Source organism: Oncorhynchus gorbuscha, linkage group LG15 (assembly GCF_021184085.1).
Source record: "Oncorhynchus gorbuscha isolate QuinsamMale2020 ecotype Even-year linkage group LG15, OgorEven_v1.0, whole genome shotgun sequence".
Taxonomy (NCBI): Eukaryota; Metazoa; Chordata; class Actinopteri; order Salmoniformes; family Salmonidae; genus Oncorhynchus; species Oncorhynchus gorbuscha.
Window position 1 is genome coordinate 26,187,163 of NC_060187.1, and position 120,403 is coordinate 26,307,565.

The 120,403-nt window shown below is 43.0% G+C and overlaps 1 protein-coding gene across 4 annotated transcripts; it reads left to right on the top strand.

Annotated features, from left to right (window-relative positions):
* The first annotated feature begins 24,029 nt into the window (after window positions 1-24,029).
* LOC123997190 (mast/stem cell growth factor receptor Kit-like) lies at window positions 24,030-71,261 on the top strand. 4 transcript variants are annotated; one of them, XM_046301329.1, is made up of 21 exons: window positions 24,030-24,214; window positions 39,945-40,199; window positions 41,166-41,450; window positions 41,584-41,723; window positions 42,084-42,279; window positions 42,645-42,831; window positions 47,993-48,108; window positions 48,406-48,520; window positions 50,287-50,471; window positions 55,414-55,520; window positions 55,798-55,924; window positions 56,480-56,584; window positions 59,429-59,539; window positions 61,172-61,319; window positions 61,720-61,817; window positions 61,999-62,129; window positions 62,681-62,803; window positions 63,726-63,837; window positions 63,940-64,039; window positions 64,334-64,439; window positions 70,747-71,261. In XM_046301329.1, exons 1-21 carry the CDS (start codon window positions 24,160-24,162, stop codon window positions 70,948-70,950), a joined length of 3,006 nt encoding a protein of 1,001 aa, XP_046157285.1. In that variant the 5' UTR covers window positions 24,030-24,159; the 3' UTR covers window positions 70,951-71,261. The 4 variants fall into 4 exon arrangements, with proteins under 4 accessions (XP_046157285.1, XP_046157286.1, XP_046157283.1 ...); XM_046301327.1 differs by lacking the exon at window positions 24,030-24,214 and adding an exon at window positions 38,901-39,108; XM_046301328.1 differs by lacking the exon at window positions 24,030-24,214 and adding an exon at window positions 38,902-39,108 and having other exon boundaries at window positions 42,111-42,279.
* The last annotated feature ends 49,142 nt before the right edge of the window (window positions 71,262-120,403 follow it).

A 120,403-nucleotide genomic window follows, 5' to 3' on the forward strand; every position in this document is an offset into this window, starting at 1 on the left:
CAGATAAATGAAAACAGTAAATATGGTGAAAAGGACACTCGGTATATGCGACCGACCGCCTTGATTCGGGACTTATGTAGCAAAATTTGAAATTGTGTTTTTTACATTGGATGAAAGCAGAGACACAGACCTACAAAATGGTATGTCATAGTAAATGTAAATGAATAATGGGAAAGTAATTCTGCTTTGAAAGTTGATAGACTTGTAACCTTTGAATGTTTTGGTACACCTACTGGAGAGCTTTTCTTTGTCTATTAAAACATTTTTTTGTAAGAACATACTATATGGGATTGCTTTTAAGAAATGTAATTTATGGTATTTCTATTCTATAAAAAAATGAAAAACGAAGCCCTCAGGGTTTCCGTTAGGAAAATATGGTGTTATACAACGTGACCTGTCAGTAGTAGGCTACAGTACTAAGAGCAAAATAATCCTAACATTCCCACACCCTAATTGTAGTCTAACCAATACCCAAATGGAGATTCAGTGAAAATAGAAATCTCATTGATTTATCAAGACCAGTCCCCATGCTTGTCTCAGAGCAGCGCAAAACGGTGCTGAAATAGTTGACCACCCGTGGGTAAGCTATTGCTTCAAATCTCTCTCTCGCACTTGCACAAGCACTTGCTGTCTTGACCTCTGAATACTCGGCTATGAGGTGCTGAGCGGTTGCACACTCTATAACCACTGTATATATTTGGGACCCTGCTGGTTATCTAAGAATTTCTGAACAGCTTGAAAAATGATCTAGCCTTTTTTGCCATGAACTCTTGCAATCTCCAACCATAACTTTTGTATGACTGACGCCTTTAGTGAGAGGTCTAATGCTTTAATATTTAATCATTTCTGCCCTCCAAATTCATTTTCATTATACAAATAGGCTCATGTGCACCTTGATATTGGGATTGCACCATGCGGCCGTGCCTAACGGGGAAAGGGGGTGTGCCTTGTGGCTGTGCCTAACGGGGAAAGGGGGTGTGCCATGTGGCCGTGCCTAACGGGGAAAGGGGGTGTGCCATGTGGCCGTGCCTAACGGGGAAAGGGCGTGTGCCATGTGGCCGTGCCTAACGGGGAAAGGGGGTGTGTGGCCGTGCCTAATGGGGAAAGGGGTGATGGAGCCGGTCGGGCACAACTCAGGTAACATGGAGATGCGGGGATCCGAGCTCGAGCGAGAGCAGAACCCACCCTCCTGACCCTCCTGGCCCAGAACCCTACGCAGAGGAAAGGGAGAAGCAGAGGGCGTAGGCCCCCTACCCTACCCAGTCCTCAGAGAGTCATAGATACTCTCATAGTTTACCCTTGCTTCATTGGTCTGTTTCGCTTGATGGCCCTTGGTTCTGCACTTTTTAGATGGCCCTCTGACCTGCAACCGTTTTCTACAGTTATGTTTGTTCCCTTTCTTGTAGTGTATCTTATTGCCCATTTTAATAATGTCCTGGGCTTATCGATCGAGTCAATCCTTCATCAAATGAATCACGTCGGCTAAAGCGATTTAATTCATGACTGCATTTGAAAGTTTTAATATTGTGATAAAGAGCAAAACTCCTCTCAAGAGAATTAACATGACAGTTACACAAACTGTCATGTTCGTCGTATGAAGGAGACCAAGGCGCAGAGTGGTATGTGTACATTCTTATTTATTTAAAGAATGAACACTGAACAAACTAACAAAATAACAAAACGAACCGTGAAGCTATACAAACAAGTGCTGACAGGCAACTACACATAGACAAGATCCCACGAACACCAAAGGGACAACGATAAACAGCTGCCTCTGATTAGGAACCATATCAGGCCACCATAGACATACAAATCACATAGACCTAAAAAAAACCTAGACATACAAAAAACCCTAGACAATACAAAACTAGCGTACCCACCCTAGTCACACCCTGACCTGACCAAAATATAGAGAAAACAGAGATATCTAAGGTCAGGGCGTGACACCAACTGGCAGGTTAATCATACAATTGTAAGAGATCTGGTGAATAAAGTTACCCCTCTACAAACACATTTCTTTACCGGAATCTCTAAATGAAAACACTGGCAGATCCATAACATTTCCTTCAACAGTATTAAATCTAATTAAATTTAAAGGATTATAAATTCATATCTAAAGGGCTTTAATAGAATTATAAGCAACAATTTGTTTACCTTCATTAGCCTACTTAATTCCAACATTTCTGTCATTCAGTGATGTTAATTCCCATAGTAATTCGTTAAGGATCCATAACGAAATAAACATCTGCATTTTGAAAGAGTATTTTGATCATTATTTTATTAACAAAAGCATAAAGATGTTGATGAAGAAAAACAGTACTGTACAGTATATGCTTTATCCAACATTTTGCGGTTGCATGAGATTGCCCACACGCACTTTAAACATGTTGATAATAAAGCATTTAAAGCATATTGAAGATAGAACTGCATATGTTTATTAGGCTACTTTGCAAGTAAACAAGTAAACATAGTCTACAGTACATACAGTAGTAAACATAGTAAAGTGCCTAATTCCTTACATAAGGGAGAGTGGCCATGTCTAGACTTTCTCTGTGGCCTCAAGTACTCATTAACTCGGTCTTTAATGCTTTTTCCAATTGCATCAGTCATGGACAGAAACTTCTGAGACACAGTATTAATGATAAACACCGGGAGGTTTACTGGTAAGCCACATTTGCCTCGGGATCCATCCCAGTTGGTATTCTGTGTCCACTCGTGGTATCCCTCTTCGGTTACACATCCTTGGAACAGCAGAACAGCATAACGGTCTGGACGATCCTTGCTGTGCCTGGTGAGCAGTTCATCAAGTTCTGTTGTCAGAAGAGGAATGGAAATATCCTGACGAAGGTGGAGTTCCAGATCTTACAGGTGTGCCTGGCATAAACTGTGACTCCATCTCATTCCTCGCCCACTTCAACACATCATTCTCTGCCTGACTCTCTGCCAATGCTGCCTGACTCTCCGCCAATGACAAGTGACTCTCTGCCAACAACGAGTGACTCTCCACCAATACCGCCTGGCTCTGGAACAACTGCTGTCCTCCGTATTTCTGCCCTCAGATTATGTTTCTATTTCTGCTGGTCTGCCTTCAATGATTTGATCCATGTGCACTTTCATCAGATGAGCAGAATGGTACCGCCCTGAGTCCCCATCGATTACAGTGGCCTATGATAGAAACGGTAGATCAATTAAGAGTTAAAAGGGACGCTAACACACAAATGCTGCGTACATATGTTAAGAATCTAGCAAAACTAACCGCTTTCATGACAGCCAGGCATTTTTGCGGGCCATTGTCCAGGCCTTTATCCACTTCTCTCCACGGATGGTTGTCAGAATGGTTGTACGCTCTGAAAAACCACATTCACGTTTTAGTACACAATTATCGATTTTATTACAGAGTACACATTGACAGGTTATATACATTTTTAAAAAGAAAATGCACTGAAACCAAAATACCTTTAGTTTTGGTGATCCTCTCAGCTCCGGCTCATTTCTCAAGTCGATTGGTTACAGTCCTAACCCTGGACCAGGTAGCACCATAGAAAGAAGCTGGTGGTTACAGTCCTAACCCTGGAACAGGTAGCACCATAGAAAGAAGCTGGTGGTTACAGTCCTAACCCTGGAACAGATAGCACCATAGAAAGAAGCTGGTGGTTACGGTCCTAACCCTGGAACAGGTAGCACCATAAAAAGAAGTTGGTGGTTATGGTCCTAACCCTGGAACAGGTAGCACCATAAAAAGAAGTTGGTGGTTACGGTCCTAACCCTGGAACAGGTAGCACCATAAAAAGAAGCTGGTGGTTACAGTCCTAACCCTGGAACAGATAGCACCATAGAAAGAAGCTGGTGGTTACGGTCCTAACCCTGGAACAGGTAGCACCATAAAAAGAAGCTGATGGTTACAATCCTAACCCTGGAACAGGTAGCACCATAGAAAGAAACTGACTTGATGAAAACAATGTCCGTTTCGCCTGTTCTCTTTGGTCGCATTTCTTTTTAGATAAACAGCAGGTTTTTGAATGGTAACTGTGTAAGGATGGAGTTTGGGTCGGGTGAGCAGTACTGGAAAGGTGTGACTTTCAGGTTACAATAGGCCACAAGTATACAGTAGATCGCCGATTATCATCACTTTGATTATGCTGTAACAACATATTGTAGCACTATGACTAGGATATCTATTAATTTAAGTGAGCCGATTAGGGCTTTCAGGAGAAATGGAAAAGCTACGGAAGACTTTTCAAAAATACTTGGGGATTTTGGTCAAGGACAGTGCTATTCGCAAAAACTATTATCAGATGCCTGTGTTACACCAAAAGCGAAAGCTCTGGAAAATGAACAGCTACAGTAGGCTACAATACTGTAAAGTAGGCATAATAATGCTAAAAATAAAGTGACTTGCAAAAGTATTCACCCCCCTTGGCGTTTTTCATATTTTGTTGCATTACAACCTGTAATTTAAATGGATTTTTATTTTTATTTCATGTAATGGACATAGACAAAATAGTCCAAATTGGTGAAGTGAAATTAAAATCTTTCAAAAGATTCTCAAAAATCTAAATAAATGTAAAATTGGTGCATGCATATGTATTCACCCACTTTCCTATGAAGCCCCTAAATAAGATCTGGTACAACCAATTACCTTCAGAAGTCAAATAATTTGTTAAATAAAGTCCACCTGTGTGCAATCTGTGTCACATTATCTCAGTAACACCTGTTTTGAAAGGCCCCAGAGTCTGCAACACCACTAAGCAAGGGACACCACCAAGCAAGCGGCACAATGAAAACCAAGGAGCTCTCCAAACAGGTCACAGACAATGTTGTGGAGAAGTACAGTTCAGTGTTAGGCTATAAAAAAATACCAGAAACATTGAACATCCCACGGAACACCATTAAATCCATTATAAAAAATGTAAAGAATATTGAACCACAGAAAACCTACCAAGAGAAGGCCGCCACACCAAAACTCAAGTACCAGGAAAGGAGGGAATTAACCAGAGAGACAACAAAGAGACCAAAGATAACCCTGAAGGAGATGCAAAGCTCCACAGTGGAGATTGGAGTATCTGTCCATAGGACCACGTTAAGCCATACACTCCACAGGGCTGGGCTTTACCGAAGAGTGGCCAGAAAAAAAGCCATTGCTTAAAGAAAGAAATAAGCAAACACTTTTGGTGTTCGTCAAAAGGCATGTGGGAGACTCCCCAAACATACGGAAGAAGGTACTCTGGTCAGATGAAACTAAAATTGAGCTTTTTGGCCATCAAGGAAAATGCTATGTCTGGCGCAAACCTAACACCTCTCATCACCCTGAGAACACCATCCCCACAGTGAAGCATGGTGGTGGCAGCATCGTGTTGTGGGGATGTTTTTCATCGGCAGGGACTGGGAAACTGGTCAGAATTGAAGGAATGATGGATGACGCTCAATACAGGGAAATTCTTGAGGGAAACCTGTTTCAGTCTTCCATAGATTTGAGACTGGGGTGGAAGTTCCCGTTCCAGCAGGACAATGACCCTAATCATACTGTTAAAGCAACACTTGAGTGGTTTAAGGGGAAACATTTAAATGTCTTGGAATGGTCTTGTCAAAGCCCAGACCTCAATCCAATTGAAAATCTGTGGTATGACTTAAAAATAGCTGTACACCAGCACAACCCATCCAACTTTAAGGAGCTGGAGCAGTTATGCCTTGAAGAATGGGCAAAAATCCCAGTGGCTAGATGTGCCAAGCTTATAGAGACATACTCCAAGAGACTTGCAGCTGTAATTGCTGCAAAAGGTGGCTCTACCAAGTTTTGACTTTGGGGGGGTGAATAGTTATGCACACTCAAGTTTTCTGTTTTTTTTTGTCTTATTTCTTCTTTGTTTCACAATTAAATATATTTTGCATCTTCAAAGTGTTGCATGTTGTGTAAATCAAATGATACAAACTCCCCAAAAATCCATTTTAATTCCAAGTTGTAAGGCAATAAAATAGGACAAAAGCCATGGGGGTGAAAATTTTGCAAGCCACTGTAATGTTTAAATAAATCAACTGCTGGTCTTTACTGTATGCTGCCCATTTTTACATTGTATTCCATTTCCAGCGTGACTATTCAAGCGATTGACTCACAGATGGATGAAGATGATAAGCGATTGGCAAAGGCCATCTGTAATCTGCTGGCATCACGGCACAACATCAACATCGCTCTAATCACAGTCAGAAGAAACTTGCGTGGACTTATGATAATGGCCCTAGGACCATGCTTCAGGACTACCTGGCCTGATGATTCCTGGCTGTCCCCAGTCCACCTGGCCATGCTGCTGCTCCACTTGCAACTGTTCTGCCTGCGGCTTTGGAACCCTGACCTGTTCACCGGTTGTAGTGGCTTCCCTTCGTCTTTATCATAGCCACTGCCCAAGCCTGAAGCGGGGTTGTTTGGTACGCATACAGTCCACACTCAAGGTTTCCAAACAGCCAAACATTCAATGACATCCAGGGATATGGTGCAATTTTTTATTTATTATTCTTATATCTAACAAATAAATGATTCTCCAATCAACTTAAAGCATAGAATACTTGATATGGAAAATACATATTATGACCTGTCTGTATGTCTGTATGGTCAAGAAACGATACCGCTCCCTCATCTAGCAAGGACTCCCTCCCCCGAAGGCCCGACTTCCTGCCTTTATCCTAACAGACTTACCACAATACAATGAATGGGCAAGAGGGGGGGCAAAAACCGAATTACTATCACGCCTTGTTCAGTGTATTTTGTGTTTTTGGTATATGTTTGGGTAGGCCAGGGTGTGACATGGATTTATATGTTGTGTTTCGTATTGGGGTTTGTATTAATTGGGATTGTGTATGATTAGGGGTGTGTCTAGTTAGGCTTGGCTGCCTGAGGCGATTCTCAATTGGAGTCAGGTGATTCTCGTTGTCTCGGATTGGGAACCGTATTTAGGTAGCCTGAGTTCGCGTTGTATTTTGTGGGTGTTTGTTCCTGTCTCTGTGTAGTGTTCACCAGATAGGCTGTAATAGGTTTCACGTTCCGTTTGTTGTTTTCGTATTTCAGTTATTTCATGTACCACAATTCCTTCATTAAAGTCATGAATAACCTACACGCTGCATTTCGGTCTGACTCTCTTCATTCAACAGACAAACGACGTTACAGAAACACCCACTACCACTCACAGACCGAGCAGTGTGTAAACTGGCAGGAGCTAAAGGAGGACGTTATGGACAGCAGAAGCATGGATTATACGACGTGGGAAGAAATCGACAGGTGGGTGGCCGACCCAGAGCGAGTGCAGGAGCCCGCCTGGGATTCGCTTCAGCAGTGCGAAGAGGGCTATAGGCTAATGGAAAACACGGCGACGCAGAGCGAAAACCGAAAGTAACGGGGGAGAGCGCAGAGAGAGACTGGCTGAGTCAGGAGTCAGACCTGAGCCTACTCTCCCTGTTAATTGTGAGGAGCAGCAATATGAGGACTTCTGGTGTTGGGAGATGATATTAGACGGTAAAGGACCCTGGGCGCAGCCGGGAGAATATCGCCATCCCAAGGATGAAATAGACGCAGGTAAAGCGGAGAGGCGCAGGTATGAGGTGGCAGCACGGCGACGCGGTTGGAAACCGGAAAAACAGCCCCAAAAAATTATTGGGGGGTGGCTAGAAGGGAGAATAGTTATGCCAGGTAGGAGACCTGCGCATACTCCCTGTGCTCACCGTTGGGCTAGAGAGACCGGGCAGGCACCGTGTTATGCTATGGAGCGCACAGTGTTTCCAGTGCGGGTGCAGAGCCAGCTGCGGCACATACCAGCCCTTCCTATTGGCCGGGCTAGAGTGGGCATCGAGCCAGGTAAGCTTGGGCAGGCTCGGTGCTCAAGAGCTCCAGTGCGCCTGCCCGGTCCGGTCTATCCAGAGCCACCTCTACACACCAGTCCTCCGGTAGCAGCTCCCCGCACCAGGCTTCCTGTGCGTGTCCTCGCGCCAGTACCACCAGTCCCAGCACCACGCACCAGGCCTCCAGTGCGCCTCGCCTGTTCAGCGCAGCCAGCGCTTTTCTCCTCTCCTGCGCTGTTGGAGTCTCCCGCCTGTTCAGCGCAGCCAGCGCTTTTCTCCTCTCCTGCGCTGTTGGAGTCTCCCGCCTGTTTAGCACAGCCAGAGCCTTTCTCCTCTCCTGCGCTGCCGAAGTCTCCAGTCTGCCCAGTGCTCCCTGTCTGCCCAGTGCTCCCAGTCTGCCCAGCGCCGCCAGTGCTCCCAGTTTGCCCAGTGCTCCCAGTCTGCCCAGCCCCGCCAGTGCTCCCAGTCTGCCCAGTGCTCCCAGTCTGCCCACCACCGCCAGTGCTCCCAGTCTGCCCAGCTCCGCCAGTGCTCCCAGTCTGCCCAGCGCCGCCAGTGCTCGCAGTCTGCACAGTGCTCCCAGTCTGCCCAGCGCCTCCAGTGCTCCCAGTCTGCCCCGTGCTCCCAGTCGGCCCAGCGCGGCCAGTGCTCCCAGTCGGCCCAGCGCCGCCAGTCTGCCCAGCGCCGCCAGTCTGCCCAGTGCCGCCAGTCTGCCCAGGGCCGCCAGTCAGCCCAGCGCTGCCTGACAACTAGTCTCTTCCAGATCTGCCCGACAACCAGTCTCTTCCAGATCTGCTCGACAACCAGTCTCTTCCAGATCTGCTCGACAACCAGTCTCTTCCAGATCTGCCAGCCAGCCAGGATTTACCGGAGCCTACTACCTGCCTGAGCTTCCTCTCAGTACTGAGCTTCCTCTCAGTACTGAGCTTCCTCTCAGTACCGGGATTCCCCTCAGTACCGGGCTTCCCCTCAGTACCGGGCTTCCCCTCAGTACCAGGCTGCTTCTGTCCCGAGCTGCCCCTCAGTCCCGGGCTGCCCCTCTGTCCCGAGCTGCCCCTCTGTCCCGAGCTGCCCCTCAGTTATGTGGGGATTTGGGTGAGGACTATTAGGCCATGGTCGGCGGAGAAGGTGGATGATCCCAGGACGCTAAGGGGAGGAACTAGGACATTGATGGAGTGGGGTCCACGTCCCGAGCCAGAACCGCCACCATGGACAGACGCCCACCCGGACCCTCCCTATGCTCTTGAGGTGCGTCCGGGAGTCCGCACCTTAGGGGGGAGAGTTCTGTCACGCCTTGGTCAGTGTATTTTGTGTTTTTGGTATATGTTTGGGTAGGCCAGGGTGTGACATGGGTTTATATGTTGTGTTTTGTATTGGGGTTTGTATTAATTGGGATTGTGTATGATTAGGGGTGTGTCTAGTTAGGCTTGGCTGCCTGAGGCGATTCTCAATTGGAGTCAGGTGATTTTCGTTGTCTCGGATTGGGAACCGTATTTAGGTAGCCTGAGTTCGCGTTGTATTTTGTGGGTGTTTGTTCCTGTCTCTGTGTAGTGTTCACCAGATAGGCTGTAATAGGTTTCACGTTCCATTTGTTGTTTTCGTATTTCAGTGATTTCATGTACCGCAATTCCTTCATTAAAGTCATGAATAACCTACATGCTGCATTTCGGTCTGACTCTCTTCATTCAACAGACTAACGACGTTACAATCACACTAACAAATGAATATATCTCAATCAGGTAAATATAAATCATAAAGGTACGTACCTAAGATTTCATCATATACATTAATATTTAATATATTTACACAAATGTACATGGAGCTCCGTATGTTCAGTCTTTTATACAAATATGTCCAAATCGGCTCTAACACCGGTCGTGCTACCTGTCCAAGACCTGCTGTTTTCAACTCTCTAGAAACAGCAGGAGAGGTAGAGATACTCCCAATGATCGGCTATAAAAAGCCAACTGACATTTACTCCTGAGGTGCTGACCTGTTGCGCCCTCAACATCCACTGTGATTATTATTATTTGAAACTGCTGGTCATCTATGAACATTTGAACATCTCGGCCATGTTCTGTTATAATCTCCACTGTTATGTTCATCAAAAGAGAGATCAGGGTCCAAAGTAACACAGTTTTATTTGAGACGACTGTACAACCATCAAGATTAATTATCAGATTTAACAGAAGATCTCTTTGTTTCTTGGGACCTAGAACTAGCATCTCTGTTTTGTCCGACTTTAAAAGTACAACATTTGCTGCCATCCACTTCCTTATGTCTGAAACACAGGCTTCCAGGGAGGACAATTTTGGGGCTTCACCATGTTGTTTCATCGAAATGTACAGCTGTGTGTCATCCTCATAGCAGTGAAAGTTAACATTATGTTTCCGAACGACATCACCAAGAGGTAAAATATATAGTGAAAACAATAGTGGTCCTAAAACGGAGCCTTGAGGAACACCAAAATGTACAGTTGATTTGTCAGAGGACAAACCATCAACAGAGACAAACGTATATATTTACTACAGATAAGATCTAAACCAGGCCAGAACTTGTCCTTGTAGACCAATTTGGGTTTCCAATCTCTCCAAAAGAATGTGGTGATCGATGGTATCAAAAGCACCACTAAGGTCTAGGAGCACGAGGACAGATGCAGAGCCTCGATCTGACGCCATTAAAAGGTAATTTACCACCTTCACAAGTGCGGTCTAAAACCATGCTATGATGTGGTCTAAAACCAGACTGAAGCATCTTGTATACATTGTTTGTCTTCAGGAAGGCAGTGAGTTGCTGCACAATAGCTTTTTCTAAACTTTTTCAGAGGAATGGAAGATTCGATATAGGCCGATAGTTTTTATATTTTCTGGGTCAAGGTTTGGCTTTTTCAAGAGAGGCTTTAGTTGGATTAGGGTCCAGTTTGCAGCTTGAAGGTTTAGAGGCCATGATTATTTTCATCAATGTGTCAAGCAATATAGTATTAAAAAACTTGAGTGTCTCCCTTAGGTCCTGGCAGTGTTGTGCACACTCAGGACAAATGAGCTTTGGAGGAATACGCAGATTTAAAGAGCAGTCCGTAATTTGCCTTCTAATGATCGTAATCTTTTCATCAAAGAAGTTCATGAATTTATCACTGCTGAAGTGAAATCCATCCTCTCTTGGGGAATGCTACTTTTTAGTTAACTTTGCGACAGTATCAAAAATACATTTTGGATTGTTCTTATTTTCCTCAATTAAGTTAAAAAAATAGGAAGATCGAGCAGCAGTGAGGGCTCTTCGATACTGCACATTAACCATGTGTGTTCTCTTGTTTTGTACTGTTCTGTATTTTTGACCCAATGATTCGTCTGACAAACAAAGAACTTCACGTCCTGCAGGCCCAGATCAAAGCTGGCGAGACATTCAATGACACCATCTTCACAGACAACTCAACCTTGGCCCTTGAGGATTTTGCTACAGAAAAAAGGAAGAAGATCAAGCAAGCCAAGTCCCAAACATCCCCCAAACTCCATGTGTGTGTGGGGGGGGGGGGGCAACTTCTCACCAGGGACCAGGCCCATATTTGATTTTTGATGGTAAGTTTAGCTATTATCAAGAGATATGCTGGACCCTGTCAGAGAGGTGTTTCTGGGACCACATAGTTTGTTTCAAAGGTAGGATTATAGCGATATTTTGTTATGTTTAGGTCTATTTACATGTATATTTCTCGTATTGTACCTAATGTTGGTTGTTAGGCTAAATGTTTTTTTTTCTCCAAATGCAGACAATGACCCAAAACATACTGCTGCCCGGGTTTGCATTGCAAATGAGGGCATAAACTGGGTCAAGATGCCAGCAGAGTAAGTAGACCTTTATGTTGTAAAATGTATATAAATAAAAGACCTACAACAGTAGGCCCACTGTATATCTGAAAATATTTTTTCCATCTCGACATGTAGGTCTCCTGATTTAAACCCAATCTAACTTGTTTGGCATCAACTGAAAATATTAATCCGTAACTCTGCCAAGCCTACAAGCAAAGATGAACCGTTGAAGGCCATCAAGACGTTTTGGCTTGAGAAGTTGACAATGCAACAATGTGTAACGGGATTCTTCCTGGGAAGGAGAGGCGGACCAAAATGCAGCGTGGTTATAGTTCATGTTTTTTTAATAGAAAAACTCAACATGAACATAATACAAAACAATAAACGTGGAAAAACCGAAACAGCCCTATCTTGTGCAACAAAGACAGGAAACAATCACCCACAAAACCCAACACAAAACAGGCTACCTAAATATGGCTCCCAATCAGAGACAATGACTAACACCTGCCTCTGAACCATATCAGGCCCAGACACAGAAATAGACAAACAAGACATTCAACATAGAATGCCCACTCAGATCACACCCTGACCAAACAAAACATAGAAACATACAAAGCAAACTATGGTCAGGGTGTGACACAATGCAACAAATACATTGATCATCTCAGCAAGGTTTTACCCGTGGTCGTGGAGCTGGAACTAAAATGTAGTTTAAATTAACATCTGCATTTTGGATGTCTTTTTTTCTAGTTATTTTATGAATAAAAGCATAAAGATGTCGATGAAGAACTGTTTGGGCTGACCTTGTTATAGGAAACATTGTTTGCATGATGGGCTACACCTGCTGCAGTACTACAGTACTACAGTACTACAGTACACTTGTGAAAAACAAGTGTTTGAAACCCTGTTTTCAAAATGCCACCAGCTGTCCATCACTACTGTAAATAAAAACACAGCATATTGTTTACATTCTTTATTGTAACCACAATGTCACAAATCATTTGTATCTACCATTCAAATTACTTTTAGAGTTTGTGATTTACAAATGTGCGTTTTTATGTCATTTTTCGTTAAATCCAGTTCGGATTTAAGTATAACTTTTGCATGACGGACGCCTTTAGTGAGAGGTCTAATGCTTTAATATTTAATAATTTCTGCCCTCCAAATTCATACAGTATCTAAGGGGGCATTTTGTGTTAGAGCAAATCTGCTCTGTGAGAATATCTAATAAAAATAAGAATAATCACTTTGTAAATAAGGATGCATTATGAAAACAAAATGAGATGCGAAAGAGACGATGGTACTATTTTTCCTTTTAGAGACTCTAATACATGGCATCCCGGTCATTTCCGTTTCTCTTAGAATAAAAACCTTAGTGTAACAACAGCTTTAGTAAGTAATACGCTACAATCCAGTTACAACTTCTTCTGGCCAAGAAGAAACAAAAAAATAAGTGTCTCTTTTTGGGTGTGCGTGCAGGACAGAGGAATAGCAATTCTTACACTATTGTTCTAAATTCAATCACCTTCTTCATCCTCATCATTCAGTTCATTGGAATTCAATTTTGAAGTCGTGCACAATTATCAGTTTCTATTTGGTTTATATCGCCCATTCATCGTCAGTTAGAGATACATTAGCGCCTTGGGACCCATAATCAGTGCTCTAACTCCCCCTTTCAATGGTCTGGAGCAATAAAGCAGTCACGCAGGGCAATGTACTAAACCACAAATTACCTCTAAATCCCATGGCATAATCTCAAAACTTTTAATTGAGGAATCACTGTAATGTTAGCTAGCGAGCCAGCCAGCTAACCTTAGCTAGCTAGCTAACATTACACTTTAACTTGAAATGAAAACAACTTTCTGCCAAAATTAGAAACGTGAAATAGCTGAAAACATAGCTAGCTAGATTATTTTACCCGTATACATGGATGGAAGCTTCTCCCTCTCTGTCACAGATTCCATGGTTGCCCTTAATTTGAAGATAAGGTAATCCGGAGACAGGTGTTTTCTCCATCCCCTTAGCTATCATGCTCTAATTCCACTAATTTCAAAACTCAGTCCTCCAGAAAGTGGAGAATAACACTTATGCAGTTCTACTACTACTATATATACATTTTTAAAGCAGCGTTAGACAGGATTACCTACACATACTGACCAGCTCAAATAGACAGAAGCTTGCTACATGGCAGACCAATCTGAACTCATCTCTCGGCTTGTCCAGCCCACTCATTATCTCAGCCAATCATGGCTAGTGGGAATTTTGCTGTCTTGCTGTGGCTTAACCAACTAGGCTCGTAATTTAACAATTTTATTCATATTTACAGATGGCATACCAGTTTGTTATTAAGGCACATGAAAGTTCATATGTTCCAGAAGGCATTTCTGCAAAAACAAACGCATTTTGATTAAAAAAAAGGTTATGTTCAAATGGCTCTCCTGTGAAGTAGTGATGCATAACATACATCTAGTTCCATGAAACTAGTCACGTGTCAACAGATTGTAGTCGGTTCTCCCCTTCAAACCTTGTTTTGTACAGGTAATTGTGCAGTTTGTCAACGACGGCCCACTTTAATGCTAGATATCCTAATTTATGAGCAGGGTAATTGCACTCAGAAGGGGATAAACTTTGACTGACAAATGCAACTGGATGCAGATGTTGATCCTTGTCTTCTTGGCACAATACTCCACCTAACCCTTCACTGCTTCCATCAACATATGACTGTTGAGGGCTGGCAAAAGCCAGCACCGGAGCTTTAGTAAGGCTGTCCTCTCATTTCAGGGGTTCAGAGGGCTTGAAGTACACCTCATCTGTTTTTTCCTTGGGCTTTCTTCCTTTCTTGGCTGAGGGAACGTAACCATGCAGGAGTTGATAAAAAGGGTAACTTACTTTTGAGTAGTCTTTCACAAATCTTCTATAATACCCACAGAATCCGAGAAAAGAATGTAGAGTAGACACAGTGTCTGGTCTCGGCCATGTGGTTACTGCTTCAATCTTTGATGGGTCTGTAGCCACTCCATCCTGGGATACTATGTGTCCCACATAGACAACTGACGTTCAGCAGAATTGACACATGTCCAAAGACAACTTCAGTCCTTTTTATTTCAAGCGATCCAACATCTTGAGAAGCCTCTCTTTTCGTGTTCTTCCATTGTCTTTCCGAACACTATCAGGTCATCTAAGTACACTAGAACTTCAAGTAGGTTCATGTCTCCAACGGTCTGTTCTTTAACACATTGAAAGTTGCTGGTGCTCCTGACACACCCTGTGGCATCCTCTAAAACTGATAGAATCCAGCAGGACATATGACAGCAGTCTTCTCTTTGTCAAAATCCACTTCTGCGATCCAACACGCTGAACCATTTGTTTCCATTCAAACTGGGCAGGACATCTTCAATTCGTAGAACGGTGTAGTGGTCATAAACGGTACATCTGTTGAGCGTTCTGTAATCCACACACATCTGTATGTTTCCGTTCTTCTTCCTCATCACTACAATTGACAACGCATAGGGGCTTCTCGACGGAGAAAGGATTTCAGCATCTTTCAGGTTCTTCAGATGTTTCCTTATATCTTCCACATCCGGTGAGTCACTGAAGTTGAATGAAGGAGTCAGCTTCTCAGGTAAATTGCACTTAATTCCCTTTTGGGCAGCAGGAACAGGAGCTACATCTGCAGGAAACAGGTAAGCCATGGCCATGCCACGTTTTAAGGTTATCTCCCTTGACAATACATTCCTGACTATAACTGTTATTCTTCTAGATGACACAACCGTAGACATCTGAATTTCAGGTCTCACAAGAAGTTCTTCTGAAAACTGGGAATTTTCTGGACACTGACATTCTTCAGGCCTATCTACCAAAATGGTCTGAGTGATCCAGGAAGGTGATCCAGGAAACTTTGGAATCACGGTGACTCTTGCTAGTCCACCAGGGGGCAATATTACAGGTTTTGTCTGTGAAAACCATACTGTTCCTTATTTTCTGGTCATCAGTATCAGTTGGGATCTCTTTCAGCCTATTTCATAACAGAATGAACTCATAGTGTGCTCAAGAAACCACTTTCTTTCACTTTGCAGGCCATCATCAGCCTTCTCACCACATAAGTTCTTGTACCAAACAGTATAGAGACTTTACCTATCATGGCCAGGCCTGGACAAATCAACACAAGTGCTTCTATGGTCCCTGTTACCCCCACTACTGATCCTGAAACCTCCAACCTCAACAACAAATAGCCATCATAGGGGTATTGCTCTGAGCTAAGGCTTCACGGGGACAGAAGACTGCTCCTTTACTGGGTCCGGCTGTAGTTTCACATTGAAAGTTTCTAGCTAATGAGACACTTGTTGACTTTCCTCCGATTTTCTTTGCCCTCGCAGTCTCGTTTCAAGTGTCCATCCTCTCCACATGTATAGCATAAGGTACCAGGTCGGCTTTCATCCTTAGTGGGACCTTGAGATGGATCAGCATTCTTCCTTCTGACTTTGAATGCGGAATCTGTCTTCTGTGAGATTGTGTCAGGCTTACCTGTTGTGACAGCAGCAGAACTAAGACGAGTCATATACAAATGAAATGAACTCAAACTAATCCTAGTACTAATTCCCTGTCTTAGGTCAGTTAGGATCACCACTTTATTAAAAAAATGTGTGATGTCAGAATAATAGTATAGAGTGACTTATTTCAGTGTTTATTTCTTTATCACATTCCCAGTGGGTCAGAAGTTTACATACACTTAATTAGTATTTGGTAGCAATGCCTTTAAATGGTTTAACTTGGGTCAAATGTTTCGGGAGTCGAAATTTGACCCATTCCTCCTGACAGAGCTGGTGTAACTGAGTCAGGTTTGTAGGCCTCCTTGCTCGCATACGCTTTTTCAGTCCTGCCCAAAATAATTTATAGGATTGATGTCAGGGCTTTGTGATGGCCACTCCAATACCATGACTTTGTTGTCCTTAAGCCATTTTACCACAACTTTGGAAGTATGCTTGGGGTCATTGTCCATTTGGAAGACCCATTTGCGACCAAGATTTAACTTCCTAACTGATGTCTTAAGATGTTGCTTCAATATATCCATAATAATTTTCCATCCTCATTATGTCATCTATTTTGTGAAGTGCAAGAGTCCCTCCTGCAGCAAAGCACCCCCACAGAGTTGGGATGGTGTTCTTTGGCTTGCAAGACTCCCCCCTTTTTCCTCCAAACATAACTATGGTCATTATGTCCAAACAGTTCTATTTTTGTTTCATCAGACCAGAGGACATTTCTCCAAAAAGTACAATCTTTGTCCCCATGTGCAGTTGTAAACTATAGTCTGGCTTTTATGGTGGTTTTGGAGTAGTGGCTTCTTCCTTGCTGAGCGGCCTTTCAGGTTATGTCAATATAGGACTCGTTTTACTGTGGAATTAGATACTTTTGTACCTGCTTCATCCAGCCTCTTCACAAGGTCCTTTGCTGTTGTTCTGGGATTGATTTGCATTTATCTCTCCTCCCTGAGCGGTATGACGGCTGCTTGATCCCATGGTGTTTATACTTGCATACTATTATTTGTACAGATGAACGTGGTACCTTCAGACTTTTGGAAATTGCCCCAAGGATGAACCTGACTTGTGGAGGTCTTGGCTGATTTTCTTTTGATTTTCCCATGATGTCAAACAAAGAGGCACTGAGTTTGAAGGTAGGCCTTGATCCACAGGTACACTTCCAATTGACTCAAATTATGTCAATTAGCCTATCAGAAGCTTCTAACGGCATGACATCATTTTCTGGAATTTTCCAAGCTGTTTAAAGGTCACAATCAACTTAGTGTATATAAACTTCTGTCCCACTGGAATTGTGATACAGTGAATTAAAAGTGAAATAATCGGTCTGTAAACAATTGTTGGAAAAATTACTTGTGTCATGCACAAAGCAGATGTCCTAACCAACTTGCCAAAGCTATAGTTTTTTTAACAAGTAATTTGTGAAGTTGTTGAAAAATGAGTTTTATTGACTCCAACCTAAGTGTCTGTAAACTTCCGACTTCAACTGTAGGTGTTCCTTTTGTCCAGGTGGGAAAGGGCAGTGTGGAGTGCAATAGAGGTTGCTTCATTTGTGAATCTGTTGGGGTGTTATGTAAATTGTAATTGGTCAAGGGTTTCTGGTGTCATGGTGTTGATGTGAGCCTGACCAGTCTTTCAAACCACTTCATGGCTACAGACATGCATGCTACAGGTCGGTAGTCATTTAGGAAGGTTACCTTGGTGTTCTTGTGCACAGTGACTATGGTGGTCTGCTTGAAACATGTTGGTATTACATACTCGGTCAGCAAAAGTTTGAAAATGTCAGTGACACATCCTGGTAATCCCTGGCCCTGCGACCTTGTGAATATTGACCTTGTAAATATTGGTCTTACATCGGCTATTGAGAGCGTGATCACACAGTTGTCCGGAACAACTGTTTCTCTTCATGCATGCTTCAGTGTTGCTGGCCTTGAAGCAAGCATAGAAGTGATTTAGCTCGTCTGGTAGGCTCATGTCACTGGGCAGTTCGCGCCTGTGCTTTCCTTTGTAGTCTGTAAAATTTTGCAAGCCCTGCCACATCTGACAAGCGTTGGAGCCGGTGTAGTACAATTCAATCTTAGTCCTGTATTTAAGGGGAAACATATTCCTGAACATATTCCAGTCTGTGCTAGCAAAACAGTACTGTAGCTTAGCATCTGGGTCATCTGACCACTTCCATATTGATCGAGTCACTGGTACTTCCTGCTTTAGTTTTTGCTTCCAAGCCGCAATCAGGAGGATAGGGTTATTGTCCAATTTGCCAAATGGAGGGCAAGGGAGAGCTTTGCACACATCTCTGTGTGTGGAGTAAAGGCAGGTTTTTCCCCAAGTTTTTTTCCCTCTGGATGCACATGTAACATCATGGTAGAAATGAGGTAAAACGGAATGAAGAATTCCTGCATTAAAGTCACCAGCCACTAGGAAAGCAGCCTATGGATGAGCATTTTCTTGTTTGCTTATGGCTTTGTACAGCTCATTGAATGTTCAGCTTATTGACTTCAAAACCCTGACTTCCTTAATATTCGATTTTGTGCACCAGCTGCTATTTACAAATAGACACAGACCGCCTCCACTCCTTGTCTTACCAGAGGCAGCTGTTCTATCTTGCCAATTTATTGAACACCCAGCCAGCTGTATGTTATCCATGTCGTCGTTCAGCCACGACTCTAAGATTTTAATGTCCCGTTGGTAGGATTGTCTTGATCAGATCTCATCCAATTTATTATCCAATGATTGCACATTGCCTAATAGGACTGATGGTAGAGGCGGATTACCCACTTACTGTCGGTTCCTTACAAGGCACTCTGACATATGTCCCCAATATCTCTGTCTCTTCTTCATGTGAATGACAAGGATGTGGGCCTTGTTCAGTGTCTGAAGTAAATCCTTTGCATCCTACTCATTAATGAAAAAATGATTTGTCCAGTATGAGGGTGAGTAATCGCTGTTCTGATATCCAGAAGCTCTTTTCGGTCATAAGAGATGGTGTTAGAAACATTATGTACAAATAAAGCTACAAATAACACGAAAAAACACACAATAGCTCAATTGGTTAGGAGCCCGTAAAATGGCAGCCATCTTTTCTGGCGTCATGGTTAGCTAGAACTAGTTCTACTGTACTGTTGCAGCTATAAGCACTTCACTGCACCTGCTATAAACACCTGCAAATCTGTGTAAGCGAGCAACAATCTTTGACTTGATAAAAATGTTGAGGCTTGACTTAATTAAGGTATTAGCAATTAAGCATGTTGGCTTCGAAGTACTGCATCTCTCTTCCCATAAGTGATTACCTGGAACTAAAACTCTGGGGCCATAACATCAAAGCCACAAAATTGGTCTAGATTAGAAGAGGTTTGAAGTAAATACTGAGATAATGATACCCAACTTGAATGCTCATGCAAACTAATGGCTATCACTGTTCTGCTTCATGATTTGGCTGCTCTAGCAAAGAAGGAGTTTACCTGGGCAATCTCAACTACAGTTAGTTACCAGAGCTTAAAAACAGTAGTAGCACCAGTCATATGAATAGCACATATAAGCATTAAAAATAAGGAAATTAAAAATTGACAATAAATTATGTAAAACAATAAGAATAAAGATAATTTAATGTTTTAGCTTTGTTTTAGGTGTTAAATCCTATACTGAAAAAAAGCAGGTGCAAACTTTGCACCTGGTGCAAAAGTTAGTATATCTGGGCCATATGTGTCACTTGAACCAACAACAAAAATAATCAATAAAGTACATGGTTAATATGACTGTCTTGAGTATACCATGACCTAAGTTAAATAACATTTGGGATGTCCTCCATGGTTGCATAAGGTGTTTCTAGATGTAAAAAGTAGAGAACATGCCTAGTAGGCTATACCAAACTCTCATACTGTATGATTTATGCAAAAAAAAAGGTATTGGACTTCACCTTAGGGCTTCCAACCATAGCCTCGGGAAGCACTTTGGGGCTGCTCTAATGCAGGACTAGTAAAGGCCCAGTGCACTACTTTTGTGGAAAAAATGTAAACTAAATGTATTAAAGTGTTTACCAACATTTGTAATTTGAGTCTAGACCTCTTCAGTTTTTACTTTGAAATAAGTTGCATTTGCAAAGTATTTCAAGAAACTGGAAAACATATATCAAGCAAGTATTTTTATATTCTACAAGTATTATCAGATTTCTGTTTTGTACAAATAATTAGAATGACAATCACAGGGAAAGGGACAGTGCAAAAACATATCTTACAAATTCCAACTATTGAATCCTGCGAGATACTGTTCTTAATTATACAACTACCTTTCTTGCCAACGCAGAGATGCTGATAAAATGTGTCTACATTGGTCTACTAATACTAGTAATGTAATTGAAATGCTTGTTATTGTTGATGCCACACAACCCGCACCCTCCCCTGCCCACGAACAACCTCTATAGATGCAGTTCAACACAACATCACCACCCGTTGATCTTAGTACTTCGATACAATACCCCGCTTCTTTGGGCGTTCAAGACATTCAGCTGCATGTCTTAAGCCTTTGCTCAACTACCGAGCAATCCTTGGCATTTAGATATGCGAGCTGTTCATAGCAGACATTGGCACCGCACTGCAATATAGATGGAATAGTAATAATGCAACACCACTGGGTACTGTTTTCTGTCATGATGCAGTTATCCTTCCCAACAGGTAAGACATAATATCGGTCAACATTGTCTCTCTGCCAACAGTTGTGGGGGTAGTTGTTGTTTTACAGAAGTTTATTTTAACCACTTTGTGATTAATCACACTTCACGAACATGATCACCTTCGTCACTGTACTAAATAGATTTGTTGCCACTGTTTTGTTCAGTATTATTACTTTAGTTTTTTGTGGGCTATAAATATGCAATTACTATTCAGTTAAGAACTGTATTGTATTTCTGTACAGTGGCGTGTGAAAGTATTCACCCCCTTGGCATTTTTCCTATTTTACAACCTGGAATTAAAATTGATTTGTGTCATTTGATTTACACAACTTGCCTACCCCTTTGAAGATACAAAATATTTTTTGTTTTGAATCAAACAAGATATATCACAAAAAAACAAAGAACGTGAGCGTACATAAGTCTTCACCCCCCCCACCAATAGACAATAGCCAATACTTTGTAGAGCCACCTTTTGCAGCAATTACAGCTGCAAGGCTCTTGGTGTATGTCTCTATAAGCTTGGCACATCTAGCCAATGGGATTTCTGTCGATACTTCAAGGCAAAATTTCTCCAGCTCCTTCAAGTTGGATAGTTTCCGCTGGTGTACAGCAATCTTTAAGTCATACCACAGATTCTCAATTGGATTGAGGTCTGGGCTTTGACTAGGCCATTCCAAGACATTTAAATGTTTCCCCTTAAACCACTCAAGTGTTGCTTTAACCTTATAATTAGGGTCATGGTCCTGCTGAAAGGTGAATCTCCGTCCCAGTCTCAACTCCCTGGAAGACTGAAACAGGTTTCCCCCAAGAATTTCCCTGTATTTAGCGCCATATATCAATCCTTCAATTCTGACCAGTTTCCCAGTCCTTGCCGATGGAAAAACATCCCCACAGCATGATGCTGCCACCACCATGCTTCACTGTGGGGATGGTGTTCTCGGGGTGATGGAAGGTGTTAGGTTTGCGACAGACATAGCATTTTCCTTGATGGCCAAAAAGCAACATTTTAGCCTCATATGACCACAGTACCTTCTTCCATATGTTTGGGGAGTCTCCCACATGTCCTTTAGTGAACACCAAACGTGTTTGCTTATTTTTTTCCTTTTTTTCGGGACACTCTTCTGTAAAACCCAACTCTGTGGAGAGTGCAGCTTAACGTGGCCCTATGGACAGCTACTCCAATCTCCTCTGGGGAGCTTTGCAGCTCCTTTAGGTTTATCTTTAGTCTCTTTGTTGCCTCTCTGATTAATGCCCTCCTTGCCTGGTCCATGAGTTTTGGTGGGCAGCCCTCTCTTTGGCAGTTTTGTTGTGGAGCCATATTCTTTCCTTTTTTTCATAATGGATTTCATGGTGCTCTGTGGGATGTTTAATGTTTCTGATATACTTTTTATAAGCCAACCCTGATCTGTACTTCTCCACAACTTTGTCTCTGACCTGGGAGAGCTCCTTGATCTTCATGGTGCCGCTTGCTTGGTGGTGCCCCTTGCTTAATGGTGTTGGAGACTCTGGGGGGTCTTTTGGAACAGGTGTATATATACTGATATCATGTGACACTTAGATTGCACACAGGTGGACTTTAACTAATTATATGACTTCTGAAGGTAATTGGTTGCACCAGATCTTATTTAGGGGATTCATAGCAAAGGGGTGAATACATACACAGACACCAGTTTTCCGTTTGTTATTTTTTTGAATTTTTTGAAACAAGTTATTTTTTAAATTTCACTTCACCAATTTGGACTATTTTGTGTATGTCCATTACATGAAATCCAAATAAAAATCCATTTAAATTACAGGTTGTAATGCAGCAAAATAGGAAAATCGCCAAGGGGGGATGAATACTTTAGCTAGGCACTGTATTGCACTTTGTGACATCGGATGATGTAAAAAGGGCTTTATAAATACATTTTATTGATTGATTGATATTGTAGCCTAGCCTACACATTTTCTTCAGCAGATTAGAACTTTGTATAGTTTATACATCCTTCGGTGCATAAAGATAGCCTGTTGGTTACCCTGTACCTTGACATTTTGAGTTAATCACTGAAACCTAATGAGGAAATTAGATATTTGTGCGCTCAGCATCAGGTTGCGTTCATCTCAATAATTAATCTATTGGACCGGGCACAGCACGGAGACATTGGCAAAAAGTAAATTAACAGCGATTTATTCATGCACAGATTGATAAGTGACCTCGTTGTTGGCTAAACAAATTGTTAGACATTACAATTAGGAATCATTTTTCAATTAAAGAATGACACTTGTTGTGATCAACTATATGTTTTGGGAACGTTTGTTTAATAGCCTAGTAGGACTGTTTGTACAGGCTCTCTAACTGGTTTGTTCTTTTCCCGAGAGCCTCGAGTCATTGGCGCAGATAAGGGCTGTGCTAGTCATATCTTGTCATCCAGCAACTGTCATTATGGAAATGTCGAGGAATTCCTTAGAAGTATCCAAATAAGCAGTGTCATTTTCTAAGAGTTGGTTTTGCATAGACCTACTGTGGGCCCGTAGTGTTGTATATATTTTTGTGACCATTAGCCTAGCCTATGCAGAGAGGCTTTTGTCATACATTGTTATGTCAACAAATGTTATCTTAACATTTGCATTCAAACTCAGTTTGTTAAACCTTGGAATGGTGTTTTCTGGTGTTAGGGCTTCATGTACCACGTTATTTAATCAATAATTTTTTTTAATTTGATGTGAATGTTTTGGGTCTTTGCCCATAACTTTGCACATTTTGATGTAAATGTTTGAGGACAGGGTTTTGCTCATTCTGGATTCTATTAGAATGACAATCACAGAGAAAGGGACCGTGCAACAACTCTTACAATTCCAACTATTGAATCCTGCAATATATTGTTCTTAATTATACAACTACCTTTTTTTTGCCATAGCAGAGATGCTGAAAAAATGTATATATTGGTCTGCTAATACTAGTAAAGCCACTACTTTTGTGAAAAAAATATTGATAAAAAAACGTTTTTTTTTGTTTTTTTTTCAGTGCTTCCTGCGGGCTATTCTTCCAATGTAAAGTATTGCTCTGAAGTTCTGGCATGCATGGAATGTAATTGAAATGCTTGTTATCGTTGATGCCACACAACCCGTACCCTGCCCACGAACGACCTCTATAGACGAAGTTCAACACAACATCACCACCCGTTGATCCTAGTACTTCAACACAATTCCCTTATGCAATGTGCGTTTAAGACGTCCATCTGCATGTCTTAAGCCTTCACTCAACTGCGGAGCAATCCGCGGCATTTACAAGCGCGAGCTCTTCAGAGCAGACATTGGCAACGCACGCAATATAGATGGAATTGTAATAATGGAACACCACTGGGTACTGTTTTCTGTCTTGTTGCAGTTATCGTTCCAAACAGGTAAGACATAATATTGGTCACCATTGTCTCTCTGCCAACAGTTGTGGGGGTAGTTGTTGTTTTACAGAAGTTTATTTTAACCACTTGGTGATTGATCACACTTCACGAACATAATCACCTTGGTCACTGTACTAAATGGATTTGTTGCCACTTTTGTTCATTATTATATATATTTTTTTGTGTGGGCTATAAATATGCATGTTCTATTCAGTTAAGCATTGTATTGTAGCCTAGCATACACCTTTTTTCAGCAGATTAGAACTTTATCGTTCAGGATGTAGAGATACCCTGTTGGTTACCCTGTACCTTGACATTTTGAGTTAATCACTGAAACCTAATGAGGAAATTGGATATTTGTGCGCTCAGCATCAGGTTGCGTTCAGCTCAATAATTCATCTTGTGGACCGGGCACAGCACGGAGACATTGGCAAAAAGTAAATTAACAGCGATTTTTTTTCTGCACAGATTGACAAGTGACCTCGTTGTAGTCTAAAATACTTGTTAGACATTAAAATTAGGAATAATTTTTCAATTAAATAATGACACTTGTTTTGATCAACTATATTATTTGGGAACGTTTGTTCAATAGCCTAGTAGGACTGTTTGTATAGGCTCGCTAAATGGCTTGTTATTTTCCAAGAGCCTCGGAGTCATTGGTGCAGATAAGCGCTGTTCTAGTCGTATCTTGTCATCTCAGCAATAACTGACATTATGGAAATGTAGAAACATTTCTTAGAAGTAGGTAAATAAGCAGTGGCATTTTCTAAGAATTAGTTTTGCATAGACCTACTGTGGGTCTGTAGCGTTTTATGTCATTTTTGTGACCATTAGCCTAGCCTATAGAGAAACTTTTGTCATACATTTTCAAATCAACAATTTTTACATCAACATTTGCATTAAATCTCAGTTTTAAGCCTTGTAATTGTGTTTTGGTGTTAGGGCTTCATGTACCATATTACATTTTTTTTTTACATAACTTACAACATGCCTCACCAGTGAATTTAATGTCTCACCTATAATTACATGCCTCACCTATAGATTTCATTTAAGGTTTTATTGAGCAGTATTGAGTTGTCAATGGTAGGCGTAACTCTGCTTGTAATTGTTTACATGGTTGAATAATCAATCCAAACAACACCCACTTGAAATCAGGCAAAGGCAGATAGATAATGTCAGTTATCCTATGAAGTGATGCTTCCTGAAATAGAGGAATGCTTTCTTCTATAGAGTTGAATTTCCCTGCACAACTTGGTCAGAGCATTTCGTATTATTCTGTACGTAAATCCGAGACACTCCATTTATGATGATGATATGTTACTTTACGTATGGTTACATTAATCAAATCAAATCAAATGGTATTTGTCACATGCACCAAATATAACAGGTGTAGACCTTACAATGAAATGCTTACTTACTTACAAGCACTTAACCAACAATGCTTTAAGAAGTTTTAAGAAAAATAAGTCTTAATCAAAGAACAGAAAATATAAGTAACAAATAATTAAACAGCACCAGTCAAATAACAATAGCGAGGCTATATACAGGGGGTACCGGTACAGAGTCAATGTGCAGGGCCACCGGTTAGTCGAGGTAACTGAGGTAATATGTACATGTAGTTAAAGTGACTATGCATAGATAATAAACAGAGAGTAGCAGCAGCGTAAAAGAGGGGCCTGAATAGCCCTTTGGTTACCTGTTCAAGAGTCTTATAGCTTGGGGGTAGAAGCTGTTAAGAAGCCTTTTGGACCTAGACTTGGTGCTCCGGTACTGCTTGCCATGCGGAAGCAGAGAGAACAGTCCATGACGAGGGTGGCTGGAGTCGGACAATTTTTAGGGCCTTCCTCTGACACCGCCTGGTGTAGAGGTAATGGATGGCACGAATCTTGGCCCCAGTGAAGTACTGGGCCGTATGCACTACCCTCTGTAGTGCCTTGCAGTTGGATGCCGAGCAGTTGCCACAGCAGGCAATGATTCAGCCCATCAGGATGCTCTCGATGGTGCAGCTGTAGAACCTTTTGAGGATCTGAGGACCCATGCCAAATCTTTTCAGTCTCCTGAGGGGGAATAGGTTTTGTCATGCCCTCTTCACAACTGTCTTGTTGTGCTTGGACCATGTTAGTTTGTTGGTGATGTGGACACCAAGGAACTTGAAGCTCTCAACCTGCTCCACTACAGCCCTGTCGATGAGAATGGGGGCATGCTCGGCCCTCCTTTTCCTTTAGTCCACAACCAACTCCTTTGTCTTGATCACTTTGAGGGGGATGTTGTTGTCCTGGCACTACACAGTCAGGTCTCTGACCTCCCTATAGGCTGTCTCATTTTTTAAATATTTTTTTTATTTCACCTTTATTTAACCAGGTAAGCTAGTTGAGAACAAGTTCTCATTTGCAACTGCGACTTGGCCAAGATAAAGCATAGCAGTTCGACACATACAACAACAGAGTTACACATGGAATGAACAAAATATACAGTCAATAATACAGTATAAAAAAAGTATATATACAGTTAGTGCAAATTAGGTCAAATAAGGGAGTTAAGGCAATAAATAGGCCATGGTGGCGAAGTAATTACAATATTACAATATGGCAATTAAACACTGGAATGGTAGATGTGCAAAAGATGTATGTTCAAGTAGAGATACTGTATACAGATTGGCTATGAAAAGGTGCAGTGATCTGTGAGCTGCTCTGACAGCTGGTTCTTAAAGCTAGTGAGTGAGATGGGAATCTCCAGTAAGATGGAAGATGGGAATCTCATCAATGTCGGTGATCAGGCCTACCACTGCTGTGTCATTGGCAAACTTGATGATGGTGTTGGAGTCGTGCCTGGCCATGCAGTCATGAGTGAACAGGGATGCAGGAGGGGACTGAGCATACACCTCTGAGGGTGTTGAGGATCAGTGTGGCGAGATATGTTGGTACATACCCTTACCACCTGGTGTCGGCCCGTCAAGAAGTCCAGGATCCAGTTGCAGAGGGAGGTTTTCAGTCCCAGGGTCCTTAGCTTAGTGATGAGCTTTGAGGACAGTATGGTGTTGAACGCTGAGCTGTAGTCAATGAATAGCATTCTCAAGTAGGTGTTTCTTGAGTCCAGATGGGAAAGGGCAGTGTTGAGTGCAATATAGATTGCATTGTTTGTGGATCTGTTGGGGCGGTATGCAAATTGGAGTGGGTCTAGGGTTTCTGGGATAATGGTGTTGATGCGAGCCATTGCTTCACGAAAACATGGCTCACTCGAGACACGCTATCGGAGTCTGTACAGCCAGCTGGTTTCTTCACGCATCGCGCCAACAGAAACGAGCCTCTTTCTGGTAAGAAGAGGGGCGGGTGGGTATGCCTTATGATTAACGATACGCGGTGTGATCATAACAAGTCCTTCTGTTCACCTGACTTAGAATTCCTCACAATCAAATGTCGACCGCATTATCTACCAATATAATATTTCCGATTATAATCACAGCCGCATATATTTCCACCCCCCCAAGCAGACACATCGACGGCCCTGAACTAACTCTATTTGACTCTATGTAAACTGGAAACCACATATCTTGAGGCTGCATTCGTTGTAGCTGGGGATTTTATCAGCACATTGATTGCGCTACCAGGGCTGGTAAAACCCTGGTAAAACCCTGGATCATTGTTATTCTACTTTCTGCGATGCAGGGTAGCCTAGTGGTTAGAGCGTTGGACTAGTAACCGGAAGGTTGCAAGTTCAAATCCCCGAGCTGACAAGGTACAAATCTGTCGTTCTGCCCCTGAACAGGCAGTTAACCCACTGTTCCCAGGCCATCATTGAAAATAAGAATTTGTTCTTAACTGACTTGCCTAGTTAAATAAAGGGAAATTAAAAAATATATAAGGCCCTCCCCCGCCATCCTTTTGGAAAAGCTGACCATGACTCCATTTTGTTGCTCCCATTCTATAGACAGAGAGCTAAAACAGGAAGCTCCCGCGCTCACGTCTGTTCAACACTGGTCCGACCAGTTGGATTCCACGCTTCAAGATTTCTTCGAGCACGTGGGTTGGGATATGTTCTGCACTGCGTCAAACAACAACATTGAGGAATACGCTGAATAAGCGAGTTTATGTGCAAGTGCATCAGCGATTGTTGTACCCACCTCAACTATTAAAACATTCCCAAATCAGAAACTGTGGAATGATGGCAGCATTCACGTGAAACTGAAAGCGCAAACCACTGCTTTTAACCAGGGCAAGGTGACCGGAAACATGACCGAATACAAACAGTGTAGCTATTCCCTCCGCAAGGCAATCAAACAAGAAAAGTCTCAATATAGAGACAAGGTATAGTCGCAATTCAACGGCTTAGACACAAGACGTATGTGGCAGGGTCTACAGTCAATCAGGGATTACAAAAAGAAAACCAGCCCCGTCGCGGACCAGGATGTCTTGCTCCCAGACAGACTAAACAACTTATTTGCTCTCTTTGAGGACAATACAGTGCCACTGACACAGCCCACTACCAAAACCTGCCGACTCTCCTTCACTGCAGCCGACGTGAGTAAAACATTTAAACGTGTTAACCCTCGCAAGGCTGCACGCCCAGACGGCATCCCCAGCCGCATCCTCAGAACATGCACAGACCAGCTGGCTGGTGTGTTTACGGACATATTCAATCAATCCTTATCCCAGTCTGCTGTTCCCACATGCTTCAAGAAGGCCACCATTGTTCCTGTTCCCAAGAAAGCTAAGGTAACTGAGCTAAACGACTAAACGGTAGCACTCACTTCCGTCATCATGAAGTGCTTTGAGAGACTAGTCAAGGACCATATCACCTCCACCCTACCTGACACCCTAGACCCACTCCAATTGGCTTACCGCCCCAATAGGTCCACAGATGACGCAATCGCAACCACACTGCACATTGCCCTAACCCATCTTGAGAAGAGGAATACCTTTGTGAGAATGCTGTTCATCGACTACAGCTCAGCATTTAACACCATAGTACCCTCCAAACTCATCAAGCTCGAGACCCTGGGTCTTGACCCCGCCCTGTGCAACTGGGTACTGGACTTCCTGATGGGCCGCCCCCAGGTGGTGAGGGTAGGTGACATCTCCACCCCGCTGATCCTCAACACTGGGACCCCACAAGGGTGCGTTCTGAGCCCTCTCCTGTACTCCCAGTTCACCCACGACTGTGTGGCCATGCACTCCTCCAACTCAATCATCAAGTCTGCAGACGACACTACAGTGGTAGGCTCGATTACCAACAACAACGAGACGGCCTACAGGTAGGAGGTGAGGGCCCACGGAGTGTGGTGTCAGGAAAATAACCTCACACTCAATGTCAACAAAACAAAGGAGATGATTGTGGATTTCAGGAAACAGCAGATGGAACACCCCCCTATCCACATCGACGGGACAGTAGTGGAGAGGGTAGTAAGTTTTAAGTTCCTCGGCGTACACATCACGGACAAACTGAATTGGTCCACTCACACAAACAGTGTGTGTCGGGCTGTATCACCGCCTGGTACGGCAACTGCTCCGCCCACAACCGTAAGGCTCTCCAGAGGGTAGTGAGGTCTGCACAACGCATCACCGGGGGGCAAACTACCTGCCCTCCAGGACACCTACACCACCCGATGTCACAGGAAGGCCATATAGATCATCAAGGACAACAACCACCCGAGCCACTGCCTGTTCACCCCGCTATCATCCAGAAGGCGAGGTCAGTACAGGTGCATTAAAGCAGGGACAGAGAGACTGAAAAACAGCTTCTATCTCAAGGCCATCAGACTGTTAAACAGCCATCACTAACATTGAGTGGCTGCTGCCAACATACTGACTCAACTCCAGCCACTTTAATAATGGAAAAATTGATGTAAAAATGTAATACTAGCCACTTTAAACAATGCCACTTAATATAATGTTTACATACCCTGCATTACTCATCTCATATGTATACACTGTACTCTATACAATCTACTGCATTCGTTCTGTACCATCACTCATTCATATGTTTTTATGTACATATTCTTCATCCCTTTACACTTGTGTGTGTATAAGGCAGTTGTTGTGGAATTGTTAGGTTAGATTACTCGTTGGTTATTACTACATTGTCGGAACTAGAAGCGCAAGCATTTCACTACACTCACATTAACATCTGCTAACCATGTGTATGTGACAAATATAATTTGATTTGACATTTTTTATTTGACCAGGCTTTCATAGCACTTCATGGCTACCGACGTGAGTGCTACGGCTCGGTAGTAATTTAGGCTGGTTGCCTTAGTGTTCTTGACCAACAACTAATGTAGGGTGGATTGGTGGGCATATGCTGCGAATGTCTAACAACCTAAAAGTTGTGAGTTCGAATTTCATCACGGTCAACTTTAGCATTTGAGCTAATTAGAACGTTTTTAGCTACTTTGCAACTACTTAGCATGTTAGCTAACCCTAACCGTTTTACCAAACCTTCACCTAACCTGCAGCCTGAACGTCTATCAACCAAAGGATGCGAGTTTGAATCTCATCACGGACAACTTTAGCATTTTAGATAATTTTGGAACATTTCAATTGTTACTACTTTTAACTACTTTGCAACTACTTAGTATGTTCGCTAACCTTCTCCTAACCCTAAACTTAACCCTTTTAGCTAATCCTTCTCCTTCCTTCTAATCCTAACCTTAATCCTTTAACCTAACTCCTGAACTTAACCTTAACCCTGACCCCTAACCCTAACCTCGCTAATGTTAGCGAGCTAGAAAACATTACCCACCTAGCTAGAATGCAATACATATAATTAATTTAGCAAATTTGTAACATATTGTACGTTTTGCAAATTAATAACATACAGTGCCTTGCAAAAGTGTTAATCCCTCTTGGCTCTATTCATATTTTGTTGCATTACAACCTGTAATTTAAATGTATTTTTATTTGGATTTCATGTACTGGACATTCTCAAAATAGTCCAAATTGGTTAAGTGAAATTTTTCAATAAATTTAAAAAAATTATAATTGGAAAAGTAGTGCATGCATATGTATTCACCCCCTTTGCTATGAAGACAATAAATAACATCTGGTGCAACCAATTACCTTCAGAAGTTACATAATTAGTTAGATTGCACACAGGTGGACTTTATTTAAGTGTCACATGATCTCAGTATATGTACACCTGTTCTGAAAGGTCCCAGAGTCTGCACCACCATTAAGCAAGGGGCACCACCAAGCAAGCGGCACCATAAAGACCAAGGAGCTCTCCAAACAGGTCAGGAACACAGTTGTGGAGAAGTACAGATCAGGGTTGGGTTATTCTTTAAATTAGAAACATTGAACATCCCGCGGAGCACCTTTTAAACCCATTGTTAAAAAATGGAAAGAATATGGCACCACAACAAACCTGCCAAGAGAGGCCCGCCCACCAAAACTTATGGAACAGGCAAGTAGGTCATTAATCAGACCGGCAACAAAGAGACCAAAGATAACCCTCAATGAGCTACAAAGCTCCACAGCGGAGATTGGAGTATCTGTCCATAGGACCACTTTAAGCCGTACACTCCACAGAGCTGGGCTTTACCGAAGAGTAGCCAGAAAAAAAGCCATTGCTTAAAGGAAAAAATAGGAGAACACGTTTGATGTTCGTCAAAAGGCATGTGGGAGACTCCCCAAACATATGGAAGGTACTCTGGTCAGATGAGACTAAAATGTAGCTTTATGGCCATCACGGAAAACGCTATGTCTAGCACAAACCCAACACCTTTCATCACCCAAGATTCTGCCACCACCGTGCTGTGGGGATGTTTTTCATCGGAAGGTACTGGGAAACTGGTCAGAATTGAAGAAATGATGGATGGCGCTAAATATAGGGAAATTCTTGAGGGGAAACCTGTTTCAGTCTTCCAGAGATTTGAGACTGGGACGGAGGTTCACCTTCCAGCAGGACAATGGCACTAAGCATACTGATAAAGCAACAGTCAAGTGGTTTAAGAGGAAACATTTAAATGTCCTAGAATGTCCTAGTCAAATCCCAGACCTCAAACTTCAATCCAATTGTACGCTAGCGGATCCCATCCAACTTGAAGGAGCTGGAGCAGTTTTGCCTTGAAGAATGGGCAAAAATCCCAGTGGCTAGATGTGCCAAGCTTATAGAGACATACCCCAAGAGACTTGAAGCTGTAATTGCTGCAAAAGGTGGCCCTACCAAGTTTTGACTGTGGGGGGTGAATAGATATGATTAGATACATTTTTTGGGGGTGATATTTCTTGTTTGTTTCACAATAAAACATATTTTCATCTTCAAAGTGGTAGGCAAGTTGTGTAAATCAAATGACACAAACCTCCCAAAAAGGCAACAAAATAGGAAAAATGCCATGGGGGTGAATACTTTCGCAAACCACTGTATCATACTAAATTGTTGATGGACATACAAAAATTAATACATTCAGTGGAACAATAAAGTATTTAGTCAGCCACCAATTGTGCAAGTTCTCCCACTTAAAAAGATGAGAGGCCTGTAATTTTCATCATAGGTACACTTCAACTATGACAGACAAAATGAGAAAAAAAATCCAGAAAATCACATTGTAGGATTTTTTATGAATTTATTTGTAAATTATGGTGGAAAATAAGTATTTGGTCAATAACAAAAGTTTTTCTCAATACTTTGTCATTGCCAACAAAGTGTATATAACAGAGGTCAAATGTTTTCTTTAAGTCTTCACAAGGTTTTCACACACTTTTGCTGGTATTTTGGCCCATTCCTCCATGCAGATCTCCTCGAGAGCAGTGATGTTTTGGGGCTGTTGCTGGGCAACACGGACTTTCAACTCCCTTCAAAGATTTTCTATGGGGTTGAGATCTGGAGACTGGCTTGGCCACTCCAGGACCTTGAAATGCTTCTTACGAAGCCACTCCTTCGTTGCCCGGGCGGTGTGTTTGGGATCATTGTCATGCTGAAAGACACAGCCATGTTTCATCTTCAATGCCCTTGCTGATGGAAGGAGGTTTTCACTCAAAATCTCACGATACATGGCCCCATTCATTCTTTCCTTTACACGGATCAGTCGTCCTGGTCCCTTTGCAGAAAAACAGCCCCAAAGCATAATGTTTCCACTCCCATGCTTCACAGTAGGTTGTCACGCCCTGGTCGAAGTATTTTGTGTTTATCTTTATGTATTGGGTCAGGCCAGGGTGTGGTATGGGGTTTTTGTATTGTGGTGTGTTTTGTCTTGGGGTTTTGGTGTGTATATATTGGGATTGTGGCTAGTGGGGTGATCTAGCAAAGTCTATGGCTGTCTGGAGTGGTTCTCAATCAGAGGCAGGTGTTTATCGTTGTGTCACGTAGAGTAGGCCAGAAGGCTAAACTGTATAACCTAACCTCTATCAAAATAAAAAGATGGCCGCAAAAGTTCTTCTGTGCAAAGGTGTTTATTTACAAGTGATTCCGGAACAAAAAACAACAGTACTGCCATCAACGTCTACCTTATGGGACAGCTTAAAAACAATGCTGCCCCATCCACAGCTCAATCCAAAAATGCCTCTCCATGACTGAAAGAGAGGCTCCTTTTGTAGGGCTAGCCCCTCCGCTCAGAACAATTAACCCTAATTAATTAATCAATTAACAATACAAACCTACATTTTCCATGAACTAAACATACTAAAGGATATACATTGCAACACGGTTTTAAACAATATCACAAAATAACATTTACAACATTACATCACTACTGACAATATCTTTCAATATGCCCATATGCATTAATGAGCCATTTGGGACAGGCACTATAAAGCCAACCCAATTCCCTTAGCTCGGGTCCTTTTCCAGCATACCCGGAAGCTACAGAGATGGAGAGAGAGGAACAGAACAAACAAACAATGCGCTCATCCACAACATTGATAAGTATAATAATTATTGTATCTCTCAAATATGAACATTGACAAGTGTGAATGCATGCACCAAGACAGAAGTTAATTTTTGTGTCGACCCACATTGTTAACTTATCTTATAATGGCGCAGGGAGGAGTGATGAATATGTGTGTGCGTTAAAGAACCAAATGCTGCCCGCGGCCAGTGACGGACTTCTACGTCACACGTTGTCTCTGATTGGGAACCATATTTAGGCAGCCATATTCTTTGAGTTTGTCATGGGTGATTGTCCTTAGTGTCCTTGTTCCTGTCTGTGTTAGTTTTCACTAGTATAGGCTGTTTTGATTTTCGTTACGTTCTTTGTTTTGTAGTGTTTGTATTTTAGATGCGTGTTACGTTTCTTTTTGTTCATTAAACATGGATCGCAATCTACACGCTGCGTTTTGGTCCAACTCTCCTTCACCACACCTAGAAAACCGTTACAGAATCACCCACCACAACCGGACCAAGCAGCGTGTCAACAGGCAGGAGCCGCAGGAGAGGCAACAGAGGCAGCAGCAGCAGGACCTGCTACAGTCAGCAACTACAGTGGGAGAGGCTGCACTACTTGGAGAAATGGACTTGGGAGGAGATTCTAGATGGGAAAGGACCCTGGGAACAGCCTGGAGATTATTGTCGCCCCAAAGCCGAGCTGGAGGCAGCAAAAGCAGAGAGGCGGCATTATGAGGAGCTAGCACGGCAGAGCAGATGGAAGCCCGAGAGTCAGCCCCAAAAATTTATTGGGGGGGGGCTCACAGGGAGTATGGCTATGCCAGGTAGGAGATCGGCGCAAACTCCCTGTGCTTACCGGGGGGCTAGAGAGACCGGGCAGGCACCGTGTTATGCAGTGGTGCGCACGGTGTCCCCAGTGCGGGTGCATAGCCCGGTGCGGTATATTCCAGCTCCTCGTATCGGCCGGGCTAGAGTGGGCATCGAGCCAGGTAAGGTTGGGCAGGCTCGGTGCTCAAGAGCTCCAGTGCGCCTGCACAGTCCGGTCTATCCAGTACCACCTCCACACCCCAGCCCTTCGGTAGCAGCTCCCCGCACCAGGCTTCCTGTGCGTGTCCTCGGTCAGGGACCACCAGTACCAGCACCACGCATCAGGCCTACAGTGCGCCTCGCCTCTCCAGCGCTGCTGGAGTCTCCTGCCTGTTCAGCGCAGCTAGAGCTGTCAGTCTGCATGAAGCAGCCAGAGCTGTTAGTCTGCATGGAGCAGCCAGAACTGTCAGTCTGCATGGAGCAGCCAGAGCTGTCAGTCTGCAAGGAGCAGCCAGTCTGCAAGGTGCTGCCATCCTGCATGGAGCAGTCAGAGCTGTCAGTCTGCATGAAGCAGCCAGAGCTGCCAGTCTGCAAGGAGCTGTCAGTCTGCAAGGAGCTGTCAGCCTGCATGGAGCAGCAAGAGATGCCAGCCTGTATGGAGCAGCCAGAGCTGTTAGTCTACATGGAGCAGCCAGAGCTGTCAGTCTGCATGGAGCAGCCAGAGCTGTCAGTCTGCAAGGAGCTGCCAGTCTGCAAGGAGCTGCCAGTCTGCAAGGTGCTGCCAGCCTGCATGGAGCAGTCAGAGCTGTCAGTCTGCATGAAGCAGCCAGAGCTGTCAGTCTGCATGAAGCAGTCAGAGCTGTCAGTCTGCAAGGAGCTGCCAGTCTGCAAGTAGCTGCCAGTAGGCAAAGAGCTGCCAGTCTGCAAGGAGCTGTCAGTCTGCAAGGAGCTGTCAGTCTGCAAGGAGCTGTCAGTCTGTAAAGAGCTGTCAGTCTGCAAGGAGCCTTCAGTCTGCAAGGAGCCACCAGTCTGCAAGGAGCCTTCAGTCTGCAAGGAGCCACCAGTCTGCCCAGCGCCGCCAGTGCCCCCAGTCTGCCCAGTGCCGCCAGTCTGCCCAGTGCCGCCAGTCTGCCCAGCGCCGCCAGTCTGCCCAGCGCCGCCAGTCTGCCAGGATCAGTTAGATCTGCCAGTCAGCCAGGATCCGCCAGTCTGCCAGGATCCACCAGTCTGCCAGGATCCGCCAGAGCTGTCAGTCTGCATGAAGCAGCCAGAACTGTCAGTCTGCATGGAGCAGCCAGAGCTGCCAGTCTACATGGAGCAGCCAGAGCTGTCAGTCTGCATGGAGCAACCAGAGCTGTCAGTCTGCAAGGTGCTGCCAGTCTGTAAGGTGCTGCCAGCCTGCATGGAGCAGCCAGAGCTGCCATCCTGCATGGAGCAGTCAGAGCTGTCAGTCTGCATGAAGCAGCCAGAGCTGCCAGTCTGCAAGGAGCTGTCAGTCTGCAAGGAGCTGTCAGCCTGCATGGAGCAGCAAGAGATGCCAGCCTGTATGGAGCAGCCAGAGCTGCTAGTCTACATGGAGCAGCCAGAGCTGTCAGTCTGCATGGAGCAGCCAGAGCTGTCAGTCTGCAAGGAGCTGCCAGTCTGCAAGGAGCTGCCAGTCTGCAAGGTGCTGCCAGCCTGCATGGAGCAGTCAGAGCTGTCAGTCTGCATGAAGCAGCCAGAGCTGTCAGTCTGCATGAAGCAGTCAGAGCTGTCAGTCTGCAAGGAGCTGCCAGTCTGCAAGGAGCTGCCAGTCTGCAAAGAGCTGCCAGTCTGCAAGGAGCTGTCAGTCTGCAAGGAGCTGTCAGTCTGTAAAGAGCTGTCAGTCTGCAAGGAGCCTTCAGTCTGCAAGGAGCCACCTGTCTGCCCAGCGCCGCCAGTGCCGCCAGTCTGCCCAGCGCCGCCAGTGCCCCCAGTCTGCCCAGCGCCGCCAGTCTGCCCAGTGCCGCCAGTCTGCCCAGTGCCGCCAGTCTGCCCAGTGCCGCCAGTCTGCCCAGCGCCGCCAGTCTGCCCAGCGCCGCCAGTCTGCCAGGATCAGTTAGATCTGCCAGTCAGCCAGGATCCGCCAGTCTGCCAGGATCCACCAGTCTGCCAGGATCCGCCAGAAGTGCCAGTCTGCCAGGATCCGCCAGAAGTGCCAGTCAGCCAGGATCTGCCAGAGGTGCTAGTCGGCCAGGATCTGCCAGTCGGCCAGGATCTGCCAGTCGGCCAGGATCCGCCAGTCGGCCAGGATCCGCCAGTCGGCCAGGATCCGCCAGAACTTCCAGTCGGCCAGGATCTGCCAGTCAGCCAGGACCTGCCAGTCAGTCAGGATCCACCAGTCAGCCAGATCCGCCAGTCGGCCACGATCCGCCAGAACCTCCAGGTCGGCCAGGATCTGCCAGTCAGCCAGGATCCGCCAGTCGGCCACGATCCGCCAGTCGGCCACGATCCGCCAGAACTTCCAGTCGGCCAGGATCTGCCAGTCAGCCAGGATCTGCCAGTCAGCCATGATCCGCCAGTCAGCCAGGATCCGCCAGTCAGCCAGGATCCGCCAGTCAGCCAGGATCCACCAGTCAGCCAGGATCCGCCAGTCAGCCAGGATCTGCCAGATCCGCTAGTCAGCCAGGATCCGCCAGTCAGCCAGACTCTTCCAGATCTGCCAGTCAGCCAGATTCTTCCAGATCTGCCAGTCAGCCAGATTCTTCCAGATCTGCCAGTCAGCCAGATTCTTCCAGATCTGCCAGTCAACCAGAATCGTCCAGATCTGCCAGTCAACCAGAATCTTCCAGATCTGCCAGTCAACCAGACTCTTCCAGATCTGCCAGAACTGCCAATCGGCCAGGATGTGCCAGTCGGCCAGGATCCGCCAGTCAGCCAGAATCCGCCAGATCCGCCAGTCAGCCAGGATCTGCCAGCCAGGATCTGGTAGATCTATCTACCTGCCTGAGCTTCCTCTCACTCCTGAGCTTTCTCTCACTCCCGAGCTTTCTCTCAGTCCCGAGCTGCCTCAGTCCAGTGGGGTTCTGGGTGAGGACTACTAGGCCATGGTCGGCGGCGAGGGTGGACTATCCAGGGACGCGAGGAGAGGGGACTAAGACATTGACTAAGTGGGGTCCACGTCCCGCACCGGAGCCGCCACCATGGACAGACGCCCACCCGGACCCTCCCTATTGTTTTGAGGTGCGTTCTTTGTCCTCCAAACACGACGAGTTGAGTTTTTACCAAAAAGTTTTATTTTGGTTTCATCTGACCATATGACATTCTCCCAATCTTCTTCTGGATCATCCAAATGCTCTCTAGCAAACTTCAGATGGGCCTGGACATGTCCTGGCTTAAGCAGGGGGACACGTCTGGCACTGCAGGATTTGAGTCCCTGGCGGCGTAGTGTGTTACTGATGGTAGGCTTTGTTACTTTGGTCCAAGCTCTCTGCAGGTTATTCACTAGTTCCCCCCCCCCCCGTGTGATTCTGGGATTTCTGACCACACGGAGTGAGATCTTGCGTGGAGCCCCAGATCGAGGGAGATTATCAGTGGTCTTGTATGTCTTCCATTTCCTAATAATTGCTCCCACAGTTGATTTCTTCAAACCAAGCTGCTAACCTATTGCAGATTCAGTCTTCCCAGCCTGGTGCAGGTCTACAATTTTGTTTCTGGTGTCCTTTGACAGCTCTTTGGTCTTGGCCATAGTGGAGTTTGGAGTGTGACTGTTTGAGGTTGTGGACAGGTGTCTTTTATACTGATAACAAGTTTAATCAGGTGCCATTAATACAGGTAATGGGTGGAGGACAGAGGAGCCTCTTAAAGAAGAAGTTACAGGTCTGTGAGAGCCAGAAATCTTGCTTGTTTGTAGGTGACCAAAAACGTATTTTCCACCATCATTTGCAAATAAATTAAAGATCATTAGGATTTAGGATCATTAAAGATCCTACAATGTGATTTTTCTCGATTTTCTTTCTCATTTTGTCTGTCATAGTTGAAGTGTACCTATGATGAAAACTACAGGCCTCATCTTTTTAAGTGGGAGAACTTGTACATTTGGTGGCTGACTAAATACTTTTTTGCCCCACTGTACCATACGAAACTTAACAAACAATGCAATATGGGGTGTTTCAGATTTACGAACAGAATAATACAAAGTGCTCTGAGTCCAGGTTGTTCTGCATGGTGCGCTTTGGCTGGTTGGTGGTCTGTTAAAGAGAGCAGTGCACAGTACGTTGTACCTGGCGAGTCTTTGTCCTGGACGCAATGCCCAGGTAGGACAGTTCTGACTACATCTCACCTGTGCAGGGGTTGTCTGCTCTGTAGTTTATTTTGTGTTGCCTGTGGGTGATTTATTTTTCACTCTTCTAAACCGTCCTCTGCCAAATTCTATTTAGACTATACTCAAAGTGTTCTAGTTGACTATTTCATACCGTAACATTTCTGTCGGGTTGAGAGACAAAATCAATATGACACTCCTCCCGTGCTAATATTGCTGCAGGTAGATTTCAAGTTGTGCCAATAATTGTACGTGGTGCATTGTTTTACATCTTTGCCAAAGCGATTAACTCACCTGTCATTTTTCAGTCATAAAATGATGTCAATATGTTGCTAGGAGTGCTATGATAATGATTTGTATTGATATCGAAGTGCATGCAAAAAAGGCTCTGTGGATCTTGTCTACCCGTCCTCAGTGTTGACATACATTTCTAGCAGAGGAGGCTGGTAGGAGGCGCTATAGGAGGATGGGCTCATTGTGGCTGGAATGGAATAAATTCAATTAATGTTGTTTCCGTATCTTTGATGTGTTTGATACCGTTCTATTTATTCCTTTCCAGCCATTACAATGAGCCTATACTCCTATGTCTCCTCCCACCAGCCTCCTCTGATTTCTAGCTGACTATTACTGTTGAAGTACCTGCAGTGCACTCTTTGCTGTTAATGATAGGCACTTGTACTTACTTATTTTACTCCATTCTGTTAAACGTGTGTTATATGGCGCTGAGTGAGGACTGTGGCTTTTATGATTATGTTTTAAGTGACTATGTGCATGATATCAAGAGCCTGTTTGATCAATACTGTAATGACCATCCCAACCATGTTACTACAGGTAGCGCCAGACCCACCATCACCCCCAGAGGCCTCCACCTGGTCATTCCACTCAACATCCCCTTCAGCCTGCTTTGCCAGGGTGACCAGGTGGTGCAGTGGCAGCGGGAGGATCGCCCCAAACTGAGGGGCGAGGAGCGGACTAATGGGGCGTCCGTCCTAAAAATCCCCAGAGCTCAGCCTGGCCACATGGGCCGATACATCTGTCTGGAAGAGAAAACCGGAGAGCAGAGCTCTATCTACGTCTACGTCAAAGGTGTGTTTCTGTCTGAGTCAACATTCATAGCCCTGTTTGCCTGTGTGGGCATGTATGTGAGAGTTTATATGTGTATAAGGCAATGGTTCTCATCCTGTTCCTGGGGACCCAACGGGGTGACATTTTGTTTTTGCCCCCTAACACCACACACCTGACTCAAGTCATCAAAGCCTGATGACGAGTTGATGGTTTGAATCAGGTTTGTAGTGTTAGGGCAAAACAAAAACGTGCACCCCTTTGTGTCCCCAGACCACTGGTACAAGGGTGTGAGTGAGTGAGTGAAAAAGAGAGAAAGAGTGGGTGGGAGAAAGTGTGCATACAAGAAAGGTAAGCCTCAGAGAGGCTTGTGAACATTTATTTGAGGCAGAACACGTGATCAAATATTTTTTTAGAGGGGCACTGTGTGTGGGTGTGTTTGAGCATGAAGGTGTTTACTGGATTGATAGGTATTTGGATCCGTCTTTGGATCGTACCATGTCCATATGGAAGTGCATCTGGGCTCCTGAGTGGCGCAGCGGTCTAAGGCACTGCGTCTCAGTGCAAGATGCCTCAGTGCAAGAGGCATCACTACAGTCCCTGGTTTGTATCCAGGCTGTATCACATCCAGCCATGATTGGGAGTCCCATAGGGTGGCCCACAATTGGCCCAGTGTCTTCCGGGTTTTCCCGTGGTAGGCCGTCATTGTAAATAAGAATTTGTTCTTAACTAACTTGCCTAGTTAAGTAAAGGTTATATTTAAAAAAAATAACTGCTTATATCTTGGAAAGTGCCTACAGTGTATGTGTGTCACTAATTGATTGATCCAGATCAAACTGGATCTGTCCCCATGTTTGAATAACATAATTAGCACTCTCCTAATCTCTTCTCTCAGTACTATACATACAGCACATGTACTCTGGACATCGTTCCATATACCTGAGGCTGTTTTCATACCACACTGTTGATTTAATGTCTTTTTTTTGGCAGATCCTGATAATGTCTTTAGAAAGACCATTGTGTTCAGTATCCTGACTCGTGCGGGAGACAGTGCCTCCATCCCCTGCCTAGCAACCGACCCGAGAGTGGTCAACCTGCGCCTGGAGCCATGCCATGGCGGTGCCCTCCCAAATGGTCTCCACTATGCTGCCAGCCTGGAGCGGGGCATGGTTATCTATGACACTAAGAAGGCCTTTGAGGGCTGTTACATCTGCACTGGCAGACTGAGCGGTGCCCTCGTTAAATCACACAGCTATGATCTGACTGTGCGACCAGGTAAAATAGCATTAACTGTGCGTGCATCTGTGCATGTAGGCACTAACACAATCACTCCTGTGTTTGTGTTCTGGGATGTGAAGTACTGTATCCGTGACATAGTTTATTTGATATTCTCACATGTTTTACTCAGTCCCAGATGTGCCCCCTGTGATTGAGTTGCGTGGGCCCAAGAGGGTGGTCCTGACGCGGGGCCAGAATCTCACCCTGACCTGCAGCACCACCAACGTCAATGGAGACATCAAGCTGAAGTGGGCCGCTCCGCCGGGCACGGTGAGAACTCTTTTCCCTCTCTCTGAGGGGTTAGCCAGGGAGGCTGGAGGGATACCTGTAGGACAGCTCTCCAATAGAGTGATTGGAAAATAGATTTTTATTGAAATAGAGCTAAAGTTAAATGTATTTTTTATACTTGCTAAAGAGTCCAAAATGCTCCAAGTCTGAAAAATCAGTATCTTGAGAAATTAGTGTGATATTCAGTTGGCTGTGTGTGTGTTTACTGAGTCTCAGGGTCCTGAGGTGTGTGCATGTATGTGCGTGAGGTAAGCCCTCCTGTCCCCCTGCCCGGGGAGGGAAGGAATGCAGCCCAGACCAGACAGGGTTAATCTCTATAGATCTCTGGGTGTTGATTGACAGGATGCCGTGTGGGCTTCGTATCCACAGCAACCGGCAGTGGAGAATGGCTCACGCATCCTGACTGAGCCCATCACACACGTCCGCAGCGCTACACTCCAAGTCAACTCTGTCAGGACACAGGATTCTGGGAGATATCGATGTGAGGGTCAGAATGAGAAGGGGATCAGCTCTGAGTCAATCTGGCTGGACGTCTATGGTGAGTATATGGCAGCGTAGCCTAGTGGTTAGAGCGTTGGACTAGTGACCGGAAGGTTGCGAGTTCAAACCCCTGAGCTGACAAGGTACAAATCTGTCATTCTGCCCCTGAACAGGCAGTTAACCCACTGTTCCCAGGCCGTCATTGAAAATAAGAATGTGTTCTTAACTGACTTGCCTGGTTAAATAAAGGTAAAATTTAAATAAAAAAATTCAAAATTATGTATTTCCTTAACGTGAAACTATCGCAACACTCATTTGAAAACATAAGTGGAAATGGACTTGTTTTGTTAAGAAGAGTCAAAGGTATTTTCATGTGGGTGACTGTCAATGTGTCTTACCTGTGGGTTGTTGTATGTCTTCCAGATAGAGGTTTCATCAACCTGGCTCCGTCAGATAACAGTTCTGTGCGTGTGCGTGCTGGGGAGAGTCTGTCCCTACATGTGGACATGGAGGCCTATCCCAAACCGCACACCTTCTCCTGGAGCTTCTCAGGCCAGCAGCTGAGGAACACCTCTGATCATGTCATCACCAAACAGAACCACCGACACAGGTACACACACACACACGCAAACAAACACATACACTCATCCACCAGGGTTTCCGTTAGGATAATTTGGCGCCGGACAAGTGACTGGTAAGATTTAATTTATCAGACATTAAAGAAATGGACCTGTCATCCATATGTGTTGGGTGCGTAACCCATTAGGCCATCCACCCACGCAGCCAGTGCCATCAATAAATGACAGATATTGGCCTCCCGAGACAACTGAGACCATCATCTGACAAGAATCTCCAGGGGACAATGACACAATCCCCCAAGAATGTTCAGGGGACCTTCACACAACGTCCCAAGAATGTCCTGGGGATGTCCGCGGGACCAACCGGTAACTAGACAATGCCTCCAGGGGACCATGACTCAACATCCCAATAATGTCCTAAAAACATCCCCGGGAATATCCCTGCGACCAACCGGGAACTAGAAAAAACCTTCAGGGGACCATGACTCAACGTCCTAAAAACCTCACCGGAACAAACCTGAGAACGTTTCATTGGGACCATCACGTGACATCCTAAGGACGAGTAAAATGTATGTTCTAAAACGTTCCTGCCATGTTCTTGACATGGTCCTCAATGACATCCTGGGAACTTCAAGGAAACTAAACAAAGGTCCCCAAAAGAACGTTCCATTGGGACTATAACACGATTTCCTGAGGACTAGTAAGATGAAAGTCCCGAGAATGTCCTAAAAAGGTCCTGACATGGTCCTCAATGACGTCATGTGAATTTACAGGGAACTAGACGAAGGTCCCCCAGGGAACATTCCCTTGGTACCATCAATTGAAGTTCTTAGAACCTTCCCAGAACATTAGTGGGATAACATAGTAGGAATGTTGCAGAATGTCATCTGGACGTCCCCTGTTTGCTGGGTAGGTCTATTGATGTAATAATATAAAGGAAGAGAGGTTTAGGCCTAGCCCCAGAGAGATAGAGATATGCCTGTGACATGCTACAACACTGACATTAATTAATTTATACTTGTCTGATAGGTTTCTGTGTCTGTTATATAGATATAAGCGTACAGAAAGAGGCTAATTCGTAAATATTTTTTAAAGATGAGCATCCTCTTTTTATATTATAGGAGTCATTCTGGTAGCCCTAAAACATTTTCCCTCACCTCATTCAGCTGTCAGTCATTTGGAGCACCAGTGTGCACTGCCTTCATATCATAGACCTGCAGTATATGGTGTCTCTGAGGGGTCTTTGGCCTGGTTTACTAACTACCTCTCTCAAAGAGTACAGTGTATAAATTCAGAAAATCTGCTGTCTCAGCCACTGCTTGTCACCAAGGGAGTACTCCAAGGCTCAATCCTAGGCCCCACGCTCTTCTCAATTTACATCAACAGCATAGCTCAGGCAGTAGGAAGCTCTCTCATCCATTTATATGTAGATGATACAGTCCTATACTCAGGTGGCGGCTCCCCGGATTTTGTGCTAAATGCTCTACAACAAAGCTTTCTTAGTGTCCAACAAGCTTTCTCTGCCCTTAACCTTGTTCTGAACACCTCCAAAACAAAGGTTGTGGTTTGGTAAGAAGAATGCCGCTCTCCCCACCGGTGTGATTACTACGTCTGAGGGTTTAGAGCTTGAGGTAGTCACCTCATACAAGTACTAGGGAATATGGCTAGATGGTACACTGTCCTTCTCTCGTAATCGCTCCTCTGTCACCACAGCTGTCAAACTAACCCTGATTCAGATGACCACCTTACCCATGCTAGATTACGGAGACGTAATTTATAGATCGGCAGGTAAAGGTGCTCTCAAGTGGCTAGATATTCTTTACCATTCGGTCATCAGATTTGCCACTGATACTCCTTATAGGACACACTGCACCCTATACTCCTCTGTAAACTGGTCATCTCTGTATACCCGTCGCAAGACCCACTGGTTGATGCTTATTTATAAAACCCTCTTAGGCCTCACTCCCCCCTCACTCCCCCCTATCTGAGATATCTACTGCAGCCCTCATCCTCCACATACAACACCCGTTCTGCCAGTCACACTCTGTTTAATTCCCCAAAGCACACACATCCATGGGTCGCTCCTTTTTTAAGTTCGCTGCAGCTAGCGACTGGAACGAGCTGCTAAAAACACTCAAACTGGACAGTTTTATCTCAATCTCTTCATTCAAAGACTCAATCATGGACACTTACTGACAGTTGTGACTGCTGTGTGTGATGTCTCTACCTTGCCCTTTGTGCTGTTGTCTGTGCCCAGTAATGTGTGTACCATGTTTTGTGCTGCTACCATGTTGTGTTGCTACCATGTTGTTATGTTGTGTTGTTACCATGCTGTGTTGTCATGTGTTGCTGCCTTGCTATGTTGTTGTCTTAGGTCTCTCTTTATGTAGTGTTATGTTGTCTCTCGTCTCAATGTGTGTTTTGTTCTATATTTATATTTGATCTATTTTTTATTTTTAATCCCAGCACCCGTCCCCGCAGGAGGCCTTTTTGCCTTTTGGTAGGACGTCAATTGTAAATAAGAATTTGTTATTAACTGACTTGCCTAGTTAAATAAACATTTAAATAAAAAATTATATCAAAATAATAGGCTATTAGCCACACCACACCAAATCTTCACAAACTTTTCTACATTTTATTAGGGTAATGTCAAAAGCAAGTCAAGCCACTGTTTTTGGGGGAAAATACAAACAGGATAAATTATATTGCGGTAAACATAACATTACAGTTGGAACTTATTTTGGCCAAAGAAACTGGCTCAACAAAATTAAACTATGCACTTACAAACTGGTTTAAACCTTCAGAAAAGTTTTGAACAGGCTATATTGGAGCAATTACCAAGAAAGGCTAGTGCATACCATACCCAACAAATGACAGCAATAGGTTAATGATATTTATTTCACAACATGCCTACTTATAACCCATCTTAAACAAAATACGGAGCACATAATTAAAAAGACATATCGAACTTAATTTAGCCAATGAAAATGTCTCAAAATAATGAAACAAAACACATTTAGCATATTTTAAATAAGTGGTTTGGGTTAATAAATAGGCCTACAATAATAACAATGATCTTTTAAAAATAACAATAATGATAAAACAAATTATTATAAATAGAAAAATATAAATGTATGAACATTTGAGTGAACATTTTTCCCTGGTGGCACCAACCCATGATTTGGTTTTACCCCCCAAAAATGGTGCCATCACACAATAGAAAGAAATAGTAGGCCTATCATCTTATAAAGTCATTCACAGTATAATAGACTACTGAGATGGTATTTTAATTTTTTATTTTACCTTTTATTTAACTAGGCAAGTCAGTTGAGAACAAATTCTTATTTTCAATGACGGCCTGGGAACAGTGGATTAACTGTCTGTTCAGGGGCAGATCGACAGATTTGTACCTTGTCAGCTCGGGGATTTGAACTTATTGAAGAAATAAGTTGTGTAATTATCTTGTGATGTTGGGATTCAAAATATTTGAATGTGCAACCTAATCCAGTGATATGTCATGCATTGTGGGTAGACAATGATGCAATTGTTGTTATATTTTACTTTTCAAATAGAGCTCCAGAATTTTCAGATTTTTGTTGCTTGCATCCTTATGTGCTCTAATATCATAGGCTAATTTATTTGGGGCTAATTCACCACCTGAGTAAGTGGAAAATCAAAACACATTAGCGATATCACTAACTCTAAAGATAATACCCACTCATAGTAGCCATGTATTAATTTAACAGTACATTTAATGTCCAAAAAATGTATCCAATGAGGCCTATGCACTCCCAATGGCCAATGCACATTTCGCTAGCTCCATATCTGTAAAAATAGTTGCTATTGAGCTTATAATTGAAGAGTTGAGAAAGAGAAAGTATATCTACAGAAAGCTGAGAACATCTTCTCTCCATCCAGGAAAGGAGAGAGAGATAGAATGGCTCGCTGGACACAGAAACAGGCCCCAGCGAAACAGCTACAGGGGCAGGCAGGCACACACTTTCATAACAGGAATCATGAGGATAATGAACTTTACTATTTGACCTAATCATGTTTTTAACCTCCTAAAAAATATGTTTTTAGTGAGGTGAATTTATGTGCAGCCCGCACCGACGCAATCAGTCCATTTTGTACTTGCACAACCTAGTCAAAGGGTCGCAAAATGCAACTAAATAGTCAGTCTGGAGCCCTGCCTTTTCATTATAGGCGTACTCTCAATGAAAAAGGCCTCCATCTTCGCAATCAACATTAGGCTAGGCCAAGGTTCATCTTTCTTTCCCTCCTCAGCCGCAGGGCAACCCCGGAGAATAGGACGGAATAAAAATTTAAAAAATCTGCCAAAATCCGGCAATTACTGGCTAATGGAAACCCTCACACACACACACACACACACACACACACACACACACACACACACACACACACACACACACACACACACACACACACACACACACACACACACACACACACACACACACACACACACACACACACACACACACACACCTTGTGGGCACATACAATTCAGTTCCATTGAAAATCCTATTTTCCCTAACCTATACCCTAAACCTTAGCACCTAACCTAATTCTAACACTAATTCTAACCTTAGCACTAAACCCCTTAGAAATAGCATTCGACATTGTAGGGACCAACAAAATGTCCCCAGTTGGTCCAATTTTCGATAGTTTACTATCATCGTGGTGACTTCGGGTCCCAACAAGTATAGATAAACACACACACACACACAACAAAAACAAGTATAGTTAAACACGTCTACACACAAATACAAAACAACACACTCTCCTTGCCCTGGGCCTACCACATGATGAATATGTTCATTACACCCTCTCACTGAAATGTAACACCTTTGGTTTCTAACTGGCCCTGGGTCATTGAGAGATGATTACACTTTTATGCAACAGCCAGCCTTTCCCTGGCCCTGCTTTACAACACTCCAGAGCTGCCTGAGAAATTCAGTAAAAATTCATTAATGCTTCTGGGCTTTTTGTGTGTGCTGTAATACTGTGCAGTTAAACTGTGGGGAAATAACCGTCTTTCTGGTGGTAAAGAATCATTGGGCAGTTGCTGAGCCAAGCCTGGTACTGTGTTAATCAGGTGGTTTACTTAAATAAATCAGCTGCAATAACACCAGTTGTTTTTTACATTTTTGTGGTTGATTTAATCACCAGGTACAACAGTGAGCTCAGGCTGGTGCGTTTGAAAATGTCAGAGAGTGGGGTCTACACCTTTTATGCCTCCAATGGTGATGCAACAATCAATCAGTCATTTACCGTCTACGTTATCAGTAAGTCATGACATTATATTATCTTAAGGTGCCCTGGAGCCACACATACATTATATTGGGAAATGTGCAGTCTGAGACTTCACTTCTGCATACTTGTCAATATGATGCAATTGATCATTAACATGATATGGCATTTATGACCAGATTTTCACAGACCATTTGGCGTATGTGTTAAAGCTCAACACCTCTTTCGCCCCCCTCCCCCAACCATCAAAACTGCAGTAATCCAGAGCATCACGGTTGATTTATATGCTATATATACCCACCTGGCATCAACACTAACATGTTTGTGCTCAGGTAAACCAGAGATTGTATCTCATGATGGCCCAGTTGATGGACAGGTGCGATGTGTAGCTGAGGGATACCCTGCCCCACAGATCACCTGGTACTACTGTGAACAGCCTTATATGAGGTGAGATCACTGGGGTAACACACACACATACTCCCAATAATATGCTATGATTGGTCTGTGTTGATAGATCGAGGGGATTTAGAAATTCAACTGTAATGACTTAAAGGGATATTTCAGGATTTTAGCTATGAAGCCCGTTATCTACTTCCTCCGACGCTGCTCTTCATAATATTTCTATATATCTTAATTCCATTATTTTACTTTGTAGATTTGTGTGTATTGTTAGATAATACTGCACTGTTGGAGCTAGGAACACAACAATTTTGTTACACAATAATATCTGTTAAATATGTGACCATTAAAATTTGGTTTGATTTGAGAAGACCTTAGTGAGAGGGTTTCAAAATGGTCTATTTGTCTTGACCTTCCCAGAGAATAAGCAGAAGTGGGAATGGACAGGTGTTATTTGTTGGTGGATTGAACTGATCAAGGTTTGGAGAGGTGATTTGTGATTGGTTTGTTGGCTTGGAATGAGATGAACGTTATGATTTGGGGATTGGACAGTGTGTTCTCAGAAGTTATTTATAATTATGATGGCAACACCAATCCCAGGAAACACTGGCAATGAGTCAGAGGCAATTGGGTAATCATTATCCAATCACTTTCAATTAGGATCAATTCAACTTAGAGCTGTCCAACACAAACAAACATGCTTATAGTTACCCTTGCCATGTGTTTTTTGTTTGTTGTATACTTAAGGTACTAGGTGATGGTATGAAATGTCTTTAGAATGCCTCAATGTTTAAAATCAGCCTTTATTGGCCTACACATCCAACTTTATTGGTACACACAAATACATAGTCTCACACTCTCTATATATAAACTCCCAGTCATTTATACCCAGTAAACTGTGAGTTTATATTTTTTTATAGAGTGTGCGGCTCTCTTTTATTTCTTTTTTGATGGCTTGCAGTTTATTTGCCTTTAGTCAGCAGCTCCACACTAAATAATGTTCTCTGAATGTGCTCCAGCTCATGTTATTTATTAGACTATTAGCACACACATACCGCACACACATACTGTACACACGTACACTGAAGAAGCTCTGGGATGTTCTTTAAGTGTGACTTGGCCTGTCAGTATGTGGAAAACATCTGCTGTTCTTGGTATGGTGCTGTGAAATGTGGAGCCTTGCTTGGGGCACTCTCTACTTCTTCCAATCATTGTGCTCTACTTCAAACAACAGACTAATCCCCAGCCTTTTCCCTTTCAACATTATAGCTGTCATCATAATGTAACTTGATGATATTGGATAACACATGTTTTCACTCTGTGGACTTTGTGTACCTCTAAGGTGATGTTGTTTTAGCTGATGTGGAGGATCGTATGGGTTCCTTTAGTTTGCGCTGGAAGACTGGCATGGTTGGGGATGGATTGATTTAGCCTGGGACAGTGATGTTTTATCTGGGAACATTGATTTAAGACCAATGTATGCGTCATGCCCCAGTGCTGTCCAAAGACTCTCTGTACCTGGCTGTTGTTTTGAAGGGCACTTATGGTAAACATAATTGGGGAAAGAGGGGTTGGTTGACTCTAAATGACCTGCATTTCAATCAAAATTTCCTCACTTTTAAATGTCCATGATCTAATGTGAACCCTTAGTCTCCCGTTTGTATACTCAGTACATAACAGTACATTCATCTGTTTTACAATAACAATTGCTGTGTTTAGTGCAACATGAAACAATGGATCCAAAGCTACTGAAAACAACCTCCAAATTCAGTCACACTAGTTTGGTAGACAGTTTGTCCCGTTGTCCCCCACAGGTGCTCCCACCAGATGAACGCCACTCAGGAGGAGCAGGACATTGTCACAGTGACGTTGTTGAGTCCTTCCTTTGGGAAGACGGAGGTGGAGAGCAGGCTGAACATTACCACAGGAAGATTCCACACGCTGGAGTGTGTGGCCACCGTGGAGGGAGAGCAGGACTTCACACTGTTCTCTATCAGTGGTGAGTTATGGTGACACACACACACACACACACACACACACACACACACACACACACACACACACACACACACACACACACACACACACACACACACACACACACACACACACACACACACACACACACACACACACACACACACACACACACACACACACACACACACACACACACACAGTTACTGGGAAGGTGCTGTCTGTACCTCTGTGATAGGATTGAATCTCATCATCCTGCTATGTGTGTGCGTGACTGTGTGTCAGCAATTATTCCTGGATAAACACTTTCAAAACACATGCACGCACAACCGGTAAAAATGTGTTGTTTTTAAGATGTGTATTTTGCATAGCCTTGCCTTGTTTCACTTTGAGCAGAGCACTTTGCAGACTCCATGAGAAAAAAAACAGACACCTCACTCCGGAATCTACCGACTCAGACAACTTATCTCTCTGGACCCATTCCAAGGAACATAGCATTCAGTATTTTTCAATTTGGCCCAGATATACATTCATAAACTGATGTCTTCCTTACTAGCCAATAGCTGTGACTATTTGTGTACCTCACAACTGTTGGCTTAAAGAGGACTCAGGTGATCTACTCTACATAAACCTGCCATAAGGTTCCTAGAGTACTAAAGTAACCCCCCTTCTCACTCACTCACACACACACACACACAGTGTGTTGTGAAATCTGTGAATGTAATGTTTTTAAAATTGTATAAACTGCCTTACTTTTTCTGGACCCCAGAAATAGTAGCTGCTGCTTTGGCAGCTGCTAATGTGGATCCATAATAACTACAAATACACAAGCAGTATACAAAAGAGTCAGGAGTTATTGGCAGGGGGCTTGGGGGTGTTTATGTGGTCCTGGTGTCAGCTAGCCTGTCCGTGTGTTTTTAAATTGATGTGTTTGGTGTTAATCCCTAGGATATCCCTACCGTGGGATTATAATGAAGTACAGTGTCAACAAACCTAGAGAGGACACAGTGACTGGATGGTGTCTGTGTTTGGTTGTTCCCCTACAGACTGGCTATCCCATTTTATAGACCGTACTTAATATGAAATATTCATAAATGAATGTTGTTAATGCAGTACTATATTACATGAACTACATTACTTTCCATCTGTAATTTGTAGAGGTCACCAAGAACATTTAGGTCAGGCAGCTCATTCCTTCTCCCATTTATGTCTAACCCGAGGTGCAGAGTTACAGCCGTTTCTCTTTATGTGGATCAAGGTTGTTTAAGTTATACGCATCATCAACACTCACACAAACCATTTCTCTATTTGGTTCATCTGAATGTTTATGAATAACTTGGATTTTGACATAGATCTTACCCATTGATAGAGGTTCAAGATTAAACACTCATATAGGCCTGGAGTCTCTTATGTAAACATAGGCAGAGCGACATACCACTAACGTCTGTGATTTGTGATAATGTATCATCACTTACTGGCATAAATGGTCATCAGTGGTAGGGTATAGAGTACTTTTGGACCACAAATCCAGCTATCTAGAACATCCTGTTTATATACTGTGGGATGCGCTAGTGGAGTATGATGGCAGATGAAGCAAGAGTGAGAAGAGAGTTGTCTTGGCGTGGGTATGAAGATAAGATTGGTATGGTGTAGAGGAGGAGGGGTAGCTGCCTGGACACAGTGGGCATGTGGGTAGGCATTATGGACGAGGTGTGTGTGTGTGTAGCCGTGCTCCTGAGTGGTGCAGAGGTCTAAGGCACTGCATCTCAGTGCAAGAGGCGTCCCTACAGTCCATGGTACAAATCCAGCCGGTATCACATCCGGCTGTGATTGGGAGTCCCATACGGCGACGCACAATTGGCCCACTGTTGTCCAGGTTTGGCCGGGGTAAGCCGTCATTGTAATTTTTTTTTTTTTTTTACTGACTTGCCTAGTTAAATACAGGTTAAATAAATAAGAAGCCAGGCAGGCTCCTCTCTGCAGAGCAGGGCAGACCTGGAGGAGCATGTGCCCAGGCTTTAGTGCTCCTCTCTGCAGAGCATGACAGACCTGGGGGAGCATGTGCCCAGGCTTTAGTGATCCTCTCTGCAGAGCATGACAGACCTGGGGGAGCATGTGCCCAGGCTTTAGTGCTCCTCTCTGCAGAGCAGGGCAGACCTGGAGGAGCATGTGCCCAGGCTTTAGTGCTCCTCTCTGCAGAGCATGACAGACCTGGGGGAGCATGTGCCCAGGCTTTAGTGATCCTCTCTGCAGAGCATGACAGACCTGGAGGAGCATGTGCCCAGGCTTTAGTGCTCCTCTCTGCAGAGCATGACAGACCTGGAGGAGCATGTGCCCAGGCTTTAGTGCTCCTCTCTGCAGAGCATGACAGACCTGGAGGAGCATGTGCCCAGGCTTTAGTGCTCCTCTCTGCAGAGCATGACAGACCTGGGGGAGCATGTGCCCAGGCTTTAGTGCTCCTCTCTGCAGAGCATGACAGACCTGGGGGAGCATGTGCCCAGGCTTTAGTGGTCCTCTCTGCAGAGCATGACAGACCTGGGGGAGCTTGTGCCCAGGCTTTAGTGCTCCTCTCTGCAGAGCATGACAGACCTGGAGGAGCATGTGCCCAGGCTTTAGTGCTCCTCTCTGCAGAGCATGACAGACCTGGAGGAGCATGTGCCCAGGCTTTAGTGCTCCTCTCTGCAGAGCAGGACAGACCTGGAGGAGCATGTGCCCAGGCTTTAGTGCTCCTCTCTGCAGAGCAGGACAGACCTGGAGGAGCATGTGCCCAGGCTTTAGCGCTCCTCTCTGCAGAGCAGGACAGACGCGTGGAGACGTGCAGGGAAGTCTGGTGCACAGTGGGAGTCCTGGCCCAGTGTTTAGACGCTGTGGGAATTTTGGACGCAGCCCCAGGGAGTTGTAGGGGAATAAAATAGGGATGGAGGGAGAGCTTTCAAAGCCACTAACAGGTTTACAGAGGATTAGTTCCTGCATACTCTGCATTCTCAGATGATTTGAAATGGAGAGAAAGCCTCTTATGGCTAAAGAGCTTATTACACCCCAGTGTACAGAGCTAGCAAAACAATAACACATCACAAACCGCTACACAAAGGAACAGAAGACTCATTATACAGATATACATAACAACAACAGCAGCACCACCACATCATGCTGCACAGCATTACTGCATGCTGCACAACTAGAATGGGAATTAAGGAATTGGGTAATAAATAGTATACAAAAGACAGAAGACACAGTTTTATTCAAGTAATATGATCACCTTTGAGTGATCACTGAAATGACAACAATGTAGCACATATGATACTGCACAGTGCTAAAGGCTAATATGTTGCCTAACATTAAATCTGATTTCTGGCTATCAGTGTTCCTCACTGATATCTTTCTCTTTTATCTCTGTCTGTTATATACAGTGGGGCCACCAATTGTGTCAGCCACCAATTGTGCAAGTTCTCCCACTTAAAAAGATGAGAGAGGCCTGTCATTTTCATCATGGGTTCTCTTCAACTATGACAGACTAGAAAATCATATTGTAGGATTTTTTTATGAATTTATTTGCAAATTATGATGGAAAATAAGTATTTGGTCACCTACAAACAAGCAAGATTTCTGGCTCTCACAGACCGGTAACTTCTTCTTTAAGAGGCTCCTCTGTCCTCCACTCATTACCTGTATTAATGGCACATGTTTGAACATGTTATCAGTATAAAAGACACCTGTCCACAACCTCAAACAGCCACACTCCAAACTCCACTATGGCCAAGACCAAAGAGCTGTCAAAGGACACCAGAAACAAAATTGTAGACCTGCACCAGGCTTGGAAAGACTATATCTGCAATAGGTAAGCAGCTTGGTTTGAAGAAATCAACTGTGGGAGCAATTATTAGGAAATGGAACACATACAAGACCACTGATAATCTCCCTCGATCTGGGGCTCCACGCAGGATCTCACCCCGTGAGGTCAAAATGATAACAAGAACGGTGAGCAAAAATCCCAGAACCACACGGGGGGACCTAGTGAATGACCTGCAGAGAGCTTGGACCAAAGTAACAAAGCCTACCATCAGTAACACACTACGCCGCCAGGGACTCAAATCCTGCAGTGCCAGACGTGTCCAGGCCCGTCTGAAGTTTGCTAGAGAGCATTTGGATGATCTAGAAGAAGATTGGGAGAATGTCATATGGTCAGATGAAACCAAAATATAACTTTTTGGTAAAAACTCAACTCGTCGTGTTTGGAGGACAAAGAATGCTGAGTTGCATCCAAAGAACACCATACCTACTGTGAAGCATGGGAGTGGAAACATGCTTTGGGGCTGTTTTTCTGCAAAGGGACCAGGACGACTGATACGTGTAAAGGAAACAATGAATGGGGCCATGTATCGTGAGATTTTGAGTGAAAACCTCCTTCCATCAGCAAGGGTATTGAGAAGATGAAGAAGAAGATTGAGAAGATAAAACGTGGCCGGGTCTTTCAGCATGACAATGATCCCAGTCTCCAAATCTCAACCCCATAGAAAATCTTTGGAGGGAGTTGAAAGTCCATGTTGCCCAGCAACAGCCCCAAAACATCACTGCTCTAGAGGAGATCTGCATGGAGGAATGGGCCAAAATACCAGCAACAGTGTGTGAAAACCTTGTGAAGACTTACAGAAAACGTTTGACCTCTGTCATTGCCAACAAAGGGTATATAACAAAGTATTGAAACTTTTGTTATTGACCAAATACTTATTTTCCACCATAATTTGCAAATCAATTCCTTAAAAATCCTACAATGTGATTTTCTGGATTTTTTTAAGTGTACCTAGTTGAAGTGTACCTATGATGAAAATTAGAGGCCTCACTCATTTTTTAAAGTGGGGGCGAATTTGCACAATTGGTGGCTGACTAAATACTTTTTTGCCCCACTATCCATCTCCAACGTTACACTGATACTGTATGTCTCTCTCTGGTGTGTGTCCCTGCAGAGAGAACAGTTCCCCATGAGCTCTTCACACCTCTGCTGATTGGCATAGTGTCAGCCTCTGCCCTCCTCATCCTCATCCTCATAGTGCTCTTCTACAAGTACCTGCAGGTAACTACCCAAACTCACTACCTCTACTCAGGTAACTACCCAAACTTACCTCTTCTCATACATCACAGCCACTTCTACAAATGGTTACACACCTGTATAAACTTTGAAAATTACACACAGTAAGTCATAGGCAAAGATAAGTTACAGTAGCTCACCTTTAAAAATATATTTGCATTAACTCAGAGGTCAATAAACTCTATGCTGAAGTACGACGATTGATGTGAGTTTAATGGTGTCCTCTGTACTTATCCAAATTATAACTCTGCTGGCCTCACAGAAACCCAAATACCAGATCCAGTGGAAAGTCATTGAAGGTATCCACGGAAACAACTATGTGTATATTGACCCTACCCAGCTCCCATACGATCACGAGTGGGAGTTCCCCCGGGACAAACTGCGTTTCGGTGAGTTCCTTTGCTATCATCACACTCAGAAAAAGCACTGGTAATCACTAAGCAGGGAGGATGCCCCAGACATCTTACAGTACTGTATGTATCATCTCTAATCCAGAACTGTATGATATATAATTTGTTTTAATATTATCTAGGTCTATTTTATGTGTTTCAATCGATAGCAGCAGGTGTTGAAATGAAGTGTATTTTGTTTTGCTATTTGGAGCCAGGCAATGTATCTTTGTTGTGACATCATACCTTATCCCCAGGGCCTGTCTCAAAATTATGAACTTACACTCTATTTGCTCACCAGTTGGTCACACTTTTACAATAGCCCTGAGCATACACTAACTGCATGATGTATTTAATGTAGCTGCTTTCTTTAATAAAGAACACCAACCCCTCCCTCTAAGCAAACGCTCTGTTGACATTTTGGAGGTTTTTTTTCTCTCATCCAAACCACCCCAAACAGGATCCTGCATGTCCTGGTAACAGGTGGCGGAGACAGGATGTGGGAGAGGAACAGGATGGAGTAACATTGGTCTGTCTGTCTGTGTTTCCATGCAGGGAAAACTCTGGGCTCCGGAGCCTTCGGGAAGGTATTGGAGGCTACTGCTTATGGAATGTCCAAAGCTGATACAGTGATGACAGTGGCGGTCAAAATGCTCAAACGTAAGACATCACAAATTATGATAAAAATGCTGATATAGCAATGAAAAGAGACACATTTTGGTGATAGATGTCTGTATTTTAAGGTGTCTGACTGATCAGACCTGGTCAGGTCACACTGTCAGAGAGAACCCCTGCCCCTAACTATGGGTGCTAAACACCCGGATATTTAACTAAATGTATTTGACTAGCTATTGACCTTGTGTGTATGTTTGTGTGTGTGTTTGCATTGATGTACACTATACAGTGCATTCGGGAAAAGATTCAAACCCCGTGACTTTTTCCACATTTTGTTACGTTACAGCCTTATTCTGAAATGTATTAAATTGTTTTTTTCCCTCATCAATCTATACACAATACCTCATAATGACAAAGCAAAAACTGTTTTTTTATAAATGTTTGCAAATTTCTTAAATAAAAATTGAAATACCTTATTTACATAAGTATTCAGACCCTTTGCTCAGGTGCATCCTGTTTCCATTAATCATCCTTGAGATGTTTCTACAACTTAATTGGAGTCCATCTGTGGTAAATCCAATTGCTTGGAAAGGCACACACCTGTCTATATAAGGTCCCACAATTGACAGTGCATGTCAGAGAAGAAACCAAGCCTTGAAGTCGAAGGAATTGTCCATAGCGCTCCGAGGCACAGACCTGTGGAAGCACAACACTAAGAACACATTGGCCTCCATCATTCTTAAGTGGAGGAAGTTATGAACCACCAAGACTCTTCCGAGAGTTGGCCGCCTGGCCAAACTGAGCAATCAGGTGAGAAGGGCCTTGGTCAGGGAGATGACCAAGAACCCGATGGTCACTCTGACAGACCTCCAGAGTTCCTCTGTGAAGATGAGAGAACCTTCCAGAAGGTCAACCATCTCTGCAGTACTCTACCAATCAGGTCTTTATGATAGAGTGGCCAGATAGAAGCCACTCCTCAGTAAAAGGTACATGACAGCCCACTTGGAGTTTGCCAAAAGGCACCAACTGACTTTCGGACCACGAGGAACAAGATTCTCTGGTCTGATTTAAAACAATTTTGAAATCATTGGCCTGAATGCCAAGCATCACGTCTGGAGGAAACCTTGCACCATCTGTACGGTGAAGCATGGTGGGGGCAACATCATGCTTTTGGGATGTTTTTCAGAGGCAGAGACCAGGATACTATTCAGCATCGAGGGAAAGATGAACAGAGCAAAGTACAGAGAGATCCTTAAAAACCTGCTCCAGAGCACTCAGCAACTCAGACTGGGGCGAAGGTTCACCTTCCAACAGGACAACGACCCTAAGCACACAGCCAAGACAACACAGGAGTGGCTTTGGGACAAGTCTCTGAATGTCCTTGAGTGGCCCAACAAGAGCCCAGACTTGAACAAGATTGAACATCATCTCTGGAGAGACCGGAAAATAGCTGTGCAGTGACGCTCCCCATCCAACCTGACAGAGCATGAGAGGATCTGCATACAGGTGTGCCAAGCTTGTAACGTTATACTTAAGAAGACTCAAGGCTGTAATCACTGCCAAAGGTGCTTCAACAAAGTACTGAGTAAAAGGGTCTGAATACTTATGTCAATGTGATATGTAAGTTTTTCTTTTTAATCAATTAGCCTAAATGTTCATTTTTGGCTATTGTGTGTAAATTGATGATGGATTTTTTTTAAAATAATGTTTAGAATAAGGCAGTAACATAGCAAAATGTGGAAAAGTCAAGGGGTCTGAATAATTTCTGAATCCACCGTATATACAAAAGTATGTGGACCCCCCTTCAAATGAATAGATTCAGCTATTTCAGCCAGATACGGTTCAGACAAGTGTATAAAATTGAGCACACAGCCATACAATCTCCATAGACAAACAGTGGCAGTAGAATGACCTTACTGAAGAGCTCAGTGACTTTCAACGTGGCATGATCATTAGTTGCCACCTTTCCAACAAGTAAGTTGGAAGCAACGTCAGCACAAAAACTGTTTGTTGGAAGCTTCATGAAATGGGTTTCCTTGGCCCGAGCAGACGCACACAAGCCTAAGGTCATCATGCACAATGCCAAACATCGGATGGGGTGGTGTTGAGCTCGCCGCCACTGGACTCTGGAGCAGTGGAAACTCGTTCTCTGGAGTGATGAATCATGCTTCACCATCTGGCAGTCCGACAAATGAATCTGTGTTTGGCAGATGCCCGTAGAACGCTACCTGCTGAATGTATAGTGCCAACTGTAAAGTTTGGTGGAAGATGACTATTTTTCATGGTTCGGGCTAGGCTCCTTAGTTCCGGTAAAGGGAAATCTTAACGCTACAACATACGATGACATTTCAGACGATTCTGTGCTTCCAACTTTGTGGCAACAGTTTGGGGAAGGCCGTTTCCTGTTTCAGCATGACAATGCCCCCGTGCACAAAGCGAGGCCCATACAGAAATGGTTTATTGAGATCGTGTGGAAGAACTCGACTGGCCTGCGAAGAGCCCTGACCTCAACCCCATCGAACACCTTTGGGATGAATTGGAACACTGACTGAGAGCCAGGTATCATTGCCCAACATCAGTACCCAACCTCATTCAATGCTCTTGTGGCTGAATGGAAGCAAGCCCCTGTTGCTATGTTCCAACATCTAGTGGAATGCCTTCCCAGAAGAGTCAAGGCTGTTATTCAGCAAAGGGGGGACCAACTCCATATTAATGTCCATGATTTTGGAATGAGATGTTCAACGAGCAGGTGTCCACATTCTTTTGGTCATGTAGCTTATGTATGCTTGTGACAATAAACCAGCCAGAGGCCATACTTCCTGTGGTGTTTTCTTTGATGATGACTTTGAAGCACTTTTAAATGATCATGTTCTGGTGGTGTTTCCACAGCCAGTGCCCATGCCACTGAGAAGGAGGCTCTGATGTCGGAACTGAAGGTTCTCAGTTACCTGGGAAACCACATGAACATTGTCAACCTGCTGGGAGCCTGTACTGTTGGAGGTAAGGAGCAGCATGTCTAGAGGACTGTAGGGCTTATTCTCATTCTAATCTATTCTACTATCAATCTGGGAACTACAGTTGGCAGAGGTTTTTAAGATACAGTAATAATCGGAACAATCCTCCCTTTTTATCACCAAGAATTGTATGACTTGTTGGCTAAATATCAGCCTTTCTAGAGTTTTCCCTGTGAGTTAACACTATCAACGTTTCTCTTTACTGTAGCAGTTGTGTTGAATCCACTCAATATTAGCCACTTTCAATGCAACATACCGAAACAAAACGAGCTATGCAAAATAATTTGTTGTCGTCACAATGCATCGGAGTATGATTCTCTTGCACATGACTCAGCCCATACTCAGTCAATACTCTACACAGACCGTTTCATCATTACCAATCAGAGCTGCAGTAGGCCTATATGCAAATAGACCATTGCCAAATATGGATCTGTGCCATTTACTTTGAACTGGACTGAGTTTACAGCTGTCTTAGTGAGTAGATGTACTTGTTTTGAGATCATGTGAAGAGCTGGATGTAGCCACATGTGCACATTTTGTTCATATGCTTTGCTAGTTAGTGAGTTATTAGCCCAGTTATAGATCATTTGTAGTCAACAATAGGGGAGCGATTGCTTCCTGCAAAACATGTACATTTCTAGACATCTTAGAAAATATTAAGAGGTAAAGAGCTGTTTTTGTTTTAAAGGGGTAGTTTTGTATTTTGAGACAGGCTTGAATAATCTAAGTAGCCAATTGGCAGATGGTAGCATAATTCTCTGTAATAATGGTATGGGAATAATAATACAGTTTATTTTGTAAAGTGGTTTCTTGCATCAAACAACAAAACTACATTTTCAGTCACCTCCTTGTCTGAAGGACAAGTGGATAAAAAGGTTGATTTCAAGCCTTGCATGTTTTGTTTTTCTCTCATGGAATGTAGGCCTACATTGAACACCACACATTGGCTGCTACTGAAGGCTGAATGATGGAACAGCTATTTCCATGTTAAAATATTATGGGATGCATTTTCTCCATAGTTTTCTGTGGTAGGCCACTGGAAGGCCTGGTATGCCAACATTAGGATCAAATAGCCACAGTAGCCTACTTGGCTACAGTTAAACTAACATAAAGCAGGTACCGCCTCAGTGGTCCTTCTGTAGCTCAGTTGGTAGAGCATGGTGCTTGTAACGCCAGGGTAGTGGGTTCGATTCCCGGGACCACCCATACGTAGAATCTATGCACACATGACTGTAAGTCGCTTTGGATAAAAGCGTCCGCTAAATGGCATATATATTATATATATTCAATGTAAACGCATGCTGGAAGTTGCACAGAATTTCCACAACCTTCAAGTTTGCACTCAGCAGACCAGAAATCTGCTCAGAGCTCCAAAACAATTTGAGGGAACATTGCTTGTTGGGTGTAAGTATTGTTTACTATTCGTTGTATTAATGTTTATGATATAGGAGTGGTGCTCTTGCAACTTGTAGGAGTGGTGCTCCTGAAACTTGCTATACTTGTTTTGGTGTGTCTATATTTCAAGGTGTTTTGTTTGTCTTGTTTGTCTTTAGTGTGTTGTTTCTTGGTGGATGACATTCATGTGACTGACCATGGCTATTTGTCTCCTTGTCTTCAGGCCCAACCCTGGTGATCACAGAGTATTGCTGCTTCGGTGACCTCCTCAACTTTCTGAGGAGGAAGAGGGAGACGTTCTTTTGTGACACGTTAGGGGAGGACTGCTACTACAGGAATGTCATGTTGCAGAGGGAGACAGCTACAGATGGGTCAGTGTGGACTCATTATGTTTACAAGGAGAGGGTGGTAGTTGGGTGGTATATACTGTAATTTTCACTGCACAGTTTATACTGTATATATGTACTGTTGCTTGTGTCATCTCACCTGCTCACAAAGGTAAATACCACTGCCGTTGTTCTCCCACCCATTGGAAAATTCCCCAATTTAACTAAGCATACAGTACTTTCATGGTCTATAAGGCAGGACACGTCTACACTAAACCGACTACTCTTTGCTGTTATTGAGAAAAATACTTACAGTAAATATAAATGTCTCTGGAGATTCATAAATGTTTATGTTGGGGAGTATTTCTTACCTAGTATATTGTAGTTATGTGTAGTATTTGATGGCGACTGAACTAACACCAGACTGCTTATTTCCTCCTTGCAGAGACAGCAGGAATGGCTACATGGATATGAGGCCTTCTGTCGCTGGTGTCCTGCCCAATGGCTTCTCCTCAGAGAAGAGAATCTCGATACGCAAACCAGGCAAGACACCCACTTTTATTTGAATTGATAATTATCACATATATCACTTGAGAAAGCTCATTTATACAGCCTGCAATGTGCAGTATCTCCCTCTATCCATAGTTAAGATTCCTTAATACACAATGTTGCTCCCTCTACGCACCTCTCAAATGATCTTGCTCTATCACTATGTTTCTCTCAGGTGGTTCCAGTAGTGAGCCTGATGTTTTGAGTGAGATGCTCCATGAGGACACTCTCTCTCTGGACACTGAGGATCTGCTCAGCTTCTCCTATCAAGTGGCCAAAGGCATGGACTTCCTGGCTTCTAAAAATGTAAGCCCTTAATTTCCTCATAGAAGCTCTCCTCTCCTAATATAGCTCCTGAAAGCCCCCACCACTAGCTATACAGAACAACAGGTCTATTTTCACTCTGCAATTAAATCCAGCAAGTTAAATCCATGATGGTAGATAATGTCCAACCATTCTCTAAATATTTTAATTCTGTAAGTACTGTACATTCACGTAGACCAAGAAAAGCACTATTTCCACTGGTATTGTTTGTTCTATGTATCAGATAAAATTTAGATACACGCTAAGCCGTATACACACACACACATTAGTTCCATCTTCTTAATTTCCAAACAATGCTAGGATCACATTTCCATAGCTGGTCAACAGGTCCAGAATGCATTTTGAGCATTCTGCTGAAAAATGTATAACCCATTGTGGCAAGCGGACACCAGACTACAGCCAGGCCCTGTATCAATCAGTGTGTGTGGAACAAATTCGGGGAAGAACATTTACTGTCACCATGTATTAGTAGTGTTTAAAACGTTGATGTTATCTTATTACATTACATAATGTTTTATTATTTGTGTGTTCAGTGCATCCACAGAGACCTGGCTGCCCGGAACATTCTGCTGACTCAGGGGCGAGTGGCAAAGATCTGTGACTTCGGCCTGGCCCGTGACATCACCACAGACTCCAACTATGTAGTCAAAGGCAATGTAAGTCTGGCCCATCGCTTACTACTGTTGAGCTCAATGTGATTTATAGACACAGCATGGATATTTTGCAGTGAAAACCATCAATGGAATAGTGAAGCACAGGTACAGCATTGATATAAAGCCTCTCAAAACCAGTGTCAGCCATGAGCCTGGGGGCATCAGGGGCTAGTACTGTATGTTCCAATTCCATGGCATGTGAAGTACAGTATGTATGTATGTATGTATGTATGTATGTATGTATGTATGTATGTATGTATGTATGTATGTATGTATGTATGTATGTATGTATGTATGTATGTATGTATGTATGTATGTATGTATGTATGTATGTATGTATGTATGTATGTATGTATGTATGTATGTATGTATGTATGTATGTATGTATGTATGTACACTGAGTGTACAAACATTAGGAACACCTGCTCTTTCCCTGACATAGACTGACCAGATGAATTCAGGGCCAGCATCCCTGTGGAATGCTTTAGATATTAGGAAGGTGTTCCTAAAGTTTTTTTTTACACTCAGTGTGTATCTGATGGATCTAACATTGTAATGTGCACTCTGACAGGTGTGATTATGAATTCCTTTAAATGTCACTGAATTATTTCAATTAAGCACAACATTAAGCACCTTAGGAGAGTTTTAACCTACTCTTGAAACTAAGGAAATACAGTACCTCTCCTCTCATACAAGAACAAGCTATTTTGAGCATTTCTGATCCAAAATTCAAGATGAATCAAAAGCATCTACATTCATTATTTGCTCTCTCTAATTCTACACTCTTCACTGCTGTAGACAGCTGAAGCAATAGAGATGATGGATTACTTCAAAGATGTCAAGAGATTTGATTTGATGCATTTTATGAATACATGAAGTGCATCTGACATATTAGACTGGCTGTGACGGTTTGTGTTCCATGCAGGCCCGCCTCCCAGTCAAGTGGATGTCTCCAGAGAGCATCTTTGAATGTGTGTACACATTTGAGAGTGACGTATGGTCCTATGGCATCTTGCTCTGGGAAATCTTCTCACTCGGTACGTACGTCCACGTTACCCTCTGTGTGTGTGTGTGTCCGTGTGTGCGAGTACCTGTCCATGTGTGTGTTTTCATTATCTTATTTTCTTCATGGCCTACAGGAAGCAGTCCATATCCTGGGATGCTTGTGGACTCAAAGTTCTACAAAATGATTAAGGAAGGATATAGAATGGATGCACCAGAGTTTGCACCGAGTGAAATGTGAGTGCATGTGTCTAAGTATCTTGAGAAAGACGGTGTGTGCGTGGGTGTACTATACAGGAGTGTGAATATGTGGGATTTAAGCAGATTGCATATTTAATGAATTTCACCATAAACTTCACCATGAAAGCTAAATTATTATTTAGTTTGTTATTAGCTCCATTTTCAGAAGAATAGACTTAGAGAAAAGCATGTAAAGTGTCACTTTGTAAGAGAGGGGGGAGAGACAAGATAGGTAACAGGTGTATGTGCTTGGTGCCGTGCCTGTGCTAAATATGTGTGTTGTTGTTTCAGGTATGAGATAATGAGGTCGTGCTGGGACTCAAACCCCTTTAAGAGACACTCCTTCAGCAAGGTGGTGGAGAGGATTGAACAACAGCTGTCAGACACCACAAAACACGTAGGTCACAGTTCTCTTCTAACCTGCTTGTTTACACATGTTGACAGACTATGGATTTAAGGTATTCACAAGAGTTTACCAGCAGTAAAATACATATTCCTGAGATTTTTTTAAGTGCCAAAAGGTCCCACCTTGAGATTGTGCTGTATTCAATAGTAGTAAACAGTGCCTTGCAAAATTATTCAGCCCCCCTTGGTGTTTTTCCTATTTTGTTGCATTACAACCTGTAATTTAAATAGATTTTTATATGTATTTCATGCAAAATAGTCTAAATTGGTGAAATGAAATGAAAAAAAAAACGCGTTTCAAAAATTGTATTAAAAAAAAACTGAAGTGGTGTGTGCATATGTCACCCCCTTTGGTAGGAAGCCCCCTAAATAAGATCTGGCAGAACCAATTACCTTCCGAAGTTACAAAATTAGTTAGATTGCCCACAGGTGGACTTTATTTAAGTGTCACATGTATACACCTGTTCTGAAAGGCCCCAGAGACTGCAACACCACTAAGCAAGGGGTACCACCAAGCAAGCGGTATTATGAAGGAGCTCTCCAAACAGGTCAGGGGCAAAGTTGTGGGGAAGTACAGATCAGGGTTGGTTATAAAAACATATCTGAAACTTTGAACGCCCCACAGAGCACCATTAAATCCATTATTAAAAAATGGAAAGAAAATAGCACCACAACAAACCTGCCAAGAGAGCACCGCCCACCAAAACTCATGGAACAGGCAAGGAGGGCATTAATCAGAGAGGAAACAAAGAGACCAAAGATAACCCTGAAGGAGCTGCAAAGCTCCACAGCAGAGATTGGAGGATCTGTCCATAGGACCACTTTAAGCCATACACTCTACAGAGCTGGGCTTTAAGGAAGAGTGGCAAGAATAAGCTAACGTTTTTGGTGTTCACCAAAAGTTGTGGGAGACTCCCCAAACATACGGAAGAAGGTACTCTGGTCAGACGAGACTAAAATATTGCTTTTTGGCCATCAAGGAAAATGCTATGTCTGGCGCAAACCTAACACCTCCCATCACCCCCGAGAACACCATCCCCACAGTGAAGCATGGAGGTGGCAGCATCATGCTGTCAGGATGTTTTTCATCGGCAGGGACTGGGAAACTGGTCAGAATTGAAGGAATAATGAATGGCGCTAAGTACAGGGAAATTCTTGAGGAAAACCTGTTTCAGTCTTCCAGAGATTTGAGACTGGGACGGAGGATCAACTTCCAGCAAGACAATGACCCTAATTATACTGCTAAAGCAACACTTGAGTGGTTTAAGGGGAAACATTTAAATGTCTTGGAATGGCCTAGTCAAAGCCCAGACCTCAATCCAATTGAGAATTTGTGGTATGACTTAAAGATTGCTGTACATCAGCGGAACCATTACAACTTGAAGGAGCTGGAGCAGTTTTGCCTTGAAGAATGGGCAAAACTCCCAGTGGCTAGATGTGCCAAGCTTAGAGAGACATACCCCAAGAGAATTGCAGCTGTAATTGCTGTAAAAGGTGGCTCTACAAAGTATTGACTTGCTCAAGTTTTCTGTTTTTTTTTTGTCTTTTTATTTCTTGTTTCACAATCAAACATATTTAGCATCTTCAAAGTGGTAGGTAGGCATGTTGTGTTAATCAAATGATACAAACCTTCCACAAAATCTACTTGAATTCCAAGTTGTAAGGCAACAGAATAGGAAAAATGCCAAGGGGGTGAATACCTTCGCAAGCCACTGTACTAAAATTCAATAAAATATTACCTGCCTTCATGTTTTAGTAACGTCCCACTGGGCACACACTGGTTGAATCGTTTCCACATAATTTCAATTATGTATTGTAGTAGTGTATTAATTTTATATGATGTACTGCTTTATATTTGTTTGATATGTAATGTAAGTGCGTTAATGTATTTTGACCCCAGGAAGAGTAGCTGCTGCCTAGGCAGTAGCTAATGGGGATTCCTAATAAATACAAATGTAATACAATGATATTAGCCTACTGCCCTAGCCTTTTGTAAGGCCACTCAGTGGTTGAAGAATGGGAGTCCTCTGACATTTGAAACCTGACAGAAGTGCTTTTAAAGTACCACCTAACAATCAAAGAGTCCCATCTGCTGAACACTGCTGACCAATCATCTGTTAAGGCATTCCAGCATTTGTCACAGACTGTTAGGACTGATCTAGTTGTTTTGACAGAGTTAATGAATTACCACAGGGCCACACTGTAAACCACTATGTGTTGTCATTACTCAAAACTTTTGATGAAACCTGTTGCACTTAATGTTGAAGTTGGAAGTTTACATACACCTTAGCCAAGTACATTTATACTCAGTTTTTCCCAATTCCTGACATTTAATCCCAGTAAAAAATCCCTGTCTTTGTCATGCAGGTGAAAGAGGACCCAAAAGCGACTTGGCGAAAACAGAGTCTTTAATCCAGTAAAGTAAATACAATCAAAAAACACAACTTTCACTCGAAATGACGAGGACAAACTGGAGACTCGATCTTGAACAGCAGGTGAACAGCAGGTTGCCTCGGGAAGGCACTTGAACCAAACAGACTCAGACACCTGCTCACCACGCAGCATCTGAGGAAAACACGACACGACAGGGCGATACACAAACACAGCACGGTGAATTCTAGACAAGGAACCGACCGGGCAGAAACGAATAACAAGGAGAGAAATAGGGACTCTAATCAGGGAAAAGGATCGGGAACAGGTGTGGGAAGGCTAAATGATGATTAGGGGAATAGGAACAGCTGGGAGCAGGAACGGAACGATAGAGAGAAGAGAGAGCGAGAGAGTGAGAGAGGGAGGGGGAGAGAGAGGGATAGAAAGAGGGAAAGAACCTAATAAGACCAGCAGAGGGAAACGAATAGAATGGGGAGCACAGGGACAAGACATGATAATAAATGACAAAACATGACAGTCTTAGGTCAGTTAGGATCCCCACTTTATTTTAAGAATGTGGAATGTCAGAAGAATAGTAGAGAGAATGATTTATCTCAGCTTTAATTTCTTTCCTTCATCACATTCTCAGTGGGTCAGAAGTTTACATACACTCAATTAATATTTGGAGCATTGCCTTAAAATGGTTTAACTTGGGTCAAACGTTTCACACACGCTTTTTCAATTCTGACCACAAACTTTCTATAAGATTGAGGTCAGTACCTTGTGATGGCCACTCCAACACTTTGTTGTCATTAAGCCATTTTGCAACAACTTTGGAAGTATGCTTGGGGTCATTGTCCATTTGGAAGACCCATTTGCGACCAAGCTTGAACTTCCTGACTGATGTCTTGAGGTGTTGTTTTAATATATCCACATAATTTTCCATCCTCGTGATGCCATCTATTTTGTCATGATGCCATCTATTTTGTGAAGTGCACCAGTCCCTCCTGCAAAGCACCCCCACAACTTGATGCTGCCACCCCCCGTGCTTCACAGTTGGGATGGTGTTCTTCGGCTTGCAAGCCTTCCCCTTTTTCCTTCAAACATAACGATGGTCATTATGGCCAAACAGTTCTATATTTGTTTCATCAGACCAGAGGACATGGAGAGGACCAAAAAGTACGATCTTTGTCCCCATGTGCAGTTGCAAACTGTAGGCTGGCTTTTTTATGGTTGTTTTTGAGCAGTGGCTTCTTCCTTGCTGAGCGGCCTTTCAGATTATGTCGATATAGGACTCATATAGATCATTTTGTACCTGTTTCCTCCAGCATCTTCACAAGGTCCTTTGCTGTTGTTGTTCTGGGATTGATTTGCACTTTTCACACCAAAGTACTTTCATCTCTAGGAGACAGAGCGCGTCTCCTTCCTGAGCGGTATTACGGCTGCGTGGTCCCATGGTGTTTATACTTGCGTACTATTATTTGTACAGATGTGCGTGGTACCTTCAGGCGTTTGGAAATTGCTCCCAAGGATGGACCAGACTTGTGGCGGTCTACAATTTGTTTTCTGAAGTCTTGGCTGATTTCTTTGGATTTTTCCATGATGTCAAGCAAAGGGCCACTAAGTTTGAAGGTAGGCCTTGAAATACATCCACAGGTACACCTCCAATTGACTCAAATTATGTCAATTAACCTATCAGAAGCTTCTAAAGCCATGACATCATTTTCTGGAATTTTCCAAGCTGTTTAAAGGCACAGTCAACTTGGTGTGATACAGTGAATTATAAGTGAAATAATCTGTCTGTAAACAATTGTTGGATTAATGACTTGTGTCATGCACAAAGTAGATGTCCAAAACTATAGTTTGTTGTCAAGACATTTGTGGAGTTGTTGAAAAACTATTTTTAATGACTCCAATTTAAGTGCATATAAACTTCCGACTTCAACTGTACTTTAGTGTTTTTGTAGTCATTACTCAAACTGATGGAGTCACTGTGACCGTGTAGGGGTTGAGTTGTATCGGCTTTAAATTTTGAAGAATGGCCCCACTAAACCACACCTCCAATATAATTTCCTTGTGTGCCTTATCTTTTTGAGTGAATTGTAGAATTACCTCACATGACTGTATTTGTTAGTGACAGAGACCCATGGTTGTTGAATTCATTCATTTTCAGTCCTGTGGCCTTCACCGAGTAAGTTCCTAGGCTAATATTATCATTATAATTCAACCGTTTATGATAATACATTGCATATTTCACAAGGCCTTATTTTGAGGCCTAACTTTAAAAAAAATATATATTTCACCTTTATTTAACCAGGTAAGTTCTCATTTACAACTGCGACCTGGCCAAGGTAAAGCATAGCAGTGTGAACAGACAACAACACAGAGTTACACATGGAGTAAACAATAAACAAGTCAATAACACAGTAGGAAAAAAGTCTATATACATTGTGTGCAAAAGGCATGAGGAGGTAGGCGAATAATTACAATTTAGCAGATTAACACTGGAGTGATAAATGGTCAGATGGTCATGTGCAGGTAGAGATACTGGTGTGCAAAAGAGCAGAAAAGTAAGTAAATAAATAAAAACAGTATGGGGATGAGGTAGGTAAATTGGGTGGGCTATTTACCGATGGACTATGTACAGCTGCAGCGATCGGTTAGCTGCTCAGATAGCAGATGTTTAAAGTTGGTGAGGGAGATAAAAGTCTCCAAATTCAGCAATTTTTGCAATTCGTTCCAGTCACAGGCAGCAGACAACTGGAAGGAAAGGCGGCCAAATGAGGTGTTGGCTTTAGGGATGATCAGTGAGATACACCTGCTGGAGCGCGTGCTACGGGTGGGTGTTGCTATCGTGACCAGTGAACTGAGATAAGGCGGAGCTTTACCTAGCATGGACTTGTAGATGACCTGGAGCCAGTGGGTCTGGCGACGAATATGTAGCGAAGGCCAGCCGACTAGAGCATACAGGTCGCAGTGGTGGGTGGTATAAGGTGCTTTAGTAACAAAACGGATGGCACTGTGATAAACTGCATCCAGTTTGCTGAGTAGAGTATTGGAAGCTATTTTGTAGATGACATCGCCGAAGTCGAGGATCGGTAGGATAGTCAGTTTTACTAGGGTAAGTTAGGCAGCGTGAGTGAAGGAGGCTTTGTTGCGAAATAGAAAGCCGACTCTAGATTTGATTTTAGATTGGAGATGTTTGATATGAGTCGGGAAGGAGAGTTTACAGTCTAGCCAGACACCTAGGTACTTATAGATGTCCACCATCCAGGGTGGTGATGCTAGTCGGGCGTGCAGATGCAGGTAGCAAACGGTTGAAAAGCATGCATTTGGTTTTACTAGCGTTTAAGAGCAGTTGGAAGCCATGGAAGGAGTGTTGTATGGCATTGAAGCTCGTTTGGAGGTTAGATAGCACAGTGTCCAAGGAAGGGCCAGAAGTATACAGAATGGTGTCGTCTGCGTAGAGGTGGATCAGGGAATTCAACTTACTACAAGTATTTAAGTAAAACATGCCTGTGAGTTTACAGTCCAAACAGAGTACAAAGAACATGCCTGTGGGTTTCCCCACCCCAACTACCAAGGGCCACATGTTTAGGCTACCATCAGACTAGAAGTTAACACACAGAAATGTGTCAACCCTCAATTAACACACACATAATCACCTCTTTCATTGTGTCATGATGACCTCTCTTCATGAAATCAGCTCACCTCTCACTTCTGAAACATGCCAGCGATTTAGCTAACACAGAGCAGGCCTTCTCTTCTCACGCCTTCCCCTTCACACCTTCAGACCAGAATGCTACACAGTCACCTTCTTTATTTAACCACGCTACATGTTTCTCACTCAGTAAGCAGAACTGCAATGAAAACACCCCTCCAGTATGAACTCTCTCTGTTCCTCTCCGTGTCTCCCTCTCTCTGTCTAGATCTATCTGAACTTCAGCTCCAGGTTTCCGGTTACAATGGGGCAACAGGTTACCAGCGTGGACCAGGAGGCGCAGAATGCCAACATCCTTTGCCTCAACTCTGTGGGCAACAGCAACGCCTCTACTCAGCCCCTATTGGCCAGCGCCAGCGATGACATCTTTCTGGGGGAGATGGCCACTGGGTTCAGGGTCCACCAGGTGTAAGGCCCCACCCACGATGGATGCCCCATAAAGTGCCTGTTCAGTGCCATCCCGAACACCCCACCACACCCTATTCCAATCATATATTGTGTCTAGCTATTAACCACCCCCTCCCAACCTTATGCCTAGCTGTTAGCCTCCCCCTCCCAACCTTATGCCTAGCTGTTAGCCTCCCCCTCCCAACCTTATGCCTAGCTGTTAGCCTCCCCCTCCCAACCTTATGCCTAGCTGTTAGCCTCCCCCTCCCAACCTTATGCCTAGCTGTTAACCACCCCCTCCCAACCTTATGCCTAGCTGTTAGCCTCCCCTCCCAACCTTATGCCTAGCTGTTAACCACCCCCTCCCAACCTTATGCCTAGCTGTTAGCCTCCCCTCCCAACCTTATGCCTAGCTGTTAACCACCCCCTCCCAACCTTATGCCTAGCTGTTAGCCTCCCCTCCCAACCTTATGCCTAGCTGTTAGGCTCCCCTCCCAACCTTATGCCTAGCTGTTAGCCTCCCCCTCCCAACCTTATGCCTAGCTGTTAGCCTCCCCCTTCAGGCCGAGGTTTTAAAGAAGCATCCTCTCGAAACCTCTGCTTCTGGCTGCCTTATGGGTTACCATTCCTAGATCATTACTGCATATAAATGTTGATGTGCTGTTTGAAATGGACACTATAGTTTATAGCTCCATAGTAGTGCTATTTTATGAGGACTTTCCTCAATGTTGCTGTTACTGTATCTTATGTTTCATACAATGTTTTTGTTTTTCACATTTCTGTTGTCAATGTATAAACTGAATTACTATGTTGTTTTAAATATATATTTTTTCTTAAACGAAATAATGTAGCATTTATAATGGTTAAAATACAACTATCGTTGGAGGTGAAAGTACTTGAAATGTAACATCTTTCCAGATGTAGGCATCATGTAATGAAGCTTTCAGTTGACCTTTTTGTTTCCTGTTGCATCTTTAAAAAAATGAATGTTAGTATTATTCCACAAGTTCAGTGTTGGTGATCATGTGAAGGAGAGACATTTCTAGGGCCAATGGCTGAAATTATATTCAGGAGGTTGAGTCTCAAAACCTCTCAATCTAATGAACCGATAAGCATGGTACTATGACTGTTTATATGTGTATATATTGACCTTGTGTATGGCTAGTAATAAGCGTATGGTGTGAGAGGTAGCTTAGATTCAGCAAAGGTTGCTTGCTGGAGAATCCTTGTAAATATGTAAATATGCTGCTTGTGTCGGCACCTCTTCTGTCTTTTACAGTATGTGACCCTTGTTTACATTTGTCATCAGACAGGTACTGCCATATCACTATGGGGTTTCTTTAGTATAAAAACTGTCACCAAAGATGGGTAAGGTTGAAACAGTGTGTGGTTAGGATGAGCATACTGTGTAAGGGAAAAGGTGATTAGCCAGTGGATGCTTTCTACTCTTAAAGATTGTTAAAGAAGGCTTTCTGTTTTGAGACAAAAAGCCAATGATGCTCGTTTCAAATGCCAATGTGAAGCTTGCAGAACAAACCAATAACTGTTCGGAGAAAAAGCCAATGGAAGGAATTCTGCTCAGATGAATAGCCAATTTGGTGTTAGATGTTAGAGCTGTCTAATCAAACAAGGTTGTGACATGTCTTATAGCTCAATGCAGTACCCTCAGTGCTCCCATCCATCAGTAGCTGATTTCTCAGCCTTCCCTCCGCTCTTTATGTCCAGCTGCTTCCTCTGACGGAAGTGTCATTTCCACCATCTCTCAGCCAGAGCTCTGTATCACTTCAGACTCCCATCACTAGGACTTCCCTCTTCCCACACTGAGATATTGTTGTGAAGAGCACCTGGAAATGCACAGACGGACAGTGTGTGCGTCCATGTGTCTGTGTGTAGGTGCCACAGTATGAAATGTATGACATTTACCCAACTCGCTTTTCAACCCTGCCTCCTTCTCAAAGCTGGCTCTTTGTAAATATGTGTGTGAATACAATGTAATGTGGATGCTGTCTTAATGTTTTATTTTCTATTGATATGGTATATTTAATGCACACCTCTGACATTCTGTAATATAAAACATTTCCTACCACAAATAGATACACAGATACACCCATTAAATATATACTGTACATCTTCTTCTTTGGAGGTAAGCTGCTTGTTTTTCTGTTTTCTTGTGACAACTGTAGATGTCTTTGTTTGGATATTGCTGTAGATTCGTTGTGTAGTGACATTTTCCCCTTGGCTAACCATCGCATGGTCTTCTACAAGCAAGTCAAAACATTTGTTCTTTATTTTCAAATGCTTTTGTACAGCTTTGCCTTGAAAATCTAGTTTGTTTTCAGCCCCAAACAGGAACGCAATAGCAAATATTGTTCTAATTTGGCTAATTAAAAGCAAGGGACGAGTAGAGCTGTAGGGCAATGACTCACATCAATGCAATGCTCATTCCCCATTCCCCCTTCTGTCACATGGAATTGGAGACCTCAAAATAGGTAATTACTCACTAATAACATAGTAGTTACATGTTTATCTGTCATTCATCACACTGTTAAAGAGAGCACAGCCAAAATATTGTCTGCTTATCCCTAACAACGTTACGCTGGAAAAGTTTATATAATATGATGCTTGTTTTCAAACTTTTAAGACATTTGTATATTTGTTGTGTATTTATTTTACAAGAGACAAAGTTGTTTGTTGTGCACATTTGCAATGTGTTGCTATCTCTTGTGTTACTGTAATATAAATAAAATAAACCCTTAAATAGTTTTGTTAATCATGATTTGTATTAGTAATGGTCATATTGTCAGCCATCTGTGTCAAGCCTCTGAGCAGGGGATGCCTCAGGTCACTGTCAGTCTCCTCCCCATGGTAGTGTACAGTCATACTAGTCTACAGTCACTGACCGTATCTGTTTATAAAATCATGTTTCCTGCTCCAGAATTGTCAGGGTCTTTGGCTTGGGTCCAGCATGGGACATCTGGCTGAAGGGGAATGCTGCCAGGACAGTGGCTTGTCCAGCAGGCCAGGCCGGTGGACAGACAGACGGAGGGCCCTTGTGCGTGTCACTGTGTGGGCTGAGCCCATTGTTCTAGCATCTACAGTATCTGATAAGAGGGACAGGAAATCCCACCATTGAAGCAGAATGGTTGGTTGAATACGTTTGTGAGACAGAGTGGTCGCTTACAGTAAAGAACAGCTGAGAGAGGGCGAAGAATCTTTTCTGTAATATTTCATCATATTATTTGAAGATCATGGCGAGACTGGACTTTTACAGCAAAAGCTACTTACACTTGTGCTACTGTACTGTTGGTCTAATATGAAATGTCCTGCAACAGGGTGATCAAATGAAGTTCTTACATCTGTATATGGCCCAGTTGAGATCTTCATGTGGTATTACTCTCCCAATACAGTCCGATTAGACGCAGTGTATTGAAACCTTTTTTTATTTCTCTATCCCTCTCCCATCTCACCCTCTGTCTCTCAGTAAGGTTTGAATTCTGTCCAGGTCCTCATTCCAGCACATTAGTCTCATTTGTTTTCTAATAGCCTCTGGTAAATTATACTTCTGGCCAAGATAGAAAAACAAACACCCAATTTTATCGTGGCAGTTGCTTTTTCTCTGGGATAATCTAGTTACAAGGGCCAAGTGCCAACACGATGCAATATGTAATTAATACTCATGATATGGTATGTGTGTGCATGTTTGCATTCGTGTGAGTGTGCGTGCATGTGTTCATGCTTACATGTGTGTATTTGTGTGTACTTCTTTAAAACAATCCCCTGAATGTTGTGTTTTGTCTGTAGATTTTTCTGTGAAAGTATGGGGCTTTAATTTATTTTGTATATACTGTATTTTAGTGTTCTGCTCCTTTAGTGAAAGCTCCAGTTGATGAACCTGTGGTGTAGCCAAATTAAGTAGCAGGGTTGACTAATTCATCTTAAATGACCTCCCTTATCCTACCTCATTTGCACATGCTGTTTATAGCCTTGTTCTACTGTATTATTGATTGAATGTTTGTTTATTCCATGTGTAAATCTGTGTTGTATGTATCAAACTACTTTGCTTTATCTTGGCCAGGTCGCAGTTGCAAATGAGAACTTGTTCTCAACTAGCCTACCTGGTTCAAATCAAATCAAATCAAATGTTATTTGTCACATACACATGGTTAGCAGATGTTAATGCGAGTGTAGCGAAATGCTTGTGCTTCTAGTTCCGACAATGCAGTGATAACCAACAAGTAATCTAACTAACAATTCCAAAACTACTGTCTTATACACAGTGTAAGGGGATAAGGAACATGTACATAAGGATATATGAATGAGTGATGGTACAGAGCAGCATACAGTAGATGGTATCGAGTACAGTATATACATATGAGATGAGTGTGTAGACAAAGTAAACAAAGTGGCATAGTTAAAGTGGCTAGTGATACATGTGTTACATAAGGATGCAGTCGATGATGTAGAGTACAGTATATACATATGCATATGAGATGAATAATGTAGGGTAAGTAACATTATATAAGGTAGCATTGTTTAAAGTGGCTAGTGATATATTTACATCATTTCCCATCAATTCCCATTATTAAAATGGCTGGAGTTGGGTCAGTGTCAATGACAGTGTGTTGGCACACTTAAATAAAGGTTAAATAAAACATTTAAATATCAGCCATGAATCATCTCCTTGTGACAGGGGAAAGAAGGCTTGTTGATTGCAACAGGGAGTGGCAATGGAACTTCTGCCAAAGTCATTGCCTCTCCTTGTTCGGGCGGTGCTCGGCGTTCGACGTCACCGGTCTTCTAGCCATCATTGATCCATTTTTTCATTTTCCATTGGTTTTGTCTTGTCTTCCCACACACCTGTTTTAAATCCATTCATTACCTGTTGTGTATTTAACCCTCTGTTTCCCCTCATGTCTTTGTCAGAGATTGTTTTATTGTCAGTGTTGTTGCGACGGGTCCTCGTACCCATGTTTGTTCATGTCTGTACTTTTAGTGTTATGGAGCATGTTCCGTGGACATTTATTAAAAGACTCCATTTACACTCCATTTTGACTTTTGGCACCTGACTTCCCTGCCACCTATACACACGGCGCTGACAATCTCTGACCAAAAAATATGAAGTCAGCCGGAGAGGACACTACGCTCATGGAGGTGGAGGAATGTGTCTGGGAACAAGCGGAGGCGATTGACTGTTTGAGCACCGTAATGGATCGCATTGTCCAGAATATGGATCGCTGGGAGAGACAGTTCCCCTCCGGAACCGAAAATCCATTTATCCCTACCCACGGCATACAACGGAGATACTGCCGGCGGCCAGGGTTTCCTCCTTAAGCTGAAATTGTATCTGGCCACGGTCTCCCCAGTACCATCTGACCATGAGAAGAGTTGCGACCTCGTCTCATGCCTCACCGGAAAATCCCTGGAATGGGCCAGCGCTGTGTGTAGAGAGGAGGATACGGCATTGGACCATTTTGAGGAGTTCACCCGCCATTTCTGGATAGTAATTCGACCATCCACCCGAAGGCAAAGTGGCGGGTGAGCTCCTCTATCATCTGAGGCAGGAGACGAGGAGTGCACAGGAGTTTGCTTTGGAGTTTAGGACATTGGCTGCCGGCGCTCGATGGAGCGACAGGGCCCTGATCGACCATCACCGTTGTAGTCTACGTGAGGACGTCCGTTGGGAGCTGGCCTGTAGAGACACCACCCTCACCTTCGACCAGCTGGTGGAGATGTCCATCAGGCTCGACAACATGCTGGCTACTCGTGGACGTCTAGATCGGGGTCTGGTTGTTCCATCCTCCCGCACCCTCTCTCTCGAACCTATGGAATTGGGAGGGATGGTGCGCAGGGAGACCGGAGGGGGTTCCCGCTCGAGCACCATTCATGGTCGCAGAGGGCACACTGCTGGTCGTTGCCGGGTTGGTTCCTCTGGGAATAGAGAAAGCAGCAGGGCACTCTGGCATCACCCTCCTCTGGTCATCCTGGAATAGGTCGGACGATGCGCTGTGTTGATGGGAGGTAATGGTGGCCCACTTTAGATAAGGACGTGAGGATTTATGTTTCCTCCTGCTCGGTGTGCGCCCAGTGCAAGGCTCCTAGACACCTGCTCAGAGGTAAGCTACAACCTCTACCCGTTCCTCAACTGCCGTGGTCGCACCTTTCGGTGGATTTTTTTGACTGATCTTCCACCTTCACAGGGTTACACCTGTGGATCGGTTTTCGAAGTCCTGTCGTCTCCTCCCTTTGCCCGGTCTCCCTACGGCCTTACAAACTGCAGAGGCCCTGTTTACACACGTTTTCCGGCACTATGGGGTGCCTGAGGATATAGTGTCTGATCGGGGTCCCCAGTTCACATCAAGGGTCTGGAAGGCGTTCATGGAGCGTCTGGGGATCTCGGTTAGTCTTACCTCAGGTTTTCACCCCGAGAGTAATGGGCAGGTGGAGAGAGTTAACCAGGATGTGGGTAGGTTTCTGCGGTCTTATTGCCAGGATCGGCCGGGGGAGTGGGCGAAGTTCGTGCCTTGGGCAGAGATGGCTCAGAACTCGCTACGTCACTCCTCCACTAACCTTACCCTAATACACATTGAAAAGGGGTATCAGCCGGTTCTGGCTTCTTGGCATCAGAGCCAGACCGAGGCTCCTGCGGTGGACAATTGGTTTCGGCGCGCTGAGGAAACCTGGGAGGCAGCCCACGTCCACCTTCAGCGCGCCATAAGGTGCCAGAAAATTGGCGCAGACCGTCGCCACAGTGAGGCCCCGGTGTTCGCTCCAGGGGACAGGGTCTGGCTCTCGACCCGAAACCTGCCCCTCCGCCTGCTCTGCCGGAAGCTGGGTCCGCGGTTCGTGGGGCCTTTTAAAGTCCTGAGGAGAGTGAACGAGGTATGTTATAGGTTACAACTGCCCACTAATTACCATATTAACCCCTCGTTCCATGTGTCTCTCCTCAGGCCGGTGGTGGCTGGCCCGCTCAAGGAGGTTGAAGTGTGTGATGTTCCTCCACCTCCTCTAGACATCGAGGCGGTCCCGGCGTACTCTGTTTGATCCATTTTGGATTCGAGACATCCGGCGAGGGGCCTTTAGTACCTCGTGGACTGGGAGGGGTACGGGCCGGAGGAGAGATGCTGGGTTCCGGTGGGGGACAGATGCTGGATTCCGGTGGAGGACGTGTAAGATCCTTCCATGTTATCAGAATTCCACCGTCTCCATCCGGATCGCCCTGCAACTCGCCCTCCGGGTCGTCACCGAGGCCGGTGTCGACGCACAGCTGGAGCCGCGCATCGGGGCGAACTGTCACGACTTCTGCCGAAGTCGCTGCCTCTCCTTGTTCGGGCGGTGCTCTGCGTTTGACATCACTGGTCTTCTAGCCATCATTGATCCATTTTTCATTTTCCATTGGTTTTGTCTTGTCTTCCCACACACCTGTTTTCAATCCCATTCATTACCTGTTGTGTATTTAACCCTCTGTTTCCCCTCATGTCTTTGTCAGAGATTGTTTTATTGTCAGTGTTGTTTATTCGTTGTGTTGGTGCGCGACGGGTCCTCGTACCCATGTTTGTTCCTGTCTGTACTTTTAGTGTTATGGAGCATGTTCCGTGGACATTTATTAAAAGACTCCATTTACACTCCATATTGACTCCTGCGCCTGACTTCCCTGCCACCTATACACACGGCACTGACACCTGTATATGCTTGAACCACTACTCAGTTTTCCACCAGAAAATGGCAAAAAAAGAGTAGAACCAGCTCACCTACTTTTACAGTGCCTTAAGAAATTATTCAAACCCTTTGAATTTTTCCACATTTTGTTGTGTTACTGCCTGAATCTACTGGGTGACAAATTCACCTTTCAGCAGGACAATAACCTAAAAGACCAAATATAAAAGAACAAATACACACGTTGCTTACCAAGAAGACAGCGAATGTTCCTGAGTGGCCGATTTAACTTAAATCAGTTTGGCAAGACTTGAAAATGGCTGTCTAGCAATGATCAACAACAACCTTGATGAAGATTTAAAAAAGAAAAATGCTTATAATAAATTCCACTATACTCTGTGAAGACCCATTAAAGAGGCAACGCATCAATACAGGACTAAGATTGAATCCTACTACACCAGTTCCGACGCTGTGGCAGGGCTTGCAAACTATTTTGGACTACAAAGGGAAGACCAGCTACGAGCTGCTCAATGACACAAGCCTACCAGACGAGCTAAAGGACTTCTATGTGCACTTCAAAGCAAGCAACACTGAAGCATGCATGAGAGCAACAGCTGTTCTGGACGACTGTAGCCGATGTAAGACCAGGTCACAGGGCTAGACCAGGTCACACAAGACCAGGTCACAGGGCTAGACAGATTATCAGGACGTGTACTACGAGCATGCGCTGATAATTCTACATGTTTCAAACAGCCCACCTTAGTCCCTGTGCCCAAGAACATCAAGGTAACCTGCCTAAATGACTACCAACCCATAACACTCACGTCTGTAGCCATGAAGTACTTTGAAAGGCTAGTCATGGCTCACATCAACATCATCATCCCAGAAATCCTAGACCCACTCCAATTTGCATACTGCCCCAACATATCCACAGATGATGTAATCTCTATTGCACTACACACTGCCCTTTCCCACCTGGACAAAAGGAACACTTATGTGAGAATGCTATTCATTGACTACAGCTCAGAGTTCAAAACTATAGTGCCCTCAAAGCTCATAACTAAACTAAAGACCCTAAGACTAAACACCTCCCTCTGCAACTGGATCATGGACTTCCTGACGGGCCTCCACCAGGTGGTAAGGGTAGATTACAATATATCTGCCACACTGGTCCTCGACACAGGGGCCCCTCAGGGGTGGGTGCTTAGACCCACTTGTCCTCCCTGTTCACCCATGACTGTGTGACCCAGCATAACTATAACACAATCATTAAGTGTGCAGGCGACACAATGGTGGTAGGCCTGATCACCGACAATGATGAGACAGTCTATAGGGAGGAGGTCAGTGACCTGCAGGGCGGTGCCAGGACAACCACCTCTCACTCATCATGATAAAGAAAAAGGAGATGATTGTGGACTACAGGAAAAGAAGAGCCGAGCATACCCCGATTCTTATCGACGTGTCAGTGTATAATGTCTGTTTGTAACAGTGTGTTATATGTTAAAATGTGATCATATTATAAATTGTATTTTAATGTTTAAGGACTCCAAATGAGGACTAAAAGAGATAATCACAAATCTAATCAAATCGACAGGGCTTTAGTGGAGCAGGTTGAGACCTTCAAGTTCCTTGATATCCACGTCACAAACAAACTAACATGGTCCAAACACACCAAGACAGTTGTGAAAAGGGCACTAAAACATTTATTCCCCCACAAGAGACTGAAAAGATTTGGCATGAGTCATCAGATTCTCAAAAGTTCTACAGCTGCACCATCGAGAGCATCCTTGTTACATGTTACATCACTGGTTACATCACTGCCTGGTATGGCAAGTACACGGCCTCTGACCGCAAGGCTCTACAGAGGATAGTGCGTACGGCCCAGTACATCACTGGGGCCAAGCTTCCTGCCATCCAGGACCTCTATACCAGGCGGTGTGAGAGGAAGGCCCTAAAAACTGTCAAAGACTCCAGCCACCCTAGTCATAGACTATTCTCTCTGCTACCTCACAACAAGCGGTACCGGAGCGTCAAGTCTAGGTCCAAAAGGCTTCTTAACAGCTTACCTTGACTAACCTGTACCCCATCACATTGATTCGGTACCGGTACCCCCTGTATATAGCCTCGTTATTATTATTTTATTGTTGCTATTTCATTTATTTTTTCTCTAGTTTATTTTGTAAATATTTTCTTAACTCTTATTTTTCTTAAAACCTGCATTGTTGTGTCACGCCTTGGTCATTGTATCTTGTGTTTTTGTTACATGTTTGGGTAGGCCAGGGTGTGACATGGGTTTATATGTTGTATTTCGTATTGGGGTTTGTATTAATTAGGAGTGTGTATTAGTAGGGGTGTGTCTAGTTAGGCTTGGCTGCCTGAGGCGATTCCTAATTGGAGTCAGCTGATTCTCGTTGTCTCGGATTGGGAACCGTATTTAGGCAGCCTGAGTGCGCTTTGTATTTCGTGGGTGATTGTACCTGTCTTAGTGTTAGTCACCAGATAGGCTGTATTAGTTTCTTTCGTTTGTTGTTTTCTTCTTCCGTTATTTCATGTACCGTATTAGCTTCATTAAAAGTCATGAGTAACCTACACGCTGCATTTTGGTCTGACTCTCTACAAACAACAGACGAAGTTCATTACATGTTGTTTAAGGGCATGTAAGTAAACATTTCACTAAGGTTTACACCTGTTGTATTTGGTGCATGTGACAAATAAAATTTGATTTGAAATATTGCACTGTACAATCCAGATGTACTAAGCTCTTAGAGACTTACCCAGAAAGACTCACAGCTGTAATCACTGCCAAAGTTTATTCTAACATGTGTTGACTCAGTGGTGTGAATACACATGTAAATGAGATATTTCTGTACTTAATTTTCAATACATTTGCTAAAATGTCTAAAAACATGTTTTCACTTTGCCATTATGTGGTATTGTGTGTAGATGATGGTGACAACTTGGAGAAATGTTGGGCTTAAGTGGGACGCTGAATCTTTACACTTTAGCAAGTCTGTATTCAGACTTATTAAATTATTCTTGTTGTCCGTATTAAAGGGCACTTCATAAATATTGACAAATATGCACAAAATAAATATGCACAATTTCTACTTAAAATATCAAAGGGATGCAAAAGTCACTGCTGTCGTGGAATAAACTAACTGTCTCTGTATGATTGTATGAAAGGACAGCATTCTCTAGCATTCTCTATTTAGTATTTTGCCCCTCGGGTCCCAGAATATTCTAGAGCAGAATGACAGTGTCATGTTTGTCATTTATTATCATGTCTTGTCCCTGTGTTCCCCATTCTGTTCGTTTCCCTCTGCTGGTCTTATTGGGTTCTTTCCCTCTTTCTATCCCTCTCTCTCCCCTCCCCCCTCACTCTCTCGCTTCTCTTCTCCATCGTTAGCCTGCTCCCAGCTGTTCCTATTCCCTAATCATCATTTAGTCTTCCCACACCTGTTCCCGATCCTTTCCCCTGATTAGAGTCCCTATTTATTCCTTTGTGTTCCGTTCCTGTGACGGTTCCTTGTTTAGTATTCACCATGATGTGATTGCGTTTCGCCCTGTCCTGTCGTGTTTTTGCTGTGATTGTGTATCGCCCTGTCCTGTCGTATTTTTTGCCTTCATCAGATGCTGCGTTTGATCGGGTGTCTCTATCAACTACGGCCTGCCTAGTAGACCTGCAGTCTGTGGGCTTCTCCAGTTATTCCCCTCTACAGACTAGAGGATTTTTGTTATTCCCTGTTTGGACTTAAATAAACTCTGTTTCTGTTAAGTCGCTTTTGGGTCCTCTTTCACCTGCATGACAGACAGATTGGACATCACAGTAGATAATTATCTTTAACTCCCATACTTAAACAGGTGAGTCTCTATAGAGACTAGCTATAGTTGCCTGTGATAGGGACCTACTCCTTTCCAGTTCTCCATAGCCTGGGCCAGGTACATCATGTTGTCTCCAACGTGAAACATCTCTGCCTGTACTCCACTTAAATTTACAGGTGACAACAAGTAAAGAGAATTTTGTGCAATGTAGATGTTGATTCTATAATGTGTATCTTCTCTTATTTTTTGGTTAATCATTCTTGAGTTTTATCGGTTTAACTGTGAGTAGTGTAGAAGGGGCTAAATGTCACATATGGGTGTGTTTGTGGCTTACCACCATTTCCCTCTTTCACCCAGCTGCTCAGGAAGCATGTGCCCCTGTGTGTGTGGAGACTGTGTGGGGATGGGCAGTCGGCTTGGTGTGACCAGGGGAGTAGGCTTATCTAAGGTACACTGCACTTCCTCCTGTGGTAATCCAGACAGCTCCCTCCTTCCCTCAGCCCCCTAAGTGTACACACATAGACATTGGGAGGGCACAAGGTACACACAGTCCCAGTCTGGGAGGACCAAGAACAACAGCACACCAGTAAAGATAAAGAAATACATGGGGAATACACTGAGGCTGTGGTGAAATTGGGATGCCTCTCTTCATCACATGTTTTCTCTCTGTGCTTTAGATTTAAATGTACGCTCATAAGCATGTCATCAAGACCGAATGGTTGAAAGTTTCACTATAAAGATCAAGTGATTGTGTTTTGTATGTTATTTAAGATATTGCTACTAAGTAAAATATGAAATAGTCATAATCATACTATTTTCAGTCATCATGAATAACCCTCATGTTGTTTCCAGGTGTAGGATTAGAAGTCCAGAGTGAGATGGATGACCTGGGAGGACTGGTGTGTTTTAGTTAACCCCTGGAAGCAGTGATGATAAGAGATATCGTCAGTTCATTGTGACAAGGTTAATATAATGTTGCCATCTGACCTTTGAACTCTCATCCCAGGCTTGACAGCTGGGTGTTCCGTCAAACTAGATCTGGGCCCCATGGGAACCTGGCTGGCTTTCCACACAGTCGGTTCATTTTCATGGACCTGAACCAAGCATTTGAGATCAGATTAAAGTGCGGTATGTGTTGAGAGAGATTGTGTTGACAGGCAGAATTCACACAAGGAATCCTTGTTGCTGAGTTTCACATCCATTTGCCAAAAGTTTATTCATGTTTCTTATAAAAGGTGTGGCACACTTTGCTGCTGCCTTATTCTGTACATTATGTTAGTATTGGTGTGTAACTGAGGCCACCATTCCTTCAGGAAAACATGTTCTGTACTATTTATTTCACATACTGTATGTATAATGTTCTGTGAGATTAATTAAATTACCATCAAACAACTGTGATATATTGATGCCAATGTTGTTTCTCAGTTGTCACACTAGCATTATTCAGTCAGCTGGCCAACATTAATATAGATATATGGAGCAAAAGCCTGTTTTGCTGAGAGCGTCAGCAGGAGCCTCTATATCAAACGAATATAAAATATTTTAAAGCAGCTGGTCACTTTTCATGTTTAGTGTATCATCAATCTTGAACTTATTTGTTATTTGCTGGCTTGTTCATCTCAGTTATACTGTAAATAAATGCCACTGCATGGGCACAGGGGAAACACTTGTACCCTGTTCTCTTCATCACATTACCATCCCTTCCTAACATGGTGGTATAGAGAATGTATGACAGAGATGTTGTGTGCTACTGATAGCATTTTGTCATGTGTGTTTTCATGACAAAATGTGTGTATCGAATTCTCCAATGGGCATCTTAGGACCAAGTGAGCTGCTGAGAGCGGCTGACTGCAGTTTTCACTACCATTGAACAGAGATGTTTCTCCCTTTAAATTCCTAGGAACTACAGAGTGCAGGGTAAGCTGGCCTTGTTATTGTTTTCTTGCTTATACAGCAGAATGAGAGTCCCTGCTGAAGGCTAGATCAGTAGACTTGGCTCTAGCAAGGGATTGTGTTTAGTGTGGGCACTAAGATTATGGATAACAGGTCTTCTCTTGCAAGTCCTACAACATTTTTTCCCAAGGTGTCGTTCTCAGGTTTGGCTTAAGTCTTAGTGGAAGGCTTCGCCATGGAACATTCCATTAGGTGTGGGTATATCACCTGTCCACTTATTAATGATTCAACAACTTATTGAAAGATCCAGCTTGACTTGACCTGAAACTGAGAACACATTTATTTGTGGAGGGAACATGTTCCCTTTCAACTCAGAGAACATTGTGATTGATAAGCAAGGGATATAACATCCCATCAGGCCCAGTTCTATTTGAGTCGCTACACCCTTCCCCTAGCTCCTTGACCCTAACCCTTCAATGCTCACAGATCTGATAGGGGCTGGATAGGTGAAAGCAATATAATATTAGCTCCACTAAGGAAGGGCTACCATAACAGTACTGATTGCCCCATCCTCCTCCTTTCAGATCAGTGAACACATATGGAGTAGTGTCTAGGAGAAGGATCTAGGGACTGAAAAAGAATCAGACCTACTGTTCTCTACTGTCATTTAGGTGTCTGTAGGATTAGTTACTTGATTCAATCCATAGCGCAGAAGATCTGTGTTGTAGTGTGGTTGAATTTAAAGGTAATATCCGATTGAGCCAACATACTGTATGCAGCGTTTACCGCGAATGCAGACTCAGCGAATGCAGAAACATTGCCTTTAAATGTCAATCGTGCTATAACGAGATCTTCTGCGCCACAGATTGAATCAGTTCACTGTTAGATTTCTGTCAGTGAAGTGAAATAAGCCAGATGTCTGTGAGCAGTAATGATCTGTCAGCACCCTGTCATTTTAGGTCTCACTCAGGAAAGTGCTCTTGTTTCGGTAGGAAGGTTCAGACACATCCAGTATCATGACACAAGGCGAGACCCAGATGCAGACACAGGAGGCAGATGATTGGAGTTTAAGATGTTTAATAAATCCAAAGGGAGTAGGCAAGAGAATGGTCATGGAAAGGCAAAAGGTCAAAACCAGTTCAGGGGGTACCGAAGGGCAGGACGCCTCGAGGTCAGTGCAGGCAGAATGGTCAGGCAGGCGGGCATGAAGTTCAGAAAACAGGCAAGGGTCAGAACCGGGAGGACTAGCAAAAGGAGAATTGAAAAAGGAGTACGGGAAAAAACACGCTTGTTGACTTGATAAACATACAAGACAAAAACTGGCACAGAGAGGCAGGAAACACAGGGATAAATATACTGGAGAAAACAAACGATACTTGGAGGGGGTGGAGACAACGAGGACAGGTGAAACTGATCAGGGTGTGACATCCAGATTAGTTTGTGCAACATGCCTCTCTTCCTCTCTTCCTCTCATAAAGACAGTCAACATATTACTTACACATATTACAGATGTGGCCGAAGCAACCAATGCTAGCTAACCCCTGGGCATTGAGCAGGCTGTATGTTTTGACTGAACGCAACTGTGTGATAATTAATAGATGGGTCATTACCATTAATTGTGGTGTAAATCTCTTTGGATGACAGGCAAATCATATTTTCGATAAATATTATATAGATCATATCTAGAACGATTTGCATAAATTAGCCCTCTTTTTTTGGTTGTATTGAAGGACTTCACTACTGAAGAGCTGTTTTGGCCCTCACTGTCTGACCCTCATTTATCCTGGGCCATGGGTTAAGGCTGCTAGTTAACCCCTGCCACTCAGAGAGAGTAGTCACTCAGACTAGCTCTGTTAGTTGTTGAACAGCTATGATCTCCTTTGTCCTGAGGACTATGCATCCCCTACAAGCCATTGTGTGTGTGTGTGTTAAACATAGACTCCCTTCATAACTGAATAATTACACACCCACTGAATCCATATTAGACAGTAATCAAGCCTTTGAAGAGCTTGTGTGGTGTCATCATCAGTCATGTGGATGTGTGAGTGCACCAGTTACAGTGTTTTCCACTCCCCCTAGCATTAATTCATTTTATGAGTGTCTTTCACTGTACTCTGGTTATTAAACAATGAATAACGAGACCTTTTCTATTTTATCCATGAGAGGTTACTGCAGCATAAAATCATAAAAGACAGCTCTCTTACCCACATTACCTACTGACTGCACAGACCTAAATCATGCTCTATTGCTCCTCCTAACTCCTCCCCAGTCATCTGATATGTCTGTCTTGCTCTTACCCCAAGGACATTGTAGGTCAACATAATTAAAGTGGCATTTAGGACCTTGTCTGAACTCAGACCTAAAGTCTGTAAAGCATACTAATGGTCTGGTTGGTAGAACTGATGTTTGGATGAGGAAATAGACAGGTGATTTAGCTGTCACCAGTTCTATACTCTACGTCACTGCTCCTGGCATCTGCTGCTCAGTGTTTTTCCATGTCATGTTTGAGCTCTAGGCTGTCTTGGGATCACTCCCATATGTTTGGGGAGTCTTGTAGACCTAGCTAATAGTATTACAATTATCATATCTACAGTGCCTTCAGAAAGTATTCACAACTCTTGACTTTTTCCATATTTTCTTGTGTTAGAAGATGGGATTAAAATTGATTTAATTGTCATTTTTTGTCAACGATTTACACAAAATACTCTAATGTCAAAGTGAACGATTAATCCTAAAATGTTTAAGGATTATTGAAAAATAAAACTCTAATATACCTTGATTACATAAGTATTCAACCCCCTGAGTCAATTCATGTCAGAATCACATTTGGAATGATTACAGCTGTGAGTCTTTCTGGGTAAGTCTTTAAGAGTTTTGCACACCTGGATTGTACAATATTTGCACATATTCTATAAAAAATTATTCAAGCTCTGTCAAGTTGATTGTTGATCATTGCTAGACAAACATTTTAATTTCTTACCATAGATTTTCAAGACGATTTAAGTCAAAACTGTAACTAGGCCACTAAGGAACATTCAATGTCGTCTTAGTAAGCAACTCCGGTGTATATTTGGTCTTACTGTATGTTTTAGGTTATTGTTCTGCTGAAAGACGAATTTGTCTCCGTGTCTATTGGAAATCTGACTGAACCTGGTTTTCCTCTAGGGTTTTGCCTGTGCTTAGCTCTATTCTGTTTCTTTTATTCTTAACTATTTAGTCCTTGCCAATGACAAGCATACCCATAACATGATGCAGCCACCACCATGCTTGAAAATATGAAGTGGTAATCAGTGATGTTTTGTATTGGATTTGCCCCAAACATAACGCTTTGTATTCAAGTCATAAAGTTCATCTTTGCCACATTTTTTGCTATTACTGTACTTTAGTGCCTTATTGCAAACAGGATGCATGTATTTTCACTCTGTCATTTAGGTTAGTATTGTGGATTAACTACAATATTGTTGATCCATCCCTAGTTTTCTCCCATCGCAGCCATTAAACTCTGTAACCGTTTTAAAGTCACCATCGGCCTCATGCTGAAATCCCTAGCTGGTTTCCTTCCTCTCCGGCAACTGAGTTAAGAAGGACGCATTCTTTGTAGTGACTGGGTGTATTGATACACCATCCAAAGTCTAATTAATAAATCACCATGCTCAAAGGGATATTCAGTGTCTGCTGTTTTTTACCCACCTATCAATAGGTGCCCTTCTTTGTGAGGCATCTGAAAACCTCCCTGGCCTTTGTGGTTGAATCTGTGTTTGAAATTTACTGCCTGACTCAGGGACCTTACAGATAATTCTCCACATCACTGGCTCCACACCGCTAAAGCTAACTCTCTCTCCTCTGCTCTCATCCTTCTAGACCTATCGGCTGCCTTCGATACTGTGAACCATCAGATCCTCCTCTCCACCCTCTCCGAGTTGGGCATCTCCGGCGCGGCCCACGCTTGGATTGCGTCCTACCTGACAGGTCGCTCCTACCAGGTGGCGTGGCGAGAATCTGTCTCCTCACCACGCGCTCTCACCACGTCCCCCAGGGCTCTGTTCTAGGCCCTCTCCTATTCTCGCTATACACCAAGTCACTTGGCTCTGTCATAACCTCACATGGTCTCTCCTATCATTGCTATGCAGACGACACACAATTAATCTTCTCCTTTCCCCCTTCTGATGACCAGGTGGCGAATCGCATCTCTGCATGTCTGGCAGACATATCAGTGTGGATGACGGATCACCACCTCAAGCTGAACTCGGCAAGACGGAGCTGCTCTTCCTCCCGGGAAGGACTGCCCGTTCCATGATCTCGCCATCACGGTTGACAACTCCATTGTGTCCTCCTCCCAGAGCGCTAAGAACCTTGGCGTGATCCTGGACAACAAACTGTCGTTCTCAACTAACATCAAGGCGGTGGCCCGTTCCTGTAGGTTCATGCTCTACAACATCCGCAGAGTACGACCCTGCCTCACACAGGAAGCGGCGCAGGTCCTAATCCAGGCACTTGTCATCTCCCGTCTGGATTACTGCAACTCGCTGTTGGCTGGGCTCCCTGCCTGTGCCATTAAACCCCTACAACTCATCCAGAACGCCGCAGCCCGTCTAGTGTTCAACCTTCCCAAGTTCTCTCACGTCACCCCGCTCCTCCGCTCTCTCCACTGGCTTCCAGTTGAAGCTCGCATCCGCTACAAGACCATGGTGCTTGCCTACGGAGCTGTGAGGGGAACGGCACCTCAGTACCTCCAGGCTCTGATCAGGCCCTACACCCAAATAAGGGCACTGCGTTCATCCACCTCTGGCCTGCTCGCCTCCCTACCACTGAGGAAGTACAGTTCCCGCTCAGCTCAGTCAAAACTGTTCGCTGCTCTGGCTCCCCAATGGTGGAACAAACTCCCTCACGACGCCAGGACAGCGGAGTCAATCACCACCTTCCGGAGACACTTGAAACCCCACTCTTTAAGGAATACCTAGGATAGGATAAAGATGTCATAAGGTGAATGCACCAATTTGTAAGTCGCTCTGGATAAGAGCGTCTGCTAAATGACGTAAATGTAATGTAAATGTAATAATTGTATGTGTGGGGACAGGAAATGGCGTAGTCATTTAAAAATCATGTGAAACAATATTATTGCACACATCAATAAACATTTTGTAAATGAAGGCTGCCTGGTCCTTATGCAACTTATTATTTGACATGTTAAGCACATTTTTACTCATTAACTTACAGTTGAAGTCGGAGGTTTACATACACCTTAGCCAAATACATTTAAACTCAGTTTTTCATCATTCCTGTCATTAATCCCAGTAAGAATTTCCTGTCTTAGGTCCGTTTGGATCACCACTTTATTTTAAGAATGTGAAATGTCAGAATAATAGTAGAGACAATGATTGATCCCAGTGTGTCAGAAGGAGAGGAACCGACTTCAGGAGAAGTCTTGACATTTGGCCCATTCCTCCTGACAGAGCTGGTGTTATTGAGTCAGGTTTGTAGGCCTCCTTGCTCGCACACACCTTTTCAGTTCTGCTCACAAATTTTCTATAGGATTGAGGTCTGGGCTTTGTGATGGCCACTCTAATACCTTGACTTTGTTGTCCTTCATTTTGCCACAACATTGGAAGTATGCTTGGGGACAATGTCCATTTGGAAGACGCATTTGCGACCAAGCTTGAACTTCCCGACTGATGCCTTGAGATGTTGCTTCAATATATCCACATAATTGTCCTTCCTCATGGTACAATCTATTTTGTGGAGTTCACCAGTCCCTCCTGCAGCAAAGCACCCCAAAACTTGAGGCTGCCACGCCCGTGCTTCACGGTTGGGATGGTGTTCTTCGACTTGCAAGTCACCCCCTTTTTCCTCCAAACATAACAATTGTCATTATGGCCAAACAGTTCTATATTTGTTTCATCAGACCAGAGGACATTTCTCCAAAAAGTATGATCTTTGTCCCCATGTGCAGTTGCAAACTGTAAACTGGTTTTTCATGGCGGTTTTGGAGCAGTGGCTTCTTCCTTGCTGAGCGGCCATTCAGGTCATGTTGATATAGGACTCATTTTTACTGTGGATAGAGATACTTTTGTACCTGTTTCCTCCAGCATCTTCACAAGGTCATTTGCTGTTGTTCTGGGATTGATTTTCACTTTTCCCACCAAAGTACATTCAACTCGAGGAGACAGAACGCATCTCATTCCTGAGCAATATGACGGCTGCGTGGTCCCATGGTGTTTATACTTGCGTATTATTGTTTGTACAGATGAACGTGGTACCTTCAGGCATTTGTAAATTGCTCCCAAGGATGAACCAGACTTGTGGAGGTCTACAATTTTATTCTGAGGTCTTGTCTGATTTCTTTTGATTTTTCCATGATGTCAAGCAAAGAGGTACTGAGTTTGAAGGTAGGCCTTGAAATACATCCACAGGTACACCTCCAATTGACTCAAATGATGTCAATTAGCCTATCAGAAGCTTCTAAAGCCATGACATCATTTTCTGGAATTTTCCAAGCTGTTGAATAGCACAGTCATCTTAGTGTATGTAAACCTCTGACCCACTGGAATTGTGATACAGTGAATTATAATTATAACAATTTTTGGAACAATTACTTGTGTCATGCACAAAGTAGATGTCCTAAGCGACTTGCCAGAACTATAGTTTGTCAACAAGAAATTTGTGGAGTGGTTGAGATACGAGTTTTAATGACTCCAACCCAAGTGAATGTAAAACTTCCGACTTCAACTGTATGTAGGCTTGCCAAATCAAAGGGTTTGAATACTTATTGACTCAAGCATATCATTTTTAATTCATTCGTAAACATTTCTAAAAACATCATTCTAGTTTGACGTTATGGGGTATTGTGTGTAGGCCAGTGACACACAATCCATTTTAAATTCAAGCTGTAACATGAAAATGTGGAAAAAGTCAAGGGGTGTGAAAACTTTCTTAAGGCACTGTATCTATTTATGTCAATGTTTACTTTCAGTTCTCTAGTCAGACCATGGTTGAGTGTTTATTTGCGTTCTAATGTAATAGGGCTTGAAAACTGCCTGCGGGTATATTTGCACTCAGAAAACAGAAATTAAATCCTCTGTTAAAGGTCATTGGTCATATGATGACCATTAGACACGTGATTTTTGACCTACAGTGACCCTTCTGCTTACAACAAAACACCCCATTCTCTTTCTTGGTCTATGTTTAGCCTCTTATTTCACATAAACACTATGACGCAGGTACATATAGTATAGTACACCATTGTGATAGAAATACAAATAAAATGTTATTGCTCCATTTGGTCACATGGTTAATAAATGTGTGAATCTAGGTTCCTCAATATTGTTTTCTCTCATTTTGTTGCTGTGGTCTTATCTTCATGTAAGCCACATAATCTTCCCCAAACAGCACCTATAGTCTGAGACAAGGCAGCGTTGATATGATGTAGGCTACTGATAAAGGGATCAAGACGTATTTTTATGTTTGGACCAGAAAAGGGAACTGTAGTGGTTTATGATGATTAATTGTCGCTGGGTGAGGACATTTGACAATGTGCTCTCCCGTCCATTGGACATTTTGTCTGCAGGAACTAGCTCTTTTTCACTCGGTCCACTCGTCCAAGTGCCGATGTATTTGTGGCATGATGTAAACAGTACGAATTTGTGTCACTACCAAATAGTTTTAAATGACTGTTTTGTATTGTCTGGGAACTCACTTGTAGAATTAGCTTGCAGTAGGTCACTTAAAAAATAGAAGCCGTGCATTCTTTCATGATGGTTTTTCCCAAATAGTAAACAAACATGCCCCATTCCGCAGGTTCAGGGATAAAGGGCGGGATAATCCATGGTTTTCTTCTGAGCTGTCTTGTATGTTTCACAACCGTAATCTAGCCTGGGCTAAAGCAAGGAAATCATGTTCTGATGCTGATTGGCTTATTTTTAGGCAGTTATGAAACAAGTGTTCTTTTCTTCTCAGGAAGACCAAGTCTGAATATTTTATGTCTGTTACCACTGATAACCTGAATGACCCTAGCAAGTTTTGGAAGGCTATTAAGTTTATGTCTGGTAACAGTAATGTTAATGAATTACCATCATGTGTTTTGAAGGACTTTGTTACTATATATGACAACTGAAATGCTGAATTGTTTCAATTAGCACTTTGCATCATCTGGTAGGCTGTTTGATTCAGTGTCCTCTGTCTCTGTACAACCCTGTGTGGATGAACCAGTGAGAGCTGGTCAAACTTTTAGCTTTTTGCCATTCTAAGTACAGGTGGTACATAAAGCCCTGAAATCCTTAGATCAGAGAAAACCTGCAGGTCCTGATCTTTTGGATCCCTGCTTTTTAAATCTGGCAGCTGATTTCATAGCTGAACCACTTACATCTCTGTTCAATCTAACCCAGGAATGTAATGAAATTCCAAAGATCTGGAAATCAGCATTTGTCCTTCCACTTTTAAAAGGGGGACATCCAACTCTTTTAAATAATTATAGGCCAATCTCAAAGCTGTCACCCCTGGTGAAAATAGCTAAAAGAGTTTTTATTTACTAACTCCATTTTATCAATGTACACATCAGGCTTCAGGAAGAAGCATAGCACAATTACAGCAGCCATGAAGATTTGAAATGATATCACTGAAGCCATTGACGAAAAACCACACCGTGTCTCACTTTTTATTGATCTTTCTAAGGATTTTGATACCGTAGATCATGCTATACTAAGGCAGAGATTGTCGAGTGTAGGTCTTTCGGAGCATGCAGTTGCATGGTTTGCTAACTATCTGTCTGACAGAACTCAGTGCACTCTTACGTCTGTTAAATTGTCTGTCTTGAATGGTGTGCCCCAAGGCTCTGTATTTGGTCTTCTCTTATTCACTATTTATAGAAATGATTTAGACAACAATGTCCAAAATGCACAACTTCATTTTTATGCTGATGATACTGTTATATACTGTTGTACCTCGTCTCTTACAAAAGCTTTCCAGAACATGCAAACTGGTTTTTATGGTGGTCGTCCTGTAGCTCAGTTGGTAGAGCATGGCGCTTGTAACGCCAGGGTAGTGGGTTCGATTCCTGGGACCACCCAATACGTAGAATGTATGCACACATGACTGTAAGTCGCTTTGGATAAAAGCGTCTGCTAAATGGAATATATTATTATTATTATTATTATACTATTCAACATACCTTGTGTCAATTGAAGCTTATCCTCAATACTGACAAAACTAAACTAATGGTGTTTTCTAATGAAAGAAATAGACCTCTGAATCTTTCACCTATTACTACCTGTCAGGGCAAGGAGATTGAGGTTGAAACCTCATGTAAATATCTTGGAATTTTAATTGATGACGGCCTCTTTTAAATTGCATATTCAACAACTTACAAAAAAATTGAAGCTGAAATTGGGATTTTATTTTAGGAATAAGGCCTGTTTTCTTTCGAAGCCAGAAGGAGGCTAGTATCAGCTACATTTATGCCTTTACTAGACTATGGGGATATTTTATATATGAATGCTTCCGCTCAGGGTTTGAGATCATGTCTTGTCCCTGTGAATGCTTCCGCTCAGGGTTTGAGATCAATTGACACTCTTTACCATGGCACTTTGAGATTTATTTTAAACTGCAAAACCCTTACGCACCACAGCACTTTGTATACCATAGTTGGCTGGCCTTCACTCATATGCTCAGTCACTGGTATACTTTTATTTACAACCTTTACTACCTTCTTATTTGAGCATTTTTATTGTTCAGAAATGTGGTGGGAACTCTCTTTGGTCGCTGGACTTTATCCTGCTAACTGTTCCAAATGTCCGAACTGAATTTGGTAAAAGGGCTTTTATGTACTCTGATTACTTGTAGTTTTTCATGTTGTCTGTAATTTTTTGTAATGACTTGGTGCTGCCTATCTTGGCCAGGGCGCTCTTGAAAAAGAGATTTTAATCTCAATGAGCCCTTCCTGGTTAAATAAAGGTTAAATAAAAAAATATGAAAATAACCTTTGTGCCTGTGTGAGCACACACACACACACACACACACACACACACACACACACACACACACACACACACACACACACACACACACACACACACACACACACACACACACACACACACACACACACACACACACACACACACACACACACACACACACACACACACACACACACACACACGCACACATCCAACAGTTTGTTATCATACCCTACCTACTGTACATCTCTCTCAACCCAGTGTCAACCAAACATCCTGTTTGTCCATAATCTTAAGTGTAGGGATACCATGCTTCCTTCCCTCACAACCTACAGGATCATGTTAACACCAGCTAGACAAACACGCTCACGTGTTAAATTTACTGTAGCTTTCCCTATTCACACAGTAGTTTGAATAGCAGGTTAATCTCATGGGGACTTTGCCCAGGAACAATACCGATAAGACAAATTCCATTATAATCTTGTTTTAGGCCTCAGGGGACAGGTTTTCCTAATCTCTCTGTGGAGAATTGTGTTGAAACAGCAAGTGTGGTGATGGTTTCTGAGATGAGCATTGGACTTGGTGAGGGGTGTCAGGTGTTCAGGCTAGTTTTGTTTGGTTGTGTGTGGTGGCATTGGTACCAATGTGGTCTGTGTACTATAGGGGTTTATGTGGGTTTTCTCCACAATGGTGTCCCTATCACTGGAGACAAAGCAGAGAAATCCCAGGGACAGAGCAGAGAAAACACTGGGATGTCTGCAGCAGTGCTGGGAGGGAAAATTACTTCCACGTCTCTGGTGAAAGTCCTGATAAGCTGAGACGGTCGACTTCCTATACAGCTGAGCCTCTTCAGCTACAACACACTCACTGGTGAACCATTCACCGAAAGACACACGCCGGAACACAAACGCCGGAACACACACATGAAAAACTCTCTCTCATATCCACATATACACAAACACATAGATACTGGCAGAGGACAGGACACCTGTGTTTTACCTTGGTATTCTATTTGTCATTTGTTTTTCCGGAAGGAAGAGACCAACCCAATGTTGCGACGAGGCAGAAAAAACATCCTGAAGTTATCCAAATAAAGATCCCTGACCTGCCCCCCTCTCTGCCCTGGCCCCCTCCGGCTTCCCTTGTTTTCAATCTCCAACAGCTTAATAATGACATCATTAGACATTTTGTGAATGGAGAGTGCCTCGTCATTCAGTCTTATCAGCACCAGCAGACTTCACCCCCGTCCGTAGGCCGAGGAGACACAATAACAGTGAGACAACACATCCTGTCCGCCTCAATGCATAATGGTTAATTGTGCAGTTAAATATTGTTTTGAATACAGTATAATTGTTTTAGCATTATTCAATCCATTCCCTGATAACAGCTGGTGATAGCAGTCTTCGGTTCACAGAATGCAGCTTGGCTGGACATTCATTGTAGGGCATCATTCATATAGGTGTTTGTGTTCACACTATTATTGTGCTGAAACAGGGCTAGTTGGGATACCTGGTCACACTGTTGGGGGAAAGCAGATACATGCCAGATACCCAAAATCAGTCCAAATGGCCCCTGTACAGTAATAATGATCAGGAAAATTTTGAGGGGCTCTTGGCTATATTGATTTTCAGTGCATAGTTTGATGAACAAGAGCCTTGTATCACAATTATCCACACATTATTGCTAAAGTAAACTCTATACCAGAATCAACAAAATCTCAGGTGAACAATTTCAAATGATCGATTTTTACTGATACTTTTCAAACTCATTTCACTGCTGCTTGTGGAAAAGCTCACATATAAAGATATGGATTCCTTGTGTTTTTTTTGTCTGTGGTAAAATCACATTGTTTCCAAATGTTGTGATTTGTGTATGTTTTCCATATTTCCTGAATGTCTCCTTGAAGTACTGTAATATGGGTCTTGTTCATTGTGATGTCCCGGTCAACTATGCTTTTCATTGGATGAAATCTACAGTTGAAGTCGGAAGTTTAGATACACATAGGTTGGAATCATTCAAACTTGTTTCTCAACCACTCCACAAAGTTCTTGTTAACAAACAGTAGTTTTGGCAAGTCGGTTAGGACATCTACTTTGTGCATGACACAAGTAATTTTTCCAACAATTATTGACAGACAGATTATTTCACTGATAACTCACTTCATCACAATTCCAGTGGGTCAGAAGTTTACATACACTAAATTGACTGTGCCTTTAAACAGCTTGGAAAATTCCAGAAAAGGATGTCATGGCTTTAGAAGCTTCTGAAATGCTATTTGACATAATTTGAGTCAACTGGAGGTGTACCTGTGGATGTATTTCAAGGCCTACCTTCAAACTCAGTGGATCTTTGCTTGACATCATGGGAAAATCAAAAGAAATCAGCCAAGACTTCAGAAAAAAACATTGTAGACCTCCACAAGTCTGGTTCATCTTTGGGAGCAATTTACAAATGCCTGAAGGTACCACGTTCATCTGTACAAACAATAGTACGCAAGTATAAACACCATGGGACCACGCAGCCGTCATACCACTCAGGAAGGAGAAGCGTTCTGTCTCCTAGAGATGAACGTACTTTGGTGCGAAAAGTGAAAATCAATCCCAGAACAACAGCAAAGGACCTTGTGAAGATGCTGGAGGAAACAGGTACAAAATTATCTATATCCAAAGTAAAAATGAGTCCTGTATCGACATAACCTGAAAGGCAGCTCAGCAAGGAAGAAGCCATTGCTCCAAAACCACCATAAAGAAGCCAGACTATGGTTTGTAACTGCACATGGGACAAAGATCATACTTTTTGGAGAAATGTCCTCTGCTCTGATGAAACAAAAAAATAACTGTTTGGCCATAATGACCATTGTTATGTTAGGAGGAAAAAGGGGGTGGTTTGCAAGCCGAAGAACACCATCCCAACCGTGAAGCACGGGGGTGGCAGCATCATGTTGTGGGGGTGCTTTGCTGCAGGAGGGACTGGTGCACTTCATAAAATAGATAGCATCATGAGGTAGGACAATTATGTGGATATATTGAAGCAACATCTCAAGACATCAGTCAGGAAGTTAAAGCTTGGTCACAAATGGGTCTTCCAAATGGACAATGACTTCCAGCATACTTCCAAAGTTGTGGCAAAATGGCTTAAGGACAACAAAATCAAGGTATTGGAGTGTCCATCACAAAGCCCTGACCTCAATCCTAAAGAAAATTTGTGTGCAGAACTGAAAAAGCGTGTGCGAGTAAGGAGGCCTAATAACCTGACCCAGTTCCACCAGCTCTGCCAGGAGGAATGGGCCAAAATTCACCCAACTTATTGTTGGAAGGATGTGAAAGGCTACCCGAAACGTTTGACCCAAGTTAAACAATTTAAAGGCAATGCTAGCAAATACCAATTGAGTGTATGTAAACTTCTGACCCAATGGGAATGTGATGAAAGAAATAAAAGCTGAAATAAATACTTCTCTCTACTATTATTCTGACATTTCACATTCTTAAAATAAAGTGGTTATCCTGTCTGACCTAAGACAGGGAATTTTTACTCTGATTAAATGTCAGGAATTGTGAAAAACTGAGTTTAAATGTATTTGGCTAAGGTGTAAGTAGATTTCTGACATCAACTGTATATTCCAGTATAGTAATATCTGTGAACAAGTGATCCATCTCACTGACCAACTAATACCAGCTGGGGCCAAAATCTAGGTCAATATCTGCATCCATTTTATAAACCAAACTCTCTCCTTTGCATAAAAAAAGCAGAATAGTGGCACCAGCATTCTCTATTCCTTGTATGGGAATATAGGACATCTTGATATGATTTCCTATTGTAATACATACTCCATTGTTATGTGACCTGTTTTAACTTCGTCGGGATAGGGGGCAGTATTCGGAAGTTTGGATGAAAGAGGTGCCCAGGAGTAAACTGCCTGTTACTCACGCCCAGAAGCAAGGATATGCATATAATTTGTAGTATTGGATAGACAACCCTCTAAAGTTTCCAAAACTGTGAGACAAATATCTGTAAGTATAACAGAACTGATATGGCAGGCGAAACCCTGAGGACAACCCATCCAGAAATGTTTTTTTCAGCTCACCACTGATTACAATGGCTGGCAATGGGAATATGAAAGGAATACCTCACAGAATGCAGTTCCAATGGCTTCCACTAGATGTCAACAGTCTTTAGAAAGAATTTCAGGCTTGTTATTTTGAAAAATGAGCTTGGATTTGTAGTTTTTGTAAGTGGCTCCCATGTTGGCTGTAGTGTTTTCCGGTGAGGACGGGCACTTCGTTATTTATCTCCGGTAATGATTTCCGGTATTCTCCGTCTTAAACTTGATCGTTTATTTACATGATATGTACCTGAGGATTGATTAGAAACGTTGTTTGGAAGAAGTTTATTGGTAACTTACGAGATTCATTTGCATGCATTTTGAATGAGGGAAACCGGTGGATTACTGAGTCAAGTGCGCCAACTGAGCTGACTTTTTTGGAATAAATAAAAAAAGGACTTTATCGAACAAAAGGACCATTTGTTATGATGCTGGGAGCCTTGTGATTGCAACCAGATGAAGATCTTCAAAGGTAAGTGATTTATTTTATCGCTATTTCTGACTTTCGTTATGCTTTTGCTTGGTTGGAACATGTATGTAAGGCTTTTGTGTGCGGGGCGCTGTCCTCAAATAATCGCATGGTATGCTTTTGCCGTAAAGCCTTTTTGAAATCTGACAAAGCGGCTGGATTAACAAGAAGTTAAGCTTTTAAATGATGTATGATACTTGTATTTTCATGAATGTTTAATATTGTCATTTGAATTTCGCTCTCTGCAATTTCACTGGATGTTGTCGAGGCCGGGCTCTAGCGACATGCTATCCCATTAAACAAATGACCAAACTGATTATTTGTATGGATCTAGTGATTGGCTGGTGATTGGCTCTTAAAGTAGGTGGGGCAGGGTAAAGAAGCCCATGCATGCCGTTGAAACTTATTCCACTTATTCCATTGTCCTATTGCATCACCAAACTTCTGTTGAGCTTCAATTGGTGGACAGCCTAACATTTCCTGCAAAATGTCTTGATAAACTTGGGAATTCATTTTTCCATCGATGATAACAAGCTGTCCAGGCCATGAGGCAGCAAAGCAGCCCCAAACCATGATGTTCCCTCCACAATACTTTACAGTTGGGATGAGGTTTTGATGTTGGTGTGCTGTGCCTTTTTACTATGCACATAGTGTTGTGTGTTCCTTCTAAACAACTCAACTGAAGTTTCATCTGTCCACAGAATATTTTGCCAGTAGTGCTGTAGAACATCCAGGTGCACGTTTGAAAACTTCAGACGTGCAGCAATGTTTTTCTTGGACAGCAGTGGCTTTTTCTGTGGTGTCCCCTCATGAACACCATTCTTGTTTAATGTTTTATATATCGTAGACTCATCAGGCTAACATGGCTGGTTCATCTACTCCACTATCATAAGGAACAGTCAGAGGTGGAGACGGCTGTGGAGTCATTATCCGGGCGACACTTGTGCAAGGGTGGGTAGGCTCTGCACACAGAGCTAACTGGAGCTCGGCAGCATCATCTCCTGGGCTTGGCGGTGGCCTTGCCAGTTTGATGATGCTGCTCATCGCTCTCATTCTCCTTTTCCTTTGTTTGAGTACTTTCGAGCTGGCTAAATATTCTAAGGCTAATAACACTAATGCCTTTTACAAATGGGCAAGAGTGAAGCAGCTTCAACGGAAAACTTGACCTCGCCCTTATAAATCAAAATAAATATTACATGCGGAGGTACATCATGTTATTCACTTAGCCTACCACAGAGATGAGAGATGAGAAGCGTTTTTTCCTGCTTTTTATGGAAAACCAAAGGATTCATTATACCTAACCGCCCAGTGGCTTTCCGTAGCCCCTCTGCACACACCGCGGCGAGCCATATCCAATGTGGTGACAGAGTGCTGCGGACATACAGGGGTAGCGGCAGGTAGCCTAGCGGTTGGGCCAGTTATCAAAAGGTCATTAGTTTGATTTTTTTTTAACCTTTATTTAACCAGGCAAGTCAGTTAAGAACATATTCTTATTTTCAATGAAGGCCTGGGAACAGTGGGTTAACTGCCTGTTCAGGGCCAGAAAAACAGATTTGTACCTTGTCAGCTCAGGGGTTTGAACTCTCAACCTTGCGGTTACTAGTCCAACGCTCTAACCACTAGGCTACGCTGCCGCCCCAATTACCTAGCTGACTAGGTGAAAAATCTGCTTGAGCAAGGAACTAAAACCTAATTGCTCTGGAAAGAGCTTCTGCTAACCTGTCATACATTTTGTAGTGCTATTTTTATTTAGGGTTCAAAAATGAAAACTGAAGGGGCTAAAGTTTGATCTGAGAGGGCCCCTGGTGGAGCAGGGCCCGATAGGGATCAGTCAGCAGGGGACACTTTACGAAATCAAATCAAATCCAATTTTTTTGTCACATACACATGGTTAGCAGATGTTAATGAGAGTGTAGCGAAATGCTTGTGCTTCTAATTCCGACAATGCAGTAATATCCAACGAGTAATCTAACCTAACACTTTCACAACAATTACCTTATACGCACAAGTGTAAAAGAATGAATAAGAATATGTACATAAAAAAAACATGAATGAGTTATGGTATTGTAACGCGATTCTTCCTGGGAAGGAGAGGCGGACCAAAATGCAGCGTGGTTATAATTCATGGTTCTTTAATAATGAAACTATACATGAATAAACTACAAAAACAAGTGAAAACCCGAAACAGTCCCATGTGGTACAAACACTGACACAGGAGACAACCACCCACAAAACCCAACACAAAACAGGCTACCTAAATATGGCTCCCAATCAGAGACAATGACTAACACCTGCCTCTGATTGAGAACCATATCAGGCCCAAACACAGAAACAGACAAACAAGACATCCAACATAGAATGCCCACTCAGATCACACCCTGAACAAAAAAAACATACAAAGCAAACTATGGTCAGAGTGTGACAGGTATAGAATGGCATAGGCAATGGCTGGTATAGAGTACAGTATATACATGTGAGATGAGTAATGTAGGATATGTAAACATATAAAAATGTCATAGTTTAAAGTGGCTAGTGATACATTACATCAAGATGGCAAGATGCAGTAGATGGTATAGAGTACCGTATATACAGTGCCTTGCGAAAGTATTCGGCCCCCTTGAACTTTGAAATGTGGCAAAAGGTCGCAGGCTTCAAACATAAACATATAAAACTGTATTTTTTTGTGAAGAATCAACAACAAGTGGGACACAATCATGAAGTGGAACGACATTTATTGGATATTTCAAACTTTTTAACAAATCAAAAACTGAAAAATTGGGTGTGCAAAATTATTCAGCCCCCTTAAGTTAATACTTTGTAGCGCCACCTTTTGCTGCGATTACAGCTGTAAGTCGCTTGGGGTATGTCTCTATCAGTTTTGCACATCGAGAGACTGAATTTTTTTCCCATTCCTCCTTGCAAAACAGCTCGAGCTCAGTGGCCCATGATCACTCTGGATGAACTGCAGAGATCTACAGCTGAGGTGGGAGACTCTGTCCATAGGACAACAATCAGTCGTATATTGCACAAATCTGGCTTTTATGGAAGAGTGGCAAGAAGAAAGCCATTTCTTAAAGATATCCATAAAAAGTGTTGTTTAAAGTTTGCCACAAGCCACCTGGGAGACACACCAAAAATGTGGAAGAAGGTGCTCTGGTCAGATGAAACCAAAATTTAACATTTTGGCAACAATGCAAAACGTTATGTTTGGCGTAAAAGCAACACAGCCCATCACCCTGAACACACCATCCCCACTGTTAAACATGGTGGTGGCAGCATCATGGTTTGGGCCTGCTTTTCTTCAGCAGGGACAGGGAAGATGGTTAAAATTGATTGGAAGATGGATGGAGCCAAATACAGGACCATTCTGGAAGAAAACCTGATGGAGTCTGCAAAAGACCTGAGACTGGGACGGAGATTTGTCTTCCAACAAGACAATGATCCAAAACATAAAGCAAAATTTACAATGGAATGGTTCAAAAATAAACATATCCAGGTGTTAGAATGGCCAAGTCAAAGTCCAGACCTGAATCCAATCGAGAATCTGTGGAAAGAACTGAAAACTGCTGTTCACAAATGCTCTCCATCCAACCTCACTGAGCTCGAGGAATGGGAAAAAATTTCAGTCTCTCGATGTGCAAAACTGATAGAGACATACCCCAAGCGACTTACAGCTGTAATCGCAGCAAAAGATGGCGCTACAAAGTATTAACTTAAAGGGGGCTGAATAATTTTGCACGCCCAATTTTTCAGTTTTTGATTTGTTAAAAAAGTTTGAAATATCCAATAAATGTCGTTCCACTTCATGATTGTGTCCCTCTTGTTGTTGATTCTTCACAAAAAATACAGTTTTATATATTTATGTTTGAAGCCTGAAATGTGGCAAAAGGTCGCAAAGTTGCTTGGCCTTACCTCGAGCAGAGCACTTTGCAGACTCCATGAGAAAAACACAGACACATCACTCTCCGGAATCTACCGGCTCGGACAAATTATCTCTCTGGACCCATTCCCGGAAAACGTAGCATTCAGTCTTCTTCACATTGACCCAGATATACACTGATAAATGGATGCCTCACAAACTGATAGCTGTGCTTGTGAACAATGGACTATTAGTGAACCTCACAACCAGGGCCAGCACCGGAACTAATCAGGTGGATGGGCCTCCGACGGGATTTTCTACAAGGAATATGCCTCCCGAAAAAAGCTTCTCCCAAGTGGGTGTGACACCTACTCCCGTTACCTGCTGCACTGCTGCTTGAATTCCACCTTGCGACCTGTTCATCGTCTGCCCTGGCCTTTCTCCCCGTCTGGTATAGGTACCCCCGCCACACTCCCCCTCTCTCCCGAGCTTCCGCTCGCCGCCAGTACACATGCACTGTTGAGGCGAGTGACTGAACTTACAATGGCTAGCCCCAGGTTGTTATATTTTTCGCTTGTGCTTTATGCAATTTGCCTCATGACTCCTTTTTTGACTATGAACTTGCTTGTTTATCCAATCGTGGGACAGTCTATGTTTGATAACAAAATCGGGACTCTGGTTACATGGACTCTTGGCCTCCCATCCTATTCTAACCATCTCTTTACCGGTTTGTATTCATGTTACCTGAAAACAATTGCTGTACAATATGATCTTGTTGCCATCTAATGCACATTCAAATGTTGTAAATCAACTCTGCAGAGGTCTCCCTGTCGTCTGCTGTGCCCTGATTGTATTACTGCTGATTATATCTGGAAATGTGTGTGTACACTCTGGCCCATCTACTGTTGCTAGCCCTAATTCTGATTTGTGCTCTGATATCTGCATCACTGATTTATACTCTTGTAAAAGCCTGGGTTTTCTGCACGTTAACATCAGAAGCTTATTACCTAAAATTGATCAATTGAAAGTGTGGGTTCACAGCTACAATCCATACGTGTTGGTCATTACTGAGGCATGGAGAGTGTTTGGAACACTGATGTTAACCTTTCTGGTGTCATGACATTGGCCTAGGGGTAGGTTTATGACAGTCATAAATACCTCTCCCCCTTCTTCCTCTCTCTACCCTACTGATGTGACATTTGAAAATCCCTTGGTTAATATAGAGATTCTGGGAACATCAGAAGTTGGGGGGAAATGAACCATATTTTGGTAATCCGACCAGTTGAACATATGGGGTACTTAATGAATATGATGTCAGTTCGGTTGTCATCTGAGACATTATCATCAATGATAGGATGACAAACTCTACAGTGGAAAGTCTGCACATTGTAGTTATCGGATTCACATGGAATTGTTGTTCAATTTAAATGTTTGAATATAAAATTATTGGTGAAAAGATTAAATGTAATTTTAGCTTCCAAATGAGAGATTTGGGTTTTCATAATGTTAGGGCTCTGCTCAAACAGTGACCCGCCCCTGTGAAGAGACATGGGCTGTAAACTATGAAAACATACTATATAAAGCCTTGAAGAAAAATGTAACCTCCTGTTCTGAGGATGTGAGGACGACGGTCCATACATTAAAAGGACTAACATGTCAACTGTTCCGGGTACATTAGGATGACGATTCGATGTCAGAATGGTTCAGATAATAACTACAGAACAAAGCCAACCTCAATGTGAGCTTTGTTTGCGAATGGTATGAACTTTGAACTCTTATTCACTACAGAAGTGATAGCTCCTAGCCGTTGAGTTAGCAACAGCAGCTAAAAACGTGGGCTAGGAAAGGACAGACAGAGTATCCCGTCTACCACACAACGACGACACTACAACGTATCCCGTTCACCACCAGAGACACAAATATTTATTGCATTTTCCTTTTCCAAATAGGCGGTAATTTAGAATGCATAAGATACTGTATTTACAATAGAGACATCACTTCTCCCTTTGTTCTTCAGTCTTCCCGCTCTTTCACTCAAGCCCAACCCCTTATCTTTGGATAACCAGCTGTCATATCTGTTCCGTCCGCTAGGGACGATATCCATTATGACATAATTTGTCATCAAGGTATGATTCATTCTGTGTATATATAATTCTGTGTGATTAGTTAGGTATCTAGTAAATAAATAATTAAACCCATTTTTGTATGGCTGATTCAACTTGTTAGCCATCGTTCGTGAAGATAACCAAGAATTTCAACTTTCAGATGAGACTGAAATAAGGTGACGATTAATATTGATTGTGACGATTAATATTGATTGCTATTGATGTAAAATATTACTAGATCTTTAAGAGTTTAGTCGGAAGATAACAGTTCTATAAATATTATTTCGTGGTGCCCCAACTTTCTAGTTAATTACATTTACATAACTAGCTCAATCAGGTGATATTAATTACAGAGAAAGTATTTTATAGAATAGCATGTCATATCACTTAATCCGGCATAGCCAAAGACATGACACTGGTTATAACCTTTTTCGGCAAGCCAGATCTTCCAAAGGTGGTGGAGTGGCAATCTTTACCAAGGAACACCTTCAGTGCTCGGTTGTCTCCACCAAGTCTGTCCCCAAACAATTTGATTTGCTGGTTTTACGCATAACATTTTCAAATAACTCTTTGTTAATAATAATAATAATAATATATGCCATTTAGCAGACACTTTTATCCAAAGCGACTTAGTCATGTGTGCATACATTCTACGTATGAGTGGTCCCGGGGATCGAACCCACTACCCTGGCGTTACAAGCGCCATGCTCTACCAACTGAGCTACAGAAGGACCACAAAATGAATTACCAATGATTTAGATCCCATATCACTTCATGTCATAACCGTTGACTGTTGTTGGGTGTTATCGGCCACCATCAGCACCAGCCTGTACCCTAAATGCCCTAAGTTCTCTCCTGGCCCCTTACACTAAGGCTGAATTTGTCCTGCTAGGTAACCAAAAACTGGGACATGATTAAACCACCTGACCAAATCCTAAAGCAATGGGACTCCCCTCCCTATCTTTACAAATAATCCTGATAGGTATCAGTCTGTTGTTTTCTGTAATGACCTACTCAGTGAAACAACCTTTCCTGACTTGTCATAGACGCTTGCTAAAAAACTTGAATGAGCAAGCCTTCCTTCATGATCTGGCCTCTGTAAATTGGTATAGAATAAGTTTGATCCCCCTCTGTCGAAGACTCTTGGATCTTCTTTTTGATATTTTCAGTGGTATCGTTAACAAATAACCGCCCATAATGCACCCCCCTCTTTTTCCCATGGCCTGCCACAAAGTTTCTCCCTGCAGGTGGTCACTGAGTCCGAGGTGCTAAAGGAGCTCCTTAAACTTGACCCCAAAAAAGCATCTGGTTCAGATGGTTTAGACCCTTTCTTCTTTAAGGTTGCTGCCCCTATCATCACCAAGCTTATCTCTGACCTTTTTAACCTGTCTCTCCTCTCTGTGGAGGTTTTCATTGCTTGGAAGGCAGCCAGCTTGATCTCTCAAGGGAGAGATCAAGCTGATACTAACTGTTGTAGGACAATTGCTATTTTGCCCTGTTTATCAAAAGTGTTGGAAAAATGTGTCAATAATCAACTGGTTTCCGCTCAGGATATGGATGTGTCACCTCAACCTTAAAGCTCCTAAAGGATGTCATGATTGCCGTTGATTCAAAACAATGTTGTGCTGCTATCTTTATTGACTTGGCCAAAGCTTTTGATACGGTAGACCATTCCATTCTTGTAGGCCGGCTGAGGAGTATTGGTGTCTCTAAGGGGTCTTTGGCTTGGTTTGCTAACTACCTCTCTCAAAGAGTGCAGTGTATAAAGTCAGAACATCTGCTGTCTCAGCCACTGCCTGTCACCAAGGGAGTACCCCAAGGCTTGATCCTAGGCCCCACACTCTTCTCAATTTACATCAATAACATAGCTCAAGCAGTAGGAATCTCTCTCATCTATTTATATGCAGATGATACAGCCTTATACACAGCTGGCCCCTCCCTGAAACGCTCTACAACAAAGCTTTCTTTGCCCTTAACCTTGTTCTGAACACCACCAAAACAAAGGTTGTGGTTTGGTAAGAAGAATGCCCCTCTCCCCACCGGCGTAATTACTACCTCTGAGGGTTTAGAGCTTGAGGTAGTCACCTCATACAAGTACTTGGGAGTATGGCTAGACGGTACACTGTCCTTCTCTCAGCACATATCAAAGCTGCAGGCTAAGGTTAAATCTAGACATGGTTTCCTCTATCGTAATCGCTCCTCTGTCACCACAGCTGCCAAACTAACCCTGATTCAGATGACCATCCTACCCATGCTAAATTACGGAAACGTAATCTATAGATCGGCAGGTAAGGGTGCTCTCGAGTGGCTAGATGTTCTTTACCATTCGGCCATCAGATTTGCCACTGATGCTCCTTATAGGACACATCACTGCACTCTATACTCCTCTGTAAACTGTACTTAGGTAGCTTGTTCCCACCTGTGTTTGTGGGTAGTTGTTTTCTGTTTTTGTGTGTCTGCACCAGACACAACTGTTTCGGTTGTTCTATTTGTTGTTTTTTGTATTCAGATAAATAAAATAAAAAGTTGAACACGTACCACGCTGCACCTTGGTCCTCACCTTCTTCCACCAACAGCCGTTACACTTGCCTAGTTAAAGGTTAAATAAAAAATTGTATTTTCAGGACAGAGAAACCAGACATGCTCATTGCTCGCATTGAGCACACCAAACAAAAGACAATTAAAACATGTACAAAACGTGTAAATGATAGTTATGACTTATTTCTAACAAGTGTAGCAGGTTGTTAACTCTGCAAACAATGTTTCCACTCCGCGAATGAGAATGCTAAATTACTGTAATTAATACATGCATTAAAATAAATGAATGTAACTAAAAAAGGGGAATACTGGTACATTTACTAGGCCTACTGGTGACATACTATGAAATGGGGAACTGATCAAAATAAACAAAGGGCAAGCAATTCACACAATGAAATAACACATGCGTAAGAATGCTGAGCGCCTTCTGGAGTTATACTCAAGACACATTATCTTTCTACATATTTTTTAAGCTTTTCAGTGACAGCCACAACTCAATAATCAGCTAGACCTATTGTCACGCATGCTGCCCAAATTGTGGGCTTCCCAATGGCCTACACACTTGCAATTTTAAACAATCCACAAATATTTTCCTCTGCGGCTAAGTCATGTTCTGTGGTGAAGTATTTCGATTTATTTGATTTAGACAATTTTGGCAAAACATCTATTTACTTTAGGGGAAGCCAGCATCAGAACAGTGCACTGTGCACAAGCCAATCTTTTTTTTACAATTCGCATGTGCACTGAAACCAGAGATCTGTATATAATGACGAGATGTTCATGTATCCGCCCTAACAATGGGAGTTGTTGTCCCAAACGCGGGAAGGCAAGCGACAAGTTTAGGTCTGCATATTTTGGTGAGAATGATCCCTCTCAATTCGCCTCTTCCTCTCTTCTGAAACTATTCAATTCAATTCAAGGGCTTTATTGACATGGGAAACGTATGTTAACATTGCCAAAGCAAATAAAGTAGATAATAAACAAAAGTGAAATAAACAATAAAAATGAACAGTAAACATTATACTCACAGAAGTTCCAAAAGAATAAAGACATTTCAAATGTCATATTATGTCCATATAGAGGGTTTTAACGATGTGATAGTAGTTAAAATACAAAAGAGAAAATAAATAAACATAAATATGGGTTGACTTTACAATGGTGTTAGTTCTTCCCTGGTTGCCCTTTTCTTGTGGCAACAGTTCAAATCGTGCTGCTGTTATGGCACACTGGTATTTCACCCAGTAGATATGGGACTTCATCAATATTGGGTTTGTTTTCGAATTCTTTGTGGATCTGTGTAATCTGATGGAAATATGCGTCTCTAATATGGTCATACATTTGGCAAGAGGTTAGGAAGTGCAGCTCAGTTTCCACCTAATTTTTGGTCACTATTGGTTAGAGCCTGTAAGTAAGCATTTCACTGTAAGGTCTACATCTGTTGTATTCAGTGCACGTGAGAAATACACTGGTTTGATTTGATAAAGCATCAGAGCGAGGAAAACAGCGCCCCTCTGTCTTACTATATGTAACCCATGTATCTGATGCTGTCTGGTCAGAAATAGTATGACATGCCACACTATTTTTGTCCAGACAGATCAGATACATAATATAATATAATAATATAATAATAATAATATATGCCATTTAGCAGACGCTTTTATCCAAAGCGACTTACAGTCATGTGTGCATACATTCTACGTATGGGTGGTCCCGGGGATCGAACCCACTACCCTGGCGTTACAAGCGCCATGCTCTACCAACTGAGCTACAGAAGGGCCACGTCTGTCTACCCATACCCAGACAGAGGGGCACTGTTTTCCTCTCTCTGATACTTTATCTGAGATTGATGCGTCTTTCTGTCTTTCTATCACGTCTCGGTCAAACAAATGATCAATATTTCAATATTTTATTTGGACGGGCAAGGAGGTACGCTAAGGCGGACCAGACCCCTAACTCCCACAGATAATTCCAGCCATGCTCACAACTATTGCTCCAAAACTTTAGCACCTGAGACTTCACAACATGTAAACATTATGGAGTAATGTACAATTGGGGAAAGTATATTTCAGATGTTCAAAAGTTAACCAAAAATACTTTTTCAACATGTATTTTTGGGGGTAAACAATGTGTACCACACACACATTAAACACACAACAAACATATGTGTGACTTAAAGTCATTTTATGAATTGTAGGTTTAAAAACAAAGCAAATATATAAATGATCCCCGTTTCTCAAGCATAAAACTGAAGTGCTTTTTGTATCTAAGAATGACTTATGTTATACCGCCCTCTGGTGCATTTACTTATTCACACATTCTAAAAAAACAATTCATTCCCATTGTTGAAAATATCATTTTGACAGCTAGACAATAATGAAACTTTAAAATGTGCATTTATAATGACAGATACATCATCTGAATGAACTTACCTACTGGATGTTATCCTTGTATGGGGAAACTATCATGCTCCCTAGATGCCTTATCTGAGACTGTATTCAGTGTATTCTGTTAATGAAATTGTGTCATGGCGGTTATATGAAGTGGAGTGACTACACTACATCAATAACCAATGTCAGATACACCAGCATTATGTTCTAATATTTGAGACTTGGTTGTACAAAGTGAATAGGGGTATTTTTTATTTTGATGTTTTGCGGCAAGGTTCATGTAGTATGGTTTGGTAGGTCGTAGTATGGTTTGGTAGGTCGTAGTATGGTTTGGTTGGTCGTCATGTTGTGTAAGCTGGTCTGTAGTTTGTTTTTTTGTAGTACACTGAATTTGTAAACTATAGGACACTGTTGGGTCATGAGTCACTGGTCATTTGTACAAGGCAGACAGGTAAGGTGGAAGCGAACCACTCTATTTCGTCCCTTTGTTATATCAGCATCGAGGGGGTGACCTTGACGATATATTATTAAAATGAGAGGCTGCCTGGATCCCGAATTTATATAATAATAATATATGCCATTTAGCAGACGCTTTTATCCAAAGCGACTTACAGTCATGTGTGCATACATTCTACGTATGGGTGGTCCCGGGGATCGAACACACTACCCTGGCGTTACAAGCGCCATGCTCTACCAACTGAGCTACACAGGACCAATTTAAAGACACTTGCTGCATTCGGTCTAAACATAGCAGCGTTTGTCATTATATCCTGATGAAGACAGCTTGTCTGTCGAAATGTTGGTTATTAGTTTATTCAATAATTACCTCTGAGCTCCAAGAATGTGCGGCTCTCCTTCTTCTTTTTCAAGTGTTCTACTCAGCTAGCCAGCACCTCGCCTAAACATGTGTGTGTTTCTTTCGCCTCCAGACAGGTGAGGTGACCAGGAAGTAGCATGCACAGGTATGGAGAGCATTATAGAGATAGATAGAGGACTCATCTTTATATCTGTGCCATTATAGCATCTGTGACAGCATGGGCAGCGTCATTGAGGCTTCAACCCATAGGAATCCCCACCCAGGTGACTACTTGTACTACTTTAAAATGGTGTTGCCCATGCTAAAACGGACTTTAGGCCACTAGAGACATCTATCATTCTCTATTGGAACGCATACAGTTCTTACTTTTGTAGTCGCTAACCATATACCTCAATGTGGCTAACCTAGTCAAAAGTTTCTGATAGCCATCCTAGCACAGTTGGGATTGCAAATGTTCTTAAATGCATGTAAACACTTATTAGCAGCAAAGATTAAAACAGCAATAATTCCATACAGGCAGCTGTAGGCCTAATTACCGCTGCAGGAAAATGGTTCCATCCAATGTCCATGTTTTAATGATCCAATCTCCTCGAGCGGTAAGATCTTACACTACATGTAAGAGTATGTGGACACCTGCTCATCGAACATCTCATTACGAAATCATGGGCATTAATATGGAGTTGGTCCCCCCCTTGTTTTTCACACAGCCTCCACTCTTCTGGGAAGGCTTTCCACAAGATGTTGGAACATTTCTGCAGGGACTAGCATTAGTGAGGTTGGGCTCTGATGTTGGGCGAGTAGGCCTGGCTCACAGTCGGTGTTCCAATTCATCCTGAAGGTGTTCGATGGCGTTGAGGTCAGGGCTCTGTGCAGGCCAGTCAAGTTCTTCCACACCGATCTTGACAAACCATTTCTTTATGGACCTCACTTTGTGCACGGGGGCATTGTCATGCTGAAACAAGAAAGGGCCTTCCCCAAACTGTTGCCATAGAGTTGGAAGTACAAAATCGTCTAGAATTTGTATGCTTTAGCATTAAGATTTCCCTTCAGTGGAACTAAAGGGCCTAGCCCGAACCATGAAAAACAACCCCAGACCATTAATCCTCTTCCACCAAACTTTACAGTTGGTACTATGCATTTGGGAAAGTAGCTTCTCCTGGCATCTGCCAAACCCGCATTCGTCCATCGGACTGCTAGATGGTGAAGCGTGATTCATCACTCCAGAGTCCAATGGCAGAAAGCTTTACACCACGCCAGCGGCTTGTGTGCGGCTGCTTGGCCATTAAAACCCATTTAATGACAATCCCAGTGAACAATTATTTTGCTGAAGAACAGTTCTTGTGCTGACATTGCTTCCAGAGGCAGTTTGGAACACAGTAGTGAGTGTTGCAAGATCATTTTTTATGCTCTATAGCACTCTGCTCTCCTGTTCTGTGAGGTTGTGTGGACTACCACTTAGCAGGCTGAGCCATTGTTTCTCCTAGACTTTCCACTTCACAATAACAGCACTTATAGTTGACCGGGGCAGCTCTAGCAGGGTAGAAATTTACAAACTGACTTATTGGAAAGGTGATATCCTAAGACGGTGCCTCGTTGAAAGTCAATGGGATCTTCAGTAAGGCCATTCTACTGCCATCTACTTTGTGCATGACACAACTGATTTTTACAACAATTGTTTACAGACAGATTATTTCACTTATAATTCACTGTATCACAATTCCAGTGGGTCAGAGGTTTACATACACTAAGTTCACTGTGCCTTTAAACAGCTTAGGAAATTCCAGAAAATGATGTCATGGCTTTAGAAGCTTCTGATAGGCTAATTGACATCATTTGAGTCAATTGGAGGTGTACCTGTGGATGTGTTTCAAAGCCAACCTTCAAACTCAGTGCCTCTTTGCTTGACATCATGGGAAAATCAAAAGAAATCAGTCAAGACCTCAGAAAAAAAATGAAGACCTCCACAAGTCTGGTTCATTCATGGGAGCAATTTCCAAACGCCTGAAGGTACCACGTTCATATGTACTAACAATAGTACGCACGTATAAACACCTTGGGACCACGCAGCCGTCATACCGCTCAGAAAGGAGACGCTTTCTGTCTCCTAGAGATTAACGTACTTTGGTGAGAAAAGTGTAAATCAATCCCAGATCAACAGCAAAGGACCTTGTGAAGATGCTGGAGGAAACAGGTACAAAAGTATCTATATCCACAATAAAAAGAGTCCCATATCGACATGACCTGAAAGGCCGCTCAGCAAGGAAAAAGACACTGCCCCAAAACCGTCATAAAAAAGCCAGACTACGGTTTGCAACTGCACATTACGACAAATATCAACCTTTTTGGAGAAATGTCCTCTGGTCTGATTAAACAAAAACAGAACTGTTTGGCCATAATGACCATCTTTATCTTTGGAGGAAAAAGGGTGAGGCTTGCAAGCCGAAGAACACCATCCCAACCATGAAGCATGGGGGTGGCAACATCATGTTGTGGGGGTGCTTCGCTGCAGGAGGGACTGGTGCACTTCACAAAATAGATTGCATCATGAGGTAGGACAATTATGTGGATATATTGAAACAACATCTCAAGACATCAGTCAGGAAGTTAAAGCTTGGTCGCAAATGGGTATTAATAACTGACAATGACCCCAAGCATACTTCCAAAGTTGTGGCAAAATAGCTCGAGGACAACCAAGTCAAGGTATTGGAGTAGCCATCGCAAAGCCCTGACCTCAATCGCATAAAACATTTATGGGCAGAACTTAAAAGGCGTGTGCGAGTAAGGAGGCCTACACACCTGACTCAGTTACACCTGCTCTGTCATGAGGAATTAGCCAAAATTCACCCAACTTACTGTGGGAAGCTTGTGGAAGGCTAACTGTAATGTTTGACCCAAGTTAAACAATTTAAAGGCAATGATACCAAATACTAATTGAGTGTACGTAAACTTCTGACCCACTGGGAATGTGATGCAAGAAATAAAAGCTAAAATAAAATATTTTCTTTACTATTTTTCTGACATTTCACATTCTTAAAATGAAGTGGTGATCCTAACTGACCTAAAACAGGGAATTTTAATTGGATTAAATGTCAGGAATTGTGAAAAACTGAGTTTAAATGTATTTGGCTAAGGTGTATGTAAACTTCCGACTTCAACTGTAGCTACCTCAACTGTAGCTAATAATACATTGTTTTTTTTACATTTTCAAAATGCTTTTACTTAGTTGAGGCATGTGGACGATTGTAGACAGGGTAACAATATTTGTTTGTCACCAGAGTGGTTTAGAGAATATATATATATATATTTTTTTTAACTAGGCAAGTCAGTTAAGAACAAATTCTTATTTTCAATGACAGCCTAGGAACAGTGGGTTGACCACCTGTTCAGGGGCAGAACAACAGATTTGTACCTTGTCAGCTCAGAGATTTGAACTTGCAACCTTCCGGTTACTAGTCCAATGCTCTAACCACTAGGCTACCCTACCTATTTGCCTGTGAATAAATTCATGAAATGGAGAATGTGTTAAACTATTTACCCATTTAATAACCAGACCTACATACACACTTGCTATGCTGAATTCTTGATGCACAACTGCACTTGTTGCTATATACTGCGAGCACACCAACAAGCAAGCCATTTGCTTGTGGTCGTGGGCGTACACGTACAGTGAAGAGTAGGGACGTCCCAAGAATCCCGGATAGCACTAACCCTGGTCAAAGCCTTCGAAAATCAGAAGTGATGTCTTCCAGGGAAACTAACCTTCTGACCCCTTCTCTCACCTACCAAACTATAATACCAATCTCTCTATTAAAATGTTTAGTTTAACCACCGTTTTTACCATGGAATGTATTTATTTTTTACATTTATTTCACCTTTATTTAACCAGGTAAGCTAGTTGAGAACAAGTTCTCATTTGCAACTGCGACCTGGCCAAGATAAAGCATAGCAATTTGACACATACAACAACACAGAGTTACACATGGAATAAACAAAACATACAGTCAATAATACAGTAGAACAAAAGAAAACAAAAAGTCTATATACAGTGAGTGCAAATGAGGTAAGTTAAGTAAGGAAATAAATAGGCCATGGTGGCGAAGTAATTACAATATAGCAATTAAACACTGGAATGGTAGATCGGCGGAAGGTGAATGTGCAGGTAGAGATACTGGGGTGCAAAGGAGCAAAATAAATAAATACTAGTATGGGGTCGAGGTAGGTAGATAGATGGGCTGTTTACAGATGTGCTATGTACAGGTGCAGTGATCTGTAAACTGCTCTGATAGCTGGTGCTTAAAGCTAGTGAGAGACATTTTTGCAATTCGTTCCAGTCATGGGCAGCAGAGAACTGGAAGGAAAGACGACCAAAGGAGGAATTGGCTTTGATGAACTGTGTGTGTGTGTGTGTGTGTGTGTGTGTGTGTGTGTGTGTGTGTGTGTGTGTGTGTGTGTGTGTGTGTGTGTGTGTGTGTGTGTGTGTGTGTGTGTGTGTGTGTGTGTGTGTGTGTGTGTGACAAACAGAAACTAAAGGAAAGAAAGGAAAACAGATTTCCAGACAAGAGACACTATTAAATCATTTATTGAAATATAAATCATCTGACTGTACATAATGCATATTGAAACATGAGGATAACTTCTGAGTATTAGGGCTAGCTAACTATATTTACTGTACCATGGATTATACTTCAAGGGCCAAAACAAGCCCTTCCTCTCACATCAAATACAAGGACAATAGAAAAAAGTGCAACAGTTTTAAGGTGATGGCAGAGAACGTCTAAGTCCAGCCTGGTCTCATAGAGTAGACGTAACATAGTAGATGTAAATCCGGGATACCCAAATTAGTATGATATGTTAAGTTTGGTATGGTTACATATGACAGAAGGTTACATATGAACGTAGGGCGGTTGGTCGGGGTGGATGGTCGGGCGTTGCAAATAAATAGCATGTTAGCTAACCTTAACCCTTTAACCTAAGTCCTAACCCCTTGCCTAGCCAATGTTAGCCACCTAGTTAACATTAGCCACAACAAATTGGAATTCGTAATACGTACAAACTGCATATTCGTAACATATCGTACGAATATGAATTGTAATTCTTAACATGTCATATGAATTGGATAATGGACATCCACAAATTACCACATACCATACGAAACGTAACGTATCATACTAATCAGGTGTTTTGTAATAGCATTTACTATGTTACGTCTACCCCTGAGTCCAGGTTGCACAGTCAACCATAAAGACAGACAGAGAGGCAGTGAGGACCGCTAGTAGAAGATACTGCAAGATTAAACATTAAACATACACATAATAATGTATGACATCACGTTATATATCTCAACTAGTGTATTTTACATGGATAGAACACCCTACTGTTGTCTCTTTACAGGACGGCAACATGGCTGTAGATATAACATTAGCTAAATCACAACAACACATACATAATGTCCTCTCTGATTTGGAAGATGATGTACTTCTTCCAGCTCCTTGGCTTTGAGAAGCACAGGAGCTGTCAAACAACCAAATCAGATGACTATGTGATTTTTCTCTCTGGTTCTCTTCCATTATCTGCAGCGAATAATGCTCTGTGTTTATTATTAACATAAATGCATTACTATTATTACAATGGCATAATCTCAAAGCTTGAAAAAAAAATGTTCTTGCATGCTGTACTAATACACATACATGTATTTTCACCCAGGTTCAATGTCACTCATACTTAGCTTGAGTTCATTTTACAATTTGAATAAAACATATTCCCATTTCAAAATGTACATAAATGACAGATTCCAAGATGTAACAGATATTATTATTATTATTTTTGTAATATCCTAATGGTTACAGAAAAGAGTCGAGTGTTGAAAGATGGGTTTCACATGTTCAAATGGAGCTGCACATAAGTTGAATATAATACTGGCATGTTACCTCCAGTTCTTCTCTCAAATATAAAAACACTCTACCACTATTTACATTACAATCCAACTGGGGCCTTTCCTAAACATACCTCTGCATGTGAAAGAGAGACATTGGTTTACATATTGGTGTACAAATGTTGACTTTTGGAGAGTGGTAAAGTTACAAGCCAGGTGAAGATAGCTGTATTCTTCAATTAAAACCTATATCATCACCTTCCTCAACCCATTATTCACGTACACACACACACACACACACACACACACACACACACACACACACACACACACACACACACACACACACACACACACACACACACACACACACACACACACACACACACACACACACACACACACACACACACACACACACACACACACACACACACACACACACACACGACTTCAACACTATCAATAAGTTTGCCGATGACACAACAGTGGTAGGCCTGATCATCAATATTAATGAGACAGCCTATAGCGAGGAGGTCAAAGACCTGGCAGTTGTGCCAGAACAACAACCTCTTCCTCAATATGAGCAAGACAAAGGAGATGATTGTGGACTAAAGGAAAACGAGGACCGAGCACTCCCCCATTCTAATCGTCGGGCTGTAGTGGAGCAGGTTGAGCGCTAGTGTGTACGGCCCAGTACATCACTGGGACCAAGCGTCCTGCCATCCAGGACCTCTATACCAGGTGTCAGAGGAAGGCCCTAAAAATTGTCAAAGACTTCCTCGCTCCCAAGTCATAGACTGTCCTCTGCTACCTCACGGTTAGAGGTACCGGAGCGCCAAGTCTAGGTCCAAGACGCTTCTAAACATCTTCTACCCCGAAGCCATAAGACTCCTGAACATCTACTCAAATGGCTACCCAGACTATTTGCATTGCCACCCCTCTTTTACGCTGCTGCTACTCTGTTATTAACTATGCATAGTCACTTTAATAATTCTAACCACATGTAAACTCAGCAAAAAAAAGAAACATCCCTTTTTCAGGACCCTGTCTTTCAAAGATAATTTGTAAAATCCAATGTAAACGGTTTAAACACTGTTTCCCATGCTTGTTCAATGAACCATAAACAATTAATGAACATGCACCTGTGGAACGGTCGTTAAGACACTAACAGCTTTCAGACGGTAGGCAATTAAGGTCACAGTTATGAAAACTTAGGACACTAAAGAGGCCTTTCTACTGACTCTGAAAAACACACAAAAAAGATGCCCAGGGTCCCTTCTCATCTGCGTGAACGTGCCTTAGGCATGCTGCAAGGAGGCATGAGGACTGCAGATGTGGCCAGGGCAATAAATTGCAATGTCCGTACTGTGAGTCGCCTAAGACAGCGCTACAGGGAGACAGGACGGACCGCTGATCATCCTCGCAGTGGCAGACCACATGTAACAACACCTGCACAGGATCGGTACATCCGAACATCACACCTGCGGGACAGATACATGATGGCAACAACAACTGCCTGAGTTACACCAGGAACGCACAATCCCTCCATCAGTGCTCAGTCTGTCCGCAATAGGCTGATAGAGCCTGGACTGATAGAGGTAGGCAGGTCCTTACCAGACATTACTGGCAACAACGTTGCCTATGGGCACAAACCCACCATCGCTGGACCAAACAGGACTGGCAAAAAGTGCTCTTCACTGACGAGTCTCGGTTTTGTCTCACCAGGGGTGATGGTCGGATTTGCGTTTATCGTCAAAGGAATGAGCGTTACACCAAGGCCTGTACTATGGAGCGGGCTCGATTTGGAAGTGGAGGGTCTGTCATGGTCTGGGGCGGTGTGTCACAGCATCATCAGACTGAGCTTGTTGTCATTGCAGGCAATCTCAACGCTGTGAGTTACAGGGAAGAAATCCTCCTCCCTCATGTGGTACCCTTCCTGCAGGCTCATTCTGACATGACCCTCCGGCATGACAATGCCACCAGCCATACTGCTCGTCCTGAGCGTGATTTCCTGCAAGACAGGAATGTCAGTGTTCTGCCATGGCCAGCAAAGAGCCGGGATCTCAATTCAATTGTGCATGTCTGGGACATGTTGGATCAGAGGGTGAGGGCTAGGGCCATTCCCCCTTGAAATGTCTGGGAACTTGTAGGTGCCTTGGTGGAAGAGTGGGGTAACATCTCACAGCAAGAACTGGCAAATCTGGTGCAGTCCATGAGGAGGAGATGCACTGCAGTACTTAATGCAGCAGGTGGCCACACCAGATACTGACTGTTACTTTTGATTTTGACCCTCCCTTTGTTCAGGGACCCATTATTCTATTTCTGTTAGTCACATGTCTGTGGAACTTGTTCAGTTTATGTCTCAGTTGTTGAATCTTATGTTCACACAAATATTTTACACATTTGCTGAAAATAAACGTCAGGTTTGCTGAAAATAAACGCAGTTGACAGTGAGAGGACGTATCTTTTTTTGCTGAGTTTACATATTAGCTCAATTACATCGACTAACCGGTGCCCCCCCCGCACATTGACTCTGTACCCCCTATATATGGCCTCGCTATTGTTATTTTACTGCTGCACTTTAATTATTTGTTACTTTTATTTTTTAACTGCATTGTTGGTTTAGGGCTTGTAAATAAGCATTTCACTGTAAGGTCTGTAAGGTCTACCTGTTGTATTCGGGCACGAGACAAATACAATTTGATATATAAATACACACACTACACTACAAAAGTATGTGAATATCTCATTACCAAATAATGGGCATTAATATGGAGTTGGTCTCCCCCTTTCCTGCTATAACAGCCTCTACTCTTCTGGGAAGGCTTTCCACTAGATGTTGGAGCATTACTGCGGGGACTTGCTTCCATCCAGCCACAAGAGTATTAGTGAGGTCGGGCACTGATTTTGGGCGATTAGGCTTGGCTCTCAGTCTGTGTTCCAATTCATCCGAAAGATGTTCGATTGGATTGAGGTCAGGGCTCTGTGCAGGCCACTCAAGTTTTTCCACACCGATCTCAACAAACCATTTCTGTATGGACCTCGCTTTGTGCATGGGGTGTTGTCATGCTGAAACAGGAAAGGGCCTTCCCCAAACCTTTGCCACAAAGTTGGAAGCACAGAATTGTCTAGAATGTCATTGTATGCTGTAGCGTTAAGAGTTCCCTTCACTGGAACTAAGAGCTTAGCCCGAACCATGAAAAACAGCCCCAGATCATTATTCTTCATCCAACTTTATAGTTGGCACTACACAATGGGGCAGGTAGCATTCTCCAGGCATCCACCAAACCCAGATTCGCCCGTTGGACTGCCAGATGGTGAAGCATGATTCATCATTCCAGAGAACGCATTTCTATTGCTCCAGAGTCCAATGGCAACGAGCTTTACACCACTCCAGCCGATACTTGGCATTGCGCATGGTGATCTTAGGCTTTTGTGCGGCTGTTCGGCCATGGAAACCCATTTCATGAAGCTCCCGACGAACAGTTCTTGTGCTGACGTTGCTTCCAGAGGCATTTTGGAACTCAGTAGTGAATGTGGCAACCGAGGACAGACAATTTTACGCGCTATGAGCTTCAGAACTCTGCAGTCCCATTCTGTAAGCTTGTGTGGCTTACCACTTCGCGGCTGAGCCGTTGTTGCTCCTACACGTTTCCACTTCACAATAGCAGCACTTACAGTTACCGGGACAGCTATAACGGTGCCACGTTGAAAGTCACTGAGCTCTTCAGTAAGCCCACTCTACTGCCAATGTTTGTCTATGGAGATTACATGGCTGTGTACTAGATTTGATACCTGTCAGGTACTGGTGTGGCCGAAATAGCCGAATTCACTAATTTGAAGGGATGTCCACATACTTTTGTATATATAGTGTGTACAAAAATATAAATGCAACATGTAAAGTGTTGTTCCCATGTTTCATGAGCGGAAATAAAAAATCCCAGAAATGTTCCATACGCACAAAAAGGTTTTTTTTTTTTGTGTGTGTGTACAAATTTGTTTATGTCA

Coding starts and splice junctions, on each gene's coding strand:
- LOC123997190 (XM_046301327.1), top strand. CDS start 38,955: ATGGGGTGTTTCAGATTTACGAACAGAATAATACAAAGTGCTCTGAGT. Junction 61,320..61,719: donor AGGGAGACAGCTACAGATGG/GTCAGTGTGGAC, acceptor TCCTCCTTGCAG/AGACAGCAGGAATGGCTACA. Junction 61,818..61,998: donor AATCTCGATACGCAAACCAG/GCAAGACACCCA, acceptor TGTTTCTCTCAG/GTGGTTCCAGTAGTGAGCCT.